Genomic DNA, 121,896 nt, shown 5'->3' on the forward strand with positions numbered 1-121,896 from the left:
CACAGAATGGTATCTGTAATCTCATGGACTGGAGCTTTCTTTAAAAGAACATATCTGGAATGAGACGTGGTTCATGCCTTTGGCAAAACACAAAACAAGTAGCACATATATGCCTGTCCTTTGGGAGGTTTTCAGACTAAAACTGTCAATCACACCACTCCAAGCATTGAAGCATTTTGATGTTACAGAGTAAAGTGCAGAGCTGTAGTTCAACTAGATTCAACTCTAGTTCAACTTCAAACATTTTATCTAAAAGTGCATGCCCTGATATGGGGCTGCTGTCATCATTTTTGCCACAGCAGCCCTATGACATGAACATATTCTCAGTCACCAGTTTTATGACAATGTCCTTCAATAGTAGAGGCGCAAGAATTTCAGCAGACTTACAGTAGATGTCCTCAATTGAAGACAAACTTCATTCTTGGCCTGGTGAGAACCTCAAGGCTAGAAAACAGGGACCTGTCCAGTGAAATTCAGATTGAATGTAATGAAGGTCATTGAGTTGAATGTACAGTATAAACTGTATTGGTATCTTTGGACTTCTGCCATCAACAGATATTATTGTGTACATACTGTATAGATAATTTGGCCTGTGGCACATTTTAATTCAATTTGTACATTCAATTTCCTGCACCCACAGTTGTGCCCATTTTGAGTCATATGCAATCCCCAACCTGACAGTCTACCCTCATAATTTAAGTATTCCATTCAGGTCCAGATTGCGAATTAAAATAGGCCCTGGCATTTCATGTACCCAGAGGCCCAGTCAGCCCACACAGAGGCCCAAACAGCCCTCACCAGCCCAGTAAATAGTAACTTTCTATGGCAGCAGCCCCTCTGGCATTTGCCAGAACCCACAGATTGCCAGTCCGGGCCTGATTCCATTCCTCTAAACAGTTCAATTGCACGTCTCTGCACTCTCTCCAGCTCATTTATATCCCTCTTAAAGGAGAACTAAAGCTTAACTACAGAAGTACAAGATGGTGACCCCCTGTAGCCAACTTTGAAAGCATAAATTATTTGTTTGATTAGGCTTGTGGTGCAGTAAGTTCATGTTTATATACAAAATACAGCATTTCTAGCCTTATTCTGTTTTAGACTTTACATGCCCTTTAATACATTTCCCTTATTTTACATTTTCCTGGATTTACACCATACCACACACTTGCACATACTGTACATACATTTTCTGCTGTATGTACAGTATGTATGCACATTTTCAAATTATTATCACACCTTCATATTTTATTGTGAGTATAGTCAGAGTTTGGGTGTATAAAACTGAATTGTTACATTTGGTCCCTGATAGTTACTGCACCATCCAGGATTTATTGGAACACTTTCATGGTTATAGTTGCTGCTTTTACATGCATTTTTACAAGATCACCCCACTGAACACCCTGTTAAGTATCACAGCTCTATTCAGCAAGGTTTTTTTCCATTCTTCTCTGGCCAAGTAAATCTTTCATTGTCTTTCACTCTAATACTGGGACTGTGAATTTCATTACTACAATAAAATGTTCCCAGCAGGTAGGTACTGTCCTACTGAACATTTCATTGGATCAATTTTACTTGCTCCCTTGTTAATCTGGGTGTGGAGAGTATCAGTAAATTGTTTATTTTGGTGTATTTGATTGTGATATTTATGAAGTGTTTAAGAATAACTGAAAAACAACTGGTGTATATTTAGTGAACTACTTTCTGAAACTGAGATACCTCCTTCCCATCTCCTTTCAGATTTTCATTATTAAACAAAATAGTGTGGGGATGAAAAGCAAAATATGCAAATTCTGCCTTATAATGTTCTATGCCTATATGATAGGCATGAAATATGCTGAGCTTTCTATGAAAATTCTATTTGAATAATTTTTTTTTTACTCTTTTACACTTGTATGTTGGAGTCGTTGAGAGTGCAAATCCAGTACTAATTTTACAGGTTGGTTTCAGGTGATCGTTGGCCTGCTTCCTGGACAGGGAAATACCCTGTTACTCAATTCTCCCGTTGGGAACCTAATAGTCCCTATATAAAAAAAGTATAGCAGTCAGTGCTAGAAATACTGTATGATGGCTCTAGAATGTAAGTGTAGGGATGTGAAAATCTTAGACACCCTTACACATTACAGACAGGCACATCCCTAGTGATATGGACACCTCAGTGGGTCCTTATGGGGACCTTGTGCTTATGCAACCCCTGCAGTTCACACAGTGTACACCAGATGGCACTGTGCCAGAGTATAAAAGGTTTAGGAACCATGTGCTCTGGGTCCATTGCTTTAGCCCAACCAAGCAGGCTGGAAGGGAATGGGTAGTGCTGACCCTAGGCGCCTTGGCCCTAGTAATTAGACAGCTATACTCGTTTTATAGATCGCTCTAGGAGTGATAGTGAGGTTAATTAGTTGAGCAGCTCAAGGCTCCGCAGAGGAGATTAGAGGGATTAAGATCCCAGGGTATTACTGACCCAGAGTAAGGAACCAAGTGTTGAGATAGGGATGATAGGAGTTCCCCTAGTCTGCCACTGGAAGATATCCTGAAAACTGGGCAATACCCATCACATGCTGTCAACTTACTCTCTGCTGTATATTCCCTAGCCTGTGGGGATTCAGCCTATACGTGCTGTGAGTATATGCTACCTTTATGCTGCTGTGTATGTTCTATGCTCCATTGTGGATCAATGTGCTAAATGATCTATGTGCTATTGTTCAATAAATACTGTTCTTTGTTTAACTGTTAAAGAACTACTGGCGCCCATCATTGTGCTATCGCACAAGGTTACAGTTACACTACACCCTTGCCTCCACACCGTTGCGAGGGCTTACCCCTGAGAAAAAGAGCTCATCTGTGGTCTCAGCCCACCAAGGAAAGTAGCTAAACTGCCCTAGCACAAGTCAGTTTACTATAGCGCTACATAAGAATGCGGCTTTCGACAGACATATTATTATCCCAGGCATTAAAGTGATACTGACACTAAAGACTACTTTTTAAAATGTGAAAGTACATTAAAAGTTACCTATAGGTCATGTTGTTCATTTTTTGCTGAGAGGTTTGTTTTCTATGTAATTGTTAGTTTACATTCCTAAACCTGACTGTTTTGCCAACCTCACTGTCCCATTCTCAGACTGTCAGTTTCTAATGCTAACGGACTCCTGCTGCACAAATATGGCAGCCCCCTCATACATGAACATGGGGCATCAGACAGGTCATGTAAAAGCATCCTGCAAATACTTTATGGCAAAGTTATAAGTTGTTTTCAAAGGCAATATTATGATAGAAGTAAAAAAAGAGTTTAATTTCTAGTGTTAGTATTGTTTTAAGGGATAGTCCAGTGTCAGATGAAGAGCACCTTGGATCCAGTGTTGAACACGTCTAAAACCATTTATGATGCATCATATCAGCCTGAATCATCTATATGAAAGTCCATCACTGGTGCAGTTATCAGAATCCTGAACAATGCTAATGGATCTTATGGATACTACAGTGGGATGCAGAAATTATATTACCCACAAATGAGATAGAGCATGATGAACAACTTGTGCTGTTTTATTGTAAAAAAGCATTGCCTACAATTCTCCAAATACAATCTCGATGTTGGAAAATGTTGCTAATAAGTCAGAGCCAAGAATATGTTAATGTTTCCATGACAACCCAATGCATAAGAATGTTCAGCAGGATTTTTTTATATAGCTTTTGTATATAGCTTGTGTCCAATTGTGCGGGAGATCTACCAAATAATAATACAGAAACTACCCACAGCCCATGTAACATTATTCAAAGCAATTCCCCACAAGTATTCAGCATCACTGCAGCAGTTGTGACCCATACACCTATATAGACACCAAAATAGCGTAAATCTTGCAATCAACACAATTTATACATTTTGTTAAGTTAGTAGAGCTTCACTCCCAGTATGAAACATCGATAGCGGCAGTGATGTGTGTCAATAGTCCATAGTGTCTATTGACTCAGCACTCTGATGGAACATTGGAAATCTCAACAGCTCCAGCCTGGTTATAATTCCAAGGTTCAATTCCATAGATCAAGTGCTGTGGTGCTTCCTGCTAGTACTCGCATGTGCAAGTTGAATGGGTAAAAGTACCTTTTATGAATGGATCTTTATCTGCAAATGCCATTATTTTATTTTTTTTGTAACTTTGTGTTTATTGGATTTTACAATTCTTTGTTTTTTTCCAATAAACATTGTATGATACCTACAAAAAGTTCCACAATTTGCAATAATTATTTGCTGGTTAAACATTATGGATTATACATAGCCGCATGCTTCCTTTATCAGAAGGAAATATGATGAGCCTGAGATTTATGAAATCAACAAATAAAAATAACAAAAGAAAAGAAAACATAACTCCAAATTAAACAGAAATGTAAAAAAAAGTCCTATCAGATCAGCATCAAGAGCTAATGCTCCACCATTAGGGGAAATTTTATATCTTCCAATATCTTCCAAATATTGAATTGCAAATCCCATTATTAAAATAATGCTGAACCAGAAAATGGATATACCTGTGTCTAATAAGAACTCTCCCAAAACATCCAACTAGATGTAAATCTGTAGGGAACTTGGGGAAACTGATATATTCTAGAAACATTGAAATGTATAATTTATTTTTCATAATATAATTCATAATGTATTTATATTTCTGAGATGAATGGGCATGCAGTACATAATATCTTATATGTTACCTGCTTTGCTGTTGTGCTTTGTGTATTGAAATTGCTTTTATACATGGAATCAGCTGAGGAATGGAAATACCCTATGATATTGGTCCTAAATTTCTAACATTAGTGGAGCATTAATCCTGTTTTTTAATTTTGTAGCTAATACTACAAAGAGATAGAACATGGCAGATTGGATCTCAAAGAGGACAGATGGTGGGTGCACATGTAGAGGTGTGCATGACAAGAACTGTTTCTTTGATGTACCCAGAGCATGTGTGTCCAAGTTTATGACAGCATTCACAAAGGATGGGAAGGCATCAACTGTTATCTCATCTAAAAGATTAGCTTGACAAAACTAACATACTGTATATAAAACTGCCAAACCATTATTTGCACCCAGTTATGTAAAGAGCCAAAATAGAAGATGTATTGACCATAAGAACTGTAAATCCAGTGGCTGTGCATGAATCCTCTCTTAACCTCATTTTACTCTAGTTAAATGCCAGCACCAGTCAGCCATATTTAGCCATATTTAGCCAGTCAGCTAAAAGGTGGCCATAGACGCAAACAAGCGGATCTTTGCCCGATATGCCATTAACGAGCATGGCTATATGTATGGCCGAACGATCGGATTACGATGCGCAATAGGCTCCGGCGGGACGTAAGATGTCGGCACATGCCACACACGATCCGAAAATCGTGCGAATCCTCGATTCGTACGATAGGATCTGTGTGTCTATGGCCACCTCTTACTCTTTCCATCATCTTAAACTACCTGAACCCTCCCTTTGCAGCACAATGCTTCCTATCTCCCTCTTTACACCCAAATGCAGGGCATCTGGGTCCCAGCAACCCCTATAGCATTTTTGGATTCTCCTCTCCTCTCAGCCACAACCCATAAGAAAATTTGATGGCACATGATACATTATAGGCCACTGTAACCAAACAATCCCAAAAAGACAGACATAAGAAGAAGCTGGAACTCTCAGCATTGAAAGAGGCTGGAATCAAAAATATTAGGGGAAAAACAAATGCTCTTTAAAGGGATACTGTCATGTGGAAAAAAAAAATTTCAAAATGAATCAGTTAATAGTGCTGCTCCAGCAGAATTCTGCACTGAAATCCATTTCTCAAAAGAGCAAACAGATTTTTTTATATTTAATTTTGAAATCTGACATGGGGCAAGACATATTGTCAATTTCCCAGCTGCCCCAAGTCATGTGACTTGTGCTCTGATAAACTTCAATCACTCTTTATTGCTGTACTGCAAGTTGGAGTGATATCACCCCCCTCCCTTTTCCCCCAGCAGCCAAACAAAAGAACAATGGGAAGGTAACCAGATAACAGCTCCCTAACACAAGATAACAGCTGCCTGGTAGATCTAAGAACAGCACTCAATAGTAAAAACCCATGTCCCACCGAGACACATTCAGTTACATTGAGAAGGAAAAACAGCAGCCTGCCAGAAAGCATTTGTCTCCTAAAGTGCAGGCACAAGTCACATGACCAGGGGCAGCTGGGAAATTGACAAAATGTCTAGCCCCATGTCAGATTTCAAAATTGAATATAAATAAATCTGTTTGCTCTTTTGAGAAATGGATTTCAGTGCAGACTTCTGCTGGAGTAGCACTATTGACTGATACGTTTTGAAAAAAACATGTTTTCCGATGACAGTATCCCTTTAAGGCTGCAAATGTATAGTTATTGCTACTTTTCAATACTCCTATTCATATTCCATTCTCCTATTCAAATCAATGCATGATTACTAGGGGAATTAGGACCCTAGCAACCGTACTGCTGAAATTGCAAACTGGAAAGCTGCTGAATAAAAAGCTGAATAAGTAAAAAAACACAAACAATAAAAAATGAAAGCCAATTGCAAATTGTCTCAGAATACCGCTCTCTGTGTCATACTAAAAGTTAATTTAAAGGTGAAAAACCCCTTTGAGGTGGTTTGTATAAAGACAGGCGTATCCTAGAATGGAGAAGCTGTCAGAGTTGGACTGGAGTGTGTTGTGCTCCCCACCCCCAAGGGCCCCGACTCATTGAAGGCCACCACCTATTGCAAGGCCCACCACCCCAGATGGAAGCTCCCCCGAAATCAACATGCCTTACCCACCTGTGTACACTCACCCACCTGTCCATGTTTTACCTTTTCCTTGGCTTCGTGTATCTACAGTAAATATGCAGCATTTCACTCCTCCTCATATTGCTGCTCTCGATGGATTTAAGTACATCCACATATTTTTGCCTGGGAAACCAATACACCCACCATTTTTCAGTATATTTCAGTGCAGCGATGTGTGCATGTTATCTAGGATTCTGTTTGATTGCTTAATGGGTAAATTGGCCTACACATGTAACCTGAGATACATTCACAGGTCCAAGGCCAGATTTGCAAGGGCAAAGAATATACAATCATTGCCAGTCACTAGCTAGGGGATCTTGAATTAATATGCATGTGCTGCCCTGGCACTTCATAGTTGGTTATTATGTTTAAAATGCATATGCTTAATTGTTCATGTTTTTATTTCCATACATATAGTTACTGTGCTACTTTGTGTGTGTTGAGACACTCACCAATGATGGGTAATGTCTGCAAAGAAAGGGACGCCCTGAAAACCCCCAAATGTGTCCCCTATGAAGACAAACCTAAGGCTAGGTGAGTGGGAGGAGAGATAAGTATATACTGTACCTATAAAGTTTGTAAAGCCTAAAACACAAGAAGTTTCAGGTTAGTTAAACATAATCAAACTGACCAAAGGTGTATATTGCTATATCTATATATATATACATATATATATATGTATATATAGAGAGAGAGAAGTGAAGAAGCTCGCACTCACAGGACTTATCAAAATCAAAAATGGTGTTTATTTCAATATAAGTAACTAACGTTTCGGCTTGCACTCAAGCCTTTCTCAAAGGCTTGAGAAAGGCTTGAGTGCAAGCCGAAACGTTAGTTACTTATATTGAAATAAACACCATTTTTGATTTTGATAAGTCCTGTGAGTGCGAGCTTCTTCACTTCTCTACTTAATTTTTGGGCATATTGCACCCAGGCAGCGATGACTTTTTGACGTGCTGTGCCGGCTTCCTGATTATCTCTATATATATACTGTACCTTTCTAGTGCTGTAACTTCCTCCCATCCTTCTTTCCTGTTCGGACTCTGGGTGTGTGAGGAGCTGCTCCAAAGGTTGGGAAATAGAATTCCTTTTGCTATCCAACATTTGTCCATCCACCATGAACAAGAACTTTTGTGTATTGTTACCCATATGTAATAAAAGACAGCAGTAACCCATAGCAACCAATAAGATGTACAGTAAACTGTAAAATCTGCTGATTGGTCGCTATGGGTTATTTCTCCTGGGCAAAGTTTCATGCCTTTTATTATATAGGCCCTGTCCTCAGTAGGGATGTCGCGGACTGTTCGCCGGCGAACTTGTTCGCGCGAACATCGGCTGTTCGCGTCCGCCGCAAGTTCGCGAACGTCGCGCGACGTTCGCCATTTTGGGTTCGCCTTACCTGGCGCTTTTTTTTGACCTCTCACCCCAGACCAGCAGATACATGGCAGCCAATCAGGAAGCTCTCCCTCCTGGACCACCCCCACACCCCCTGGACCACTCCCCTTCCATATATAAACTGAAGCCCTGCAGCGTTTTTTCATTCTGCCTGTGTGTGCTTGGAAGAGCTAGTGTAGGGAGAGAGCTGCTAGTGATTTCACTGATTTGAGGGACAGTTGATAGTAAGTTTGCTGGCTAGTAATCTACTTGATACTGCTCTGTATTGGAGGGACAGAAGTCTGCAGGGATTTGAGGGACATTTTAGGGTAGCTTTGCTGGCTAGTAATCTACCTTCTACTGCAGTGCTCTGTATGTAGCTGCCTGCTGTGGGCACTGATCTCTTCTGATCTCATCTGCTGACTGCTGTAATAACCCAATAGTCCTTGTAAGGACTGCTTTTATTTTCTTTTTTGTTGTTTTACTTTGCTACTTTAACAGCCAAGTGCTATTAGTCTAGCAGTGTTGGGGAGTGGGACTGGTGTGCTACTGTGCTGCTCCTAGTAGTTCAGCAGCACCAACCCGAGAATATTTTTTTTTTTTAATATACATATAATTTTTTTTTTATTTTACTTATCTTACTGTTCTTTAAGGTGTCCAGTGCTGTTTGCTGTTCTTCATAGTAGTGCACCAATAGTAGTGCACTTGCAGGCATTATTTGCCCAGTGGCCATCTAGCTGTGTGAGCTTGTTCACATTCTGTCTAAATATCAATAATAATACCGTCTCCAGAAACACCACCTGAGTGACGTTTTTCAAGCAGCAATAATATATTCCGTATCCACCACTGCTGTAGTGTATACGTTGACCTTGTAGGCATTATTTGCCCAGTGTGTTCTTCATTTTCAAACCACTGCCACTTAGCTGTGTGAGCTTTTTCACATTCTGTCTAAATATCAATAATAATACCGTCTCCAGAAACACCACCTGAGTGACGTTTTTCAAGCAGCAATAATATATTCCGTATCCACCACTGCTGTAGTGTATACGTTGACCTTGTAGGCATTATTTGCCCAGTGTGTTCTTCATTTTCAAACCCTTGCCACTTAGCTGTGTGAGCTTGTTCACATTCTGTCTAAATATCAATAATAATACCGTCTCCAGAAACACCACCTGAGTGACGTTTTTCAAGCAGCAATAATATATTCCGTATCCACCACTGCTGTAGTGTATACGTTGACCTTGTAGGCATTATTTGCCCAGTGTGTTCTTCATTTTCAAACCACTGCCACTTAGCTGTGTGAGCTTTTTCACATTCTGTCTAAATATCAATAATAATACCGTCTCCAGAAACACCACCTGAGTGACGTTTTTCAAGCAGCAATAATATATTCCGTATCCACCACTGCTGTAGTGTATACGTTGACCTTGTAGGCATTATTTGCCCAGTGTGTTCTTCATTTTCAAACCATTGCCACTTAGCTGTGTGAGCTTGTTCACATTCTGTCTAAATATCAATAATAATACCGTCTCCAGAAACACCACCTGAGTGACGTTTTTCAAGCAGCAATAATATATTCCGTATCCACCACTGCTGTAGTGTATACGTTGACCTTGTAGGCATTATTTGCCCAGTGTGTTCTTCATTTTCAAACCACTGCCACTTAGCTGTGTGAGCTTTTTCACATTCTGTCTAAATATCAATAATAATACCGTCTCCAGAAACACCACCTGAGTGACGTTTTTCAAGCAGCAATAATATATTCCGTATCCACTGCTGTAGTAGTGTATACGTTGACCTTGTAGGCCTTGTTTGCCCAGTGTGTTCTTCATTTTCAAACCACTGCCACTTAGCTGTGTGAGCTTTTTCACATTCTGTCTAAATATCAATAATAATACCGTCTCCAGAAACACCACCTGAGTGACGTTTTTCAAGCAGCAATAATATATTCCGTATCCACCACTGCTGTAGTGTATATGTTGACCTTGTAGGCATTATTTGCCCAGTGTATTCTTCATTTTCAAACCACTGCCACTTAGCTGTGTGAGCTTGTTCACATTCTGTCTAAATATCAATAATAATACCGTCTCCAGAAACACCACCTGAGTGACGTTTTTCAAGCAGCAATAATATATTCCGTATCCACCACTGCTGTAGTGTATACGTTGACCTTGTAGGCATTATTTGCCCAGTGTGTTCTTCATTTTCAAACCACTGCCACTTAGCTGTGTGAGCTTGTTCACATTCTGTCTAAATATCAATAATAATACCGTCTCCAGAAACACCACCTGAGTGACGTTTTTCAAGCAGCAATAATATATTCCGTATCCACCACTGCTGTAGTGTATACGTTGACCTTGTAGGCATTATTTGCCCAGTGTGTTCTTCATTTTCAAACCACTGCCACTTAGCTGTGTGAGCTTGTTCACATTCTGTCTAAATATCAATAATAATACCGTCTCCAGAAACACCACCTGAGTGACGTTTTTCAAGCAGCAATAATATATTCCGTATCCACCACTGCTGTAGTGTATATGTTGACCTTGTAGGCATTATTTGCCCAGTGTATTCTTCATTTTCAAACCACTGCCACTTAGCTGTGTGAGCTTGTTCACATTCTGTCTAAATATCAATAATAATACCGTCTCCAGAAACACCACCTGAGTGACGTTTTTCAAGCAGCAATAATATATTCCGTATCCACCACTGCTGTAGTGTATACGTTGACCTTGTAGGCATTATTTGCCCAGTGTGTTCTTCATTTTCAAACCACTGCCACTTAGCTGTGTGAGCTTGTTCACATTCTGTCTAAATATCAATAATAATACCGTCTCCAGAAACACCACCTGATTGACGTTTTTCAAGCAGCAATAATATATTCCGTATCCACCACTGCTGTAGTGTATACGTTGACCTTGTAGGCATTATTTGCCCAGTGTGTTCTTCATTTTCAAACCACTGCCACTTAGCTGTGTGAGCTTGTTCACATTCTGTCTAAATATCAATAATAATACCGTCTCCAGAAACACCACCTGAGTGACGTTTTTCAAGCAGCAATAATATATTCCGTATCCACCACTGCTGTAGTGTATACGTTGACCTTGTAGGCATTATTTGCCCAGTGTGTTCTTCATTTTCAAACCACTGCCATCTAGCTGTGTGAGCTTGTTCACATTCTGTCTAAATATCAATAATAATACCGTCTCCAGAAACACCACCCGAGTGACGTTTTTCAGGCAGCAATAATATATTCCGTATCCACTGCTGTAGTAGTGTATACATTGACCTTGTAGGCCTTGTTTGCCCAGTGTATTCTTCATCTTCATTTTCAAACAACTCCCATCTAGCTCTGTGAGCTTGTTCACATTTTGTCTAAATATCAATAATAATACCGTCTCTAGAAACACCACCCGAGTGACGTTTTTCAGGCAGCAATAATATATTCCGTATCCACTGCTGTAGTAGTGTATACGTTGACCTTGTAGGCCTTGTTTGCCCAGTGTGTTCTTCTTCTTCATTTTCAAACAACTCCCATCTAGCTGTGTGAGCTTGTTCACATTCTGTCTAAATATCAATAATAATACCGTCTCTAGAAACACCACCCGAGTGACGTTTTTCAGGCAGCAATAATATATTCCGTATCCACTGCTGTAGTAGTGTATACGTTGACCTTGTAGGCCTTGTTTGCCCAGTGTGTTCTTCTTCTTCTTCATTTTCAAACAACTCCCATCTAGCTCTGTGAGCTTGTTCACATTCTGTCTAAATATCAATAATAATACCGTCTCTAGAAACACCACCCGAGTGACGTTTTTCAGGCAGCAATAATATATTCCGTATCCACTGCTGTAGTAGTGTATACGTTGACCTTGTAGGCCTTGTTTGCCCAGTGTGTTCTTCTTCTTCTTCATTTTCAAACCACTGCCACTTAGCTGTGTGAGCTTGTTCACATTTTGTCTAAATATCAATAATAATACCGTCTCTAGAAACACCACCCGAGTGACGTTTTTCAGGCAGCAATAATATATTCCGTATCCACTGCTGTAGTAGTGTATACGTTGACCTTGTAGGCCTTGTTTGCCCAGTGTGTTCTTCTTCTTCTTCATTTTCAAACCACTGCCACTTAGCTGTGTGAGCTTGTTCACATTTTGTCTAAATATCAATAATAATACCGTCTCTAGAAACACCACCCGAGTGACGTTTTTCAGGCAGCAATAATATATTCCGTATCCACTGCTGTAGTAGTGTATACGTTGACCTTGTAGGCCTTGTTTGCCCAGTGTGTTCTTCTTCTTCTTCATTTTCAAACAACTCCCATCTAGCTCTGTGAGCTTGTTCACATTCTGTCTAAATATCAATAATAATACCGTCTCCAGAAACACCACCTGAGTTGTTGTTGTTTTTTTTTTAAAAATAATGCCAGGCAAAGGCAGGCCGCCACGCAGAGGCACTAGGGGCCGTGCTGCTATGCTATCCTGTGGCCCTAGGAAATTGCCCAGTTTTAAAAAGGCAATGACCCTGAACTCCCAAAATGCTGAAGAGGTAGTTGACTGGCTTACACAGCACACCCCATCCTCTACCGTTTCTAACTTTACCACAACATCCTCATCCTCCACTGCTATGGGCACCCCACGTAACACTTCCTCCACCACCGGCGCCCCTTCTTCACTGGAGTCAGAGGAGTTATTTTCACATGAGTTTCTTGAACTGAGTGATGCGCAACCATTATTGGCAGAAGAAGATGAAGGAGATGAGGACGTTACACCAGATTTAATTCTGGCAGAGAACACAACAGAGATGGACATAATGAGTGATGACGAGGAGGTCCCCGCTGCTGCTTCCTTCTGTGAGCTGTTAGAAGAAATTGATGCATCTGAGGAGAATGATGATGAGGAGATTGATGTTTTGTGGGTGCCCAGTAGAAGAGAGCAAGAAGAGGATAGTTCAGATGGAGAGACGGAGAGTCAGAGAGGCAGGAGGAGAATAAGACTTAGAAGAAGCAGGGAGGACAGCTCGCAGGGAACAGTAGGGCAACAACATGTATCGGCACCTGTGGTCAGCCGGCCAACGCACCCGCCATTGCCGCCAACGCCGCCGACTTCTACTTTTACCCCCAGATTGCCAGCCTCAAAAAGGTCAGCAGTGTGGGATTTTTTTAATGTGTGTGCCTCTGACAAAAGCGTTGTAATTTGCAATGAGTGCAGTCAGAAACTGAGTCTTGGGAAGCCCAACAGCCACATAGGTACAACTTCTATGCGAAGGCACATGAACGGCAAGCACAAAGCACTTTGGGAGCAACACCTCAAAGGCAACAGGCAAACTAAAAGCCACCCTCCTTCTGGTCCAGCATCTTACTGCTCTACCTCTGCTGTCCTTGACCCGTCTGAACCACCCTCCACTCCGCCTTCCACCTTGACCACCAGTTCCCATTCCCAGTCATCTGCCCCCAGCCAAGTTTCTGTGAGGGCCATGTTTGAGCGTAAGAAGCCAATGTCTGCGAGTCACCCCCTTGCCCGGCGTCTGACAGCTGGCTTGTCTGCACTCTTAGCCCGCCAGCTTTTACCATACCAGCTGGTGGACTCTGAGGCCTTCCGCAAATTTGTAGCAATTGGGACACCGCAGTGGAAGGTACCCAGCCGCAATTTTTTTTCAAAAAAGGGAATACCACACCTGTACCACCATGTGCAGAACCAAGTCACCGCATCTCTGTCACTTAGTGTTGGGCCAAAGGTCCATATGACTACTGACGCATGGTCCTCCAAGCATGGTCAGGGCAGGTATGTCACCTACACTGCCCACTGGGTGAACTTGGTCATGGCTGGGAAGCAGGAAATGTGTGGCTCAACAACGACAGTGGAGTTGGTGTCACCGCCACGGATTGCACGCGGTTCTGCCACCACCTCTACTCCTCCTTCGCTCTCTACCTCGTCTTCTTCCTCTTCTTCGTCCTCTGCTGCTGGGTCCTCCTCCTCCTCCACACCTGTGCACCCCCAGCTCCCCCTAGGCTATTCGACGTGCCAGGTACGCCGTTGTCATGCTGTCTTGGGGATGACGTGCCTGGAAAGCAAAAACCATACCGGATCTGTACTCCTGTCATCTCTGCAGTCACAGGCCGATCGGTGGCTGACCCCACACCAACTGAAGATCGGAAAAGTGGTGTGTGACAATGGAAGCAATCTGTTGGCAGCACTGAGACTGGGCAATTTAACACATGTGCCCTGCATGGCACATGTTCTGAATTTAATAGTACAACGTTTTGTCTCAAAGTACCCAGGATTCCAGGACGTTCTCAGGCAGTCCAGGAAGGTGTCGGCCCATTTCAGACGTTCCTATACAGCCATGGCACGCCTTGCTGACATTCAGCAGCGGTACAACATGCCAGTCAGGCGTTTGATTTGCGACAGCCAGACTCGCTGGAATTCAACGCTCCTCATGTTGGAACGTCTGCTGCAACAACAAAGAGCCGTCAACGAATACCTGTTTGAACTGGGTGGTAGGACTGGATCTGCAGAGCTGGGGATTTTTTTCCCCCGTTACTGGGTGCTTATGCGCGATGCCTGCAGGCTCATGCGCCCTTTTGAAGAGGTTACAAATATGGTCAGTCGCACCGAAGGCACCATCAGCGACCTAATACCCTTTGCTTTCTTCCTGGAGCGTGCCGTGCGACGAGTGACAGATGAGGCTGTAGACCAGCGCGACGAGGAGCAGGAAGCGCACGATTTCTGGTCGGAATCACCATAACGAACCCAGGCACCTGCTGCAACGCAGGGAGAGGTGTCAGAAGTGGAGTCAGAGGAGGAAGGTGGCTTTGTGGAGGAGGAGGACCAACAGGAGCAGGCTTCCCAGGGGGCTGGTGGTGACCTTTTGGGGACCCCTGGTCTTGTACGTGGCTGGGGGGAGGAGACCGTGGATGATGCAGTCCTTGATAACGAGGAAGCGGAGATGGATACCTCTGCATCCAACCTTGTGAGAATGGGGTCTTTCATGCTGTCATGCCTGTTGAAGGACCCCCATATCAAGAGGCTTAAGGAGAAGGACCTGTACTGGGTCGCGACTCTACTAGACCCTCGGTACAAGCATAAAGTGGCAGAAATGTTACCAACATACCACAAGTCTGAAAGGATGCTGCATTTACAAACCAGCCTGCAAAACATGTTGTACAATGCTTTTAAGGGTGATGTCACTTCAGGAACTCATCAACATTCCAGGGGCAGAGGTGCCAGTAATCCTGCCACGAGCGCACCTGCAAGGACAAAGCACTTTGGCCACTCTGTAACGTCAGACATGCAAATGTTTTTCAGCCCAAGGCAGCGGCAGAACCCTTCGGGATCCACCCTCAAAGAACGCCTCGACCGGCAGGTAGCGGACTACCTGGCATTAACTGCAGATATCGACACTCTGAGGAGTGATGAACCCCTGGACTACTGGGTGCGCAGGCTTGATCTGTGGCCAGAGCTGTCACAATTTGCCATGAACCTCTTGTCTTGCCCCGCCTCAAGTGTCCTCTCAGAAAGGACCTTCAGTGCAGCAGGAGGGATTGTAACTGAGAAGAGAACTCGCCTAGGTCACAAAAGTGTGGATTACCTGACCTTTATTAAAATGAATGAGGGGTGGATCTCGGAGGGTTACTGCACGCCGGAAGACTTGTTCTGAGTTTCTGATTCTGACTCCCCATGCAGCTGTCCTTCTCTGCACGCCTCATGACTCCACATACAGCTGTCCTTTAGCGTCCTCCTCCCTCCACCACCGTTACAAACTAGGGTGCAAACCCTACTGGTTTAATTTGAATCCAGGTAAATCCTGAGTTTTTCTGGCCTCTGTGCTTCAGTGGCTGCGACCAAAAAAACAGAGTATTTTCAGCATTTATATGGCATATTTTTTCTGGCCTCTGTGCTTCAGTGGCTGCGACCAAAAAAAACAGAATATTTTCAGCATTTATATGGCATATTTTTCCTGGCCTCTGTGCTTCAGTGGCTGCGACCAAAAAAATTGAATATTTTCAGCATTTATATGGCATATTTTTTCTGGCCTCTGTGCTTCAGTGGCTGCGACTAAAAAAAACAGAATATTTTCAGCATTTATATGGCATATTTTTCCTGGCCTCTGTGCTTCAGTGGCTGCGACCAAAAAAATTGAATATTTTCAGCATTTATATGGCATATTTTTTCTGGCCTCTGTGCTTCAGTGGCTACGACTAAAAAAAACAGAATATTTTCAGCATTTATATGGCATATTTTTCCTGGCCTCTGTGCTTCAGTTGCTGCGACCAAAAAAATTGAATATTTTCAGCATTTATATGGCATATTTTTTCTGGCCTCTGTGCTTCAGTGGCTGCGACAAAAATAAATGAATATTTTCAGCATTTATATGGCATATTTTTTCTGGCCTCTGTGCTTCAGTGGCTGTGACAAAAAAATGAATATTTTCAGCATTTATATGGCATATTTTTCTGGCCTCTGTGCTTCAGTGGCTGCGACTAAAAAAAACAGAATATTTTAAGCATTTATATGGCATATTTTTTCTGGCCTCTGTGCTTCAGTGGCTGCGACCAAAAAAATTGAATATTTTCAGCATTTATATGGCATATTTTTCTGGCCTCTGTGCTTCAGTGTCTGCGACAAAATTTTTTATATTGTTAGCATTTATATGGCATATTTTTCCTGGCCTCTGTGCTGCAGTGGCTGCGACCAAAAAAAAATTAATATTGTTTGCATTTATATGGCATATTTTTTCTGGCCTCTGTGCTGCAGTGGCTGCGACAAAAAAAATTAATATTGTATGCATTTATATGGCATATTTTTTCTGGCCTCTGTGCTGCAGTGGCTGCCACAAAAAAAAAATAATATTTTCAGCATTTATATGGCATATTGTTTCTGGACTTCTGGTTCAGTGGCTGCGACAAAAAAAACATAATTTTTCAGGAAAGTACACATGCCTAATTTTTCAGGGTTCTGCAACAGTGGCAAAATCGCATCTTTTATGGTCACCGCAGGTGATCAATAAAGTAGACCAAAACTGGGCCCACACTGCAGAATCAGTGTTTTTTGGTTCGCTTCACTGTACATTGAATTACCTCTGCCTGACCGTGCACGTGCGCACAAGCACGGTGACTGCTAAACACACCACTACAGAAATATTGCCACCAACAGGACGAACATCCTGGAGGTGACAAGCAACTAGTAATTAAAAACTATTATTTGCTCACTTGACGGTATCATTCATTAAAGCTCTTTGCGTCTTTTTGCGTTGCAGTAAGCACCGCGTTTCGTCTTTGCGTGTGAACAGGCTGTAACTTTTACACGACTTGATTGGCATGTAGACGCCGGACGTTTTAAAGCATTTTATTACACAGGTTTAGAAATGTAGTGTGATTTCTGCCCTTTACAGCACAAAACGCAGCGCTGTGTCAACAATGGATTTTTTAGAAACATTTTTGCCCTTGATCCCCCTCTGGCATGGCACTGTCCAGGTCGTTGCACCCTTTAAACAACTTTAAAATCATTTTTCTGGCCAGAAATGTCTTTTCTAGCTTTTAAAATTCGCCTTCCCATTGAAGTCTATGGGGTTCGCGACGTTCGCGAACCGTTCGCATTTTTGACGCAAGTTCGCGAATATGTTCGCGAACTTTTTTTCCGACGTTCGCTACATCCCTAGTCCTCAGTGTTTGTTACAACTCTATACAGGCCACTGTAAGAGGTCTTATGGGAAACCCAACAACTATCACAGCAATTTGGAGTCAGAATAATGCCGACCCCATATCCGGTCCCCTGTCTCTGCTGTGCTGTTCCCCATGTGTGTGCACAAGATCATTCAAGCATGCCTATTTGTGCATGCCTATTTGTGCATGCCTATTTGTGTATGCCTATTTGTCAGAGGTGGGAGGCAATGCGACCGCCAGGGCACCTGGCCAGCCTGGACCAACACTGCCACAGTGCCACCATTTAAAGGAGAACTAAACCTCCCCAATAATAAAAACCCCTACCCACTACCCTACATAGTCCCACCTCCCATCTTCGTCCCACGCATAGGCGATTACCCCTGAGAGTGCCCCTAATTTATTACCCACATATAGGTGCAGAGTAAGCATGAGCAAAATCTTCTGGCTCTTCGGTATTCTTTGGGTCCTCCTCCTTCCCTTCAGCAATTTCTGGCACTTTTGGAGCATGCACAGTTGCTACAAACAGGAAGACTGCTCTGACTGCGAATGTGCCAATACGAAAAATACAGAAGACCCGGAAGAGTAATGAGTTAGGGGCACTTTCAGGGGTAATCACCTCTGCGTGGGGAAGCAGGGAGGGGGACTATGTAGGGTAGCGGGTAGGGGTTTTTACTATTGGAGGGGTTTACAGTAGTTCTTCTTAAGTAAACAAACAGAAAAGAGGCACAGGTTTTGTTCATCATTAGATGACACCTAAACTTTGAGCCATTCCTTAAACAATAGCTACTTGTGTTTATTTGATCTGTTCTGTAGTGATTAAAACATTAGCAAGTAAGTGCAAGATAGCGAAAACAGCAGATAATTGGGTCTCAGGAAACAACACCATCTCTGTGATAATATATCTTAGGTGATCCATTTCAATAAATTCCAATTGTATGATGGGGGGGTGGGACAGACCTCCCATTAGTTGTCATCTTCACTTACTTTTAGCTTTCCTAATTGCCTCCTGAGTGTATTTATTCTGTCCACTTTTACTATTCTTCTCCGTGTTCTGCCAATGGAATTAATGATGATAAATGCATATCACTGTAGATTGGGACGGCTGCTCAGATTATATGCACTGACGGTCCTTTGTGCTATTATTTTGCTTACCAGACAATAGTTGACAATGTAGCAGCCGCTGAATTGATGAAATCCCAATGATTTTTGTCTCTCTGTACAATAAAATCACAATACTATAGGAGAAAGAAGGGTCCCAGAGCACTTAGAAAGGTACAGTATATTTGGGCATGGTTGAGCTCTGATCTTGAGAAACTATAAAAATAATGGATACACTGTGGTGTTCTATCTCTTGCCGAATTGCAAGTTGTCCTAGTACAGTGCGTCCAATTTTGTCATAGCTGGTTGAATATCCACTATACTATTCCACGGGCAAATAAAGTTAAACTGATGCAGTTGTGTGAATGGTGCTGTAAAAATCTATTGGAGGACTCTCTGTGTCCTAATAGCTTCCAGCTGCACAGATAAGAGGATGAAGGCTAAGAACAGCATCAGAGGCACCCAAAGTGTAGGGCTGGCCTCCTATGTGCCTTTAGCAAAAAAACTTCCATTCTAAACTTCTGTTATATTTAAATTTGGAGACACTGTGGGCCAGAGAGTTAGTGTGCCCAAATGCAAGCTGTCCTATAAACTGTATTCTATTATCCAGAATGAGTAATAGCATGAGTGTCCTGAGAAAGGGCCAATGGTCTAAGGTTTTCTGGTGGGCCCCTGGCATCCCAGTCCGACACTGCTTCCCATCCCACGGTAAGCCTTAAAGTGGACTTGTCACCCAGACACAAAAAGCTGTATAATAAAAGTGCTTTTTCAAATTAAACATGAAATCCAATTTCTATTTTTTATTAAAGCATTCGTAGCTGTTGTAAGCTCCTTTAAAAATCCCAGCTGTCAATCAAATGCCTTAGGCATAGAGGCGGGGCAGACAATTACTTTCACTTTCCATTCAGCACTTTCTAGATGTCACTGCTCTCCACACATTCCCCCGTTCTCTTCACCATTTAATTGTGTAGCCAGGGCATGGGGATGGACATCAGGTCCCCCATTCTGGTGCACAAACAAGATTTTGAGATGATGCAAGGCTTGCCTTAATAACAGTGTCCACAAAATGGCTCCCTCCTGCTTGCTATAATTATGAATTCCCAGACTGAAGGAAACAATACTCAAATAATTAATACAGTGTAATTAAAGTTTATTTTGCTTGACTGATGTGATAAAATAGGATTTCGAATAATTTTCTTGGGTCTGCATTGTCATGAATAGGTTCATCTTCAGTGAGATTCTAACCTATGTGATATTAGCTTACTTGCCCCACCTTGAAAATTTTATGTGGACACCCATGGGTAATAGAATACATTTTCTGTTTAAGAGTTCTATCTGTAATATGGAACACCATGCTTGAAGTAACCCCCCCCTCTGTTTTTAACTGATTGCCCCCACAGAGACTCCCCTCCTAAATAACCACACCTGTACCTGTAAAGCCTTTCCCTACACCAGCATTCCAAGCTCAGTGTGGATTAAAGGAGAAGGAAACCCCCTGGGCGCAAAAAACCCTCCCCTGTGTTGCCCCCCCTCCCTCCTCCCTCCTCCCCCCTGGCCTACCTGTCTCCCTGGGCAAATTGACCGGCGTTTTTGGCGCATGCGCAGTAGGAGCATTTACCGGTACGGATCTACTGCGCATGCGCCAAAAGTCACTAAGTTTTCCGTGACATTCGTGACATTCGGCGCATGCGCAGTATAGCCGTACCGGTAAATGCTCCTACTGTTTATGCGCCAGAAGATGCCGATTAATCCAGGAAGAAGACCGCTTGGGAGAAGATGGCGCCTGTGAACTCTGTGGACAGGACCTGCACAGAGAGATGAGTAACATGTTAGTGGCATTTGCCCGGGGAGACAGGTAGGCCAGGGTGGAGGAGGGAGGGGTCAACACAGGGGAGGGATGTTTGCGCCGAGGGGGTTTCCTTCTCCTTTAAAGCTGCCAGACTGCTTCCCTGTATCTGCTCTGCCTCACAGGATCTCTTTCTATTTCACTGGGAGTTGGTGAGACCTTCACTTTACACACAGCGGGGTGCATCAATCTAGTGTTGCTAAACATTACTCTGATCTTACTACTTTGGTATATCCCCTCAGACCCCTAGTGTGCACACTCACCATTCTTAAAGTGACAGTGGACATATTTATACAAAGGGTGATACTTAATATATTGTCTAACCTTCATTGTATCATTGTTATTTCCCTGTTCTTATTGCATTGCATATATTGCATCTCTAATATTACATATTAATGCATATCTGCCTATTGTGTGGTTTATTGTCTGCAACAATTGGTACCAAAATCACTGCTATTGCAGTTCCCAGGGAGTTGTACGCCACCAATATCTGGTTTTAGCCCCGGGTGGAGGCACTTAATTTATCCAAACCTCGCAATTCTCCCACTTAGCGGAGGCTTGGGATCTATACTGTTAGCGCCACAGTGTGGCCCTGGATATTCCTGCCAAGAAAGGGTTACGTATATTTATCTTTTCCTTGTTTATATGCAAGCTATACTGTGATATTTCTGTTATCCTTCTAACAAGCTGACAACTAGAGGGTGCTGGTGTACCTTTACTGTGAATAACGAATTCCTACAGCATCACTTTCCTATGCCAGTTTTATTTCTTAGTCATTTTATAGGTTTGCCATTACCAGCAGGACTTATAATGTGAAAGCTTAAAGCAACCTACAAATCCCCTTGGGAGGTATTTAACAACTAATATAAGTTTGCATTAACATCTTAGTACAACCAAATAAAACAGGAATACTTTATTTGATTGTCTGACAGTGCTGGAATAGAGGTGATTGACAGGAGAATGGGATTCTAAAGTGAACCCTCTATAAGGTGTTTTTTAATGAAAAAGACAGAAAAAAGACTGCAATATTAAAGGTGGTGATAACGTAATAACTTTTAATGTATTATAGACTGACCTATGCTAAGCAGCCTTTCAACTGGTCTAGACACAATTTTATTTGTTCTTTTGAGTTTTTACCTTTCCTTTAAACCTTCCATTCTGACTTTCAAACGGTTGCTTGGTTGCTAGGGTAATTGAACTCTAGCAACCAGATAAAAACTACAATCACAACAGTTGCAGAAAACAAAATGTGGATATTTAAAAAAACACAAACAATAGACACTTATTGCAGATCTTCTTACACTAATGATGTCTACAGAGGACATAATAGAAGATAATTCTAAGTTCAACCAGTTTAACACAATTATGTTTCATGCTAATGCAAAATAAACACAAACACATTATATTCAATTTGGATTCCTTTTAATAAGAGGAGGGTATTAGCCCATTTATTGTATGCAGTATATGACCCTTCAAAAGGTCTTTGGGAGCCTTTATTTTAATGTTACACTGTTTTGTTCTGATTTAATAGTAAATCATTTTCTCTTGACTCTTTTTATTTCCTTGGGATTTTCATTGGGTGTAAAATAGAATGTAAAGTTCATTGGGAAGCCTCGTGTCCACCATGGGAAAGAATTTTATTTCACGTGGGAGTCGTGCAGTCTCCTTGGCTTTGAGGCTGGAGGTTAAGTATAAACATAAATCAAATGGCAGTGGGGTCCCTATAAGTATAGGGATTTGTGTAGATTAAGTTCAAGTTCCTCTCACAGTGGGACATACTGTACAATACATATGTAGCGCTCTGGAGCTTATGGAGCTCTGGGGAAGTCTTTTCCAAGTATGGATTTTAAAATGTATCCTTAGCACTCACATAATATCCTTTCAGTAAAGCAAAGTTTCCCACCCGAACCAAAGCTCTACAGCTATGTACTGTATGTTATACAAAGAACTTCCAGGTGACTTCTAAGAGCAGAGACACATGCTCATATTCGGGGAGATTAGTGGCCCAGCGACAAATCTCCTCTTCTTCGGGGCAACTAATCTCCCCGAACTGCACCGGCGGGAGGCCAATCGGTATGCTTTGTTTCCTGAAGTCGCCCGAAGTTGCCTCACGAGGAAACTTCGGGCGACTTTGGAAAGCAAAATGCTCCAAGTGCCCCGGGGAGATTAGTCGCCCTGAAGAAGAGGCGATTTATCACCGGGCCACTAAATCTCCCCGAATCTGAGCGTGTGTTTCTGCCCTAATATCCTTAGATTTTGCAACGGGGGGGGGGGGGGTACATTATTCCTAGTGTATTTTATATTTATTTTTCTAAGCAGTTATGTCATTTTGTAACAACTCATTGGAGTAATACTGCATCCACTGCTTCAAAGTGAACCTGGTATTTCATGAGCTTTAAATAGAAGCACTTGGCTTGCAGGCGGCAGGCTTCTGTCTTTGCACAGTCCCAAATTGGCTTGCTGTTAATATACCGTGCTCTACAATGGCTATGATTATGTGTATATACCGATTGTGTGTGTATATATAAATATATATACTTAGAAAATGGTTGGCACACCGCTTCCCACCTTTACCCTGTTGCACGTTTAAGGTTTACCATAGTTTCAAACAGAACCAGTAATTGTTAGAAGTGAAAAAATGTATTTAGTAAAGCATGTATAGCCAATGTAATGTTACGTTCCCTATTGGGATCTTTCTTAAGTCCTTGAAAAGGGTCCCAATAGGGACTGAAAAGCTCAAAATGATGGAAATGCCATCTCCCATAGACTCCATTATAATCAAATAATCCAAAATTTTAATTTTATTTGTAATAATAAAACAGCACCTTTTACTTGATCCAAACTAAGATATAATTAATCTTTATTGGAAGCAAAATCAGCCTATTGGGTTATTTAAGTCCTTGTAGCCGTAGGGGCAGATTTACATATGGTCGAATAGCGAGCGTTAAATGACCCTCGATATCCTTCAACTTCGAATAGTTCCCATAGGCTTCCTAGCAATTTTTTGGTTGAAAAAAAATCATTTGATCGAATGATTAAATCCAGAATCATTCGATTCAAAGGATTTTAATCCATCGATCGAACGATTTTTCTTCAACCAAAAAATTGCTAGGAAGCCTATGGGGACCTTCCCCATAGGCTAACATTGCACCTCGGTAGGTTTTAGGTGGCAAAGTAGGGGGGTCGAAGTTTTTTTTAAAGAGACAAGTTCGATTCGAAGCCGTAGTCGAAGTAGCCAATTCGATGGATGAAGTAGCCAAAAAAACATTCGAAATTCAAAGTTTTTTTTATTCTATTCCTTCACTCGAGCAAAGTAAATGGGCCTCATAAGGTCCAGTCTGGATAACAGGTCCCATACCTGTACTATTAAAATAAGATGAAATAACAGACACTAATATAGAACAAGCAAATAAGTATCATCAAAGCTGTACAACACTCGTTGGACGGCATTTATTGGCATACGGCAAAGATGGGAATGAACTGTAAGTGGCACATTTCAGTGAAAGCTTCTTGTGCAGCAATTTAATTAGATGCTCATTTAATGGAAAGCAGGTTGCAACAGGGAGAGGTGCTTGTGGTTACTTTTTAGTATTAGCCCCTAAGGTTTCCTGTCTGTGCTGGAATAGGGATACGGGCAGAGACACTATAATGCAAATCCAGGCAACTAAAGATAAAAAGACAGTGCGCTGCTTATGGAGAATTCAGCTCAAGAATCTTATTCATGGTGACACTTATATGCCCCTTTCACACATTCCCTTGCTAAAACCATTACTGTGAGATATCACTGTTGTACAAGCGTTTTGCTGTACCAAATGCTACGGATCTATTTTAAGGTGAGGTCAGTCAAATGAACGGATCAATGACAGGTTCAACCATGCTGAGCCACAAACATACAGATCAAATACTCCTGTCAGTGTACAACAGAATTGCAAATTTCTGTCCCCATCTGAACAATACCACTCGGAGATAAGCTGATATGCTGCAATGGGAACAGTCTGTTTTTATCCTATTGAATGATCACCTGAGGTTTAATGGTTTTTATTCCTTGTCCCGGTAGTCTCACAACACCGACCCCTCTCTAATGCTCTGTACCCGAAAGTTTTTAGATTTGCTGTGTCGTTTTATCTGTTCCACTGCTCAGCCAGTTATATCAGTTGTCATTTGTGTGCACTCCCATTGATGTAGAAATGATGCTGAAAACCAGGGGTGTAACTACAGAGGAAGCAGACCCTGTGGCTAAATGGGACCCAGGAGGTATAAGGGACCCATGAGGCCCTAATTCATATACTATTTCAATAAATATTGGTAAAACAGGTCGTCCTCTAGACATTTTAGGGGCCTGAAAAATAATTTGCTGTGGGGCCCAGTAATATCTAGTTACTCCACTGCTGACAACTTTTTCCATGTATAACTATGACTAACGATATAGCCTGAAATGCGTCAGGCTTGATGGATTCCTGTTGCTGTTCTTGTTGACTTTAGTAAAAAAGTATGTCAGTGAGTGCTGCACAACTTTCCATTGTTTGAAATGTAGAAGTAGATTCCCTAACACATGCAATGTTGGTCAGTAGAACACATTTAACTGTATAGTAAGGAAAACTCACCCTTTGATCTCATACGAGGTAATGGCTTAATCAAGTGGTGTGAAAATTTTCTTTGCAAAAATATAGGCCAACCTATCCCTTTATCTTCTAGATGACAAGGCAACATCTACTGCCAAATCCAATTACAAATAAGCGTATTTGTGAAGCCAGCTCATGTAATACAATATGAGATGACATTGTATTGGCAAGGTCTCTGCATTCAAACATTGTGGGAATGTCACCTCGCATTACCCTGCAAAAGCTTTTTCTTTTGTATTAATACTCTTTGGTTGGTTTTCTCTAGAAGCACCAGCATCAAAAATATATTCAAACTGATTTTTTTCAAGTATTGAAACATCCAGAAGCTACAGAGTTATGGGAATTTATAAAGGGAGCGGCAGTAAACTTTGGGCAAATTCACTAACCTCCGAAAACTCACCATCGATGGCTTTGTTCACAGCGCCTGAGGATGGGGTTGACCCCGAAAGCTTGTGCCAACTCTGCTGGAATAAATGTTCTAAAAGGCAAAGCCAAGTGTCTGGTGTGCTTCCTCCCTATGGGAATTCTTGTATGAGAAATTGGCTTGGAAGTAGCCTGAGGAGTTGAATGCACACTATGGAAAGGAAGTAAATGGTGTGCCAAAGAGAAGTGTGTTTGGGTATTTGTTCACAGTGCAACACTTGGCTAGGCATAGATTCGCCAAAAATCAGAATTTGCGTCCAAGGCGCCGAATGCTGGCGAAGTATCGATAGCGTTACTGTCCCAAGAGAAGCAAAGTTGCGCTAGCGTTGCCTAATTTGCATACGGCGGGAAGTTAAAGTTGAATGGACATATATGTTGCAGCAAATACATTACATTACACAAGCCCAGGGAACCTTAATAAAATAAAATAGAGTTGCTATATTGCCCTACGCATGAGCCCAGTGTATAGTTTATGTGCCATATGTAACGAAATGTAGGGGGGAAGCTGTATAACCCTGTATTCCCTCACTTGCTAAAAGCATCCACCCCCTTCTTGAAGCTATCTAATGTATCTGCCAGTAAGCCCGGGCACTACCTCTCTGCATACCTCCCAACATTTGAAAATGGTAAAGAGCAACAAAAAGTTCTGCTGTGCGTAGCCTATTTTTGTGGCCACACCCCCTTAATACCATGTCCATTTTACAAAATTTGGCAGGTTATGGAAAGTCTGAACACATTATGGAGGTTTTAGGTTCATATTATGTGTTATTACAGTTTTGCTAAGAAAGGTGAATTGTACTGAAAGTCTCAGTTTTCTCAAGCGACTTGCGTATCTTAAATAGTTACAGGTGCTGAGTATTCTGAGCTTTCTGTCAAAAAGCCTTTTATTTAATTAACTTTTAGAGACATTGTACCTTTTTCTGGCTTCTGTACAGGAGATCAAAGTAAAGGTGGCCATACATGGATAGATCCGCTCGTTTGGCGATGTCGCCAAACGAGCGGATCTCCCTCCGATATGCCCACCTTGAGGTGGGCAATATCGGGCAGATCCGATCGTGGGCCCTAGGGCCCAACGATCGGATCCTAGCATTCGGTAAACGGGAGGTTGGATCGCGGGACCGCATCAACGAACAGATGCGGCCGCGATCCGACGGGATTTTCTGTCCCATCCGATCAAGATCTGGCCGACTTTCGGCCAGATCTCGATCGGGGAAGCCCGTCGGGGGCCCCCATACACGGGCCAATAAGCTGCCGACACAGTCTGTCGGCAGCTTTTATCGGCCCGTGTATGGCCACCTTTAGAAATTCGGGACTACAGGCTGAGCTGTCAAAATTAGGACTGTCCTGAGAAAAACTGGACAGTTGGGAGGTACAGTATGTCTCTGAAATTTCACAGTTTTATCTCTGCAACAAATGTACAGAAAAACTATATACAATGGAATGCACAATCATTCATTCTGGAATACTGGCTGAACACAAGAAGTGTTATAAAGTTGAATGGGCTGCTTACAGTTGAAAGGAGATCTTAGATCCAGGTTGATTTTTATTACGCTGGCAGAGGTTGTCTTGCAGAACACAGACACTTTTGCTGTCATTACCTTGTCATTACCTTGACTCTCATTACCTTTGAGCTACAGAGGCATTCAAATCGATCAGAAGAAACAAAAAATAAGCCACTATTAAATACTGTGTACAAATAGACATGTGAGAAACAGTTCTCCGATTATTCACAGGTATCATGCTAGGTACATTTGAATCCTGGAATTTAAGTCTGGATCTGGGCCATAAAAAAATAGATACATGGCACATTGCTACAATATTTGCACTTTTCTCAAAAATAGAGCTTAAATACCTGTATCCCTCCCATGAATACAGCGTGTGTATTGGGCAGCTGTGAATTGAAAGGAGGTGGGTTCGGAACGCTGCAAGAGCATCTTCTTGGAAGCCCCATACACTGAACAGAAGCTATGTTAAAAACAACATTTAGGATTACCGTATATACTCGAGTATAAGCTGAGTTTTTCAGCCCCCAAAATATGCTGAAAAACTCTACCTCGGCTTATACTCGGGTCAAGCGCAAAAACGTTCGCCGGCGCCTAAGAATAGTCACCTGCACCTAAGAATATTCGCCGGCGCCTAAAAATAGTCGCCAGTGCCTAAGAATAGTCTCCAAGAATATTTGCGGCGTCCAAGAATGGTCACCGGCATCCGAAAACGAGACGCCGGCAACTCCAATGGGAGCAGAAACCCTAAATTTTTTGATTGAAACTTACCAGAAGCTGCTGCATTTCTCACCCTAGGCTTATACTCGAGTCAATAAGCTTCCCCGTTTTTGGAGGTAAAATTAGGTACCTCGGCTTATACTCGGGACGGCTTATACTCGAGTATATATGGTAGTAACTAGAGTATATCTCATAAGTGCATTATAGAATTCCATTGACCTGGTTCCCCAAACATGATATTGTAGTGCCATACCTTCTCTAGTTATTGTTGCATACTTATCATTACCCAGACCAGGGGAGCTATAGCAATAGTATTAAAGATATTTGCTTGCATACAGCAACATAAGACTGCAAGGCAAGAAGCAGACCAATTAATAAACACATTCCTAAATCATTTTACCCTTCAACTAACCAGTAACAGTGTTCATGTCCTGGCCTGCTTGCAGTATCACCCAGCCACCCACATCACTTCTGTATAAAGATGTTGCCCATTTGTATAGAAACCATCAAGAAAAAGCTACATACATTTTTACATTTTATTGCAGTCATTGGAAGATAATTAATATTATATGAAGATCTTCCCAACTGACAGTGTTTATTGATGAGCTAATAAAGCTATCATTAATATTGAAAGCTTCTCCTCCTTTGTCTGATGTGAAAATGTCTCTAATAAATCTTGCTTGAGTCTAGCTCTGCTCCCACTCATATTATATTAGATCTTTTAGATTGCGCAACCCTGATTCATACAGAACTGTCACTCAGATGAGGCATCTCTTGCAGCAGATTAAGGATTCGAATGAGGGAGACGTAAAACTTGTTCTCCCCATGCAAGTCTCACTGTGGATTTGACAATGAATTCACAGAAAAATGGCAGTCATTTCATTGACAGCAACTTTTTTCACGGTGAGTCTTGTGTCTATTGGTCAATTTTAAAACAAAAAAGAGCTTTGTCTTTGAAGTGTGTGGAAGTCAAAGAGGAATAGTGTGGGTACATCAAGGCTCCCACTAACTGAATGCAGGTTCTTGATACAATATACTATATATGCTAGGGTGGTTTCTGTACTTTTCTGGAGATTTCTTTGTTCATTTTATGATCATTGCTACCATGCTTCGATTGCAAAGATTATTTTTAAAATGTGAGGGTTTAATGAAGACTTCAACAACCAGAGGGCAGTGCTTTCCTACTTTTAAGACACTTTCTGTACTTTTACATTTATTAGCTGAGATATTAATTGCAAAGCCAAAGGCTATGTGTGTTCTATATTGTTGTGTAAAACATGGGCATTATTAGAGGCTTATTTTTAGCATCAAAGCCCTGCTTTTTCATGCAGGTTGGTTTTTTCCCAACATTTTGACATTTGGAAAAAGCAGGCTTTAAAGGATGCAACACTGTTCAGCCATCTTTAGTAGCATTCACCTATTCCTATCTTGTCGCAACTTCTTTAAAAACGACTGTAATCTTCATATTTAAAAAAACGGACCAATCATTACCTTAATTTAAAGCAATACAGACCTAAGGTGGGCTTAATAAATCTCCATAGTCTTCATACCTTAAAGCATTATTACCTTTCTAGTCGTTCAGCCTCATGCTTCTTGCATTGTCCTGTGGTGTTGATTTTCTTGGATCGTTAAAAGAAGAGACCTAGTACTCAGGATTGGAATGATGGTGTATAATCTTGTTTTTTTAGTTCTCAGTATTATTAATATTAGTGTTTCTTTCAATTACAATTACAAACCGTTCTTTCTATTACAAGCCTTTTTATGGTGGTTGTTTCCAGGCATGTGAAATGTGTATTTATTGGACAAATGCAGTTTAAAAACCCAATATGGGTTGGCAATAGCATCAGTGAATTTTTAGGTATCACCTACAGTACCTCGGAGCATAAGTAGTGGGCAGCAATGTACTACTACGCCTACAATGTCAATGTGGTGCTACATGTGTCCCAAGCAATGAAGTCTGCATGTCCATGTCCAACTCCAAGGCTACCCCTTACCTACTATAGACAACTAAAAAATACACTGTATACACCTCCTTAAACTGTGAAAGAATGTGACAAAACGGACACAATTTCAGTTACTATTTTTAATTAGCTTGTTTTTAAACATTACGTTTGGTTCACGCAAAGGATACAGCTCCGTTTCTTAAATAGTCATTTTTACAAAAAATAGTCTCTGATCATTTTATTTTACACATTGACAGCGGCCGTTAAATATTAGTTTTCATTATGCAGTCTATATATTATGAAGTACTGTACATCTTGTTTGGGCTTGATTCATCCAAAATATCTATTACGTATTTCCCTGCGAAAATAAGAAGATGTACCCGTTAAATACTACTGTACATATATGGTACAATGATCTTCAATGACACTCAGCGTGCACGAGTTTCAATTTTAGAAGCATTTCATAACTTTTGATACTAAAAGAGCAAAATTTGAGAGAGTTTATCAATGCATTAGGCATAACCTTATTTATAGCAGAAAGTATACCTTACATTTATATACATGATTTTAAGCACAGACATTGCAGTGTCATGCTTCCATTTTTTCTCATTACATTGCATGGCATCTACAATGTAAGTATTGCTTTGCAAATGTAGACAAGATCACAGGTTGGCCTTTGGTAATTTCTTACGCAGTTTCACTCAAATGATGAGACAGTGGTATCATAAGTATACCAGCCAATATATAACATTAAAGAACAAGAAGGTGAATGGAAATAATGCCCTGGCGTAAAGATCGATTCGCTTTGCTTCCGATGGAATGACTGGCTTGGCAGGTGGAGGCTTTTTGTTGTTCTTTGCTTGTGGTTTTCCCATTCCATTGTTGACATCGATTGGTTTTCCATAACAGTCATAATTGGACAATTCAAAATCTCTAGGCAAGCTCCCGACAATGCTGAAGTCGTTTGATCTCAAATCTGATTTAGACGTACAGACTTTTTTGCATCGATTCTCTGCAACCTGGGAGAAATGGAATTTTGTAAAGTACTTTTGAAATGCCAAATATTAAGCAAGTGTGCATTGCCAATGGGTTTATATTCTGTGCGGTGGTTATACATAAACATTTCTGGGAAATTCAAATGTTTCCGCTCTTTACCAGGCCATAATAAATTGAAAAAAATATTTTTCTAGGACATACAGTGCTACAGATACATTTACAGAAATATTCCCCAAAGCAAGCTGCCAGTCATTCATTCTGCACTATAAAAGTGAGAAAGAAGAATGATTTTCTATTTTGGAGAAAAGAGAAACCTTTCTGATGCAACACTCATATTTACTTTCCTAATATTATCACTAATTAGTATCAGTTTCCCTCTGACTCTACCAAAATGAATTTATTGCTAAAACATGACTGTAATTGTGCAGTTTAGGTTCTTAATTATTTTGGCTTCATAAATAAAGTTACCTAAAAATTCTTGGGGGGTTATTTATCAAAGTCCTAATTTATCACAATATTTTCTGCTACAAACTCCGATCAAATCCGCTCAGGTTTTTTACACTTATTTATTATTAAATTTTCCCGAAAATATGCTTTGCGGGGAAAAAAAAAAATCAGATTTTCGCGTTTTTTTTGTATTTTTCATCCGATTTTCATGATTTTTTCATCCGATTTTTCACCCGAAACTCAGATGTATGCCCAAAAACTCAGAAAACGTCGGGGTATTGCACGAAACCCAGCGCACATCAAAAAAATCATTGGGACTTCTCCCATTGACTTATATGCAACCTCGACAGGTCTGAGATGCCGGATTTTCTGATTCGGATTTTTCCATCCTCGGGGTTTAATAAATTCCGAAAAATCTGTGATTTTTTAAAAGTCTGATTTAAAAAAAAGTCACAAAAATTTGGTGATTTTTGTATTCGGAGTTTAGTAAATAACCCTTGGGGGCAGATTCACTAACTTCGAGTGAAGGATTCGAATGAAAAAAATTTGAATTTCGAAGTATTTTTTGGGTACTTCGACCATCGAATTGGTTAAATTCGTTCGAATTCGAACAAAATCGAACGATTCGAAGTAAAAATCGTTCGACTATTCGACCATTCGATAGTCGAAGTACTTTCCCTTTAAAAAAACTTCGACCCCCTACTTCGGCAGATAAAACCTACCGAAGTCAATGTTAGCCTATGGGGAAGGTCCCCATAGGCTTGCTAAACTTTTTTTGATCGAAGGATATTCATTCGATCGTTTGATTAAAATCCTTCGAATCGTTCGATCGAACGTTTAGCGCTAAATCCTTCGACTTCGATATTCGAAGTCGAAGGATTTCAATTCGAGGGTCGAATTTCGAAGTATTTTTAACTTCGAAATTCGACCCTTAGTGAATCTGCCCCTTGGTGTTCCTTGTTTACTGTTGGATATAACTGATAATGCTGACTGGATCACAAAACCTGGAGCAAATATTGCTATCTGTAATAAGCATTTACCACTGTCTAAAACCAGGCAAGAAGCTGTAAAACACACACAAATAATACCCTTCCACAATAAAAAAACACATAAGAGCATTATTGTACGGTCACTGTAGTGATGTGATAGTTGCTGGTATCTGCAGCATTAATCAAAACTGAAAAAAAAATACTTATTTACTTTGATTCATTCTGTCTACAACCTAATGTCCTACTACAGTATTCTAAATCTTAAATTATACATTTCTAGTGTCTTGCCTTATTTATGCCCTGTCAAAGTCCAAGCAAGAGGCCATCCTACCCTGTCTCGGCTACTGCAATTGCTACTAACTGGCCTCCCTAAAGCTCAAGTCTCTCCACTAGAATCTGTTTTAAATACTGCTCATAACCTTCAAAGTCCTTCATTCCTCTGCACCTAATTACATCTCTTCTCTAGTGTCTTTATATGTGCCTGGCCGACTCCTTCTGTCTTTCTGCTCCTTAAATTTGGAATACCATCCCTGAATCTTCCCTCAGTCTCTTTGGAAATAAAGAGGCAGTGTTTGAGTTTATCTTAAAAGAGACTGAGGCAAGATTCAGGGATGGCATTCCAAATTTAAGGAGCAGAAAGACAGAAGGAGTCGGCCAGGCGTTCACATAACACCTGACCCAGTTCTATAGTGTCAAACACTGTAACTTGCAGCTTACTCTCCCTATTTGTGTCTGTAATTTACCCTCCCACTTTGATTGTAAGCTCTAGTGGGCAGTGACCTCCTTACTATTTTCTCTTTAACAATTAGCTCTTATTCTTTAATGCAATTGTACTTTGTATTTATTTTTATATAATACACAAAAGCCATGAATATCTTGTAAATTATATCCTTATAAACGGGGAGTTCTGATGTCATCAGTTATAAACGGTGAGTTCTGATGTCATTTCTGTCACATGACTCACTGAAACGTGTGTATTATAATAAATAAAGTACCCCCTGTTGCAAAATATGATCATATTAGAAGTTACTTCGGAGTTCCATGACCTGTATAAAAACACTCGGCCGAACCGTGAAACTCCTTGGTAAATTATAATATCCTTATATTTTACAAGAGGGGGTACTTTAGTCACTATTTATTATTGCAATCACCCTCTGTTAGAGTCCTGCGCAGGTCCATTTTTTGGGACCCGTACCCGCAACCCAGACCCAGACCTGCAACCCGTGTACCCGCAATCCGACCTGACCTGCAAGTACCTTATCCGCAACCCGGACCTGCAACCCGCTGACCATCAAGAATCAGGAAGTGCTGTCATTGTAAACCGGAAGTGGCGTCATCGGAAGTAGACATGACCAGAAAAAAGGAGTAAATATCGCTATTGAGAAGACACGCGGCCCGACCCGCGACCTGCAAACCCGCAGAACTGCCGACCCGCGTCTATACCCGCACCCGGAACTTCTATCCGCAACCCGCAGGGTACTGCAGGTTTTTGCGGGTAACCCGCGGGTACCCACCCGCTGCAGGACTCTACCCGCAGTTTGTTCTATTTATTTGTTCTGCTGTACAGTGCTGCATATATAAGCAACACTATATAAATAAAAATATGCATACATACTTACAAGTATGGTTTACTAAATGGTTAATAACTGAACTCCCATTCTAAAGCGTACAAAAAGTTCAAAATATAATGCAGGCATTTAACTAGAATCCTCTTATTGCATAGATATATGATTTTAAGTTAGATTTATAATCTTTATACATACTTGCAAGGTGCTTATATGGATAGGAGTACCGGTCCCATTGACTGTATTATTTTTGGCTGCATTGGCCCCTTTTCCATCTGTCTGGTTAGCCTTTGCAATTTTAGCTTTCTCTGCTTCAATCCTTTTTGGGCTGTTCAACATTATATGAACAGCAGCATACTCAACAAGGGAGGCAAAACCAAACAGGAGACAAGTAATAAGCCAAACATCTATAGCCTTTACATATGACACTTTTGGCAACTCCTGTGCTAAGGTGGTGCATTCAGATGCCAAGCTGAGAACTGAAAAGATGCCTAAATAAAAGAGAGAAGAAATGACAGTTAAGAGCCTAACAGAAAATTTGACATTTAGTGATAAGCGATTTTTGACGATGAGTTTCGACAAAAATGACGTCCATAGACTCCAATGGGTGAAAAACATTGTGGCGCCCATAGATTTCAAAGAATTATGGTGAATTTTCACCAGTTTGTGAATTTTTGTTGAAGTGAAACAGGTCAGATTCGCTCATCACTGTTGAAATTGTATACAGAAAACACAAAATATGAAAGTTCAGTATATAGATCAGTCACCAGAGGTAGAAAGCTGTTTATCTAAAGCAGTATTGCTGAAATTGCAAACTGGAGAGCCACTGAATAAAAAGCTAAATAACTAAAAACAGTGTCTCTCCAGTTTGCAATTTCAGCAATCTGGTAATTAGGGTCCAAATTACAGTACATGAGCAACATGCATTGATTTGAGTAAGAGACTGGAATATTAATAGGAGAGGACTTGTGATGGGTGAATTTATTATCGGCATCAATTCCAACGCCGGCGACAATTAAACGTACACTCATTGACTTTAATGTGCGTCAAATTGTCACTGGTGTTGGAGTTGTCGCTGGCATCAATTTTGACGCCCACGTCAAAACTTGTGTTTCGCAAATTTTCCGCCGTTTCCTGAATTTGGGGGAAATTTACAAATTTTTCAGCGAAACGCGTCAGAAGACCCTAATTCTAGGGTGAACCACCCCTTTCAGTGGTTATAAAGCCTCAAAACAAATACAAATAAAGAAAATGTAAAATTGCTTTTCTGAGCACTTTTGTCATTTTCCTACATTTCTTTCTGGTTTTCAAGTAATAATCCGTTTTTAAACTGCACATTTAATTAAAATAAAACTGCATTGCCATGTGCTGACCATCCTGAAAGAAGAAGAGAAAAGTTTTCTGCTTAGAAAAGAGCAAAACATCTGATCAGCAAATGGCACTGTTGTTTCCACGTCACGGCATCAGTTTGATAATTACCTGTGTCACACTGACCTATTATTATACCAGGCCTCGTAGGCCTGAAAGTCATTGGGCCCTCCTGCTCCTTTGTGCCTTGTAAACCTATAAAACATTCCTCTTTTCTGTATGAAAACATAACGGAGTAATGGACAGAAGGATAGATTATAGTATTAAGATGTATGATAAAGAGCCTAGGAAAATAAAGATACAGAGTGAGGAGTAGAGGAAGATATTGTGGATAGTGGGTCTTTTTATATAAGGTTTTCTGGTGGCCCCTGGCTTCCTAGTCTGACACTCATAATTGCTAATATCTTTTTAATTATAAAAATATAATGCAAATAGTAAAAGTGCTCAGAAGATTATTCTTATCAGCTTTACCTTCATTTGTTTTGAGGGTTTACATTCCCTTTGCAGTTACAGGTATGGGATCCATTATCTGGAAACCCGTTATCCAGAAAGTTCCAAATTATGGAAAGGCATTCTATCATAGATTCCATTATAATCAAATAACCCATATTTTCTCTATAATAATAAAACAGTACCTTGAACTTTATCCCAACTAAGATATACAGTAATTACTCCTTATTGGAAGCAAAACCAGCCTTTGGGTTTATTTAATGTTTACATGATTTTCTAGTAGACTTAAGGTATGAAGATCCAAATTACAGAAAGACTTATCTGGAAATCCCCAGGTCCCCAGCATTCTGGATATCAGGTCCCATACCTGTATATCATACAATAGATTTCTCTTATATGCTGTAAAATGTCGTCACTTTTATTACAATTTTTGAATCTTATATGATTTTTATCTCACTTTTTATCTCGCTTGATATTATGTGGGACATTCACTAAGATTCGTAGTTGCGCCAGCGTCGGCTTCGCCGCACTTCGCCAGGCGTATTTTCGCCAGCAATACGCAAATTCACTAAAATCCGAAGTTGCGCTCAGGGGAACCGTAAGGTTGCAAAGTTGCACTAGCGTTAATTCGCCAAGCAAAGCAAAGTTACGCTAGCGATGGTTAATTTGCATACGGCGCCAAATTGAAGTTACAATGGAGGTATATGTAGCAGCACTACACAAGCCTGGGAAACCTTCAAAACAGCAAATAAAATGTTTATTTTGCCAAACACATGTGCCCACTGTATAGTTAAGGTGCCATGAGTTAGGAAATGTAGGGGGGGGAAGGAGGGGAGCCCCAAAAAAATTTTCAATCTTTTTCAGCCTATCACCCATAATCACCCAGCATTTTTTGGGACTTAGAAAATGTTTTAACTTTTTTTGAAGCAATCCCTATCTACTCTATTGCACTTCGCCTGGTCTGAGGTGGCGAAGGAAATCTGGCGTAAAAGGTAGCGTTCAGAACAATTCACGTGTCAGTGAATTTGCGTAGTTACGTCCGTTGCGCAAATTCGTCAGGCGTAAGGGTGCGAAGTAACAATGGCGAATTTACTCCAGCGTCTGTTAGTGAATCGGCGAATTAACGAAAATGCACTACGCTGGCGCATTCACGCTAGCGTTAGGCGCTTCAGCGTTTAGTGAATTTGCCCCAAGATGCATATTGTACAACAGTTACATGTCTCACTGTTTAAGGGGCAGTTTATCAAAGGTCGAGGAGAATTTTCGAATTTGAATTTCAAGCTATTTTTGAGTACTTCAACTAGGGAATAGTCAACATTCGATTTGAATTTGAAAAAAAATCGAAAATTCGAATATCGAAATTTAAATTCGACTTTGACTATCCGCCATCCAAAACCTGCCAAATTGCTGTTTTAGCTTAGGGCAGACCTCCTATAACCCATTTGGAGTCAATTGGTGAATTTTGAAAAATCAAAGTTTTTTTGGGGAAAAACTTTGATTTGAATTCGATCAAATGCGATGTTACTTCGATTCGTATGATACGAATTCTGCCGAATACGGACCTTTTCGATTGAAAACTGACCTATTTGGCCAAAAACCCTTCAACTTAATTTTGGTTGGTCTTTTTGAATTCGAATTTCGAAACTTCGAAATTCAAATTAAAAAAGACCTACTGAAATTACGTTTTTTTTGATAAACCCTTGATAAATATGCCCTTAAATAAACTAGACCAATGTCAGTGGTTTAGAAATAAAAGGAGAAATTGCCACGAACAATAGCAATGGAGGGTTGATAATGCAAATCTTACAGTTCAGTGGCACCTGTCAAAGTGATCCTTAATCATTGCTCATCATGCGATTTTCTGGTGTGATGAGGATGGTCCACATAGATTAAGATTGTATGCCAAACAGACAAATGAAGAATGTTTACATGATGAATGATATTAAAACATTGATCTAGGAACGGAAAGTGATGTCAATACCTATGAAATGGAAAACTTAAATACAAAAAGTAGTAACAACAGAGTCCATTTGTGAAGGAAAAATTAAATTATGAGATGTATCTAGATATTTAACAATCTTCTCGAATACAAGCCACATGAATAAAACCAGCTGGAACACACAGCTGGGAGTAAAAAGCAGCCCGGGCAAAAAAAAAAAAAATCAAAGCAGTCCACATGTAAAAACACAATGGTCTTGTACTCAGCCACACTTATATATTGGGTTAACACTTGTATATTAGTGTCCACCTAGTGGGTTTGTCCACCCTCCATGCATGCAGACAAAAATAATCTTCAAAATACTTAAAATAATAAAAATAGCAGTACTGATATACATATATAGCATAGGTGCTATAATTCATCAGTGCAGTTGCCTAAATAAATCAACCAACGGCTTGAAAATTAAAGTAAAGATCCAAATGGCTGTTATGGGGAACCACTCTGTAAATCAGTCCCAGTGTATTTATTAAAGGCAAGATGCTAGAGGCAATTTCTATAATAAAGTTAGCCAATAAATCCATGCATCATACACCATACAGATAAATTCATTAAAAAACAAAAAAACAAAATTTGATGCCTGTGGAACAATGAAATGTAACAATGTTTTACAAAACTATTTAAACAACAGATAAAAAAAGCAATAAATAAAGTGGGTAAAAAATAGATAGGGCATTCTTGAACATACTAAAAGTTAACTTAAAAAACGGAATTTGTCTACATCTCTTATTTTCTGTGCATTCTGTGCTTTTCCTTTCTTCTTTTTACTCTCTTTATGTCTCTGTGTTCCCTCGTTAATGCCTTATTTTGCCCCAATTTCTTTTTATCCATTTTTCTTTGCATCCATGCAAACTTGCCCCATACTTTCTTAAAGGAGAAGGAAAGGTTAAAACTAAGTAGGCCTTATCAGAAAAGTCCATCTAAATATACCAGTAAACCCCCAAAGTAGTGCTGCTCTGAGTCCCCTGTCAATGTCAAAAGAAACACAGCATTTCTTTCCTTCTATTGTGTACACATGGGCTTCTGTATCAGACTTCCTGACTTCATCTTAAACCTCATTGCCCTGGGCAAGAGCATGCTCAGTTTGCTCCTCTTCCCCCTCCCCCTCCCTTCTCTACTGTAATCTGAGCCCAGAGCAGGGGGAGACTCAGGCAGGAAGTGATGTCACCCCACGTTAATACTGCAGCTCCTATCCTAAACAAACAGAGTTTCAAGAGCTTTTTACTCAGGTATGGTAAAACATTCTACAGAATAAATATAGCATTCTAGCTTGCACTATTGCAGCTAATCTATTGGCAATAAAATGCCTCTGTAGCTTTCCTTCTCCTTTAAGTCTCCCTTGCTGTCATTCTCCCTGCTAACGCTGGCCATAGAATGTTATTTACATTTAAATTGGGTTAATTATATCTTAACTTCTAATTTAGAGCTATAGATTACAAATAAGGGGAGGGTAAAATACTTTACCAAGTGGCACTCTTGCAGCACTTGCATCTGGGTTGATCCAAAATGAAAGCCAAGAAAGGACAACAATAAGTAAAGTTGGGGCATAAACACCCATCATGTAAAATCCAACCTGTCGACTTAGGGTAAAGATCACTTCCACACAAGTATAATAACCTTAAAAAGAAATGAAACTACAGTTAACCAAGAGTATAAAAAACAAAACATTTATTTATATACCAGCTAAATTAACACAGAATATGATGTAAATATACTGTCTACTATACTACTGGTGTCTACTATATTTTTAGCTGCTCAGCAGAAGTGCATAACAGCAGGCAGCAGCTAATACTATATTAGAATCATGTATAGAGAATAAAAATCAGAATAAATATACTGAAAGTAAAATATTGGACAATACACGTCTACTTACAATCACCTCATTATTTTGTGAATCTGTATTTCATTATGTTAATAGAAATCTCTAGGCAAAAGTTAATGAAGGAAGTAAAGTACTTAAATAATCAAGAATGACTAGAGGGAAATGTAATAAAAGCCATAAAATGTAAAAAAAAATTGGGATAAATAAGAACAAAAATATTAAATTTCTCAGTAGTGTACTTTTTTTCTCTCGCCAATTAGTAATTTGCTAAATCAGTTTTGCATTTTTTAAGAGCTATTTACATTTTGTTACAAAAATATTAAAACTTACACTGCACCCAAATGCAGATTATTGTATAATGTAATTTATGGCAGACTAGGGGAAGACATGCCCAGCACTAAGGCGCACAAGAATACAATGCAGTCTGCACCTCCTGCTGTATAAAGAATTTGTGGTGCAAGGTACAGACTGCAATGTCAGGGGATGCAGGCCAGTTAAAGACAGTAAGGGCAGGGCTTTGCATCCTATTTTGGATTTTGGACATTGTGTTGGAGGAAATAAATGAACTCATACTGTATATTGTGCAATTGTTTTTACACAGGCGGACGGATGGAGTACTGAAAAATTCTCACAAAGGCAATGGAAAAATAATCTACACTGTGGTTCATTTTCCATTTATTCTGACTTTTATACAAATTTGATCAGTGTCGGACTGGCCCACCGGGATACCAGGAAAAGTCCCGGTGGGCCCAGGTGTCAGTGGGCCCTCATGCTGTTAAACATTTGACCTATTTCATGGCCATTCCCTATTTCTATGAGAACAAAGATGCTAAACAGATGGAACAATAGAGTATAGTATGTAAAGAAAAGAGACTAGGAGAATAGAGGTTGAGTGAGGAGAGGAAGAAAAATAATACTAAGAGTGGGGCCCTGGTCTAAGATTGATTGGTGGGCCCCTTGTCAAAGGTTTTTGGGTGGGCCCCTGGTGTCCCAATCCAACACTGAATATGATTCCCATCCAGATCGCTGATCGGAAGCTGTGAGTGACCTGTACTGCACATGACGTTCCATAAGTAGCAGCCAAATTAATGAACAGGGGATGTAGTACAGGAATGGGATCTGTTATCCAAAATGCTCAGGACCTGGAGCTTTCTGGATACTGGATCTTTCTAGTAGTTGCAAGATCCCTTGCATCTACTAGAAAATCATTTAAACATTAAATAAATCAAATAGGCTGGTTTTGCCTCCAATAAAGATTAATTATATCTTAGTTTGGATCAAGTACAAGGTTCTGTTCTATTATTACAGAGAAAAAGGAAATCATTTTTTAAAATGTGGATTATTTGGATAAAATGTAGTCTATGGGGGACGACCTTTCTGTAATTCAGAGCTTTCTGGTTAACAGGTTTCTGGATAACAGGTCCCATACCTGTACTTCATTTAAACACAAAATGTAACTATACGAAAGGCAAATGTTCTTTCCAATGCTTTCTATCATCAATTAATTAGTGGCAATAATATACATATTTTATTATATTATATTTATATTTTTATTCTAATGACAGTGTCCTCAGCAAAGCCATCAATTTATTGTTGCCACTGACATTAACATTCTAAACAGTAGGCTACAAGCAGAAAAGGATTAGTCATACTTCAAGGCATTCGTGGAAAGCATGTCTAGAGTCAGAGCTGTAATTTGCTAGTGCAGATATCAATGGGTAGGAGCTGTACTGTTTAATCTGACCTTTCAGAATGGTATTGCCACCTGGCACTGTAGAAAAGCTTCATGCTGCTCGAGATCAATGCCCAAGTTTATAGGGTCCCCATCATTGGAATTAGAGTGATGTAGCTCACTGCAGGGGCTACTGAAATAACATTCTGGTTGAAGGCAATATGCCATGTACAGTTAACAAAGATAGAGGGTAAAAGGGAAAATGTCATCTTATTTAAAGGAACTGTTATGAAGGTAGACTTACATCAAGGAGGTACACTCTCAGGATCCCGTAGCACAGACTTTATTAGCTGATCCCAAGAGAAACCATTAGCTGCTGCACACACAGTCTGTAACTACCAACAAGTATATCCCGCTAGTTCTTGCATAAGTCAAAACAGTGAGACCTCTAGTGGCCAGTTGTAACATATCATACTGCTACAGGAACAGTTCAATGTAAAGAAAAAACTGGGTAAATAAATTAGTTGTTTCCAATATAGTTATTTAGCCAAAATGTTATCTATAAAGGCTGAAGCGAACTGTGTATAACATAATAGCCAGAACACTACTTACTCCTTTGCAGCTCTCTAACTCTTAATCAGAAATTTGAAGAGGGGGCCACATGGGGCATAAATGTTCAGTTACATTGTTTATGTTCCTTATAACGCAGGTCAGATTCAAAAGCAAACTTACTGAACAGTTATGCCCCACGTGGACCACCTTCAATTCACTGATTGGTTACTGACTAGTAACAGGTTAGAGAGCTGCAAAGCAGGAAGTTGTGTTCTGGCTATTATGTTAGACATTATCCTTTATAGATTACGCTAACTATATTGAAAATATTTTTTATTATAAAATAGCCTATCTATTGACCCAATTTCATTTCAACACATTATATAGGGCATACAAAACTGAGAACTATTTTCTTTTAAGTCTAGCATGACTTAAAAGAGTAGTTACAGCCCATACTAATCATAATGTTGCTTTGATAAGATCAAGGGACAGAGTTGTTGTGTTGCTTCCCACCAGCTTTAGCATTAAATAACAGCTCCTATGCAACTTCCAAAAGCCTCTGGCGTAAACCTTCACTTCTTTTTGTGCACCAGCCTGACAGTACCAGGGACTGTTCTTGCATGACGCACAAGGCTTGGAAGGAGAGTAGGATAGTGTTAGAGGATTAGGGGTTTGCCAAGGATCTTTAATTTAAGAGAATAAACAAGTAAAATGTATAAAATGTGTTTAGGATTACTTTAAAAAGTAAAGTTTTCTTCCATGATCCATGTCCACTTACCAGTGCCTTTGTAGTACTTTGTGCAATTGCCATACTCAATTTCTTCTGTTTTAATATCAAACTGAGGCAAGGCAATTTTTTCCATTTGAACAGGATCTCCTGGCTGCCAAATGAATCGCAAATCATCGGTGGTATAGCCAACTAAAACAGAAAAAAATAATCCCAATAATAGAGTTACATAAACTGACAGATGAGCCAATCAGATGTGCTCCTTTGCATGTTCTGAGAATTTGGTATCAGGTTAATATGATGAAATAAAATCCAGAGTAAACTTTTTTATGCCCACTGCACACAAGGCTGCATTGAAACCAGCAAAAACATACCAGAATAAAATATATTTTGCTAACCAGTATATCAGTGGTTCCCCAGCTAAGACTGGAGCCCATGTGCAAAGGCATTTTTTTTCAATTGCCTCAAAACACTTTCAGTGGATTTGAAAAAAAACACGAAATGCTTTGGGGCAGCACATAAAAACCACTGCCAATGAGCCACCTTTGACCTGATTAACCTCCAACATATTTTACTTGCAGTATATTTGTTTTATATATGTAAATTATTTCTTACATTCACATACAAATAGGAACAGCATAATAAAGCAGAATGCAAATTACAAACAAAACTACAAGTACAAAGCGCTAGAATCAACACAATACGAAGCCCTGGCCGCAACTCACAAAAAGTAATTGCATTGTTACATGGGTTCTTCCAACGAGCACCAAGGAGTGATTGGCTTCCTGATTCTTCTTTCTTTGTGCGGATGTGCATGACTTTAACGAAGACTTTAACAAAGACTTTAAACAGGACTTTAATGAAGAAGTCTGCATTTTCTTTTTACTGCGCATGAGTCTGTCCCTGGGAAATTGGAAGAAAGAAGAAGAAGGAAGCCAATCGTTCTGTGGTGCTCACTGGAAGAACTACGAACCGGTGCAGTTTTCTATGGGCCCAGGGTTTGATTTTGAGGTTTGAGGTAAGTATATATAATCACTTGGGGTGACTAACTTTTGTCTCCCCCAAATAAAAAGGCCTTTCCTTCAACTTTAATTCATGAAAAGAGGCAGCTAACATGTACTCATATTGCATAATTTTTGGTGAACTCAAAAATCATAAATGAATATTGTGTCCAAATTTTGCACTTAGCATCTGTTTTGTAAATTATTCAAATGTAATACCTATCTGTGGGCCTACAGGATAAATAAGGCAAAGTCTGAGTGGAGCTGAGGTGGTTGGTGGGGGACAAAACTTTTGGAAAAGCTGTTCTTAGAGTTTCTTAGGAAAGCAACTTTCCATTGCACTATAAATTCTACCTGAAGGATTTGGCCTTTCCAGCTGAAGGCCAAATAATCTAAAACATAACAATAACTTCCCTGTCAGTATTGGGTTGCTTTTCAGCCCTTTAAAAGGTTTTTAAAACATTTGAAACTAAAATTCAGTATGCCTAGATTATTGTATTGCTTTATGTCAATTTGCCATTCAGTGAAACATGGAACGGTGAAGAAGAGAACCCCTACTCACTTAAAACTTGACCTCCTGTGTCCAGCTGAAGGCCTGAGGGCAGCTGCAGCCCTCAATAGCTCACTCGACTTCTTGTTTTATATATGAGATTATCATGCTAAATTAATGTGGTCAACAATAATGTAGTACAGATAGTGTACGCTTTATGGACACCAGCAGATATTTTTTTGTAGTGTATGGTCTGTGTGAGCCATCATTATTATTATTATTGTGTACAACAGAATTCAATTACGATTCATTTGTATATCCATATGTATATAGTAGCAGTAAAAGTCAGAGCTATTTTACTTTTTTATGATTTGACTCTGCAAGAAGAGAAAAATTGCTAAACCCAGAAAGTAAAAAGCAGTTGAAGACACTGGCTTCTGTAAAAGCAAATAACTTTCACCAGATATCAAGTTTAAATATGAATAAATCACATGATGGAAAATTACAGTGCTTCTTGCACGCATACATTTTCTTTAATCTTTTGCTTAGAAAACAGTAATCTCATTAAGTACAGAAAAAAAATCACAAAATATTATATATACATTTTTTTTTTTTAAAAAACCCCATAGGTTAAAGTAACGCTAACCTGCTGAAATAACACTTTTCAAAGGTTCCACATATATGTAATTGACCTGGAAAGGATGGACAGAATAACTGTAAGAAAATATGGTGCGCAGTGTGGTTCTTATTTTATAATAAAGGTATGGAATGTATTACTGTATCTTAAAACCCAATATTTCGAGTGCGATGAAATAAGGGAATGTCATTTCCCATAGTGTTCTATATAAACTGATTTGTATTTTGAACTTGGTGATAACTAAACTGCATAAATGTATGACAATACAATCCCATTGTGCTTTAATCTCTAAAGGGGAACTATCGCGAAAATTAAAATGTAATATTGGCTTCAGCATACCAAAATAAGAAACTTTCTGTCAGGACTGCCGGAAGCACCCTACGGCGCTGCTTTCCTTCCCGGCGGTCGCAATGAAAATCCAAGATGGCGCTGCCCATGCTGAACACATGGGGGCCTTGTCACTGCATGTTGACGTTCTCGCTGGTGCCAGGATTTTGTAATAAAAGGGCGCCCTGTACGCTGAAACCCTGCCCAATTATAGGTCTTCAATCCTGTTAGTACCTGGGTGTATTATTGTCTGCCTGGTTTGGATTTCTGCTGTGATCCTGACTCTGATCCTTATCTGCCTGCCTGTTTGAACTTTTGCCTGGACTGTAACTAACGATTGTGCCTGATTCCTATTTGTACTGCATACTTGGACTTTAACCCTTGTTGGGCTTCCTCCTCGGTCCTGACTACTCCCGCTGGGAGCTGATAGGCCCCCTGACATTTTCTAAATACAATCAATCAAAAATTCTGTATTGTTCTGTATTCCTCTCAGCATCTGTTTCTCCTCATTCAGGAGTTGGGTGTCAGATGAATGATCCAATATATATTATGGGGGGCTCCTTTTGCCTAGAAGATATATAAGAGCTCACTCTATTAAAATCACCAGAAATCCTGTCTCTCTACATGCAGAATTTGTGCAAAAGGCAGTTATTTTGTTTGTACTGGAATCAGTTATTTGACTGAGCTGTAATGCATCTGCTAGGAAAGGAACCCCCCCTATAATATATATTTATCTGACATCCAACTGCTGCATGAACACAGAATGGGGAGAGACAGATGCTGAGAGGGGGACAGTGAAGATAAACATGATTATTTCAGAAACAATGCAGAGTTTTAATTGACTGTATTTAGAAAGTTTCTTACTTCAGTGTGAGGAAGCTAATATTACATTTTCATTTTTGCGATAGTTCCCCTTTAAATGTTTTTACAGGCTATAAAGACACCTCTGCTGGATAATAGCAAGCCCTAACATTCTGTACCCCCTTCTGTTAACGATCTAGAAATACAGCAGAACGGAAATTAAAGCATGACTAGAATAAGGAACCTTTGAATGCCTTAGTTTAAAGGGAAAAATTTTCCCCCATTTCAATTTGAACGTCCAAAAATAAATATATATGTTTTTGGTTTTTTTTACATAGATATACCTAATTCCACGGACTGAAAGGAAACCATGATAGTCTGCAGATTCATGCAGCTTCTTTTTCACATTGTTCCATTGTGAAGTGATGATTTCTGGGATTAGAAGCTCTGCTTTCCAGAGAATCTGTGCCCCACCCAATATGGAATGCACAGGGACTTAAAGTCCCAGAATCTATCACTTCACAATGGGAAAAGATGATGGAAGGGTTGAATGGGTTTGAGTGAACCCAAGGGGGGCTGGGAAATGGTTCCTATAGTACCTGGAATAGGGTATGTCTATGTAAAAAATATATTTATTTTTTAAAAGTTCTGATTAATTTTATATTTATGCACCTTTTTACATTAGCTCAACTGAATGAGCCTATGTCAAAAAGGGATTATATTTTTCATTGAATTAAACTAAAGCCGAGATTACCAGAATGTTTGGGCATGAATCCCCTTTATTGTCCAACATTTAGTCAGGTCCACTCAGGAAATAAGCCTGTGTGCTAAATGTAACAGAAACTGGTATTCAGCATGGCCATTCATCCCAAGTAAGATTTGCCTCAATGATGGTGTTTTGCCAAAGGGGATGTAAGCAATTATAACAATAGGATTACAACTGTCAGGGGCCTATCGGCTCCACCAGGGAGTAGTCAGGACCAAGGAGGAAGCTTAGGGTTAAGTTTGCGTTATCCAAAAGGGTCAGGTGTTATTGTAGTCAGGTTCAGGCAAAGCATTCAATCAGGCAGGCAGCTAGGATCAGAATCAAGGTCAAAGCAGGAGTCAAGAATCCAGGAAACAGTAGAATAAAAGGGAACCCAGGAACACGAGACAGGAATTCCTATTATCGGGCATTGAACCTGTGACCTGGAAAGGTTTTAAATCTTCAAATTTTGCATGAGGCGTGTGACATGTTCGCGCCAACATCATGGCGACGGCGTCAACCACATGGGTTAAGGGCGCCGCCATCTTGGATCCGACACCGTAGGCCATGAGGCGCTCTTGACAACAACAAACATATGAGGGCTACAGTAGTATTTTGTTTTCAGTAAACTATGAAACCTAAGGGAAAGCCCTTTGGTTTGGGGTCCTCTGATCTAAAAACATGCATGGATGGTCATTTACATCAGTTATTGTCACGCGCTGCAATCCATAGTGTTCAAATACAGGCTGAGTATTAGGTCTATGCTAGTGATTTTGACATGGATGCTGATGGTGGATGACTGGGATGACAGAATTCTGGTTGCTACTAAAGGGGTGTTTCACCTTCAAGTTAACTTTTAGTATGTTATAGAACCATCAATTCTAAGCAACTTTTCAATTAGTCTTCATCAATTCTTTTTTTTTTTTTATATAGTTTTTCTAATTATTTGTCCTTTCTATCTGACTCTTTCCAACTTTCAAATGGGGGACATTGACCCCATGTAAAAACAAATGCTCTGTAAGACTACACATTTATTGTTGTTGCTACTTTTTATTACTCATTTTTCTATTCAGGCCACTCCTATTCATATCCCAGTCTCTTATTCAAATCCATGCATGGTTGCTAGGGTCATTTGGACCCTAGCAACCAGATTGCTGAACCTACAAACTAGAGAGCTGCTTAATAAAAAGCTCAATAACTCAAAAACTACTAATAATTAAAAATGAAAACCAACTGCAAATTGTTGCAGAATATCACTTTTTACATCGTACTACAAGTTAACTCAAAGGTGAACAACCCCTTTAAGGGTATTAATTTTATAATAAATTTAATTAATTAACGAAATTAATAAAGTGACATTTTAATTGCCACCATCAAACCAACTTGAGTGAATTATCCTAGCCATTTAATCAGGAATTGTGCTCTGTTGTTACCATCAGCTTATAGCCAGTTTGTTCCACATTTAGTCTAGGGCTGTATAACATTCAAAATATTTTCTTTTCACTTTATTTTAAAGAGTTAATTACCTGAAGATGAAATGTATGGTAAAAAAACAGTAAGGTATTGTAGGGACTATACTTACAACTTTCCAGCTGCATTTTACAGCGTTGGGTATCCATTGGGAATAATGTCAAGTCCAAAGGACACGACAATGTGATGGATAACCTAAAGATGAAACAAAATAGTTAAAGGCGATATTATGCCTTAGGAAAATATTTTAATACTTTTATAGTACCCCTACTTCTAAAGAACTACTATTTAAAGTTTCAGTATATTTACATTATATCTAATTCACGTATATTGTAGCATTTGATCTTTGTATCTTTAGTATGAACAAAGCATAATTTACCAGAATGCTTTGTGTATATTACTGTACTGATGGCTGTAGTAGCCTCCCATCTCTGTATACCACAGGTTAAAGCATAGTGTAACATACTTTTTAAACATATTGGAAGAAGCACACGTACACCTACTGTTTGTGTGATACATTCAAATGCATCAGAGTTTTTAGTTCATCATACATACAGATATGAAGAGGTTTTATTGTTTCTTATTTTTTCTATTTGTCATAAACTTTGGTGATTAACATAGGTGGTTGCTAGGAGACATATTTGTGATATAACAAATTCTAAGAAAACTTTATTTGTAAGAAGAATATATTAAAGATTGCAGAAAATTGTACTATCATGTAACAACACATTTTCTGAACTTTGTCTCAGCAACAAGAGATTGAGTTATCCCCATGATACTTGATGGGAATCTGTTGTGAGCGACAGTATGGTCTGAAAGACATGCACCTAACTCTTGTCAGTTATTATAATGGAAGTTAAGACAAGGATCTCCATTTTCTCATGATCCAAGTACCAAATGTATCCATTAGGGCTATATTGATGCTTTCAAGCCCTTTGAAATCCCCATGGTTTTCATTATTGGGATTGGGAAGTCCATTGGATACACACACACTTAGAGTTATTGCTCATAATTGATCTTACAAATAAAGGGAGAAAATAGTATCAGAGTATCTAGAAGTCAAAGGATATAAAAGAGCAAGAGGTGCAGTATAGTGGCTTAAAAGAGAACTAAAACCTAAAAATGACTAAAAATGCCATATTTTATAGACTGAATGTATTGCACCAGCCCAAAGGTTCAGCTTGTCAATAGCAGCAATTATCCAGGGCTTCAAATTTGTCACAGGGGGTCACCATCTTGGAAAGTGTCTGTGACACTCACATGCTCAGTGGGCTCTGAGCAGCTGTTGAGAAGCTAAACTTAGGGGTTGGAGCAATTTTACAGGCAGAAAATGAGGTTTGTCTGTAATATAAGCTGATGCTACAGGGCTGATTATTAATTCTGATGCAAATTGCACTGGTTTCTGAGCTGACATATAGGGGCACATTTACTAAGCTCGGGTGAAGTATTCGAATGAAAAAAACTTAAAATTTCGAAGTATTTTTTGGGTACTTTGACCATCGAATAGGCTACTACGACCTTCGACTTCGATTCGAGCGATTCGAAGTAAAAATCGTTCAACTATTCGACCATTCGATAGTCGAAGTACTGTCTCTTTAAAAAAAACTTTGACTACATACTTCGGCAGTTTAAACCTACCGAGGTACAATGTTAGCCTATGGGGACCTTCCCCATCACTTTTCTAAGCTTTTTTGATCAAAGAAAAATCCTTCGATCGATCACTTAAAATCATTCGAATCGTTCGATCCAAAGGATTTTATCGTTCGATCGAATGATGTTTACTTCAATCGATCGATCGTAGGATTTGCGCTAAATCCTTCGAATTCGATATTCGAATTTGAAGGATTTAAATTCGAGGGTCGAATTTGAGGGTTTATTAACCCTCGATATTCGACCCTTAGTAAATGTGCCCCATAGTAAGTATCTGTATGAATTACTAATCAGCCTTATATTGTGACATTTCTATTCTATGTGTACTGTATATTGTGAGTGGGTCCCTAAGCTCAGTAAGTGACAGCAGCACTGAGCATGTGCAGTGAATCAGCAGAAAAGAAGATGGGGAGCTACTGGGATATCATTCAGAGGCACAGATATTTTCTACTAAAGGGCTGTGGTTGCCTTGGGTTTGTACAGAAGCCCAAAACATAATGTACAACATTTCTAGCCTACTTCTTTAGTTAGGATTTAGTTCTCCTTTAAATGTAATAAAAGAGATCAACTCTGTTGACAAATATTTACGTTATTTTAAGGCAGGGCGCTGCTGCCATGAGCGCAATTGCACCCTCTGCACTAGCGTATCTGTCCCCCCTGGACCACTCCTGCACAAAAAAGGAAAGTGCTGGGGAGCAAGGGTGTGGACAGAATTGCAGGAGCCGCTTCAGGCACCAAGAGGCATAGAATCACCCCTATTTAAAGAAAGAGAACCCCTATTGTAAAGTAATAATGTGGACAACAACAATACACAAGACAACTAAATACATAAAACAACAAAAAATACACAATCAAACATTATTTTTTTTAAAAGTTTGAGGAGGAAAATGTCTCAATTGAAACCAACATGGACATAACACAGGTCTTGCTGACACTCCCATCCTCCCATGCCAAAATATCAAATATCTTAATTGTCGATCTAAAATTCAGATCAATTCCACATTTACTCCTACATACTGTAGCTTTTCAGTCTGAATGCAGCAATAAATGGTTACAAACAAGATTCTTAGTTTGGACAGCCAGGTCAAGAATAAAAATATAGCCAATGCGAATTAGTGAGATCATTATCTTTTTTTATCAGCCAATTGTGAGATTGTGAATTAATATTGGAACATTGCTCGTTATAGTTAAGACATTGAGCAACAATTATATTGGTATGATTTCATATTCAGAATGCACATACTGTCATAAGATAGGAAGACACAAGAGGTTAAAAGAATATTGTTCAATGGAGCTTTTCTGTTTTTCTGCTTTTAAGAAAAAGCTGGTTTAGCAGAATGCACATTAGGTAACCTTTTAGTCTTTTTTCGCCTGTAGCTATTTGGAAGAGCATAGCATTTGATGTTAAGTTGTCTTTGTGGTGCAGCTCTCTTATATTAGCTCGAATGCTATGTAAAGCAAGTACCGTGCTAACCAGATGGAGCATAACAAAAGTGGTATAAAGGTGATATCTTTATTGGCTAACAATGATAATTATCACAGCAAGCTTTAAGAACATTTTGGTTTCTAAGTGGTTTCCTTTCAACATATCAAGTTTAGTCTAAATCCTATAAACTGTCAATATAGATTTATTGTCTCGACTGTCCATTCTGTGTAAGCTGACTTCTATTTGCCACTAAGTGTGTAAGAAAGGGTGGTGGGTGCACACACCGCCTCCCTTGCCATGGGTGCCAAAGTTACTTGGTGCAATTCTGCTCTTTCTTGCAGTTGATGCGCAAGGCTTTCCATCTTATTCTTTCACGAAATTGCATTGCCCCATCCCATAAATTTGTGTTTTCTTCCTCGCTGAGTTCCTGGTCCACCATCTGCCCATATAATTTACAGCATGTTGGTTATCTTTTGTTGTTTATACCATGTCACACAATTAATTTGTCATCCTTATCATTTTTTTGGGAAATATGTTTGGTTTATGAGTGGTGTTTTAAGTAATGCAACATTGTGATATTTAATTTACATCAAATAAACAAGGAATGAGAATATAGCTTTCTAAGTGTACATATTAACACTTAAAGATGCTGTTTTCCCATATGCAGAAGTGGAGCAGCATTGTATTTTTAAGACCATCAGGTGCTGCTGCTCCTTTGGTCTCTGGTGAATCTGCAGTTATTTTGGCTAAAGATTCACCAATACATACCATGGTATTATAAACTTTGGAATCCCAAAGACTGTATGCTTCTTTTTTACAATGTCATGCTATCTCCTGCGGCTTGTGGTCGTGATTTTTGAACATTTTGATCATGTAGAAGGATAATGATACAAAACATACTTCTAATCTATGCAAAATCGATTTTGGGAATAATACAATAACCAGACCAAGAGGCATAGAATCTCCCCTGTTTTAAAGAAGAGAACCCATATTGTAAAGTAATAACGTGGACAAAAAAAATACACAAGGCAATAAAAATAAACAATCAAACAGTACTTTTTAAAAGTTTAAGGAAGAAATTGTCTCAATTGACACCAACAAGGAAATAACACAGGTTTTGCTGACACTCCTACCCTCCCATGCCAACATATCATATATCCCATGCGGTCCCCCTTCAAGTCACTGACTAACTCAGAGTTAGAGAGCTGAAAAGCAGGAAGTAGTGTTCTGTTATTACAGTATGTTAGACATCCAGTCACTCCAGCTTTTATTACATTTTTGGTTAACTAACTATATTAGAAACATTTTTTATTTTACACATACAGTATATTTAACAAGTTTTTATTTTCACACTGAACTGTTCCTTTAATTGGCAATCTACAATTCATATCAATTCCACATTCACTCCTACATAGCTTTTCAGTCTGAATGCAGCAATAAATGGTTACAAATAGGGGCACATTTACTCAGTTCGAGTGAAGGAATAGAATAAAAAAATGTTTTTTTTGGCTACTTCGACCATCGACTACGACTTCGACTTTGAATTGAAAGATTCGAACTAAAAATCGTTTCACTATTCGACCATTCTATAGTCGAAGTACTGTCTCTTTATAAAAAACTTCGACCCCCTACTTCGCCATCTAAAACCTACCGAAACCTCAATGATAGCCTATGAGGAAGGTCCCCATAGGCTTTGCAAGCTTTTTTTGGTTTAAGAAAAATCGCTCGATCGATGAATTAAAATCCTTCGAAACAAACGATTCGAAGGATTTAATCGTTCGATCGAACTAATTGCCGTAAATCCTTCGACTTCGATATTCGAAGTTGAAGGATTTACCTTCGGCAGTCGAATATCAAGGGTTAATTAACCCTCGATATTCGACCATATGTAAATCTGCCCCATAATATTCTTTGTTTGGACAGCAGGGTGAAGAATAAAAATATAGCCAATGCGAATTAGTGAAATCATTAATCAGCAAATTATCAGATTGGGAATAAATATTGGTAAATTGCTCTTAATAGTTAAGACAATGAGCATGCTATTATAGTTGTATCCTTTTTCATATTCAGAATGCACATACTTTCATAAGATACATAAGGTACAAGGGGTTAAAAGAATGCTGTTTAATGGAGCTTTCATAAGATACATAAGGTACAAGGGGTTAAAAGAATGCTGTTTAATGGAGCTTTTCTGTTTTTCTTCTTTTAAGAAAAAGCTGGTTTAGCAGAATGCACATTAGGTAACCTTTTGGTTAATAAACATGTTACACAAGGAAATGAACATGTTCCTGGCGCACTTTGCAAGAAAACATTTACCGTATGTTTTTAGAGTTTTTTATGCACTTAAATTAATCATCTTGCGCACAATTGCTTTTTTTTCTAAGATATAATAAGTACCTCATACTTAGAAGAACATCTCCATCTCGGAAAATGAACAGTAGAATGTTTTCTTGGGTGACGTCATGAAAGTTTGCTTTCTTTTCATTTGCAAAAAATAAATCTGGCTTCCAGAGACATTTAAACATTGAGGGATCCACTGTCAATGCGTCAGAGCCTCGGAAGTCATTGGGGAGTTTAAGGCGAGGGTCATTCCATCTTTGCCGTAGAAAAATATTGACTCTGTAATCCTAAAAAGGTAAAATAAAATGACAGACATGTTAGACATACTATAAATTACTGAAATAATAAAAATAAACAATTGTCTGGCTGCTCTGGGTTACTGGATTACATGTTACTCAAGTTTAACCAAATGCTCAAACAATGCTTGAAATTTTCAGAGGTAAGTTAAAAAGCCTCCAATTGAGGGCTTTAGAAGAACTAAAGAACTCCTTTCTGACTACAAAATGGTAATCAAACCAGTCTCTGGTCAAGAAAAACTCAACCCTAACCCAACCCTAACCCGCTGCACCCCAGCCCACACCCGAACGTAACCCAGCATGGTCCCCTCTTTATATACATATACCTGCTCATTTTGTGTGACGTCATGAAATGGGTCGGGCATGCACGAGTAAACCCTGGAGGCCCCACGAGCTTCGGGCTGGCCCACACATTACTACCGTACAAGTACAGGTGGGATCCATTATCCAGAAACCCATTATCCAGAAAGCTCCAAATTACGGAAAGACCATCTCCCATAGACTCCTTTAAAATCAAAAAATCTAAATTTTTATAAAACGATTTCCTTTTTACGCTATTGGTGCTTTTTTCTGGCTGAAATTCCTTGCTACAACTGACTGCATAATTCACCCAGTCTTCCTTCTACAAGACAGGTTTACCTGCAGTTACTTAGGGGCAGATTTACTAAGCTTGAGTGAAGAATTCGAATGAAAAAAAAAATCGAATTTCGAACAATTTTTTTGGGTACTTCGACCATAGAATGGGTCAAATTTGATCGAATTCAATCGAATGATTCGAACGATTCAAAGTAAAAATTGTTCGACTATTCGATAGTCGAACTACTGTCTCTTTAAAAAATACTTTGACTTCATACTTTGCCACTTTAAACCTACCGAGCTGCAATGTTAGCCTATAGGGACCTTCCCCAGCACTTTTCTAAACTTTTTTCGATCTAATAAAAATCCTTCGATCGATCGCTTTGAATCGTTCGATTGAATGATTTTTATTTGATCATTCGATCGAAGCATTTGCGCTAAATCCTTCAAATCCGATATTCAAATTCAAAGGATTTTACTCCGAGGGTCGAATTCGAGGGTTTAATAACCCTCGAAATTCAACCCTTGATAAATCTGCCCCATAGTGTATAATGACCCTGCACATGTTTAAATCCCAAATGCAACTCATCTGCTGTCTAGCTCTTCTGCTTATGCAGAATTCCCTGCAATGAACGTGCATTCTGCGCTGAATGGATTCTTCTACACAGCTGTTCTGAATCTAGAGAACAAGACCACCTAACATAGACATTCTTCTAATCAGCAAACTTTTCTGGATAAAACAGTTTAATGGATAAAATGAAGGTGTTTTTACACAATTTCTCAGCTAACAGCTATCCGCATGTTTAAGATAAAAATTATAGATACAAAACTCATTCTCACTCTTCAGTTGCCTTGAAGACATCCAAGGAATTTTCACAGGCGTGAAGGTAGTTACTTATAGATAATGTTTAAAAATGTGGCAGCATGTAATATACAATACTTAGTTGATATAATTAATACTCCTCCCTCGCATACACACTCTCTCACATGCACATGATGGTGCAGTTTTTGTTGCTTTTTTATACAGTTCATAATTCAACAGCAGTTTATGCTAGACAGTGTTTGGTGTTTTATGTGATTTTGTAAATTGTTCACAATGCTGATTCAGGCAGGACTGTTAATTCTTCTTACGTAATAACTTGGTGTACACATTTTCACTTTGAAGTGATGTATAATGGCAGATTAAAGCAGACAAATCTCACTTTAGTGGCAGTGATTTCTCTGCAAACAGTGGATGGAAAAAAAAGTAGCTGAAAATAACAATACTTTTGTTGCTATATAAAAAAAAGGTTCATAAAAAATGGGGGTGAAAAACCAATAATCGTATCTCTATAAGTAACAGAAACTTAAAGGGATACAGTTATCCGGATACCTGTTATACCGAAAGCTCAGAATACTGTATATTCCATTTTTTCCATAAAATACAAATTTTGAAAATGATTTCCTTTTTCTCTGTAATAATAAAGCAGTACCTTGTACTTGATCTAAACTAATATATAATTAATCCTTACTGAACGCAAAACCAGCCTATTGGGTTTCTTTAATGTTTACATGCTTTTCTAGTAGACTTAAGGTATGAAGATCCAAATTACATATCTGGAAAACCCATACCTGTATTTCCTAAATTAAATATAATTAAATATAAATGTTTTTAGTTGAACCCTTTTATGTGTCATTTTTTTTCTAGCGGTCAGTAAACTCAATACACAGCAATAGGCAGCCACTGCAGGCATGTACTTTCATCATAATAGCCAGCTACTATGGTAACACTTATATTCTACTGCTTAAGATCCAGTTACTGTAACTAAACTTAATTTTGAATTGTAACACATTTCCGTACATTTAAAGAAACCTGTTTTGCAAAGCAGCTTCACAAATAGAAAATAAATGTGCTGTAAATTGTTCTGAAAATAAAAAAGTTGGTGTCCTCTTTATATACATTAACTATTTAATAAAGAATTTAACTAGTGATGCACCAAACTCTGCTAATCAGGGAATCTCCAAATCTTCCTTGTGCCCAGAAATAGACAACTTGGAGCAATCAATGATGATCGCACACAAAGCTTTTTTGTGTATGTTTTTTTTAGGGTTCAGATTCAGTTCGGCCAGGATCTTGGATTTGGCGAATCCGGGTCAATCTGTCTTCGGCCGCCTGTGATTATTGTTTATTCACTACTTCTTCCTCTACCTGAGATCTCTGTACTTGAGATCAATGGGAAGATGATGATGGATTAATACTGTATATCTTGCAGTTTAAATATGGACACCAAAAATTCACCCTGTTTTATTTTATCCCTATTACACAAATAGAATCTATTTTAATTTGGGAGGGGGGAGCAAGGCGTGGTGAGAGTTTAAAACTGCAGTTCACCATTAAGGACTAAGAGTAATGCTGTCCATCATTTGCATATTCCTAAGCAATAAAGACCCAGAAAACACAATAGGTTAGTGCAGAGCTAGAACGAAGACATGAAAGCACAGTATTAGAAGTAGCCAAGCAAAAGAAATTTCTATTGAATAAATCTTCTCATTTCCATGGCCTCAGGTACAGAATATAAAGCACACATCTGATTATTCTAAGAATAATATATGAGTGCAAGCAGGCTCCAGTGAATTGATTGCCAATAAAAAGAAAAAATAATCACATGGGGAATAAAGCTCAGTTTCAGTTGTAGAAAGTAAACTATAGACACCTTACATTCAGATTTTTTTTCCCTATACGTGCAAAAGATATTGTAATCAAGTTATTTTTCCCAGGGAGACAAATATCCTGATATAATTATTTCACTTAACTGTCCTGTTTCTTCATGTACAGTTCTGAAATGTGGATCCAACAGAGGTAGGTTTTAGGAACTACTGGGCATTTTAAAATAAAAAGACCTGGAACAGTAATTAACCATACCTTTAGCTTTATCATTTTGCCATCTTGCACCTTGTTAGGCTATCTTTTGCAATGCAGTGGCACTGCAATGCCCAGTGAGTTCTGGGTTGTTGTAAAGAAGCTAAGCACAGGTCAGAAATCAATGAATCTAAATCAATTTCTAATAAACCTTGAATTATGAATCATATTCTATGATCTTATCTGGTTACCGAGAATGCCTCCCCTCTCCTTCTTCATTTGCAGTTCACTAATCCTATTGGTTAAATCTTGCCGACCAATCCTACCAAAGATAAGCAAATGAAACAGGAGAAGGAAGCATGTGAACAGCCATGTGGGTTTGATTTTTTTTTTTTTGTTAGGCTGCCTGCCAAGTCCCTGGGAAATCCCCTACAGAGCGCTTCGAGCACAGAAGAAAGAACTTTAGCAGGGCTGATCTGTGGCTTATCAGGTCTGTAGCTTCAAAATGGAACATTTCTCACAGTGGGGCAAAGGGCGAAGTGGCTAACGCTAGCCACTTTTTGCCAGAAAGCACATCCGCAGGGACATCGCCAATTCACATTCAACAGGCACAGATGACAGTTCGCTAGCGAAAGAGACCGTCGCTAGCATTCGTTCACACTCTATTGCCAGGGACTTTTCACTCAGGTGATTGGTCAATGCTCCGCAAATTCACTACAGTGAGGATTTTACTGAACGTTACCTCTTTCACTAGAGTTGACTTCGCAACTTCAGACCAGGCGAACTGCTAAAGTGAAGCTATATCTTTCTCAATCTTACATCATATCCTGTCTGCCTAAATTCCTTAAAGTTGAAAAAAACACTTCCTTTTTTGAAGTGGGTTTGCCTGCAAAAGTCCTAACAAACTTTTTTGGGTTAACATTTTTCCCCAGACATTTGAGGGCCATGGAACATTTATTTTACAGTGGGTTCATGCCTAGGGCATTATATGATCTCTTTTGTCTTTATTAAGGTTCCTTGGACACTAGTTATTAAAAGTGGCCACTTCAATCATTTGCACCAACATCTCTAATAAAGACGTCCATACAACTTTAATGTACTCGCCCTATTCAAATTGACCTAAGTATAAGATCACTAGCGACTTTTCACTAGGCATAAACAAACGCTAATCTTCGCCATGAAATGCTCACACTGAAGAAGTATCGCTAGTGAAAAGTTGCAATTGTTAGACGCCCAGGGCACAACTTCGCATTTTAGTGACTTAGCGTAGTGGTAATGAATTTGGGCCTGGCAAAGCGGTGCGAAGTGTGTGAGTCAATGGCAACAATTCACCCGTTAGTTAATCTGCCCCAGGGGCTATTCAAATGTAAAATATGGTCTAAAGCAGGGCTGTCCAACTGGCGGTCCTCGCCCCCCCTTCTGTGGCCCCCCACATGCTGTGTCTGTTTACCATATGTAAAATTTAAAAGGTATCACTACAGAGATTAATTGGCCCCTGCATTGTTTAAACCTCAAATTCAGACTTTAATCCCCTGTATTGTTAACACGTGTGATCCCCCTGCATTGTTCACACTTGTGACACCTCTATTGTTCACACCCTAAAGGCCTGTACTGTTCACACCTGAGACCCAGACCAAAACTGCCACATTGTTCACCTGTTCACACTTTATTCAAAATGCTAATGGGGCACCAGCACTGTGTCACTGTATGTAGTACATATTAGACAGAGCTTTCCTTGTCTCCTGCTCTGTTCTGCCTTCCCTCCCTGTGTGTGCCATTCTCTGCTTACTCAGTGCTGCTTGTGTGTGCCATTCTCTGCTTGCCCAGTGCTGCTTGTGTGTGCCATTCTCTGCTTGCCCAGTGCTGCTTGTGTGTGCCATTCTCTGCTTGCCCAGTGCTGCTTGTGTGTGCCATTCTCTGCTTGCCCAGTGCTGCTTGTGTGTGCCATTCTCTGCTTGCCCAGTGCTGCTTGTGTGTGCCATTCTCTGCTTGCCCTATACTACCTGTGCGATGTAAGCCTGTTAGGGGTTTGTTCTTGAGTTTTGTTAGCATTTGGAAATTGTTGTTAAGGGCCCCTAAGGTGTTTAATCATGTGTTGGGGGGGATGTTGTATTATCCACAGGGGAGGATGAACCATATGGATTTAAGGGTATGTGTTTAACATAACTTCAATTTTTCACATATGAGTGATGAGGGATTTCCCTGCAGTGAGCACCAACCATTTGGTTTTTTGGTGTGCTACCACCATTAATGTGGATATGATCTTAAAAGTTCTTGTGGTAACATGGGTGTGGTTTACAGTTGGTGTGGTTTAAAAGGGGGTATGGCCTACACTGACTTCTATTATCGGCCCTTCACCACATAGGCCAGTAAAATGTTGGCCCTCTGTACCACAGAAGTTGGACAACACTGGTCTAAGGTGAACATTCCCCTTAAATCTATTTTTTTTTTTTGTCTTGGAATTCACAATCACAGCAAGCAGGCATGCACCATTTTGTGGACACTGTTATTGAGGCAAACATTGTATAATGCCAAAATCTTTTTTTATGTGCCAAAATGGGGCATCTGATGCCAATGCCTCTGCACTGGCTACACAATTAGATGTTGAGGAGGGAAGTGGAATGTGAGAAAAGCAGTTAAAGTAATTGCCTGCCCTGCCTCTGTGGCTAAGGCAAAGAGAAGGGGCAGGCAATATGTGATTGACAGCTAAGGCTTCTAAAAAGTTTATAACAGGTGTAGATGTTTTAATAAAAAGAAAATTGGTTTCATGTTTAATTTGAAAATTACTTTTAATATAGCTTTTTATGTCTGGGTGACAGGTCCTCTTTAATTTTTTTTTATATCCTGTAAATTATATCCTCATAAAAGGTGGTTAGTGACATCATCAGTTATAATCAGTGCTGAGTGATGCAATTTATCACATGACTTACTTAACTTGTGTGTTATAATAAATAAGAGCCATCAATATACTAAAAAATGATATCCTTATAAACAAGTTTAGTGAGGTTCATGTTGAGTGAGGCCTTCGAATTCAAATTTTTACTTCGAACCTTAATAAATCTACTCCTTAGTTGATCCCAAGCTCAATTAACTAACAGAAGCCCAGAATATATGCAAATAAAATGGGGTGGCATTGGGTACAGAAACCCAAAATCTAATTTGCAGCATAGTCTTATTCATTGTTGAGCTTTAGTTCTTCTTTAAGTGACCATTAAGACAAAGAAGTAGCTCTGGAGATCGGTATTTTTAGTCATCACATCTTTTTAAGTAAAGACTCAAAGCTTAATCTTAAATCTTTATGGTTCAAACCGGAGGCAGCGCTGATATGAATACTGAATAAAAGCAATAGCACAAAACTGATTGAGAGCCAAATTGTTGACAGCACATTGCAACACTGTGGTTTGAGTTAAATTCCCAGCAAAGTCTCTCCATTTACTTCTAGAACTCCAGTTTGCAGGACTGAGTGACTCCTGATACATGCTTCTCATCCAAGAAAAAGGAAATGGCATATATGAGGAATGTGTGGTTCAGAGCAGAACCCAATCAGAGTACAGGGAGCCAGATCAAAAGCACATGGCCAAAAGGTCGCCTTCTGAGTACTTGCTTTATGTTATTGCCACTGTTTGTTTTGGCAGCAAAAGCAAAAAGTGTGCTCTGTGCTAATATCATATTCCAAGTAGACTATTAGAGGTCGTCAAATATCAAACATCAGTCATAGGCCGTTTTTACAGCCCCTTCAAGGTAAGCTAAATCACTTACACATTGTTCATGTTACTTCATAAAGCACATTTAGACTAAATAAAAAAAAAAAAGAACAAAAAGCATTCATAACATTTTACCACCTGCATTCCAATGCTTTCAGGATTAATTCCTTAGTCTATAAATCTTGGCATTTTTTTTCCACATGAATATTAAAATAACATTTTCCAAACCGAACTCCAGTGCCCTTTTTTTTTTTGTTTCACATGTGGAGGAGCTTTTACATTATGTCAGCTCCCCTATCAATAAAATATGCTCGCCAAAGTGTCTTTTGTAATGTGTGGGCAAGCTTAGTGCCAAAGGTTTGTTTTTATCAAAGTGGATATAACTTCAAACATATTTTAAAAAATGAATACTAACCATGAACACTAACCCGCAGGGAATTTTTTTTTTCTGCAAGCAATCCGCACTATTTCAGAAGATGTGCAAGTAAATACATTGTTGAAAGCTAACAGTGAAAATATATTTCAGAATTTAAAAAGCCTAGACTTAACCTTTATTTATATCGTACCAACATACTTAACAGTTCTTTAAATAGGTTATACAGCATTCATATTAGTCTGTGTGCCTGTGGAGCTTACAATCTATGTTTCACATCTTTCACATTGTCCATAACATCAGGATGGAATATGGAGAGAACATTTACTCACACTCACAAGTTCTCCTATCCCTAAGGTTTATAACACATTATGCTGTTTGTATAAGTATTCTATTCCCCACTGTTTATTGTTTTTTCAGCCTCTTGAATAACACAATATATTACAAGTATAAGTCTTTTGGGCTTTGCACACCGTGTGAGAGTGATTGTGGCCAATTTTTCCAGGCAGATTTGCTATAGGTTGTTCAAGTGAGTTGGACGGTGCTTTTCCACCTCCATTTTCAAGTGCTATATAATTTCAATTGTATTGAGATCAGGGCACCATGGTAGAATAGAACGTTTTTGTTCCTGAGCCACGCGTTTGGGATCATTGTCCTGCTTAAAAAGGAATACTTACCCAAGCTTTATTTTTTGGAAGATTTAAGACTCGTGTGGTTTTAAGAACAAAAAAGTGAATGTCCTATGAGGTCCCATTTTTTATTACAACCCTTCTCATAATTCTGATGCTAATGGCAGATTTATCAAAGGTCGAATTTTGAATTCATGTGAATTTTTTTTACTCACAATTTGAACGGGAGGTTATTTATGAAAAAATAGAACGTCTAAAATTCGATCGAATGGGAACGATCCGAAAATTTTCCTCCAAAATAAAAACTAGAACGTCAAGAAGGCTATTAACATATTCAAATGGGTCAATGGACCTCTGCCATTGATTTGTAAATGAATTCGGCAGGTTTTAGGTTCGAATATTCGTGAATTTTAACACAAAAAAAATTAGAAAATTTGAATTTACTATTCAACCCTTAATAAATCTGCCCCAAGTCTCACCTAAACTAAATAACCTGAAACAAATCTGCCTGGAACAATGGGCTCAAACCTGGTACATACAGTATCTAACAAAACAAAAAACTAGTAAAAATGATGCCTCTGAAAATATTATCATGTAAGCACTGAATTTTTATTCGAATTTTTCAAACGAATAACTGAAAAAATGCTTTTCATTGATCTGAAACAAAAATATCATAGATAATATCATTTCAGTGATTTTTTTTTTTAATTTGTAAAATCAGAATATTGATCAAGCAAAGGGTTTTGTAAAGCACAGTATAGATACTAGGGATGCACCGAATCCAGGATTTGGTTCGGGATTCAGCCTTTTTCAGCAGGATTCAGTCAAATCCTTCTGCCTAGCCGAACTAAATCGGAAACCTAATTTGCATATGCAAATTAGGGGCAGGGAGGGAAATTGCATGACTTTTTGTCACAAAACAAGGAAATAAAAAAGGTTTTCCCCTTCCCACCCCTTATTTGCATATACAATTTTAGATTTGATTCAGTATTCGTCCGAATCTTTCACAAAGGATTCTGGGGTTCGGCTGAATCCAAATTAGTGGATTCAGTGCATCCCTAATATATACTTTATATATACACATAGAATAATCACTCTACTCAGCAGTTCAATAATCTGCATTGTAAGCCATATGTACAGTACTACATTGTTTAACTTTTCTAAAATACTGTACATTTTCAGATACAAGATGTAGTTCCCTGCCAGATATCTGTTTCTAATACTTCTGATCATATTCTATAAAAAGTGTTCTGGACAAAAAAAAAATGACTGAGATTTATGAATATAATGAATGTCTTTCTTCTGCAGTGGCTGGACTAAGGCCTCTTTAATATCATGTTATTACAGACAAACATAGGCACATCTGAAAACACACTGTACTTGTGTCTATATAATGAATAAAGATAAACCACAGATACTGTATACAATTCTAGTACCGCCAAAAATATAACAATATAACTTTTTATGTATTATGAATATTTTGAAATTTGAGAGACTACCGATCTCTAGAAAAACCTAAAATTGAAAAAGTAATATATGATAATAATATAAGGCGAATGCAGATAAAATGAAAGTTAACTGAACTAAGTATGCAGAACAGGGGCAGAATGCATAAATGTAATCAGTTCATTTTAAGACTAGTACAAAATATACCTAAACTAGGTACATATGGGCATGTTGGTAACCATTTGCTAGCAGCACTATCCAGAACAGATCATGATGCAATCATTTGGAAGACCCAAACAATCAAATTAGGAGGAGGAAACATTTATCTGATGCTCAAATATCTGATGATAAGATTATGGTGTGAATGGATTTACCAATATGCCCAATCAGAATCTGCACAATTCTAAACAGATAACAGTCACATGGATGATTTGTGCCTCTATCATTGGGGAGATAATGGACACACTGGTCAAAACTGGCCAACATTTCTGGCCATCTTTTGCTAACAAAATACGTTTAACCGCACCAATTATTGAACAGCTAGGAGTCAAGTACAAGGAGTGAACTGTTCTTCCTATTAATGCTTTTGCACTTGTGTCCGGGGTCACTGTAAATGACCCCATAGACTTACATTTTTAACCAGTGGCAAGTAAAAGCATGAAACGCGTTAGGCCATGTGGGGACATTTTTTGATACTTTTTAACATGTATTAATAAACTATATTTTTTTACTACAAACATGCATGCTCTTGGGATTGTTTTCATGAATTTTGGTCACTAGAGGACCCTAGCATGCGACTAGAGATTTACTGGTTCCTATCTCCCAGCAACTTTGATATTTAAAGTACATGGGATTTTAAAAGTAAAAATCAAAATAGAATAATACAATTTCTGGAAGTAAATATTAATTTAGTCTATGCTAGCAAACCCCTGTGATTCAAAAGAGTTTCCATTTTGAGGTGCGGATTGGTTTTTGTAGACTGGGAAAGTCAGTTTTTAAATAATGTCCCAGAAGTAGTTGTTCTTGAAGAACAAAAAGAAGGTGAGATGCTTTAAAAGCAAGTGAAAAAATAAATAAAATACAAGGCTTCCCCTTGTATATAAGACTTCCCTCATAAATACAGAGACAGCTTTAATTTTTCATTCGCTTTTCTCAGAAGTTTTTGAAACCACTACCAAACGCACAAACTCTAAAACCATGTAATTGAATTTATTAAAAGATCTGGTATGAATGAAAAAAAATCTGATTAAGCAAAAAAAAAAAAAACCTCTAAAAATGCAAGTTTTTTTGGACACTTCTAAAAATCTAAAAACCTCGAAAATTCTGATGGTTTAAAATGGTCTAATAGGATAGCAGCTCCCATTGACTTCTATAGCACCGTAACAACTTTTACTTGGCATAACTTTGACATTAAAGGCTTTCGTGTTTTTTATGCAATACTTCTCAAATTTTTTTGAGATTTTTAGAAATATAGGAAAACCACATTTTTCAAGATTAATTTAAAAAAACAAAACAAATTTGATTGTTACTAAATGGGCCGCTTACATTTTGAGATTTATTAAGTGTAAAAACTATGAAAAACAACAAATCACCAGGTAAAAGTTGTTGAGGTCCCATAGAAGTCAATGGGAGCTGCGCTGACACTATTGGGCTTTTTTTTGGGTATGTTCCACTCAACAAACTGATTTAGAAACAAGTACAAGCCATACAGTATGACTCATTTACTAATGGAAACATATGGAAAGACAGGTCTAAATTTTAGGGATACACCAAATCCTGGATTTGGTTCAGGAGACCATCCTAGCCCTTTTGGCAGGATTCTGGCAAATGCAAGTGCCTGGCCAACTAATGTGACCTCTTAAAATCATGACTTTAGATAACATGGTCATATAAATAGCTATTTTTTACCAATAAATTGGATTAATTTGCATATTCAGTTTAGGATTTTGGTTTAGTTTGGGATTCCTTTAAAGATTTTCATGGTATTTGGCCAAATCGAGAGGAAGTGGATTTGGTGCATTCCTACTAAATTGCAATGTGTTTCACTCACAGTGCAGTGTTTACCCCAGAATTAGTATAATAGTGGGGACCCAGCAAACAGCTTGTGCTCAACCTGTGTGCAGAATTACAACAATGCAGACTCCAATTAACATCCCCATTGGTGCAGCATGCATACACTGTGTTCATTGGGTGGTATTAATTGCATCATTTTGCATGTGGCCTTAGAATGCAATTCATTAGGTATGTGTAGGTACAGTACACAAAGGGAACACGGACAACCTCTCAAGCTATTCATTTCAGGATTCTTGCATCTGTGTGTTCTGTATTTTGCACCTCATTCATAAAAGTGGAAGAAAATGGTATTTGACACAAGGTTATTTACTAAACCATAAATGCAAAAATCACGAAAAATTTGTGATTTTTTTTTTTTTTTATAAAATCTGACTTTTAAAAAAATCTAATTTTTCGTAATTTATTAAACCCCGAGGATGGAAAAGTCAGAATCTGAAAATCCGGCATCTCAGACCTGTCGAGGTTGCATATAAGTCAATGGAAGAAGTCCCAATGATTTTTTGATGTGTGCTGGGTTTTGTGCAATACCTCGAAGTTCGTGTGAAAATTCCGAAGAAATAGAGAAATTCGTGAAAATCGGATGAAAAACAAAGCACAAAGCAAATTTTCTGGAAAATATAATAAATAAGTGTAAAAAACCCGAGCGGATTTGATCGGAGTTTGTAGCAGAAAATAGAGAGATAAATTCGGACGTTGATAAATAACCCCCAAGGTGTAAGCATAGAGATGTATGTATGTGTATGTATGGCTAATTCTAAGCAACTTTTCAGCTGGCCTTCATTTTTTCTTTTTTAGGGTTTTTGAATAATTAGCTTTTTTATTCTGACCCTTTCCAGCTTTTGAATCGGGGTCGCTGACCCCATCTAAAAAAAAATCCTCTGGTAATGGCTAAAAATGTATTGTTATTGCTACCTGTACTTGGTTTTCTATCCAGGTCCTATCCTTTTCATATTCCAGGCTCTATGCCAATCAGTAACACAATTTAATAGTTTGAGTGGATCGGGTGTATAAGGGTAAATGGGTGTAACAGTGACAGGTACACATAGGGCTGGATTTACATAGCAGGCACCCCTAGGTCCGCTGTCGTTTGTCACCCCTGTCCCCTCCCTTTTATTCAGGCAAATTTTCATTTGCACACGGGAAATTTAAAATACTATTTTATCCCCTGAGCATCCACAATGTTTCTTAAACAATGTGGGTGTGGTTGGGCAGCATGCAGCCCCTAAAATCCTGCCACCCTAGGCCCGTGCCTTGGTGGCCTTTCCACAAATCTGGGCCTGGGTACACAGAATAATAAATGCTAAATTGAACTTCCTCAGTTCTTAGATGTTTAATCTTTGAAAAATCTTCATGAAATTTTTGAAAATTTAGCATTTATTCACTTTGTAAGGCTCTCCTGATGATCTCACTCCTGACAAGGAAGGACATAAAGGCATGAACGTGACTATATTTGACAAACAGGAGTAGAATAGTGATTGGCCGTGGCTGTGATTAAGGGAGATGCAAAGCTGTATTTAAGTCTTTACAGGGCCGCCATTAGAAATCACGGGGCCCCGTACAACAAAATTTTTGGGGCCCCCTGGGCCCCGCCCACACTGACGACCAAGCTCCGCCCCATATCCCGCCCACATCGCAGTTAAAAGACCACACAGACATCAGCGCTAAAAAAGTAACCCCCCCCCCACACAAGTTGTAAAAAGCTATTGATGGTCAGGGCCCCCTTATAAAAAAAATTGGGGCCCCAAAAAAAAAAAAATTAAATTTTTTTTTTTTTTTAAAAACATTGGTGGCAGGGGCCCCCTGTTAAAAAAAACTTGGGGCCCCAACAAAAAAAATGTAAAAAAAACTAAAAAATAAACAAACATTGGTGGCAGGGGCCCCCTTCTAAGTTAAAAACAAATTGGGGCCCCAAAAAAAAATTTGAAAAAAAAAAAAAAACATTGGCGGCAGGGGCCCCCTTATAAGTTAAAAACAAATTGGGGCCCCAAAAAAAAATTTGAAAAAAAAAAAATTTTTTTTGAAAAAAAAAAAAAATGGTGGCAGGGGCCCCCTTACAAGTTAAAAACAAATTGGGGCCCCAAAAAAATTTAAAAAAAAAATAATTTTTTTTTGAAAAAAAAAAAAAAAAACTGGTGGCAGGGGCCCCCTTACAAGTTAAAAAAATTTGGGGCCACCAAAAAGAAAATTAATTTTTTTTTTAAAAAAAAAACCCAAAAAAAAAACAATGGTGGCAAGGGGCCCCTTACGAGTTAAAAAAAAATTGGGGCCCCAAAAACAAAAGTTTTAAAAAAAAGATTGGTGGCAGGGGCCTATAGAATATTAAAATAATACATTGGTGGCCAGGGGATTAAAAAAAAAAAAAACACAAACTGGTGTTCAGTAGAATTGAACTCATGGCTTCAGTACTTCAACTTCGCCTCCTTTCGTGACTTCGGGTCTTTTCACCGCTTCAGGACTTCGGCTGTTTTCGTGACTTCGGGTCTTTGCGCTGCTTCAGGACTTCGACTGTTTTCGTGACTTCGGGTCTTTTCGGCGCTTCGTGACTTCGGGACTTCGGCTTTTTCCGTGACTTCGGGTCTTTTCGTCGCATCGGCTTCGGCTTTTCGGCACTTCCGCATTCGGCACTGAAGAGGCAAGACGTACGGCTCGGGCGCTCGTAAGGGGGGCCCGGATCTTCAAAAAAATGCAGCGCTGCCGGGCCCCCCTTCATGCCCGGGCCCGGTACGCTTGTCCCCCCTGTCCCCCCCTGATGGCGGCCCTGAGTCTTTAATGAACAACATGACAGCTCAAATAGCAAGAGAAAAGAAAGAAGAACACAGAACAGCTCCATGTTCTTCTTTTTGTTATTGAAGAAACGGCACAGCTAATCTAATACTTCTTAAAACTTCCATGCAAAATTACTTCACTGCTTTAAGCACAGCAGGTTCACTTTAGGAGAAAGAAAGAAAGAAAGAAAGAAAGAAAGAAAGAAAGAAAGAACTCATAACAGAATGGTACCCTTGGTGTGCAAAGCACAATGCATTCTTCTCAGAGTTCCTCTCCCCATCCCTTTGTAGAGGAGATTATATTCCTCTATTGCAAAAGGCAATGGGATTTAACAATGTTTTAATATGTGTGTAATAAGGCTGTCAATCAGTTAAGATTTTTAGCCAGCTGATAAGTCTGATGGACCCCTAGTTCTCCAAAGTAGGCAATTCAAACTTAAAGGGGTCCTGTCATGATTTTTATGGTGTGGTTTTTATTTCTAAATTACACGGTTTACATTACAAATGATTCACTCTACCGTGTTACATTTAATTCCTAATCCAGCAAGTGTAATTTTTTTAGTTGTAAAATATGTGTGTGTAGGCAGCCATCTTAGGCCATTTTGAATGAACTGCTTTCAGGCAGACTATTGTTTTTCCTACTCAATGTAACTGAAGGAGTCGCAGTGGGACATGGATTTTTACTACTGAGTGCTGTTCTTATATCTACCAGGGAGCTTTTGTCTGGTTACCTACCCATTGTTCTGCTGATGGGCTTCTGGTGGAGTGGGAAGAGAGGGGGTGAGATCATTTAAACTTGCCGTACAGCAGTAAAGAGTGACATGACTGGGGGCACCTGGGAAACTGACAGTATGTATTGCCCCATGTCAGATTTCAAAACCAAATATCTGCTCTTTGAAAAACATATTTCAGTGCAGAAGTCTGCTGGAGCAGCACTTTTAACTGATGCATTTGGAAAAGACAAACATGTTTTCCCATTACAGTATCCCTTTAAGTAATTAAGTAGTAAGGTGAGGAACTCTTTGCAACAATTGGACCACTGCTATTATTATGTTGCTTTACTGCATTCATTATCAGCATATCAGCAGCCCAGGTTGCCCCTAACCAGACAATATGGGTTTATATACATTACAGCCTCTATTTAGTATGTTCCAGCAGCGTTTGCACCTTTACTGAATTTTATCAATGTTGTCAATTATGCAGGGGAATGCATAATTGCACTGGAAACCTAAGGTCCAAAACACCCAGCATTTAGATCCCATACTAGCAGTATATGTATGCTGATGATAAATGACTGATTATGTTTCATCAGTAGAATCAAGCACTATAATAAGAAGATGGGACATACTGTAACTGAGACATATTGCTCTGACTTGTCATTGCCTACATAGCACATTTTAAGTAAATAAAGACAGAAATTCAACATTATAAAGCATCATCTGGCAGAATATAAAAATCCTATGCTTAAAGGAGAAGGCTAGTTGTTCACACTGGGGTGCCAAATGTTAGGCACCCCCAAGTGAATGTATTTACTTACCCGAAACCCTGGGTCAGTGCTCCTATAAGCAGAAAACTGCACCCGCCTGGGATTATTCCAGCGAGCACAATGGATTGCTTCTCTTCCGTCTTCCTCTTTCTTCAAATTTCCGAGGCAGACGCATGTGCAGTAGACGCATGCGCAGCCTCAAGAAGATAGAAGAAACCGGAAGAGGAACGATCCATCGTGCTCGCTGGAATAACCCGGGCCGATGCAGTTTTCTGCTGATTGGAGCACCGGCCCGGGGGTTTCAGGTAAATATTAATATTCACTTGGGGGTGCCTAACATTTGGCACCCCTAAGTGTGAAACGACTTTCCTTCTCCTTCAAAAAGGAGATATCCTTTAAGAAAGGCTCTTAATAAAGGAATTTGCAGATCCTTATTATGGTAATACAACTATTTTAAGAACATTTTCTCATAGGGAAAAGGAAAAAATATTAAATTGTATTCAAGTTAACAAAAAATCTGCATGTTTGTGTTTTGTCATGCTCTGACTCATATATAAATATATATAAATATTTTGTAATGGGAGCATTGTAGTGTTTGGGGGTCTTTATGTGGATTAACCTCAGATATTCAGAAGTCTACATGATTGAAGAGAACAGTTTCAATTAGCTATAGAACAAATCGGAGCTGACAGAGCTCAGTTCAGTTCATGCCCCTCTATCTTCTATATTCAAGCTTGTTCAGCACAAAAGAAAATTTATGCCATGTACTTCCAGTGGGAATTGCCCTTTGATTAATATGTTTTATCCATAAACCAGTTTTCCAGCTGGAATCATCCATAAATAGATATATTCTGCTTCTTCTAGCTGTAAAACAAGCTCGCACAATGGATTACATTAAACAAGGGATTCAGTTTTTATCAATGTGAGCAGAATCTTGTGATAAATGTGGTGCATTCTTTTTTGCTCAATATGGTGTTCTAGTTTTGCAGTAAAGATACTATTTATAAATTCTTCCCTTCCACTGCTGTCTTTTGAAGCAAACAGTCTGGTAAGGTGTTTTTTTTTTAAGTCAATGAAAAAATCTATTCATTGTATCTGAGTAAGGAGTTTTATTGAGACAATACATAAATTTCAAGGAAAATAATTTCTCTTCATTATGCTAGGATAGATGTTTACAAAAAAAGTGAGTTTTGGTGCACTTTTGCCTGTACCTTCTTCTCTGTGACCTACACATAGTCAGGGGAGGTGGTTACTCTTCCTTGATAGGAAGCAATGACTGTTAACAATGCTCACATGCAGTGCACAGGAGGACAACCTGACAAGTGTCATTTTGGAGAACAAAGAGAAGAAGGAATGCAGGACAAAGTGCCAAGTGGATGGTTATCTTTATATGAGCAATCCAAACCTACTGTTAGTGGTATCAAGCATGTCAAATTTCTAACCAGCTGCTTTACTACTATAAATTTCTGCAATGTTGTTCCCCTTTTGCCGAAGTATGGAGCACAAACAGGTTTTTATCACAACTAAGAACAATTTACTGACTGTTTAGGGGCTGCCTAGCCTATATATTACAGCCTTGTAAATCTCGCTTTATTGGTTGTGACCTTAGCTGAACCAACAGTAGCCGCGTGTAATAAAAACAAAGATTTTTCCATTATTGTGTTTTACAGAGAACATAGAGAAGTTGAGTGCTGCGAAGATGCAAGGAAAGAGATAATGCTCTTACAAAATTCGTACTGAACCCTATACAAAAAATAGGGATTACTTTATAGCTGCCATCAACCAAATTTTTTAAATGATTTCTTATGGGCTGCATGTGGTAGAAGTATTATAGCCAACGGTAAGACACTTTTATTACCCACATAGAAATAAGCTTGATTATGAAGTCATTTTACAGATGAAAAGCAGAAGAGAGAATTAACCATATTTAGGCAGTTAGGACAGGGCAGGACTATTTCAAACTGTAAGGATTATTTCAAGTGCTGCTATGAAAGTTATTTTTTATTAGAGGCATTCTGTCTAGCCATGCCCACAATTAAATTACTGATGCTCCTTGCCCCATGTATGAAACACTTATTTTTTCACAATGTAAAAGGGTGTTTGAACCCTTTAATAAAATAATTACAGCTATCTAATAATCAAATGATTGTTTGTGCTTGCTCATCTATGTGAGAGTTGTTTGATATTCTCCTCAAGCGGAAAGTCTGGGACATGGGCACCTGGACCCCCATGTAATGTGGTGAGTCTACTATTTAGTTCAAGGCACCTGGTTATACAAATATTGCTCAATGGAAAATTAAAAAATAAGATTTAGCAGAACTTTAAATACATAATATTGGGCAGGGTATAGAAATCCAATTAAGTGACAAAAAATCTCACTTGAAAAGCCATGGATGAGATTCAATTCAAGGAGAAAAAAACTTGTTCTCCAAATTCAGTCCTAGTTTTCTCCCTATAGACTTCAATAGAGTTTTCATGTGATGAACCTTTTGTCTGAATTGAATTGCATCTCAAATTAAATCTTATCCATGAGTTTTCATGTGATAAACCATTCTCAATTCACATTGTATTCTCAATTCTTTGTTTACTTTTCCTTATTCAGGAACATTTCAATAAGACATCTTAGCAGGGTACAAGGTGCCTTAATATAGCTGCCATAGTGATTAGGGCTGGGCGAATTTGACCCGTTTCATTTCACCAAAAATTCACCGCGCGCCTTTTTTTTTTGTTGCACAACGCCATACAAGTCTATGGGCGTCATTTCTGTGGCGAAAAAATTCACCCATCCCTAATAGTGCCTTCCTTGGAAAAGTCGTGACCCGTTGTTAATCCAAGTAGTGCAGCAGATGGGGTAGGTTATATTGGAAGCACCATGACTTTTGAAATAAAAGTGAAGACCTGTGTCCAATAGCCTTGGATCTCAACACAGGATCATATCATGTGGAAGCAGTTTCTGGTTTCCAATCCACATCTAGGACAGATTTTTGACCTATCTGGATTTATCAGGTTAAGTCTCTCTGGTGTCATATAGATGCGATGAAGAAATTTAACCTGTATCAATTTGTCCTTGGCCGACACCAAAGGCCAGGGGCGCTCCACCAATGAGGCGAGTTGAGACACTCGCCTCAGGCGGCAGCGCCCCCCTGGTTACCAGCAATTGCGCTCTCTGCACTAGCGTCGTGCAGCGCCCCGACCCCCTCCTGCACAGAAAATGTGAGCGCCGTGAGGAGGGGTCGGGGTGGCAACGGAAGGCCGCCTCAGGAGGCATAAAGGCACGGATCCTTTTGGTTGTTCTGGAGCATAAGGACCTGATATATAGTTGAGAAAGGTTTAGCCATGGTCTCAAGCTGAAGCTTAGTTTCAAGCACAGTAACCTCCACTTTAGGACCCCTTGCAGTGAATTGGCTCAACGCCACATGATAGAGCTGGTGGTATCTGAAACTTACATTTTGGGTTAGCGGCTCTACAAGAGTTTCAGTTCTGCCATAATAATCTTGGGTAAGGGTATTGCTGCCTGGGGGCGAGCTGCCACCAGGTCCCGCTGCGTATAACTCTCCCCCTTCCTAGCTTAGTGTCATTGTTGCATAATAGAAGAAACAAGAATGCATATAATACAACCCCCCGCCTTAGGATATGGAGTTGTGCATACATACAATAAAATAAACATACATTCAAAAAACATACAGTACATAGCAGTTATTGCTAAACAGTATAGCCAAACCCCCCTCCCTGACACTTCTACAAGAGATGAGTCCTATTCCCTAAACTGACTAACTGGGAGGCACACCGTCAGGGCTGGGCCAAGGTATTTTTGCACCCTACCCCCCAGGTAATGCATTACCATTTCCACTTTACCATTCATATTGCCCCATGTACCTGCGCCAACGGCAGTCAAGCCCTCAGGTTGCCCCCAACATGTACCAGTGCCAGGATAAGCCAAAACATTCATCATATTGTTACCCCTAATCTGTACCTGTGTACAGCAGCACCCAAATATCCATAATATTGCCCCAAACATCTGTATACCTGTGCCAGCAGACACCATATTGCCCAATAGCAGCAGCCAATCCCTCATATTGCCCCCAATCTGTATCTGTGCCAGCAGCAGCCAAAAATCCATCATATTGCCCCTAATCACCTGTTTACCTGTGCCAGCAGCTGCCAAGAGGGAGGTGGGGAGTGTTTCTGCCTGCAGAACGAATCATGGGCAAAAGATGGTTGGAACGGGCAGTTTATAAAATTTAAAAACTATTAAAGGCCAAGCAAACCAGGGTTTAAAAAAATTCTCCTTAAAAGTGCGCCCACCCATGATTGCACCCTAGGTGGGCACCTACTCTGTCTACCCCTAGTTCTGGCCCTGCACACCGTGCTATCTATAACCTACTAATTCTGTTTGGTTGCTGCATAGGTTTCCATGTTTACCTTATCACTGGTATTTGAATGTCACTGCATAGTCTGGCCCAGAGTCCTCCTATGGCTAGCGCCTGTTGTCTAGCCATGCTGCTGCGTCTTCTGGGCTTTGAAAAAAGCGGGTATTGTGCCCATCAATTACTCTCAACCTGCTGGGGTACATCATGCTGTATTGCAGCCCCTTTTCCTGTAGTCTCCTGCGGATATCTGTAAAGGTTCGCCTCTTCTTTTGCAACTCTGCCGTGAAGTCTGGATAGAATTGAAGCGTGGCATTCTGGAATTTATGTCTGGCAGTGGATAAAATGGCATTGCGGTCCCTGTAGTTTAATAACCACATGATAAATTGCCTCGGGGGAGCTCCCGGGACCATTTTCCAAGCTGGAATACGATGGGCCCGTTCAACCACAAATGCTGAGGAGAGCTCTATGGGATAGAGTAGGTCCTTTAGGAGACTTTCAATAAAAGAGGTGGGGTTTTGACCTTCTGCCCCCTATGGAAGGCCCAATATGGGGACATTATTGCGTCTCACACTGTTTTCCGCATCCTCAGCCCATTGCGAGAGGTGGGTTACCTGGCACTGGAGGTCTTGTACAGCAGCTTGGTTTTGGTGTGCGACATCTTCCACATCTCCCAACCGTCATTCTGCCTCAGCAACCCACTCTCTAAACTTCCCCATGTCACCTCTGAGCAGAGAGATGTCTGTCTGCAGTTCCAGCTTGAGGTCATCTATTTTCAGGGACAGCATCGCTTTTGACTCCCTGATGGCCTCCAGCAGCAGTGTAGGTGGAGGCTTGTCTCAGTTAGCTTTGCTGGGCTTCGCGGACTGCATGGCTACACCCGCGGTGTCTGCCGCCTGTTACAAGATGGCGCCGTCAGATGTACGGGCTCGAGAAAAGATGTTTCTATTTGTTTTTTGTGTTGATTTCAGGAAAATAAATCACATATCTAAATTTGACTCATACCCAATGCCACGCATTTACGAGTTAATTGACCAGCTGTGTGGAGCTAAATTTATCTCTGCAATTGACCTGTCAAATGGTTGCTGGTTATTTCACTTAGATCCAGAGTCATAAGAGAAAACAGCATTTGCAACAAGCCGGGATTCTTCCAGTTCGTAACCATGCTATTTGGTCTCCATGGTGCACCTGCTACTTTTCAGTGTCTTATGGAGCACATCCTGAGAGGACATGATTCATACTGTGCTGCCTATTTAGATAATGTGGTGATATTTAGCCCGAATCGGGAAAGTCATCTGCAACATCTAAATACTGTGTCTCATAAAATAAGATGGCCTTAAAATTAACCAAAAAAAAAGTGCTTTCGCTTTTACAGAAAATAGATATTTGGGGTATATTCAAGGAAATGACAAGGTAAAAGCAGACAAAACCAAGATTAGAGCCATTGCTGAATACACATACATACATTCATTTGGCATTATGTGTTTGTAAGAGACAGTTCTGGAGCTGCACCATCAAAATTCCTTGTATCCAAAAGATAGCTGTCCCAAAGGCTTGCTTTTCCGTAAAAAATTTTCTTTATTTAAATTATCATTAAAAATTTTTGGTTACATTCAATCCCCCCAGGCCCACCTTACGCGTTTCGCACCCTCCGGCGCTTAGTCACAGATACACCTATGACTAAGCGCCGGAGGGTGCGAAACGCGTAAGGTGGGCCTGGGGGGATTGAATGTAACCAAAAATTTTTAATGATAATTTAAATAAAGAAATTTTTTTACGGAAAAGCAAGCCTTTGGGACAGCTATCTTTTGGATACAAGGAATTTTGATATATGTGTCGCCTGTGAACTGGGGCGAGTACCTAGGGCTTCACCAAATCTAAATCAGAGGCGGACTCCCAATTTTGATATATGGAGCTGCACCATAGCAAATACATTGTTTTCTTCATTTGCTTAAAAATAAAGCACAATGTTTCCACTGAAGATCTTCGCGTTGATACATCTATTTTGTCATTAAAATCTAGCTTGGCATGTACTAGTTAGTTACACCATTATATATTCTGTCCACATTTTGTTACATAATTCATTCTGTAAGTAACTTTACACATAACTGTGTCTGTGACATGGATGTTATACATTTGTGAAACAGATTGCCTGTTAAGTTTTGCAGAATGGAGTTTGTAATGTAATGATATCCTTTTGTGCACAAACCAGATCTTGTTCTCATTCTTTTGTATATTTTTATCTATGTATGTGGTCCCAAACATTTATGTACCGCGTTCATTATGTGTTCTAGGGATATTTTTATATACAGAATGTATTTGGGACAAACTGCACCCCATAGTTTCACCACACAATACTATAGATTTATACTGGCCATGCTGTGCAAAATCCTTTATATAATAATGGGGCACCAAGTGAAACAAGACCAGAACTGTCAGTGACGGAACTAGGTGGGGGCGGGCCCTGGTGCGGACCGTACAGCCTGGCCCCGCCCCCACCCTCGTCCGTGCGGAGTGCAGCCGACTCCAGCTAGCGTGACTGCCGGGGGGCCCTGCGGGGGGCGCCCTGGCCCAATTGCACCCCCTGCTCCCCCGGTAGTAACACCACTGAGAACTGTGATCCATTCATAAGCTCTTCTGTGCCTTGCTAATCACAAATGTGCAGTACATTCAAACAGCAACGTTTATCTTATGTTATGCATTGGATACATAAAATAGAAGACTGACCTATTTTTATTATACTTTTTTATACATGAATGATAATACAGCAGTGGATGCTGTAGTAGAGGCTCATGCACATATAGACACACAAGTTTGATTAGAAGTCAGTTAACAGAATGCTTCTGTTTAATGGGAAGCATCTTGGAGGAAACCCACGAAAACACTGAAAGAACATATAGTTAGTAACCTGGTTCAAACTGAATCCATGATTCTAGATTCTAAACATAATGCTAATCTATATCCATGCCTATCAATAGCCAACTAAAATACCTGTACTATATATCGGTAAGCCAAGCATCTTGCAATAGAGAAGAGGACATTATATTATAGGACATTATAGAACATCATCCTATAATTTTGCATATTACTATAATGTTGTACTTGCCATTGTTGTTTCTTGTATGGATCCAAAACTGTTTATAAAAATGTTGACTACAACATCCACAGGAATGCCTAAAAAAATTAACAAGGGAAAAACGTGTTAGTAAAACTACATAGTGACTGACAATTTTTAATGCAATAAAGGTATGCTAACCATTAACTGGAAACCTATTACCCAGAAAGCCATCTCACACAGACTCCATTATAAACAAATAATTCACATATAAAACAGTACCTTGTACTTGAACCCAACTACAATATAATTAATCCTTTTTAGAGGCAAAACAATCCTGTGGTGTTAATATCCAAATTATGGAAAAATCCCTTATGCGGGAATCCCCAGGGTCCAAGTATTCTGCATAACAGGGTCCCATACCTGTAAATGTAACTGCTTTGCTGATATTTTAAACACAAAACTCTTCTGCACACCACGTAAGGAAAGATTTTGTTTCCCATACAATAAGATGTATGATGCAGACACTCCAGTGACAATAAAAAATAAATTTAAAAATAAATATACACTACAAACTCCCTTGCACCCTGTAGTCTTTTAACCAGTTTTAGTGTACTCCTGTCTCCACTAACAAATGCCTCCAATAATTTCCATTTAATTTTGGCCAGACAGTCATTTATAAATGCAACTGTAGTGCAAGTGTAAATTACCATTTTTTGCCATAATTGCAGTGTTATTGCAGCCCAGAAATGCAAACAGATGCAATTGCCCCTGTTTCACACATATTAGGTGCACGGTATGTCCAGAAGTCTCAGATTAGAGACTTTGGAGAGTGCGTTTGCATCCAATTCACTAGGCAGAAGTATTGTGCTCTTATTAACACAACTCATTGTGGGAACCATGGTGCCACTGCCAGGTCTAAAGTGGAGGTAGCTTTTGAATTCTGCACAAAAGTATGTTAATGTATTACATCAAATGCACCACATGCACCATGCAAGCTCACCTTTTTTTTTATGCAGAAAACACTTCTTAAAAAAGTCTTAAATAAGCTAAAGATACAAAATAGCACAGTGCCTATTTAAATTACTGTAGAAAACGAATTATGAAAATTAAAAATGGAGTCTGAAGTGTTAAGCAGAGGGATGTTCATTAAAATGCGATGCACGCAAAGCACAATAACTGCAAAGTTGGGATTTAGAAGTTCATTACTAATACATTTCCAGCAGTAATGGGAGGACTATAGCTCATGTACAGAACATATTTAGAACACGCTTTTTGCTGCATTACTAAAACTGGTTGCTACAGCAACTTGCTTCTGAAATTGCAAGTTATTGTCATTGCAGCCCACACAGCAACACAAAGTACATTAACAAAGCAGACCTGTTCTTTTTTTTTTATTTTTCCTCATACAGTATCTCACCCGTGGGTGCTAGCAGAGCTCTGAATACGATTATTATTTAAAAAATGTCTCTTATGCTGGAAATCGACAGCATCAATAAAATCAATAAAAACTCAATCAACTGAATGGGATGTACAGAAGATTCTCATATTGTTTATCTATAATCAAATAAGGTTGTTTATTCACAATGTAAACTGTATGTAAAATGTCAATATGATGTTAGGAAACCTTTTTAGCTGTACTGTAAACAGTGGCTAATTAACAGTGGGAAGGTGCTAATATCCAACCGATATCCGCATTTTCTTCTCTAATCAATGTGGGGCTTAATATATTTTAAAGATAAGTCTACTTAGTGGAGAGGTCAGTTCCACCAATGATTTGGAAGATCCAAAACTAGTTGATTTGAAAAACAGAGAGACATTTCAGCCTCCCTGAATTTAGTTTTTATTTGTTTTCGTTTTTTTCACATTTCCAATAAATTGGGTAATCATTTTTATGACCTGATGTCACAGATTAAAAGGGAACATTAGTATTCTTGTCTAGGTACATGCCATTGCCTGACCACTGCAGAAGCCCTAAAGCACTTGTTTGCAATCAGATGTTAATACAAAGGAAAATCTTAATATTTGTACAGATTCAGGTACTGTTCTGAATCAGAATGTATATATACATGCTAAAAGTATAGGCTGAAGGCAGACAACTGTCATTATCAGTATATCTAGCACAGACAGTGAAGGAACTGAACAGGAGGCTGGGTATAGTGGAATATGACCAGGATCAAGAATGTTACTCCATTTCTTTGCTAACATCTTTTTTATATACTTATTTTGTCCTTTCCCATCAAGTATGGGGTGTGGGGGGTCCAGCGGATCCTTTTGGATCTGTCTCACACCAACCGATAGAGTAAATGGTGCATATGGTTTCCCAACAAAGTAGAACCCACCACACTCATGGAAGAGAAAAATATCTTCTTTTTTTTTTGTGGTCATCTAAAGAACCTATCCTTTTATATACAGAATTATCTTTTAATCCAACTCTGTCTACCCACTATTCAGTTATTAGAAAACGGATGGCCTTTTTGAGGGGTGAGCAGACAGGGTTTTATTTGTGTACCTCAGCCTCAGGAGGATCCTTAGTAATATAATCCATACATAATATTGCATTATATAAGAACTCCCGTTACCCAGAAAGCTCTGAACTATGGGAAGGCCATCTCCCATAGACTTCATTTTAATCAAATAATTCAGATTATTAAAAATAATTGCCTTTTTCCCTGTAAAAATAAAATATTACCTTGTACTTAATCCTACCTTATAAGTCATCCTTATTGGAGGCAAATTACTCCTATTGGTTGTAATTAATATTTACATGATATTTTAGTTGACTTAAGGTATGCAGAACTAAATTATGGAAATACCCCTTATTTAGTAAAGTCCCAGGACCTCAGCATTCTTGATAACAGGTTCTATACATGTACAGGTATGGGACCAGAATGCTCGGGACCTGGGGTGTTCCGGATAATGGATCTTTCTGTAATTTGGACCTTCAGACCTGAATTCTACTAGAAAATCATGTAAACATTGAATAAACCTAATAGACTGGTTTTGCTTCCGATAAGGATTAATTATATCTTAGTTGGGATCAAGTAAAAGGTACTGTTTTATTATTACAGAGAAAAAGGAAATAATTTTTAACAATTTAGATTTGGATAAAATGGAGTCTATGGGAGACAGCCTTTCCGTAATTTGGCACTTTCTGGATACCAGGTTTCCGGATAATAAATCCCATACCTGTACATGCATGCAAAAAACAACCATTACACCTACCTCACAGCAAAGTAGCCATGGAAATTCTGCTTGTGTTGGTTATTATACATTAATGACATCCAGTGATTTATGATCTACTTAAACTAACCTTAGTTATAAAAGAGAATTGAGATAACAATAAAAAAACATTTTAGTAATCTATTATATATACATATAAATATAAAATACCTTTGAAGTTTGGTCGTACTCTTGGATCATAACTGACCAAAAGTCGGTTCAGTATGTTGCTAGTGGAGTTAGCAGGAACTCTAGCGAGATCTTCTGCAGATAGTTGGCTGCAAAGAACAAGGAGAGCAAATTAAATTTAATTCCTAATTCCATTTTTAGAGTTTCTTAACAGAAAAAAAAACACTTAAAAAAAAACTTCACTGCAAATTCTATTTGCATTTTATACTGATGACTTTGGGCCTATTACTACTTTTTATCTATCTACTTACTATCTACTGGCTGTAGATGACCAGCGACTCTCTAATTCAATGTCTCACCATATCTCACAGAGAAGGGAACTCTTGGAAAGAGGGTACAAGAGACCACAGAGGCCACTCAACTGCAAGGGCTTGAGAAAGAATGGTGTTCAGATGATTCCTAGCTTGTTTTCTTCATTAACCTAGTCCAATCATGCACAAAACACTAATGTTGACCCAGGCAAACTGATTTGTGAGTTTAGCAATGAATTGATATGATTACGCTTTGTCTGAGGTGGCATAAAGGTTTTGGGGGAAAAAAGAATCAAGGGTTTTATTAAATTATTTGATAGCATCTTACTGGGGATAATCTTCAGCACTTGCAGTTGATTTCCTTCCCCAAGCATAATCTCAATTCAGATTTGCACCCCGTCTCTGTGTCATTTCTAGAATGCACAAAACTTAAATAAAAGTACCTGTAATTGATTTTTGTATGGCACGATTAAATTCCCATTGAGTCTAAGCAATGAAAAAAGCTAAATCTAAACCAAATTCGCTCAGATTGGGATGACATTCCACTTACTACAGTATAGCTATCATTAGTTCCATCTCCCTCATGTAATGTAATAGCGACGGACAAATCTTTCCCGTTTTGCTTTGCAGAGAAAATCGCGAAGCTCCTAAAAAATTCATGAAACTGCGAAAAATTTGAGAAACGCATTGAAGTCAATGGGTTTCAATATTATTTTGACACGAGTTAATTTTTATATGCACTAATTTTTACACGCTCAACTCTTTTGTCCAAATGCATTAACGTCAATGGCAGTCTGAATAATTTTGGCGTGCAAAAATTGACGAGCGACAATTGTTTTGTTGCAGAAAATTTTCTCATGGCAAATATTTGCTGTGAATCCATGCCTGCCGAATAAATTAGCCCATCACTAGTAATTTATGTATTTCTTCAGGCAGACAGGTGGCTAGAGATCTTTCCAATGCTAGGCAATTTAAGTCTAGGGGGCAGATTTACTAAGGGTCGAAGTGAATTCGAGGGAATTTTCAAAGTAAAAAAATTCAAAATTCAAAGTAATTTTTTGGATACTTCGACCATCGAATAGGATACTACGACTTAGAATTTAAATCGTTCGAATATTCAACCATTCGAAAGGAGTTTTGGCGTTTACTTGCACTATAAAAACCCCTTCCCAATATTTAGACAGAACCTCCTTTCTTCTAAATGAATGAATGAATTAGAAGAACCTCCTTTCTTCTAAAGCATTAGAGAGATTAAAATGTGATCCCCTTATATATTTATACATAGTTATCATATAACCCCTCAAGTGCCTCTTCTCCAGCATGAACATCCCCAATTTGGCCAGTCTTTCCTCATAGCTAAGATTTCCCATAGCTTTTACCAGCTTAGTTTCCCTTCTCTGAACCCTCTCTAATTCATTTTGCAGTTGTTTTTTTATTTTTTATGTTTTTTCAATTATTTAGCTTTTTGTTCAGCAACTCTCCAGTTTAGCAGCTTATTGCTGGGGTCTTATTTACCCTTGCAACTAGACAATGGTTTGAACAAAAGATTGGAATATATAGAATAAGAAAGGTCTGCATAGAAAGATAAGTTAAAAAAGTAACAACAACAGAGCAATACTTAAAAAAACTATAAAAAATAAATAATGAAAGCCAATTGCAAAATTGCTAGGAACAGGCCAGTTCAAAACATAATAATACTTACAGGTGAATCAAGGGTCGAATTTTCAGTTCATGGGAGTCATTTAAAACTCCCATGAACTCGAAATTCGACCAACCGAAATTTATTAAAAAAATCTAATTTTTCAAAGTGGGGTGCATAAGGTCGACCCGCAAACTCGAATTGGATTTGATTCAAGTTTTTCTAACCATGCAAAAAACTTGAATGTCAGGAAGACTGCAAACAACTCCAAACTGATCCCAGGACATCTTCCATAGGCTAAAACAGCAATTCGGCAGGTTTAAGAGGGCAAATATTCGAATTCGAGTTCTTAAAGGGCCAGTGAATGATGAAACTAAGAAAATCTAATTTGAATTTTTAAAGAAACTCAAATCAAATTTTAGTAATTCCCTAGTTGAATTTGACAGTTTTGGCTATAAAAAAACCTTGAAAATTTGAATTTGAAATTTTCACTTCGACCCTTGACAAATCTGCCCATAATAGTATGCCAGCATAAGTAGTTTCAAAGTAGAAAATATTTTATTCTTTCCACCAACGGGTTAAATGATCAAATCAATGAGCCGTACTTGTAATCTCTGAAATCTAAGACTTTTCAAAATATCTGAACATGGGGTAATATAAAGGCCAGATTGTTGATGTAATACAAGTTTTTTGAACTGTGTTTTGACTTTATTTCATGTAAAACAATATTAAACTCAAGAAAGTATTATAGGGCTCACTTGAGCTTTTTAACGCAATAAGTTGTGTGTAAAACAACAACAGGTTCTTGCACTCTTTGCACTACTGCCATCTGTTCCTAATTGGGCTGCTGCACCTATTAACAAAGGGGAACCCTAGTGCGAACCCTGTAGCTGCTGCCTCCTAACTAGGTGCTAGCTCCAGGGTTTGCACATGTATTGATCTACATCAATATTTGCAGCACAGTTGCACCAAAAGAGTAGTGTGCACATGTCCCTATCATGCCGAACACTGGAAATGACGCCAGACATACTTTGAAAATATCCGGTGCGACAGCATCCGATTTGCAATGAAGAGCATGTGCAATTAATTATAGCAAATTGGGTGCAATTGCTCTGGGCACATTGCAATTGCATCAGATTCAACACCATTTTGCACCCACAATGATTTCTAGAATTCTGGAGGGAAAGCACTGCATTGTGGTAAAAAAAACATGGTATTTGTGTTCTAAATTGCACTTCACATGTTACTACAGTAACACAGCATTTTTAATTTTGTGACATTTTTTATAACTGTGTTTATCCTTTATTATTTTAGTAAATGTGTAACTGTGATGTGATATTAATGTACAGCAAATAATTACGCTATAAACCACCTCGTATAAGTGTCGAGTATGAAGCCCAGCTACTCTTGCAGATACAAGCGGCTTCACAGCTGGGTCAAGTTGTTGCTATGGGTGACTTCAATTATCCAGACATTGACTGGGGTAATGGGGTTGCTAAGACAGAAAAAGCTAGTAGGTTTGTAAATATGCTGAATGACAACTTTTTATTCCAGCTCGTTCAAGAACCTACTAGGAATAACTCTCTTTTGGACCTTTTAATAACTAACAATACTGAACTCATCTCTAACATTTGTGTGGGTGAGCATTTAGGGAATAGTGATCATAACATGGTCTCCTTTGAGATTCTGTTGCAGAAGCAATTCTATAAGGGAGTAACTAAAACACTAAATTTCAGACGTGCAAACTTTGACAGTATAAGGGCATCTCTGCAACATATTAAGTGGGAAATGCTTTTCACAGGGTTAAACACAGAACAAAAATGGGAAGTCTTTAAAATGCTGCTTAATAAATATACTTGTCAGTATATTCCACTTGTAAGCAAGGAACGTCGTTGCAAAGCAAAACCTTTTTGGTTCAATAGAAGCGTTGGTGTTGAGGTGGGTAAGAAAAGACGTGCTTTTAAGGCTTTCAAGGTAGCTGGTACAGCCGAAACATTTATAAGGTACAAGGAGGCCAATAAATCATGCAAAGAAGCTATAAGGCAAGCTAAAATTGCTATAGAAAAGGATATTGCAGCAAGCAGTAAAAAAAATCCCAAATTATTTTTTAAATATGTCAATAGTAAAAAAATGAAGCAGGAAGGGGTGGGACCCTTACTATCAGAGGGGGGTCAGCTGGTTGATGAAAACAAAATAAAAGCGCAGATTCTGAACTCGTATTTTTCATCTGTCTACACAAATGAAGAACCAGTAAGTGAAGGTTTCCTTCTTAACACTCCCAATTCTAGTAATACAACTAATGATGCATGGTTCACACATGAAGAAATTCAAAAGAGACTTGAACATGTTAAGATTAACAAAGGTCCAGGGCCAGATGGTATTCATCCCAGGGTAATTAGCGAGCTTAGCTCTGTGATTGCCAAACCTCCTTACTTAATTTTTCAGGATTCATTGAGATCTGGCATTGTGCCGAGAGACTGGCGAATTGCTAATGTGGTGCCTCTATTCAAAAAAGGATCCCGTTCTCAGCCTCAAAACTATAGGCCAGTTAGTCTGACGTCAGTATTAGGAAAGCTTTTTGAAGTGTTAATAAAGGATAAGATACTGGACTTCATAGCAAATCATAATACTATGAGTTTGTGCCAGCATGGTTTTATGCGTAATAGATCTTGCCAGACTAACTTAATTTCTTTTTACGAGAATGTAAGTAGAGACCTCGATTCTGGGATGGCAGTGGGTGTGATTTACTTAGACTTTGCTAAAGCATTTGATACAGTGCCACACAAAAGGTTACTGGTTAAATTAAGGAATGTTGGCCTGGAACATAGTATTTGTACCTGGATAGAGAACTGGCTAAAAGATAGACTACAAAGAGTGGTGGTAAATGGAACATTTTCTAATTGGACCAGTGTTGTTAGTGGAGTACCGCAGGGCTCTGTACTAGGTCCCTTGCTTTTCAACTTGTTTATTAATGACCTGGAGGTGGGCATTGAAAGTACTGTTTCTATTTTTGCAGATGATACTAAATTGTGCAGAACTATAGGTTCCATGCAGGATGCTGCCACTTTGCAAAGTGATCTGTCTAAACTGGAAAACTGGGCAGCAAACTGGAAAATGAGGTTCAATGTTGATAAATGCAAGGTTATGCACTTTGGCAAAAATAATATAAATGCAAGTTATACACTAAATGGCAATGTGTTGGGAGTTTCCTTAAATGAAAAGGATCTAGGGGTCTTTGTAGATAACACGTTGTCTAATTCTGGGCAGTGTCATTCTGTGGCTACTAAAGCAAATAAAGTTCTGTCTTGCATAAAAAAGGGCATTAACTCAAGGGATGAAAACATAATTATGCCTCTTTATAGGTCCCTGGTAAGGCCTCATCTGGAGTATGCAGTTCAGTTTTGGACTCCAGTCCTTAAGAGGGATATAAATGAGCTGGAGAGAGTGCAGAGACGTGCAACTAAATTGGTTAGAGGGACGGAAGACTTAAATTATGAGGGTAGACTGTCAAGGTTGGGGTTGTTTTCTCTGGAAAAAAGGCGCTTGCGAGGGGACATGATTACACTTTACAAGTACATTAGAGGACATTATAGACAAATGGCAGGGGACCTTTTTACCCATAAAGTGGATCACCGTACCAGAGGCCACCCCTTTAGACTAGAAGAAAAGAACTTTCATTTGAAACAACGTAGGGGGTTCTTCACAGTCAGGACAGTGAGGTTGTGGAATGCACTGCCGGGTGATGTTGTGATGCTGATTCAGTTAATGCCTTTAAGAATGGCTTGGATGATTTTTTGGACAGACATAATATTAAAGGCTATTGTGATACTAAACTCTATAGTTAATATAGGTATGGGTATATAGAATTTTAATTAAAAGTAGGGAGGGGTGTGTGTATGGATGCTGGGTTTTCATTTGGAGGGGTTGAACTTGATGGACTTTGTCTTTTTTCAACCCAATTTAACTATGTAACTATGTAACTATGTAACTTACAGGAAGCTGCATAATATATGGGGAAAATAGGACTACACTTCATTCAAAAACAAATTGTATTTTACGTGAAATTATTACATTTCTGGTGCCTTCCAACTTATATTTTGAAAAGGAATAATTGGTCAGGCATTCAAACAATAAATGCTGCTTCCCATTATAAGCAGAGTTGTGCTACATATTTATTGTCTTCTAAATTACAACCATCTAATTAACACTGGTGTGTGCTTGATTTTATTTAAAAACAAAGGAAAATATTAAGCTTGATATTTCTCTTCAGTGGGGAGAGACCACACTGAAATGCGAACATTGAATTTTCCAGTTTGTTAGCCTGCTTTTATCATCAGTACAAGTATGGGATCCATTATCCAGAAACCCGTTATCCAGAAAGCTCCAAATTATGGAAAGGCCATCTCCCATAGACTCCATTATAATCAAAGAATCCAAATTTTAAAAAATTATTTATTTTTCCTCTGTAATAACAAAACAATACCTTGTACTCCAAAACTAAGATATCATTAATCCTAATTAGAAGCAGAACCAGCCTATTGGTTTTATTTAATGTTTACATTATTTTCTAGTAGTCTTAAGGTATGAAGATCCAAATTATGGAAAACCCCAGGTCCCGAGCATTCTGGATAATAATACCTGTATTAACCAAAAGCAAACAGCACCCTGAATTCGTTTTTAAACACTGGCAAATCCAGTGTTTTATTAAATCAATACAAAAATAACCCAATCCCCTTACCTTCAACCTCTGTGGTAGTATTGAGAAAACAAATTCTGAAATTTCTAAATAAATTTAGCAAAAATTACAAAAAATACTTTCTTTTTCTATCATACTTTTAGATGGTGTTTTGTTGAGTGGAAAATACTCTTTATATTTTATTATAAATGGTACCTGAGTCTGCATTTTATTTAAAGCATATGATGCACAAGGAGACCACATTTCGGTCTAGTTTCTTCATGGCTAATTAGATTTATATGCTTCAGAAGAATTACCAAACCACTGATCCGCAGAGGGATATTGACCTGCAGGTAATTCCTTTAGCACAGCAGGTTCTACATAAAAATACAATCCTAAAACTAATGACTTATTCTGTTAAAAGTATTTTCAGCTTAAATACATATAAAACACAGAACTCAATCATTTTTCCAAACTCAACAAAAAATAAAAAAGTTAAATTAGGTGTGACAAGAATGTGCCATACACAGTAGTGATAGGTGAATTTGCTCTGTTACGCTTTGCCGGAAAATTCACGAAACGGCGCCGGCATCCGTTTTTGATGCCGGTGTCCATTTGGCGCGCACTGACGCTGGCGTCCATTTTTTTTTTGAGGCCGGCGAATTTTCGCGGCTGTTTCGCCGGCGCGAATCGCGCAAATTCGCGCCTGCCGAATAAATTCACCCATCACTAATACACAGATAATTTTGAGACATTTCACGTGAAAATGGGTTTTTCCTAGGTAAAATACAAATTGCTCACCAATACATGTCTTAGAAGTAAACTCCTCATATGCCAGGTCCATAAAAAGAAAATCTATACGTTTAAGCACCAAGTAAACTGCTAATGGCGGAACTGAATAACGGATTATCTTTTTCTGTTTCTCTGTAAGCCCAGTAAAATCTTTATAAACCTATTAAATCGGTTGGTATTGTGAGAAAAACAAAAATCAATAAACTTGATCTTTAAGAATGCCTTGTTGGAAAAAAAATTGGAATTTACGTTTAGTGCGTTAAAAACGTGAAAATAACTTCAGCAGTATGAAATTGATCATTACATTTTTATGAGGATGCACAAAGGCCATTTTATTGCTTTGTTTGTGCTTTGCTTGTAAATTATTCAACAATTTATTTTCTTTCGTCTTCATTTGAAATGACTTCGTTATAGAGATTATACAATGACTAGAGATGCACCGAATCCACTATTTGGGATTCGGCCGAATCCCTGAATCCTTCATGAAAGATTCGGCCGAATACCAAACCAAATCCGAACCCTAATTGGCATATGTAAATTAGGGGTAGGAAAGGAAAAAGTGGAAAAAAATCTTCTTTTGTGACGAAAAGTCATGTGATTTCCCTACCCGCCCCTAATTTACATATGCAAATTAGGATTCAGATTCGGTTCAGTACAAGGATTCAGCCGAAACCGAATCCTGGATTCATGGAATAAAGTTGGATTTCTGGACTACTTTGTGCTCCTTTGAAATAAAGAAATTAGTAGTTACCGTATATACTCGAGTATAAGCCGAGTTTTTCAGCATCCAAAATGTGCTGAAAAAGTCTACCTCGGCTTATACTCGGGTCAGCGGGCAGTAGCCGAGATTGCAGTCACTTTTAATCATTCCTATACCAACAGTTCACTTGGGGAGAGACTGCAATATCCCACAATGCCCTCTGTTGGTTTTATGAAAGAATAACAGTGCGCCCTCTGTTGGTTATATCAAAGAATAACAGTGACTGCAATATCACACAGCGCCATCTGTTGGTTGTATCAAAGAATAACAGTGACTGCAATATCACACAGCGCCATCTGTTGGTTGTATCAAAGAATAACAGTGACTGCAATATCACACAGCGCCATCTGTTGGTTATATCAAAGAATAACAGTGACTGCAATATCACACAGCGCCATCTGTTGGTTGTATCAAAGAATAACAGTGACTGCAATATCACACAGCGCCATCTGTTGGTTGTATCAAAGAATAACAGTGACTGCAATATCACACAGCGCCATCTGTTGGTTATATCAAAGAATAACAGTGACTGCAATATCACAGCGCCATCTGTTGGTTATATCAAAGAATAACAGTAACTGCAATATCACACAGCACCATCTGTTGGTTGTATCAAAGAATAACAGTGACTGCAATATCACACAGCACCATCTGTTGGTTATATCAAAGAATAACAGTAACTGCAATATCACACAGCGCCATCTGTTGGTTGAATAAAGGATTAACAGTGATGGCAATATCACACAGCGCCATCTGTTGGTTATACGAAAGATCAGTGATGGTTTTATGACACACAGCACTCTCTGCACAATTCTCTGTCACCATCAACTTTGCAAAGAAGTCCGGTCGATCGCTGGGGGAGTTTCTTTGGCGGAAGGTGCGCTGCTGGGAGACAGGGCTGTAGTTGTGTCTAGGCTTATACTAGAGTCAATAAGTTTTCCCAGTTTTCGTAGGTAAAATTAGGTACCTCGGCTTATACTCGGATCGGCTTATACTCGAGTATATACGGTACAACATTTACCAGCATTTGCTGGTAAAGCAAAAAAATTTAGAAAAAAGAACCAACCATCTCATGTTCTTTTTAAAAATCAGGCACATTTAAGACAAATAAAATTGTTATTATGCTTGGTTATATCCTTGCTTTATCAAAGACTGGGGCAAATTCACTAACCTCTGAAAATTTGCCAGCGACGGCTTCGCTCCCATCGCAACACTTCGCCAGGCGTAGATTCGTAGAACACTAATTCACTAAAATCCAAAGTTGTGTCCAGGGCGCCGAACGCTGGCAAAGTAGCGCTATAGTTACTGCAGCAAGCGAAGCAAAGTTGCGCTATCGTTGGTTCATTTGCATACGGCGCAAAGTTAAAGTACAATGGACGTATATGTTGCAGCAAATACATTACACTACACAAGCCCGGGAAACCTTGATAAAATAAAGTTCTTATATTGCCCTACACATGAGCCCAGTGTATAGTTTATGTGCCATATGTTAGGAAATGTAGGGGGGAAGCGGGTACCCCAGAAAAAATTTACGTTCTTTTGCAGCCTATCACCCTTAAAAAAGTCGCCAGCATTTTTTGGGACTTGAAAAATTGTCAACTATTTCTTGAGAAAGTCCTATCACCTGGTCTGAAGTGTCGAGCGCAAGTCTGGTGCACAAGGTAACGTTCATTACAATTCACATCTTATTGAATTTGTGTAGTTACGTCCATTCGCCAGAGCGCAACTTTGCCAGGCGTAAGGGAGCGAAGTACCGCTAGAGTCTATCTCTTTTGCTAGTGAAGTTACACCAGCGACCGCTAGTAAATCGGCAAAGTAACAAAATGACGTCACTTCTCCCTTTAGAAAATCTGCCCCAATGGCTTAATTGAGGCAAGTGCTAAAGCAGTTGAACATAAATAGATTTTACGAACAATTATTCACCAAACACCTTTCCAAGAGGTTTAAAACAATTTTTTCAATAATTGCTGCCAACTCAGGCAACACTCCGGGTTGTGTGTAATGCCTGAGCACAAATGTATGGCCACAGCTACACCTCATCATAGTCAGGATCAGTATAAAAAATGAATGTCACTCATAAACCACTCTATCTTAAGGCTCCCATGTGTTTATGGGAGCAATCAGTGGGCTTACCCCCACTTTTTCAGTGTACCACCCAAGTACAGTTATACTACATATATAGGGGGTTATCTGCCTTACCCTAATCCTGACAAACTCACTATGGGGGTTTAGCAGGTGGGAGGTTGTGCAGTTGCATATTTATTATTCCATACTTAGATTAATTAATAATCTGTCATCCATTCTAATAGGTTCTAACTATATGCAATTTATGATTCTATTAAGTGATTTTTTTCACTTCTTTCCTGGTTAGATACAGTATATGCAGTTCTGCACTTTCAAAGAAAAGAATGTCCTGCACATTATGCTGTAATAAAATGCTTTCTGTGTATGTTTTGTTACCTTCCCATTGTTCTGATGATGGGCTGCTGGGGGGAGGGGTGATATCACTCCAACTTGCAGTGCAGCAGTAAAGAGTGACTGAAGTTTATCAGAGCACAAGTCACATGACTGGGGGCACCTGGGAAACTAACAATATGTCTCTCCCCATGTCAGATTTCAAAATGAAATATAAAAAAAATCAGTGTGCTCTTTTGAAAAACAGATTTCAGTGCTGAAGTCTGCTGGAGTAGCACTAGTAACTAATGCTTTTAAAAAAATACATGTTTTTCCATGACGGTATCCCTTTAAGGAAAGTGATGAAAGAAGCAAAGAGAGGGAAGAAAAAGAAGTGGAAGTACAAGCAGACTTAACAGCTGAAGAAAAGGAGGAGCCACAGAAAAAAGAGGCAAAACTATTCAAAGCAGAGAAGATGTCAGCACTGAATATCTCGCTTTTGCTTAAATTAAACCTCATCCTATAAAGCATTACATATAAATAAAACACAAAATAAACTCTTTTTTTTTTAAAGCATTATGCTAAATAAATGTAGGCTTTTTCTTACATACCCTGAAGGATAAGCTTATCCCAGCAGAGTCCTCATCCTTCAAAAACCTACATTTCATTGTGTTTTTTTCATTTGTTTTCAGTGTGTTTACATGTTTTTGTGAGATGTGTTATATGTATGTAAAAACTGTTGCTAGAGCAAAGACTTTGGCAGAGAGAGTATCCTCAAGCCTGCAAAAACCCTTCATTGAACTACAAATAAAGGTTATTACTTTAAACTTGCCCCCAACATGACATCGCTTAAGAGAATGAGCATGGGTACAGGATTCACTAATATCCTAATAATGTGCTTTTTCAGTGGGAGGTAAAATTAATAGCAGTTGCAGGTTCTAAGACACCCAACAATGCACTGATGTATGCTGTACATATCCAAATGAGGCAATGGTAACATTTAATACTTGTCCACACACCCCAGTGATCCTGTTATAATATACACAGCATAAATAACAGCCCCAGCTGCCGCATATCTTGAAGGATAAGACCTTATGTAATAGGATCTGGATTAAGCAGTTAAATCCTCTAAATCCCCCACTTCCTTCACAAAATTTCCAGCCATTAGACTGGGATCAAACCATAAAAACAAAGAGTAGTAGTTTATTTTCAGTAAACACAGGGTCTTATTCTCTGATCCCCAACTTTAGGCTTGGATTTTTTTCTATATCAATATAAAAAAAAAAAAGGATAAAATGAGTGAAAGAGAAAGGAAAAGCAAAGAGCACTGGAAATAGAAAAAATATGTATTTGCTTACAGAAAGTATAAAAATATATCCTCGTTCTTGGCAGAGAGGTACTCATAAACATATATGTATTTTATATGCAGCACAGATCAACAGATTACACTGTATGCTCCACAGGGCACGTAACATATACTATTATATATATATACTATTAAGTGCACAGGTAAATTCATAACCATTAAGAGTCGTGGAGAAATAGTTGCACCAAATGTCAGTCTGTAATATATGATGAATGTATTCATCTGTATACTAATCAGTTATTATATTATATAAAATTATAGGGATTATATTATATTAAGGGGCACATTTACTAAGGGTCAAAGTGAATCTTCAAATTTAAAAACTTTGAATTTCGAACAAATTTTTGGGACTTCGACCATCGAATAGGCCTAAATTCGACTTCGATTCGAAGTAAAAAAAGTTTGACTTCGAAAATCAAAGTACTGTCTCTTTAAAAAAGTTTGACTTCGACACTTCGCCACCTTAAACCTGCCGAATTGCTATGTTAGCCTATGGGGACCTCCTAGAACCTATAGCCAACATTTGGCTAAGTTTTTAGAATTTGAAGTAAAATCGTTTGATTTGAAGGATTTCATCGTACGATCGAACGATTTTACTTCGACCGAATATGGCCAAATTTGATAAAAAAAACCTTAGACTGACTTCGAATATCGATGTAATGCCATTTGATGGTCGAATTTCGAAGTTTTTTGCACTTCGAAATTCGACCCTTGATAAATCTGCCCCTAAGTGTTGAATATTATGTATGTGTTATAGTATGTGTTATAAAGTGCTGGCTTTGCTAATTGCTGCAGTTATCATGATCATCATTTATTTATATAGCGCTGTCAAGATACGCAGTTAAGCACAATATATCAAGTGTGCATATACTGTATGTAGCATAGGGCCCCTTTGCCAGATTAGAGTTTGGGCCACATTCTCTTTACTTAAAACCAGGTAGCAGATTTACTAGAGGCCCCTGTGCACCTGCAGTGACAGTGTCAGTGACAGTGTTACGTTTATCCTTGCTTTCAATTCCAGTGCAGTCGCAATTCTTTATTATTAGACTTTTTTCATGTCCTTTTTTATATGTTGCAGCACTTTACAGACATTGTGAGGCCTAAAAAACCGCAACAATAACTGCAACTTTTTCCTATCGTCAGACAAAAGCCAGCGTCAAAAAAAAAAAAAGATCTTCCAGTTGGAAAAATGGACGTCTGCCATAGACATGATTTCAACAGATTTTAGTTGGAGTCTTTTTGGATTCAGAATTGTCACAGTTTTGACACACACAGTTTGACAACTTTGAAAAGTTGTGCTTTTTCCCCTTTTTTTGGATATTCGGCATCAAAAAGCCTGACCTCAAAAAGTTTAATAAATCAGTCCCTATATATCATTTAAGCTTGTGCTGGGACCTTACTGGAATATTTTTAATATCCAATTTATAAAGGAGGGTTATGTAAACTACTAGTCTCTAATGTACTTAGTTAAACCATCTCTAGAACTTTAAATAAAATGCAACAAGCCAAAACTACCTACTTTGGTGCCATTTCACTTACATTACAAGTTAACATATATGAGGAGGACTAAAAAAAAGACAATTTTTTTGAGTTTTTACTAGAGATGGTAAGCTTCTTTTTACTAGATCTTAGTGTGGATGAACTACAGTATTAGGAACAGCAGCTGTAGGAATATCATGGGCATCTATCCAAGACACTATCTGCATCAAGTCTAGGGAGGTTATTTACTAAAATCCGAAAATTTCTCACTATTTTCTTAAACCCACTTTGACCAAACTCGCTTGCACATTTTTACCATATTTATCAATAAATTAACTCTAAAAAATCTGGTGCGGGAAAAGACTAGATAAAATCGTGAACAAATCCGAATCGTATAATTTTTTGAATTTGACGCTGGACAACTGGGATTTTTTCAGATTATCACCCAAAATTTAGAAGATAATTGGATTATTGTACAAAACTAAGCAAAGATCATGATATATTCCAATTGTAAACTGAACATCTGCCATCGACTTCTACATGAACTCATCGGGTTTAATAAATCACAAGTCAACGCTTTAATTGTTTTTCCCCTTTAAAACTGGCTGTTCCCTAAGCTTCCCTGGAACAGTCTCCTGATAAAACAGACCCTAGTGAATTTGCCTGTACTTGTGTGGCAAGATGCATCGCCTAATGGGACTAATGTAAATAGAGGACTGGAGATAGTAGAGCTTTATTTCAAGGCAAGAACTCCTTAAGGCATGATTGAGATCACCTTTTCATTAGGATAAGAAGATCATTATAACTAAAGCACTTCAGAGTCATACTTGAATGCAACTACAAGGCACACAAGTGGCTGTCAGAATCTCTATATTTTGTATTACCTATTCAGTGTCTGCGGAGATGTTCTGTCTGGAGAAAGTAGTAAAAAAATAGATTATCTCACCTAATTTCCTGCTCTATTTCCTGTTCAAATTGGGCAAACATTATTCTTCTGGTCTTTACATGTGTCTGAAACGTCATTATTTTAAACAAATGCATTAATACTAAATCGTAGCATACATACATTTTGCAGACAGTATAACAAATCTATTGACTTCAATATAAAAGCTCTTGCAAAAGTTCTTTAAATCATGACAGTTGAACTTTTTCTAACTCACATATTTTTTATTTAACGTATAATCATATTGTGCAAACAGTGACACCACTGTAAATTGCTACAAAAGAGCCGACTTGCCACTTGAGATGACGATCCATGAAAAAAAAAAATCAGTAAATATAAGACTGGACTAATAATAAGGGTGTATTGTCTTCATTTGATTGCCTAAGAGGAGGCTATTGCCTATTTATTTTTCAAAAAATCATTGTAAAATTTTGTCAGCATATTCAAAATATTAAACACTGTTCACTTTAATTTAATTCTGTAAGTGAAGGCAAGATATGAGTGATATAGTATATACTAATCAAGAAAATTAGGACAAGTATTTAAAATGAATGGTAACAGGTGGCTGATGCCTTTGGCAAAAAAAAACAGTTAATTCTGTTAAATGATTCACTTTAATTTCCAGCATATTTCATAGGTGTTTATGTGGATCTTGATAGATTTACAGTACAGTAGAACATATAAGGAAAGACAAAAAAGCTAAAGAAGTAAATCAAGCAATGCTATGGAACTCACTTATATGTGCATAGTCATTAAGATCCATATAGTTCCTCCTATTATCATCATTATTATTATAACACACACTGTATACAGCTGATACAAGAAGTAAAGAGTGTAATAATTAATAACAGACTAACATGTACAGTAAGAAACACTTCCTCTGCAGTTTATGAACCAAATATTTTTCTGACATATGCTGGTCACTTAGTTATAACAATCTACAGATCTGTCTGTCTAACCAAATTCATACTTAGCAGCATTGTACAAGTATGGCATCAGTTATTCAAAACCCATTTTCCAGAAAGCTCAGAATTACGGAAAGACCATCTTCCATAGACTCCATTATAATCAAATAATCCAAATTTTTAAAAAAGAATTTCCTTTTTTTCTGAAATAATAAAACAGTACCTTGCACTTGATCCAAACTAAGATATAATTAATCCTTATTGGAAGCAAATCCAGCCTATTGGGTTTATTTAATGTTTACATGATTTTCTAGTAGATTTATGGTATAAAGATCGAAATTATGGAAAGACACATTATGCAGAAAACCCCAGGTCCCGATCATTCTGGATAACAGGTCCCATAACTGTATAAATAGTTAGTTGAAAGGTTGGATAAGGTACAGATTTAAGCATGATTCCAAAACAATTACCCAGAATGTAAGAGTTATGCTATGCCTTCTAATCATACAGATTTTGCTTATGTTTGGTCATATCAATATTATGTGCTAAAAACTATTATGCATACTCAAACTAACAATCTACAGGTGCTGCAAGCTCATTCAATTGATTCATTGATGGCTCGGTTGCTACAACATGTTTTTTTTTTTTTTTTTTTTTATGGTTATAGCTATTTTTAAAGCGCTCACCAAGCAGCCACTGTGGTTCGGGTGCCACTACCCCGAACCCGTCGCTCAATCAGATACAATCATTAAGGATCAGAAGCACTCACCACTTGACATCTGAGGCCTGGGTGCTACGCCCCAAACCCATAGCTTAAGGGGAAATATTTCACTCGACTCCACCATAGGCACGCACTCCGACAACTTCTCAGACGCAGCGTGAGATTAAAAAAAAGTCTTTATTTCACATCGGTGCTATCAATGTGAAATAGAGACTTTTTTTGATCTCACGCTGCGTCTGAGAAGTTGTTGGAGTGCGCGCGTATGGTGGAGTCGAGTGAAAAACTATTATGCAACTTGAGAAAGTTTGTGTCAAAACCTCCACATTTCTACATACATTGTGATGTTGATGTTGAAATCCAGCATTAATATTTACATTTGTTGTAACGACACTGTAGCTACAAATACCACTAAATACAGATAGATATACATGCATATACGGAATTTCCCTACATATCCATCTAAAATGTTCTTACAACTGGAGAATGTGACTTTGAACCATATGACTGAGCATTTGTCTGTTTTTCTATTTGTTTCTGCCTGTGATAGCTAGATTAGAGGCACCATCAGTTTACACCTTGTAGTTTGCAAAATAGGCAACGTTAGGCATTATGTCATCCCAATATGGCATTCGCTCTTTTCAACATTGACACACAATATTGTAATATGTGCCTGATAATGTATTTCTCATACTAAGAGGGTTATTTACTAAACTCTGAATGCAAAAATCCCCAAATTTTTTAGATTTTTTAAAATAACATTGGTCTTTTAAAAAATCACGATTTTTTCAGAATTTATTAAACACCGAGGATGAAAAAGTCTCAATCAGAAAATCAGGCATCTCAGACATGTCAAGGTTACATATAAGTCAATGGGAGAAGTCCCAATGATTTTTTGATGTGCGCTGAGTTTCGTGCAATACCCCAATGTTTTCGGCAAAAAAGCATAAGAAAAAAATCTGAAAAAATCGTGAAAATCTGATTTTTATTCCCCGCAAAACAAATTTCCTGGAAAATGTAATAATAAATAAGCTTAAAAAACCCGAGCGGAGTTGATCGGAGTTTGTAGCAGATATATTTGAGATAAAATCGGACTTTGATAAATAACACCCGAAATGTAGCGCCATTAAAAGAAATGGGCTATGAATAACGTATTAAAGTCTATTTCACTCAATGTGCCCTTTATAAAACCAAGTATAGCACAGTAACAACTTACGATGGACATAGATACTGTTTCTTTTTGCCCTTCCCTTTTTTCCCGGATTTTTCTTTGGAGTGGACTCCATCAAACCAAAGGGAAAAAACAAGGAATAGAAGGATCCCCAGTAGAAACTTCATCTTGATTCATGAATCTCGGGACAATGGTCCTGCCAAATTACAAATAAAATTTTTATTAAAACATCCTTTTTTAGTTATACGATTTTGTAATGTTAAAACAAATCTATGTACCTATAATTGTTATTCAGTGGCAATAAATTGAAAATATTATCAGAGAGACATATTTTTTTTCTTTATATAGATGTGCTCTGCCTAAAAGTAATTTTTAGGGGCAGATTTATCAAGGGTCAAAGTGAATTCAAGGGGATTTTCAAAGTAAAAAAATTCGAAATTCAAAGTAATTTTTTGGATACTTCGACCATCGAATAGGATACTACGACTTCGAATATACTTCGACTTCGATTTGAAGAAAAAATCGTTCGACTATTCGACCATGCAATAATCGAAGTACTGTCACTTTAAAAAAAACTTCGAATCAATACTTCGCGAACTTAAACCTGCCGAAGTGCTACGTTAGCTTATGGGGACCTGGCAGAGCATATAGTTTTTGGGCTTTGAAGGAAAATCGTATGATCGTACGATAAAATCGTTCTAATCGTACGATTTGAAGTAAGATCGGAGTAAGATCTTATGATTATAATACGATCGTATGAACGGAATATGATTGTACGATGAATAAAATCCTCCGACTTCAAATGTCAGAGGATTCTATTCGATGGTCGAATTTTAAGTATTTTCCACTTTGAAATTCGACCCTTGATAAATCTGCACCTGAAAGGCAATTTACAATAAATCTAGATATGATATATAATACAGTAGCAGTTGCATTGAAGGACATCGGTTTCCAAACTTTGGAGCTGGCTCAACACAGAGTTCTTAATGCTGTGAATAAAGGGAAAATAATACAAGAGGATTTGTTTCTCTGGATACTCTTGGAAGTATAGAACAGTGAGTATTATAATTATATGCCTGTATCTTGGTATGAAGAAATAGACCTGACAAAACGTTGGATTGGAAGAGGGGTTTAAAATCAAAGAATCTTCTGTAGTAATTCTCTGGTCAGGTCAATTTTTCTACATTCAACACATACTAGGGCAGTTTAGGCAGTTTAATCTAGAGCCAAAAGAGAGGGCAATGATCAACGCACATTTGCAAGTAATTGAGTATCAGTGTTAGTGCAGACATTTTTAAAAGCAGGGGTTTTATCTACAAAGTTATGAAATTGCCAAGGCACTGTACCATCATATCTAATGGAAATTCCAGCACAAATTAATTTATCAGAAAATACACTTTGCTTAATGTTTATAAACAGTGTTTTTAACTATACGTTTTAAAGGGCATCTTAAACCAAAAAATTAGTTTATGTAAACGTAATCAGGGTGCATGCCCGAGCACTTCTGCAGTTTGCTTGCATTTTCTGTTTCAGTGAGATATTAGCATTTGTAGACTAAAACCAGGCTTTTGGCTCAGCTGGGAGTCAACAACTCTAAGGTTAACTAAATTAAAGACATGTATATTCTGTATGATGCATAGACAGTTAAGAGTCAATGACACTCTGGGCCCGCAGAGAACTGTTAAGCAAAGTCTGCCTAGCACTATACAACTGTGAATAGCTCAGAAAACAGAAAATGAATGTACATTTAAATGTGTTCAGAGCACAACTATGAATAATTTAAAATAGTTTACACCAATTCATATTTCGGGGTTTAGATCACCTTTAATTTAATTATAAATAAACCCTCTATGTATGAAGTTCTGTGGGGAAACTAGATGACAAGGCCTGCAGGAGTGTTAATCAACATTTATTTAGCTGGTGTTATTAATAGAGCCCCTGTCTTTCACTGTGAACGATTGTTTGGTTCTCTGTTTACCACTGCACAGTAAACTATACCATCAGTTTTTGCTGCATTATTGCCAGGAGTTATGACAACTTTATTAATGATGTGCATGAAGGATTGGACTGGGTTGGCTGGACAAAAATCTGGTAGGTCCAAGCTCAGACCCGCACCCTGATCGAAGCTTTGCCACTGCCCCACTTCCCTCCCTGGCCCTGGTCACTGCCCCGTACAACTTCCCTGGCCCTAGACGCTGCTGACTCTGCCGATTAAAGGAAAAGGTATGATGTCATGGGCTCAGAGGGGGCTGCAGCTGGGGGGGGCCAGAGGGCTGGTCGGCAGTAAAAATAAAATGGTGTATATCAAATGACATGCTCTGAAACTTCAGCAACCCTTGCTTTTACAGGGTAATAGTAAGCTGCTAAACTTAAATTATAAATGCCTCCACAAGATGTGGATATAAACAGAAATAGAAAAAGAAGAAAGGATTTGGAAAGCTGTCTTTATATGAAGAAAGGTTTTAGACTTTGTAGAAGATTTCTCATAATGAAATGTACCGTATAAGCGAGTTGGGTGGATAATTATACATTGCGCAGTACTGGGCGAGGGAACATTTCTGAAGGCGCAGGAAATTAAGCTAGATCTAAGTTTATTACAAGACTACAATAGAATTTATGTTTTATCCTCAAAATGTAGAATTTGTGCTTCAGTTTATAAAAAGGAAAATGTACACTTTCATTTAAAGGAGAACTAACATTAAAATCACTGGGGGTATGCCAAATTTTAGGTACTCCCAGTGATTATAACCACTTATGCAGAAAACTGCAGTGGCACAAGTGTTTGTGTGTTCTTTTCTTTCAGCCTCGTGTTTTTATATGGTCATGAAACTCCTCGGTAACTTATAATATACTTATATTTTACAAGAGGGGGTACTTTATTCACTCTCTCTCTCTCTCTCTCTCTCTCTCTCTCTCTCTCTCTCTCTCTCTCTCTCTATATATATATCCTTATAAATGGTGCTTAGGGATGTCATCACATCATTTGTAATGTGACGTATTTCTGTCAAATGACTCAAAATTATAATAAATATTTTTAGTGTCTGTGTGTGTCTTATTGGCCTATACAGTGGAGTTCTAGGAAGATTTTTGGATTGTCTATATCTATAGTGAGCTTCAGGTAGTGAAACCCAAGGCCCCGGCACAGTTTTCAGCACAGAGAATGGAGACTGACACCGCCTTTAAGTTTAAATGCAGCTTTGCGGACTTTTATTTGGCACAAACTCAAATCTTCAGCCCACTGGCTTCACATTGGGGATAACATTAGCTTCACATAAGCATTAACAGTCCCAATTCACACCCTCACTGGTGTTAACTTTAACTCACAGTTTCCTTAGCCCTCACTGGCTTTTGGGTGGACCGCAAATCCCAGAATCCTCTCTGGGCACACTCAAGACACACTTGTCTCCTGGGAGGGGGTTCTCTTTTCCTCTCCAGTTCTTTAGAGCTCTCTCTCAAACACATGTCAGCAGGGAATCACTCTGCTTCCCAGCTACATACAGGCACCTTCCTTAACTCAAGAAGGTCCTCACATGGCCCCACACCCTCCTCCAGCTCCAGGAGAAATCTAGGGGAAGAAGCCTTGAGGTATTGCTCCACTACTCATTTTACCTACAGCTCACCTGTAGCTTAATTAGTTAACCGCCTCTAGCTTGGCAGCTGAAAACCCTTACTGAAGCAAGGAATGGAAGCCCACCCTGCTCTCTTCCATTCACTCCAGGGACCCACTATCCAGCTTTTCCTAAGCCAGAATAGAATTAAACAGCATTACTTGCTGCAGACACACAGACTTTTCCCTGGAGTTTATACTTCACCAGCCTAACTTTCTGAAACAGTATATATATATAGTGAATAAAGTACCCCCTCTTGTAAAATATAAGGATACTAGACATTAAGCCCGTTAAATTAAAAGGCGCGACGGTCCGTGGGACACATGCGCAGTAGCGCAATCCCACGGACACAGGGCTGGACGCAGAGACACTTCAACTTTATTATATAGGATTATAAATTACCGAGGAGTTTCATGACCATATAAAAACACGAGGCCGAAGGCCGGGTGTTTTTATACAGGTCATGGAACTCCGAGGTGACTTCTAATATCCTCATATTTTGCAACTGGGGGTACTTTATTTATTATAATACACAAGTTTCAGTGAGTCATGTGACAGAAATGACATCAGAACTCCCCGTTTATAACTGATGACATCAGAACTCACCGTTTATAAGGATATAATTTACAAGATATTCATGGTTCTTGTGTATTTATATATATATATATATATATACCTACCTTTAAGTGCATGGCGATTGACCATCAGCCACCCCTTTCCAGGGGGGGTGACCGAGACCTTGCCCTCCTGCGAAGGGAAGCCCGTTGGATCCACAGGTTGAATACCCTCTCACCTAGGGGACTAAACGAGTCCCTACCATTGGGATGCTTTTATTAACAATGCTTATATGGACTGTGGACGTTGATATGTCCTAACGGCTCTGACGGATGATTGTGCCTTTGTTCTGGTTCATTAGTAATTTAGTTTGTTTTTTTTTTTTTAAATATTTTTTTAAAATATGTTTAGATTCTACCTTCCCATATGCACAATTACTGGTCTCGGACGCATGTAAGTGGACTCTGGTAAAGGTGCTAGGACAAGGCACTCAATGCAGGCGATGCGCCATGGGACCTTCTAGGGTGTGGTTACTTTACTCGTAAAAGTGGGTACTGTATGTGGCTAGGGGCAAACGGCAATAATACTTTATCCCAATATCTCAATACCTCACGATGAGCGACTCAAAACGGACACAGGCCAGTCCTGGCACTGTGGTCCCAGGTGTTGTTTGTCCATGTCTAGACCTTAGCTGTTGCGAGGGCAGGCATTGGACGCTTAATACCCTCTGAGGAAAATGGCCAAGGGGCAGACAGATGGGACACGTGTCTGATATGTATCTGTGATTGACACGCAGAGAGTGGATCAGGACACAGTATATTGCCTACACCCACGGCTAATTCGTTAGATTGGCCCACCCACCAATGCAGTACCTGGGCTAGGCAATGTATTGCAGCCCACACACTACCCGTAATAGGAGTTATGATGCCATGAACCAACCATATGGTCCCTTTCGGTCTCTTTACTGTATGCTTGAGTGGGCCTACCAATAAGGTCACATACCATGAGGCCCGTTGCTATGACCAGTGTGCATCCCCTTTATTTTCCTTTTGGATTGTTCATGTTCTTTATATATATGTATATACACTAGTGTGTTCCTCAACTCACATGGACTCGCTATACTTGGGTCCTATCACTCATGGGGGTGGAGGTGGAGTCAGTGGCTGCCTAGCAACTGTTTTGGCGCACTTTTGGGTATTTAAACTGTCACTTCCTGTTCAGCACTGTTTGTCCTTGAGAAAGGTTCCTGTGAGGAACCGAAACGTCGGATTTAATAAACCTCTTTCATTTATTTCAATATATCGAACTTTTGAGTTTTTTATGCAAACCCTGGGAGTGCCGGTACTACGTGCTTTTTCTATATATATATATATATATATATATATATATATATATATATATATATATATATATATATATATATATATATATATTGAGATATGTATGGTGCACAACATAAACAGTTCATTTAACTGGGTGCTCAAGCTAAGAAACAACATAAACAATGCAGTCATACATATGCATAAATGCATAAACAATAGCTGAATTTTACTCAAGGTATCGAGACCCTACTGGCAGGGTCGGACTGGGGGTCCGGGGGCCCACCGTGACTAAAGTCCAGGGCTCCTTCCGACCCCCCTGCCTCCCTACTGTGACGCGCTGCGTGTAGGCGCCGCTCCTCACTGAAAGGTGCTGTGCGCATGCGCAAATCGCGCTGCACGGCACATAGAAAAACCTTTTTTTCTTTGAAGTATGATCGGGACTGGCCCGGCGGGGGCCCATTAGAGGTCGGGGCCCACCGGGTTTTTTCCCGGTATCCCGCCGGGCAAGTCCGACACTGCCTACTGGGATTCTACAGCTTATTGAAGAATCAAGGTGCCTCTGGGTCAGGGTAACTGACAAAAATAGATTTCCTCCGTCTCTAGGTCTCTAAAGCCACATGGCTGAGGTAATTACCACTGGGCTTGGGGGGCTTTGAGACAGTAAGATGTTTGTGTATTAACTTCTCTAGTAATACTAACATGCTCTGCAGCTAGGGTTGCCACCTGGGCAGAGTGGGAAATTGGCAGGTTGAGGTGGGTCTTATAAGGTGAATCAGGCATCAGGGAAAGGAGGCATATATAGAATGTTGCAAATTTACTGGTAAGCACATTGCGAGTAAATTTGTAATACCAGACTGGCCCAACTGGTGATTTACCAGCTAGGCTGGTTAAATACAGGTCTGGTGGAAACCCTACTTACAGCAGGTGGTAACAAAAGGGCCCTTCTTGGACTCACTGAGTTTAGCCACAACTAAGATGCAAATACAGTAGAACCTCAATTTTACATCCCCTGATTTTAAGTTTTCCCTCATTTTACATTGTTGTTTTGTGGTCCCACCTATATATTATGCATAATACATTTCCCTGATTTTACATTTTCCTGGATTTTACACCATTTTTTCTGGTTCCTAGAAAAACCTAAAATTGGGGTTCTACTGTACTTTTTAAATAAGCATTAAGGGCACAAATTTGCCTCTTATATAAAGCATAACTCAAAAAGTTATGCAAGCTCAATTGAATTGTGTGGTAGACTTACTAGGGTGCATATAGACATTCTCAGGGTTGACAGTAGAATACTGTACTCAATAGATGGGGTATATCCACAAAATTCAGATGAGCTTACCTAAAAAAAAATTTTTGTTTTGTATGAAACCCAGAAGTGAGCCTAAGCTGTTGCCATTAAATCCTTTGCAGTATGTTCAAGTAAATGTATATTGCTCAGCAGGGCCGGAACTAGGGATAGGCAGAAGAGGCATGTGCCTAGGGTGCAAAGGCAGAGGGGTGCCAGGCATGTGCCTCTGCGGACGCCTTCCCCTAGTTCAGACCATTTTGTCCAGACTCCAGAAGCTGTGGGAGCAGTTCATGCAAAAGCACTCTTCTGCGCATGCGCACTTCCGCAAGCTGTTGGGGCGATGTAGTCGGCCAGGTTGCCTAGGGAGCCCGGCTGACTTGGCCCGGCACTGTTGCTCAGTCTGGAGCATACTACTGTCAGTTATATATATAGGAAGAAAAACCTTTCAGGTTTACCCATGTGTATCCACATACATACACAATGGGACAATATATTTTAGTTTTTAACCTGTCCACCAGGAAGTCATTGGATGATATAGATGGGAAAGTTAAATGAAAGTTAGAGACACTTTTGTATTTGCCAGTCAGCAATCTATTGGCCCAGCTATAGAACCTGTCCATTCACAATCTGATTACATGTTGTTCATAACATCTGGAAGGATAAAAACTCCCATTTGAAAAGGACCACATTACCTTACCTTGAAGGTCTGCACACTCAGGCCCACATGTGATCTGGATCATTAGCGTTTTAAAAGTAAATAGAGCTCTGCACATCTAGCAACCCCACCAACTACTCTGTAAATGTATATATATATATATAGTATGCATATTTTTTTAAAAGAATAATATTTTAGGGGAATAAAGGAGTCTTACTTTCTCTGCCTAACAAGACTGCTGGAAATTGTAGTGCAGTCAAATAATTTTCAGCTTTTTTTTTTAAAATAAATATACCTCAACCAGTAGCCTTTTAACATCCTTTAAAAACAAAGACATCCCCCTTCCCACAGCACAAAAAAGTGATGACTCCAACTGACCTCAGTGCTGCTACTGTAAGTCATTAAACAGACCTTTCAATCCAAATTGAATTTCAGTAAATCACATTGATTTGCAGTCATCCTGAGATATTTATAGCCATCACCCGTGTCATGAATAACGTAGGATTCTTACTTATTCCAGCAGTAATTTAGAACAATGATCGTGGTGCGCAGATTCATATTCTTCCCCCTTGAAATGGAACACGCAGAATACATAGGATACACAGGATAGCAGTACTTGATGATGTTATTAGACAGAGAGAATGAATGAAGTCTATGAAGGTCAACATTTTGCTGATCAAGTACTAAACCGTTTGACGTCAAGAAAACTAAGCTACTTGACTCAGAGCACATTACTCTGTTTGGCACCCCCATAGAATAAAACCACAACACCCAACATTCCCTGCGGCAGCTATTCAAACCTCCAACAACTTTATTGAGTTTTTGTGAACGTGACAGCAGCCTCAGGGCTCCCTCCCCTACTGCTTGGCATCTTGCAGTTATTGCAGTTATAGACTAATTAACCAGAGAGATATACCATAAACCAAATAACAGCCTGATATCTTGACACAGATTGAGAAAAAGAAATAAAAACCTACTCTGGAGAGAACAGGAAAAAACACTTACCCTGGGGTTGGCTCACAGGACACAGCTTATCCTCACACACCACCAGCAGTAGAAACATTCATTGTAAAAAAAACAAAGCAAATGCAAATTGCAAAGGGCCCTTTAGATGTGAATGATGGAGAAAATGTCCGAGAGAGAAGGATCAAGATGTTCCAGGCTCATCATAGCCACTCATATTCCCCATGCTGATTATTCTGTGTGTATGAATAATCCTCTGACACAGGCGGATCAGTCAAAATGCCCGGCAGCTGCAGCCTTTCGCTGTGCTTTTATTTATTAAAGGATGTGATCCTGGCAGCTGCAGTTGCAGGAAGCATAAGATGGAGGAGCAGTGTGCACCTGCAGCATGCGCAGTAGAGGTCCCAGAGCAGTGCAATTAATCATTAGCTGTAAAGCAAGTGCAGCAGAGAAGCATGGGGATGTGCAGGGCTCCAGTGTTAGCATCAGCAGCAGTGTACAAGGGAAAGGCAATCTGCCTCCATTCCTAAAGGAACACTAATACCCCGGCTGCTGCAGTTATCTTAGTCCCTGCACACAGCAGCCTGGTGTTCTCCTCTGCTGCTCAGAGCAGAGGAGGCGAGGGGATTGCACAAAGATTATAGTATTGGGAAGAGACAGCTGGCTGGGTTATTCATTAAAAAAGGACAGCCACACATCTTCCTTCTCTCATTGATTTGCTGCATTAATGTCTGGCATGCCTTGACTCGGAGTTTGCTGATTCCAGGGTGATTCTGATAAGGCATATGCATGTATTTTAGTGTTCCACAGAGTATCCAATGAATATTAGAGATACAGTAAATCATTGTGTAGAATTGTGCAGAACAAGAGGACAGAAAAATCTTTAATGTGTCAGCTCTGTACATACTGTATGTGTGTTTGCACATGCTTCCTTTCCTTCTAGGGAACATCCAGGCTTTTACAATACAAATATGTGTTGCAGAGCTATTTTTTTTTTAAATTCAAGCATGGTTTATTGAAGTCATTATAAAGTTTTGCCACAACATTTACATACAATATACCACATCGTACATTGATGATAACATTTAAAATGCAAGTAATGATAGAAACACGAAGATAACAATATTATGATAACTATTAGCCTATTAGGTATATCACAGTTACAAATTGTACCACTGTAATTCAATGGATATACAGTAACTAATTGTGTACCCTCTCCAACCATTTGTCCCAAATCTTGTGATATTTCTTGGGGCTGCCTCTATTTTGGTAAATACGATTCGCAAGGGTGCAAATATATTTAACCTCCTGAACCCACTGTGCAACCGTAGGGGGTGTGGGGTCTTTCTATTTTTTTGAGTTAATAAACACTCTTTAACAAAATGCCTTGGAGGTATGTGAAGGTATCATTAAGACCAATTCCGAATAGACATACTTTTGCAGTTCTCTGGAGTTGCGTCTCTAGGACTATGTCTAGTTTATATAGGACTTCTGCCCAATATTGTGTCAGGACAGTGCAATCCCATACAGGTCTGGACTGGGAATTTTAAGTGCACAGAGGCCCAAACAGTCCCCCAGCAGCCCACTAAATAGTGACTATGGCAATTTACAACAGCCGCTCTGGCATTTGCCAGAACTCAGATTGCCAGTCTGGGCCTGATCCCATACCATATGACTAAAGCTGGCCATAGACGCAAAGATCTGATCGTATGAATCAAGTATTCGTATGATTTTCGGACCATGTGTGGAGAGACCCAATATTTTTCGTCCGGCGAAGATCGGTCATTTGGTCAATCGGACAGATTAAAAGATTTCTGCGGCTGCGGTTAATATCTCCGCATGTATTGCCGGTCGTATGATTTTCAGTGGGAGACTGTCACTAGCTTTTGTCAGACATAACATTCATACAATTGCTGTCAGGGTTCATACAATTGCTGTCGGCTGATCTGTTCTTTTACTACTTTATTTGATCGGAATGGTTAGTGGCAGGTCGGGAGATGGGGAAGTCCGATCGTACTTCGAATCGGAGGAGGATGTGGGAAAAATGCGGTGTGACCTGGCTGGGTAGTAATATGCTCTATGTATGAGGTAGAGCTGTATCATTCGGTCCCTACAGTTGAGCGGAAGCGATATTGGGTATGCGAATAGCTCCTCCCATTCCTCATACGCCAATGGACCTATGCCATTTTCCGACTTTCCCTTGAAGGTATCTAGTGGTTTGTTGAACTGTGTAGTGTGGAGTCCCGAATATATTTTAGCTATGAGGCCTTTCATAGAGTCCTGTGCCAAGTAGTCAGCCAGGTTGTATTGCGTCCAAATGCGTCCATCACAAAGGGTGTCCAGTAACCAGTTGGCTAAAGCAAAGATTCTCTGGCCAGCATCCTTTTCCTTAGCGTTCTTTACTTGGTGTGATCCCTGATGGCATCACGTCTGATGCATTTCGCTCATTAGCTTCCTCAGAGACGTGTCATAATTGCATCCTATCTCTCCATTTACATTGGTTACTTCACATCTGCAATTCATGTGGCATAAAACTGCCACACATGTGCCTAATTTTGACACATATGCGTCAAAGGCATTGTAACTATCACTATTATACACAGCAACAAACCTCAAAACATGTAAAATGCCTACATAATTACCTAAAAAAATGTACATAGGGCACAAAAGAGGCTTTTTTTTACATATCAATTATATCAAAAAATACAAATATGCAAAATCCAAATTTAATAGTACAAATCTTTTAATAAAAATGATTTTTAGTTTATGTCAATATTTAAATCTATTGGAGTATGTCAAGCTCTGCTGGGATTCAAGCCAGGGTTTCTGGCCCAATGTCTTAACCACTGGGCCAGATGAGCAGCCTTCAGGGTTGCTCTCTATATATTACCTGGCCTTTGCAGCCCCAGCCCAGCAGCAGCCTGATTGGTTTGCAGTCAGAGAGGGCTGACTCTGTCCTATTTAAGGCCAGCCTTCAAAACACTCCTTGCCTGAGCATTGGTTCCCAAACTAGCAGTGTGGCATCGTACCTAGCTAAGGGTTGTAGCTCTAGCCTCCTTTTCTTGCCTTGCCTTGTCTTGTCTGAACCCTTCCCTGTCTTGCTTTCCTGCAAGATGTATTAATTATCTTGTTTGAATACCCACATTGTTTAAACAAGTATTACACTCATTTGTTATTCAAAGACCTATTTTTCAGAACAGTTCTTTCTAATTCCACAAAACTGCCAAAAAGGGTATATTCTTTAGTCACTGAGAATGGTGGTTACTAGTTGCAAGGACATAATTCGATGCATCAACTGGCTTGAAATATGTTTTAGAATGAAAATTAATGTTAGAATTTCTTATAGTAGGTGTGAATTCAAGATTTACATAATTTGTGTTTAGTTCATTAATAAGTTGTACCAATTGCATTTTGAACCTTTCCATATGCTGCCCTATATGACATTAGCTTACTTGCCCCCCCCCCCCCTGGGAAATTTTCTGAGGACACCATGGTGCACCTATTGACACAGGCTGTGTGCGATTTGTCAACACTCACCTCTCCAATTGTGTTGCATTGGTTACAACTGAGGCAGACCCAACTTTCCTCTTGCCTACAATTGTGCTAGAATTGTGGGGTCGTGGACGGGGGGGGGGAGGGTAACTCTGCAATGTAAGTAAAAACAAAAGCACATTGTCTGCAATTGCACCCAACACTTGTGTTAATAATCTTACCAGAAATTTCAAGCTTATGGCTCTCCAGCCTGTTTGGTGAATGTCCCCAGTTTTATACCACCTCTTAGGGGCCCATTTACTACCAATCAATTTTTTTTTACACAAAAAATTATCTCAATATTTTCTGAAAAAACTCCAAGCAAATCCGCACCATTTTTTTGGCTTATTTATTAATACATTTTCCCAAAAATATTGTATGTGGGAAAAATCCCATCTTATCAGCCATGTCCCTTCTGAGGGGGCTGCCATATTTGAGCTTCAGGAGTGTGTTATCATTAGTAATTCCAACTGACATGTTGAGAAGGGACAGTCAGGTTGGCAAAACAGTCAGGTTTAGGAAATTCAAGTAACAAATACTTACAAATGCAGCCCTATCAATGAATAATGATCAAATTGACCTACAGTTAACTTTTGATGTACATTAATATTGTAAATAATATTTTTTTTAGTGTCAGTATCACTTTAAAGGAGAAGGAAAGCTACCGAAGTAGTTTATTGCCAATAGATTAGCCACAATAGTGCAAGCTATAACACTATATTTATTCTGCAGAATGCTTTACCATACTGGAGTAAACAGCTCTAGAAGCTCTCTGTTTGTGTAGGAGAGTGGCTGCCATATTAGCTTGGTGTGGCATCACTTCCTGCCTGAGTCTCTCCCTGCTCACTCATAGCTCTGGGCTCAGATTACAGCAGGGAGGGGTGGAGGGAGGGGGAGAGGAGCAAACTGAGCATGCTCATGCCCTAGCCCTGGAGGTTTATGCTGAAAACAGGAAGTCTGATGCAAAAACCCGTGTACACAATAGAAGGAAAGAAATGCTGTGTTTCTTTTGACAGAGGACTCAGAGCAGCATTACTTTGAGGGTTTACTGGTGTATTTATATAGACCTTTCTGATAAATCTTACTTAATTTTAGCATTTCCTTCTCCTTTAAGACATTTCAGAATTTGGTGATATAAGGTTTCGTGAAGCAAGCAAGAGTTTTGCTCCACTTTAAATGCTGTTCTATCAATATAACCCTATGGAACCCTAGTCTATACCTCTCAGTCTTAAATTTTCCCTCTTGACACCATCCCCTCTCTTGTCTCTATCCCTCCCTCCCTCCACTCTCCTCCGTTTCCATCCCTCGATTACTCACCCCTTCCTCCCCGTCCATTTCTTCACTCTCCTTTGCTTGCACGGGGTGCCGGGTTGGGGCTAGTTGACCGGGGGGACTTGTTGGTAGGGGCGCGCCTAGGGTGCCTGGCCAGTATTAAAACAGTATAAAACAGTTGCTGTCATACCTTTTGTTTTTACTCCACCCTGTCAGTTTTGCTTTAGGACAATCAGAATACAGTTTGCTAAAATGTCTATAGAAATGTGGGGGGCTGCACTCATAAAGTTTGACACAAATTTCCAAGAGTCACACATAAAGGAGCAGATTTATGACTATGAGTTTATTCAAAGTAGACCACCTCTAAAATTACACAAATTCGAATTTTGATGAATCGGCTTGCCAAAGTTTGGGCTTTATTACTATTGTATTCCCACTGTAATGTGCTTCATGGGGCTACCATTATAATTTACTAGCACTGAATATCACTTCATTTACATTCTGTCTTTTAATAATTTAGCAAACATGGGTTACAGAATATAAATGGGTTTACAATGCTTTTAAGAACATATGAAAAACACTGAAAAAGTCACCAAAAAAAGCTCAGCAAGTAAAAGGTGGCAAGGATAGAAGTCAATGGGAATAGCATCTAACAACTTTATTTATTTTCCCAGTTCCTTAGAAAATGGAACAATGTGTTTGTCACTGGCTTGCAACTCTTTGAAAAAACATCTGTGAGAATATTTGGTCACATTTTTTCTTAAATAAGATAGTTTATGAAAAAAAGTTTTGAACCTCAAAAAATAGTAAATAGGCCTCTTAATACCTAAAAGGAGTAAAGGAAGGTACAGTTTCCATTTTTTTGTTTTATAAATTTATAATAGTAAAGATATTTATCTTGCACATTGCTCAACTTTTTTTCAGTTCCTCACAAACTAATGTATAATAGGCCAAACATATTTGTACATTTTTTTTTAACTTCGAATATACTCGAAATTCAATTGGGAGGTTATTTGATAAAAAAATCAAATAACTAAAACTTAAACAAATATTACTGACCTGAAAACTCGAATTGAATTCAATATGAATTCCACTAAAGTCAAATTGAGTTTTTTCTCTGTCAGGAAGGCTATTAACTTCTTCAAATGGGCCACTGGACCTCTGCCTTATACATGAATTTGGCAGGTTTTAGTTGGCGAATAGTTGAATTCAAATTATTCCCAGGGTAAAGGTTTGATAAATCTTGAAATTCGAATTCGAATCCAGTTTGTATTATTCCCAATTCAATTTAGTGAATTTTGACCAAAAAACTATTTGAAAATTCGAATTTGAATTTCCCATTCAACCCTTGATAAATCTGCCCCTTAGATTTCATATCCCTAACCAAATAAGTACCTGCCGATAGAGATAGACTGGACAATTAAAGATTTATTAGTGGACTGGCATGCTAATAGCCTTCTGCAAAATGAAATAGCTTTTTATTAACGTCTAATAAATTCTGCAGATTCAAAAGAGAATGAAGCAAGTGATGTATTTATTTCTTGTGAATGCATTCAAATCTCTTTTCTAAATGGTTTTTATAGTTCTGGCCCTGAACAAAATATAATTTGTCACTGGAAGAATATCTGTCTCTTGGTCTTATATCCATTTTAATCTTTTGTGCATTGTTTACATTCTTGACCATAAATCAACAGACTTTTCCCAGTCACACTTATTTGCAAAGCTCTATCAGTCCTTGTGTAATAGCTAGAATTATTGCAGGATATGTCATAGCATATTAGGTCATGAGAAACTTCCATGAACACAAATACAGTATATACTTGTTTTGAATTATGGTTTATAGCTGAGGCCATTTATAAATGGTTTAATTATCATTCATTGCAGCAGTACAAATGTATTGAAAAGGAAAGCCCTGGAGCTATAAACGCAGAGGCTGTATGACAAGGGATCAAAATGACCAGATTACACTGGTTTATATTTAAATATTGTCAGAATCAGATGAAGCTGTGATTGGGTGAGAAGGAATGAGTTAAGGCAGGGGAAAGCTGGGCTGGGGGTGGAGAAAGACAGGGATTTGATGTCGGGGAGGAAGCTGTTCACTTTATTATCTTCTGAGCAGGTAGAAACATGAGGCAGAGCTCTCTCTGTAATATAATGTTATTAGCTGCAGCATATACACACCATACCATATATCTCACCATACTGCTAACTTTGGGGATAGAATTATGTGGGGTCTGTTTAGTTTCTGGCTGTATATTAGCTGTTTTACAGTTAATCTCACTATAGTTACTGAGGCAGCATGGAAGTCAGCCTGGGCCCTAAATGCATCCTCTGTATTATATAGAAATCCAGCCTGTGACAATGAGCTGCTGCTACTGCAGCTCATTAGAGTATACAGACAGGGCCGCTCCTGCCATGAGGCAAGGTGAGAATCTTGCCTCAGGCGGCACGGAGCAGCCAGTTACCAAGGGCAGCAAAAAGCCACCTCTGGTAACTTTAAGAGACGAATTTCCATTTTTTAAAATGGAAATTCTGCTCTTCTAGTGCAGCGAGCGCAATAGCGCTCACTGCACTAGCGATGCGGCCCCTCCTCCACCCGCTCCGACACTGGAAGTTAGAAGAGCGGAGCAGGAGGGGGGCCGCATTGGGGCTGTCATCTCAGGCGGCAGCAGCCCCTGAAACGTGCCTGTATACAGAGAGCTGTAGTTGGAGTATAAAGAGAGCTGTAGTTTGAATATACATATTATATATTATATATATAATATATATATATACATAACACTTATAGTTCAGCCACATACCCTGGTACTCCCAGAAGTTCCACAATATAGATAAGCATCCTCTGTATTATATAGACATCCAGGCTGTGCCGCTACTGCAGATAGTTAGAGTATACAAAGAGCTGTAGTAGGAGCAGGGCCGCCATTAGAAATCACGGGGCCCCGTACAACAAAATTTTTGGGGCCCCCTGGGCCCCGCCCACACTGACGACCAAGCTCCGCCCCATATCCCGCCCACATCGCAGTTAAAAGACCACACAGACATCAGCGCTAAAAAGTAACCCCCCCCCACACAAGTTGTAAAAAGCTATTGATGGTCAGGGCCCCCTTATAAAAAAAATTGGGGCCCCAAAAAAAAAAAAATAAAAATTTTTTTTTTTTAAAAACATTGGTGGCAGGGGCCCCCTGTTAAAAAAAACTTGGGGCCCCAACTAAAAAAAAATGTAAAAAAAACTAAAAAATAAACAAACATTGGTGGCAGGGGCACCTCCGCATTCGGCACTGAAGAGGCAAGACGTACGGCTCGGGCGCTCGTAAGGGGGGCCCGGATCTTCAAAAAAATGCAGCGCTGCCGGGCCCCCCTTCATGCCCGGGCCCGGTACGCTTGTCCCCCCTGTCCCCCCCTGATGGCGGCCCTGAGTAGGAGTAAACAGAAAGCTGTAGTTAGAGTATACAGAGAGATGTAGTTGGAGTATACAGAAAGCTGTAGTTAGTGTATACAGAAAGCTGTAGTTAGTGTAGCTTCCCTTTGTTAGCCAGGGGGTAGGTTTAATAAATTTATATATATTTAAGATGATCACTTAAAGGAGAAGGAAAGCTATGAAGGCATTTTTTTGCCAATAGATTAGCTGCAATAGTGCAAGCTAGAATGCTATATTTATTCTGTAGAATATTTTACCATACCTGAGTAAAAAGCTCTAGAAACTCTCTGTTTGTTTAGAATAGGAGCTGCAGTATTAATGTGGTGTGACATCACTTCCTGCCTGAGTCTCTCCCTGCTCTGGGCTCAGATTACAGTAGAGAAGGGAGGGGTGGGGGGGAGAGGAGCAAACTGAGCATGCTCTTGCCCAGGGCAATGAGGTTTAAGCTGAAGGCAGGAAGTCTGATACAGAAGCCCATGTGTACACAATAGAAGGAAAGAAATGCAGTGGGGGGGTTTACTGGTATATTTAGATGGACCTTTCTGATAAGGCTTACGTAGTTTTAACCTGTCCTTCTCCTTTAACTCCCTGGCACAATGCTAGCCTTCATTTTGATAGAGCCGAGTTTTGATTTACTGGGAAGAAAGAGTTCCCCATTGTCACTATAAAATTTGATGGTCACCTGCGGGGCGATCAAGGAGTAAGGGTACAAGCATGCAAGAAATTAATAGTCCCATTCCCAGTCACGACAAGGTTATTAGTTATTTCTTTCTGTGGTTAGTTGTCACTACAGTGACTATAATATTAAAGCTTAAGCAAAAGTGGTTGGTTGTCCTTTCTTTCTGATCTGGGCCCTCATGAGCTAGGCTTGTGCAGCTGAAGGGAGGTCTCTACACAGAGGATGGGCTGCTACAGAACCAGCATGGTAGAGTAGTTGGTTGACCTTACCCTCTGAGCCAGGCAGATACGGCTGGAGGCAGGTTTCCACAGTGTGGATGGGTGGCTATGGGTCCAGCATAGCAAAGTGCTTTGTTGACCTTACCCTCTGAGCCAAGCATGTACGGCTGGAGAGGGGGTCTCTACACAGTGGATGGGCTGTATCAGCATATCAGAGTGGCCAGTTGGCCTTACCCTTGCAACTGGGCTGTCAGAGCTGGGTCTCCACAATGAGGAAGGGCTGCTACAGAAGCAGCCTAGTAGAGTGGATAGAAGGATACATTTGGTATTCAGGATGGAATCGAATAGCCTTTGAAAGCCTTTGTGATCAGAGTAAATTTGTAGCAAAATGATGCTCTGATTTCTTAGGTCCAGTCTCCTTTCTAATGGAATGTTCTAGTGGTTTTGGTGCTCATCCTGTTCATTAGCAGTGAACTATTTGGGCTACTATGGCAGGCAACCTTGTGGTAAATTCACCTTGCTGTAATCTGTCTAACAAATATACATCCACAGTGGGGTAGCTGGCTATGTATCATTTATGTGGAATTCATGGAAGCTGGGTCTTTCTGTATGGTGGAGCGTTATGTTATACTACCAGGTTTTGCTTTTAGTTCTCTATTCAATCAGTTCTTTGACAAAGATTTCAGTGTTTTTATTAGTGTTTCCATTGCCAGTTTAGGAATAATACCGAATGGAATACCAAAATGCAAGTGAATTTGTTTCTATTTTGTCTGGGTTGTAATTACTGTGTTTGCGTATCTCTACACACATAAATCAACTTCTGTACTTTAAAATCAGTCACAAGTTTTTATTGCTTTTATTGCTATTACAAAAGACAGTACAAACAATCTCTATACACCTTAAAGTGGACCTGTCACCTACACATAAAAAGCTGCATAATGAAAGTCTTTGGCAAATTAAATATGAAACCCCAAAAATTTTTTTCATTAAAACATCCATACCTGTTATAAAGGTGTTTAAATATCTGAACTGTCAATCAAATATTACCTGCCCCGCCTCTATGCCCGTGGCATAGAGGAGGGGCAGTCAATTACTTTCACTTTCCATTCAGCACTTCCTACATGTCACTGCTCTCCTCACATTCCCCATTCCCTCCTCAGGCTCTATAATTGTGTAGGGCACTGCACATGGACATTAGGTCCCCCATTCTGGTTCATACACAAGATTTTGGGGTGATACACAATTTCCCTTAATAACCGTGTCCACAAAATGGCTGCTGCCTGCTTGCTGTGATTGTATAATTCCAAGACAGAAGGAAACAAAATTTAAATAAAAATACAGTGTAAGTAAAGTTTATTTTGCTCAACTAACATGATAGAAAAGAATTTGAAATTATTTCTTAGGGTGACAGGTCCCCTTTAAGAAAGCAATGGGAACTGCTGTACCTTAAAACCATGTTTTTATTGATTTTATTGCTATTACATAAGACAAGTATGGCACACTGACGTACAGCTTGTGCTTTACCCATAGAGCTACATTGGAGCTGCAGCATGATGTTTTTCAAAAGATTGTTAATACAAATCAAAGTTAAAGTCCTAATATGAGCAGGTCTTTTTATGATTTTGGGACTCAAGTTCTGGACCAAATCTGACTGATCTGATTGTTTGGTCGATGTGCCAATGATTGATTTATATGGGAACTCCTACTGTTTGTGAAAGTTCTCATTCATCCAGGTCATGGTATATCTATAGAAATAAGTCAAATCAACTGGACGTGCTGTGTTTTTTTCTTGAAGAAGTTTCACCAGTCATCCAACTGGGTTTCTCAATTCAGAATAACTTGTACATAGGATCTTGCTTCACGTTATATCCTCTGGAATGTTGCTCCAATCAGCATAATCTGTTTATCATAATCCACAACAATGTCATTAAATTAGGTGTTGATTGTATTAGCAAGATTGGAGCCTTGATGTGTTATTAAACCTTCTAGGGAGAGGTGTCAGTAGACAATCTCACAACAGGAATTTCAGCATGACATGTGACTGGGCCCAATCAGGTGTGGATATCCAGATTTTTAATCAGCCAACCCCCTACACAGTAGAATCATACAGACATTACCAAGCAAAAGGACATACCTTGTTTTGGGGTTTTATGTTTATACCGAAGCGAAACTTCCCCTACTACCACTCCAGTGTTTCACATATAAATAGGGGTTTCTTTTATATATATATATATATATATATATATATATATATATATATATATATATATATATATATATATATATATATATTACTATATTAGCTCCTCATGGATAAAAGAGTTTATACTGGAAGTTTCATCACTGTTTTTATATGTTTATTTTCAATATATCTTTATTTTATGATTCCATGATAACATGTAATCATGTCTCTTGGGATAACAGGTGTAATTTTATGGTGGTAGAGATGCCTCTAACTTTCTTTTATTAGTTTTAAAATATTTCAAAGATTTGAAAAAATGGTCTCGTTTGGGGAATTCACAGGCTAACAAAATGAAGACTGCATAAATAATGTGATCATTTTGATTCCAAAAACGTGCATACACAGCACTGAATCTGAATATAAAAATCCTAATAATTAAAAATATTGAGAACAGTGTATTTATTTTCAATATTGTCATTAGATTCCTCATAATTCTGATACAAGGTCAGCTAATGCCTTATACTGCATTTTAATTAAGTTATTGTCTCATTTTCTGAAAATTATATACAGATAATTTACAGAATGTGCAAAGTTCTTTGCAATGACCTTGACAACATCTGCCAGTGCTTGATGCGATTAATATGCATTTCAGGTAGCAAAAATTGTCTCCTGTTCTGGAAAGGTTTTGACTCATGTTTAATGCCCCATCCCTTTGACATCTTACAAATTAGTTAAGATCTGTCTAGGGCTTTATATTACTGCTTGTATCTCATCTTATTGTTCATTAATATCCAAAGGTTATAACAAGGACAAGAGTTTTATAAAAAACATATTGAACATGTGCCATGATTTCTTTGCTATTACATGTGACAACAATGCACCTGTACTTTACTTAATTTTTATTCCAATTCTTTTTTCCATTTACAGTATGCTAGCACATTAGGGGTTTAAGTTTGGGTTCATTAAAATCAATACCAGAAAACCTGAGTATGTTTCCGAACTTGCATTTTCTTTTTTTCCTCCTGTGATAGTTTTTGTAATTCTACGATTCTTCCAAAAAATAAAACACAAAAGCTAGTAGAGAAAAAGCAATTGATACCAGAAAACGCAAGCAAATTCAGCAAACTCCGTTTTTTCGATTTCTTTTTGATTTCAGCAAATCTGACCAAGGAAAGTAAGTAAATATACTCCTAAGGGTAATTGTCACGGTTGAAACCCTAAATTCAGAACAGATGCTAAGCGCCCTATTTTCGGCTCTTGCTTCCGCCTTTAACACCGCCTTTCACCTCGGAGGAGCCGTCGACTAATTGGATGCCGCCAGGTCTTATAAAGAGAGGTGCAAAGCGAGGGGTTCTGAACAAGCTAAGGGACACAATTGTAAAGCAGAGTCTTTTGGGCAGAGGGTCACAGTACAAGGCGTAGGCAGAATCATAGTCGGATCAGGCCGGGTCGGGGCAGGCAGAATACAAAACGGAGTCAGGCAGGCAAGGGTCAAACCAGGAGATCAATCAGTAGGGATATAGAGTAAGCAAAGTCGGATATCAGGCAGGGGTCAGTATACAAATGTCAGAATCGTCAAAAAGCCAGGCAGGGGTCACAACAGGAATCAGAATACAGAAAGCACAACGCTCAGAAGCATGAAGAACAAACTCCTATAATGGGCAAAGTCCTGTAGCCGAAATTAGACTTTTAAACATTTCAAATTTCGCGCATCATCACGCGCCTGCGCCTTTAAACAACAAAGAGGCGCGCGCACGTGCCCAAGGGAACCGGGGCCTGCGTCAGAGAAGATTGGTGTGGCGGGCGTCCCCGCCGAGGGGGCGACAGGCGTCCCTGCCGTCCCCCCACTAGACCACCACGATGAGTTGTTAATTTTACTCTGCCTATAAATTGAATATTGTATTCCTCTTTCAGACACATGGAAAGAATGTCTTTAAGAGTTGTTTTACTGATGATTTTGAAATCATTTAGAGCAGAGTTTCTTAGTTTATGGATTAGGATACAAAAATGAGCTCCATGGTCCATTTTAATAATGTAAAATGTAATCCTACAATGGAAAATAGTTATTAAATTGAGGTGCTTCATTGGTTCTAAATGTTTTCAAGTTACAAAGCTGATTTCACAGCTTAATTTGGGTCTTCTGACAGCGATCTATAGTTTCCTTTTTAAGATTCCACTACAGAAATTTTCTCCTATCTTTGTTACCTTTGTTTGTCTTTTATTCTAATGTTATAGTTGAAATCATAAATCTAATAGCTTGTTTTTTATTTTATTCATTTTTAATTTCTGTATATGATCATCTTAAATGATTCCAGAAGAATTGCAGGGACAGGAACAGTATTGTATGTACAGTGGATTACCTTATACCTGGAAAATTGTTTTCTTTCCAATCCAGTAATGGCAATACATATCATATGATATTTTTTTGCTTTTAATTTAAAAACTGTTTTACAATCCCCAGGGCAGTGCTCTCCATACTTTACTGTATTGAGTCAATATTTCATTTGGTGGTTCAAATATAATAAAATATAAAAGTTGCCATTGGGATTAGGATAACTGACTTTATATATTTGTGAATGAAACAACACAAGTAGACTGATATAGTTCATTGCAGGATCATTGTGTGTGTATAAATGACTATAAACAGAAGGAGAATGAACTCCCGTGGCTGCGTCCATTTACGTGCCCATTGTCGCGTCGGACGCAATCATGCTGCATCCTTACGCTAGGTGCCAAAGCCTTCCCCTTAAATAGACACCAAAGGAAGTAAACAGTGCTTGGTTATTTACCTTGATGTTTGATCCTGAAATTGAACCTTTTGGATTTCTGTTTACGACTCGGCTTGTCTTCGGGTTCCTCTTATTGACTTCAGCCTGCCTTTTGACCTCTGCCTGTCCCCAACTATGTCTGACTTCAGCCTGCCTGCAATAGCGCCCACTACATTCAGCAAAGTTTTTTTGCAATAAATAAATAAATAAATATATATAAAATATGAGTTTGGAGACAAGCTTGGATCTGCTGCTGGATTTAAAAAGAAGGCATCTGTTTAGGTTTTTACAGTACACGAAAATGAAAATTTAAAGCAAACATAAATAATTTAAAATATGTATATGCAGTCCACACCTTCTTGTCTGTTTCCTCTGTTGACACATTAATTTACACTGCAAAACAATAATTCTTCCTTAAGTTAGTTTACTTTCAGAGATGTGGACCCAACAATATTAAAGAACAGAAATTATTTTATCAGAAATTGATGAAATTATTAATCAGTACTACAGATTTCTTTACAAATCTGTTAAAATCATATGGTAAATAAGTTACTTGCCATTGCTTTGGATGTATTTCAGATTATTTTGTACAAAGGAAAAATACAATTCAAAAATAAATATTTTAGTAAAGTATCAGAAATTAACTTTTAGATTTTCTTTTTTTCATTTTATACATCATCCCAGAAAGCTATACCACAAGATGGCAGAATTGTCCCATATTATATTATTGCATTTGGTCTCAGTTTGACCATTAAAAATACTTAGTCCAAGAGGGAATAGTACCCAAATCCATATCAGACCTGAGGAGTCTTTCAATTTACACACTCTAATTAAATGACTGACCAAGTAGATTTCTTAAAACATCTGTTTTTAGTTGGCTTGTGTCAAGGCAAACACATGGGAAATTGTCAGTCTGAAGGCCAAAATGGGTAATATAGCCAGTGCTATATTCTGTTTGGTACCCAGCTTATTACAGCCCAGTACAACCCATCCCTGTATATTTTCCAATTTTTGGGCTGTTAATGAATTATTTTCCAAAGGCTTGGGTCACACAGCAAGATAGGTAGCTGTTGGATAAAAATGGGTTGTTTTTAATACGGTAAGCAGTCTAGTATTGTACAAACCCTGCAGTCAATATTGTCAATTAAAAAAGCTGGAACGCTGGGGCTGGATGTTAAGGCAGTGTGTTGCCAGGCTAGGACCATTGTTCTGATTTTGAGATTTAATGGTAGCTATAAAGTGTGCAGCCTATTTCAGGTAGAACAGGGTGGAGATAAACAATGGGAGTAGTAACTTTATGGACCTTGATAAATTATATGAAAACAGGGAAAGGGTAAGAAAAATACTTCTAATACAGTGGGAGACACATGACTACAAATACCTTGCCATCTGGATCCACTAGGATTGCTGCATGTAAAACACCTTACACGTGACCATCCCAGCTAATCACAAGAAAAAGTATAACATAGCATTTTCTTTTTGTGGCATTTTCCTTAATGCTTAGCAATCGTTTTTTTTCTAGGAGTTCCTTGTATTAGAATGCTGATTAACTTTATTGTTTACATTGGCACTGCTGACTGTGTGGTGCACTCCTAGTTGTTATATCTAGTATAGGTAAATCTAAAAACAAGAGTTTAACAAGGGCCCCAGTCTCTGAACCAGCCACACAGCCCCACAACGTGGGGCTTCGCCAAATTTGTCAGTAGGAAAGCAGGTGCTTTTCTTGGAATGCGGTGTTCTTCTTCCACCATGCAAATTGCTTTTTGTTATGACTAAAAAACTACATTTTTGTCTCATCAATCCAAAGCACTTTGTTCCAAAATGACTGTGGCTTGTCTAAATGAGTGTTTGCATATGATAAGTGA

At 38.9% G+C, this 121,896-nt stretch overlaps 1 protein-coding gene across 2 annotated transcripts; it reads right to left on the reverse strand.

The window, feature by feature from the left end:
- Positions 1–30,107: 30,107 nt before the first annotated feature.
- Positions 30,108–106,565, reverse strand: glrb.S (glycine receptor beta S homeolog). 2 transcript variants are annotated; one of them, XM_018243244.2, is made up of 10 exons: positions 106,003–106,565; positions 97,612–97,762; positions 80,456–80,562; positions 77,114–77,181; positions 53,511–53,740; positions 48,150–48,232; positions 42,618–42,758; positions 39,258–39,410; positions 34,178–34,470; positions 30,108–31,001 (listed from the first exon to the last, which is right to left on the reverse strand). In XM_018243244.2, exons 2-10 carry the CDS (start codon positions 97,731–97,733, stop codon positions 30,705–30,707), a joined length of 1,494 nt encoding a protein of 497 aa, XP_018098733.1. In that variant the 5' UTR covers positions 97,734–97,762; positions 106,003–106,565; the 3' UTR covers positions 30,108–30,704. The 2 variants fall into 2 exon arrangements, with proteins under 2 accessions (XP_018098733.1, XP_041435476.1); XM_041579542.1 differs by lacking the exon at positions 106,003–106,565 and adding an exon at positions 105,509–105,566.
- Between the last annotated feature and the right edge of the window lie 15,331 nt (positions 106,566–121,896).

The sequence above is a fragment of the Xenopus laevis genome, chromosome 1S (genome assembly GCF_017654675.1).
Source record: "Xenopus laevis strain J_2021 chromosome 1S, Xenopus_laevis_v10.1, whole genome shotgun sequence".
In the NCBI taxonomy this organism is placed as follows: Eukaryota; Metazoa; Chordata; class Amphibia; order Anura; family Pipidae; genus Xenopus; species Xenopus laevis.

What these genes read in the sequence shown, in the direction of transcription:
- glrb.S (XM_018243244.2), bottom strand. Translation starts at nt 97,733, where the DNA reads ATGAAGTTTCTACTGGGGATCCTTCTATTCCTTGTTTTTTCCCTTTGG. An exon ending in AAACAGTATCTATGTCCATC is followed by an intron (nt 80,563 to 97,611) that starts GTAAGTTGTTAC and finishes TGTTCTTTGCAG; the next exon opens with CCAACTATCTGCAGAAGATC. An exon ending in AGTACGACCAAACTTCAAAG is followed by an intron (nt 77,182 to 80,455) that starts GTATTTTATATT and finishes TAATTTTTTTAG; the next exon opens with GCATTCCTGTGGATGTTGTA.